Source organism: Erigeron canadensis, chromosome 4 (assembly GCF_010389155.1).
Source record: "Erigeron canadensis isolate Cc75 chromosome 4, C_canadensis_v1, whole genome shotgun sequence".
Classification (NCBI taxonomy): domain Eukaryota; kingdom Viridiplantae; phylum Streptophyta; class Magnoliopsida; order Asterales; family Asteraceae; genus Erigeron; species Erigeron canadensis.
In genome coordinates, this window is record NC_057764.1 from 3,212,672 (window position 1) to 3,352,193 (window position 139,522).

The window sequence follows — 139,522 nt, forward strand, 5'->3', positions numbered from 1 at the left end:
TTCAAAGGGTTTTATCTAAATGTATTATTTAAAATTGATATCATGCTTTTTATAAGATCCGAAGTATATCTGTCATACACAAACTAAAATAATAAATTGTTCCACCATGCTAAATAAGCATACTAAAATATTCAACACCATCTCAATATGTAGGTTTTCTCCTGATAGAATAATAGTGGCTAAAAAATTACACCTTTAATGAGCTAGTTTCAAAACAGATTCAAATAATCATAATCGATATATTAAACTCATAACAAAATTCAACTTTTTATCTAAAAACTTATAAAAAGATATAATTGTAAATCTTAAGTATACACCATTAATGAGCTATTTTCAAAACGATATCAAAATAATCAAAGTCAATATATTAAAGTAATTAGAACCCTACTCATAGCAAATTTAGACTTTAAATCTTAAAGGTTATAGAAAGATATAATCGTAAATCCTGAGAGTTAATATAGGTTACAAATACAAAATTTAAATTTAGATTAGTTAAGTCATATATCACAACTTAATCAATACGAAAGATAAAAAAGAAACATACGAAAATTAACTCTATATAAATATTGATTCCAATTTACCTTCTTTTTTTTTCAACTTTAGTTAAATAAAAAATTTACAGTTTCTTATATTTTAAAAGTGTAAACTATATAATTTGAAAAATATATATCAATTCATCAACAAAGACTATCTCGAACATTTTGATTTCTTTTGGATTGTTCCACTCTGAAACAGTCCATACATGCACAACACGGAGTCGTAAATGATGGTTAATATGTGTTGGCTTAAGATCTTCAAGACAAACTAATGTGGTCATATTTTTTGTTGTTGAAGAAAAAACCATAACGAACCTATGATGGACAACAAACTAAATTAAAAAAAAATAATAATAACAATAACATAAGAATTCAATGTTAACAAATAATAATAATGATTAATTATGTGCATAGTATATAAAAAGAAAAACCATTTTGTAGTTAATCGTAACTTCTTCTTTTTAATTTTTTGTCGTACGTGAGTTAATTATAGATTGCCAATAAAACTGAAAAGTGTAAATTAATTATATTTAAATTGGGTGAAATTGTAAATTGGTGATGAAAACCAAAAAGTGTAAATTAATTGTTTTTAAGTGTAAATTGGTGATAGAATACCAAAAAGTATAATTAATTATTTTTAATTTGGGTTAAAGTGTAAATTGGTGATGGAAAATCAAAAAGTGTAAGTTAATTATTTTTAAATTGGGTTAAAAAGTGTAAATTAATAGTTTTAGACTTGGTTAAAGTGTAAATTGGTGATGGAAAATCAAAAAGTATAAATTAATTTAGATTAATATTAAGAAATTAAAGGATTAATAAAGATGGAGGATCAGACTAAAAAAGGGGTATTAAGGGTGTAGTGTACCCCCAACCCCCTCTTTTAGTTATATTATACCAACCACCTCTTTTAGTTATATATATATATAGGGTAAGCTAACGTGAGAACAACAAATATGGAGAGAACCGTGAGAACCACTAGTTTCCCTCCCTCTTTTTTTGTGGTTTTTATTTTTTAATTTTAATTTTTCATTTTTTGAAACTTTTTTTTTATTTTTATTTTTGTAAAAAATCATATGGGTTACGTGTTAAGAAAACGTATGGAGATGGTACGGGCGTTGCCATCATCCTTTCTAAAGGGGTTGTCACCGGACGCTTATGGGAATGGTATGGATTAATTTGATATATGGTACGGGCATATCCTTTAACTCTAATGGCAAATCCCTTAGAGATGATTTTTTAATGGTTCTCACGGTTCACACCATATATATTGTTCTCACTTAATCCCCACACTATATATATATACTAGGTATTTTACCCCGCGCGATGCGCGGCTAGCTAAAAAGATTATTTTATACATTAGTAAATAGCTATTCTATAGGTTTATTATGTAAAAATTGATTATGTTATAGTTCATGGTTAATTCATGTATCACTCTGGTTACCTTTGTTTTTTCGGACATGTCGATAGCAGAGTCACTTAATCTACTATAGTGATTACACATCCTTTCTAAGAACATTTAATCTAAGATATTTTGATATCATCAACAACACCATTTGTGTAGCCATAAATCGCGTAAAAATGTATTCACCTTATAGATTAACACTACAACAAATCAAATGTAAATCGATAATGTAGCATGTTATCTATTCATCAAGCGTAATAATATGTACAAAGTAAAAAACCAAACATGACAAAAATTTAGTCATATAAAATACACATAAATTTAGTCATATGAAATACACATAAATACAATACGAATAAGTAAAAAAAACCCAATAAGATAAATAAGAGAAAATCATTATAGTTTTTGCTTTTTATTATATAATAGACTTTGTTCTGTGATTAGAATAACAACCAACTTTAGTTAAAGTTTCGGCAAAAAGAAAAAAAAAGGAAAAAAAAAGAGAAACAACAAAATTCTTGTGTATATAATTATGATTAATATATTATATTATATTTAATAAAATAAAATAGATTATTTTGAGAATAAATAAAGGTTATAAAATAAATATATTGTAAAAAATGTATGGAGATGCCACGTAGGATAAAATCCTATGTGACAATATTTAAAATTAGCTTTAAATTGAAAGAATGCTTTAGAAGGCTAGGATTCTTATTGTTTTAATATATATATATATATATATATTATATATATATATATATATATTATCTTTTTTGTAACTTGAAAGCAAATTACTGCCTCTATTTTATAAGACAAGAACATTTGGATATATTTATTCTTTTCATGTTGAGATATATACATACATGCCACACACTCACATCCCACCTAAGCAAAAACATTGGATATGACTAAATAACACATTACACATGGATTTACAAATTATCTCTCTTGGGTCAACGCACGGTTGACATAATTCAGGCGCAACAAATCCTTGATATAACTCATTTAGATATAAGTTACAACTTTATCAGCACATTCCATATATATTCAAGATAGAAATTCTCTAAAGTTGATTCATTTTTATAGCTAAAGTTGGGCCGACTTTAACCCCTGAAATAAAACAAGAGAAAGTACCCGCGCGTTGTGGCGGTGAGATAGTGAGGGTGATAGGTCATTAAGTGTGATATGTCATAGGAGGTGATAGGTCAAAAAGTATGATAACCAAATGCCTTAGCCATACGGGCTCCGCCCTCTGATTTAAAACTTCGTCAAAAGTACATCGAATGACATCTCTAATGTAAGAACATGAATTTTTAAGAACATCCATATAATTTTTATAATTTATCGATGTACGGTTTTTGAGATAGAAGATTTTGAATGAATTATGAAGAAGAGAAAAAAATGAGTGGTTGAGATTTGAGGAGAGAGATGAATATTAAGTCGAAAGTTGTGGGACATTGATATATGATACACCATGCATTATCATGTGTACATTGTTGAAATAGTTGAAACCTTATTTGGTTTATAATATAGTATAGAACTATAGATCAATAGTCAAGATTTTAATATCAAGTTTGAATCTTGACCTTTGATTTAAAAAAAAAGGTTGATGATTCTCTATCTTTACCTTTAAATTTGATTTTAACTTTAGAGGATATTCATCCTAAGTTCTCAAATAAAACTTGAAAATGAGGAACCCTAACTCAAATAATCAAAATAATGTAATTTAACTTCACTTGGAAGTCAATAATACAAACCGAACATCACTTTTCCCTTTCCAAAATTCACCGCTCAAGAATAAAATTTTTTTTCAATTTTTTCAATCCCTAGGTAGATGTTATGAGAACATTAAAACCACAATCCTCAATGAATTCCATGACTTGTAGTTGATTGAGTCATTGTATAATAGCCTAATAGGAATGAAGATTCTTTAAATTTAAGATCAACTTTATAAGTAAAGTTGAACCAATTCAAACATTTGAATTAAAATTAAAAGTCAAGATTCAAACTTAATCTTTAAAATCCTAACTTTTTAATTTAATCAAAATTTAAGATTTATAACTTTACTTTTGTTGATATCTAACTTTAAAACATATCAATCTCATGAGTTGTATTCATGTGAAAACATAAAATTTGGTGAAACCCAAGAGCTAAATCTCATCCCTTGGATCAAAACAGATCTACGACAAAAAAAACACAGAGGGGTATTTTTGTCATTTGACACATTATCTTACTTCTTTGCTATCTAGTTCCAAACACATACACACACACACATACACACATATCTCTCTTTCTCTCTCACTCCCCCTCTTGGAAAATCACCACTAACATCACCATCACCACCACCACCACCACTACCACCACATCGTGTTTAGGTCACCATCGTATTCTAATCGAAATGGCACAACCATCATTTTCGTCGTCGTCATCATCTTCATCAGTCATCATCAATGGATCTTGAGATGTTAATATCAATGAAAGATGTATTGAATACGAATATTACGACTTTGTGATATGTAAATTCGAATTTTCTCAGGTGATAATCAAATGTAATTTGATAATATGTGATTAGATCTATTTTAACATTTGAACTTGTTAAATTTTATTAGTTATTCAATTGGCTTTGTTGTTTGGTACTATATTGCATAGAAGGTGTTTGATGAATTGTCTAAACCAAAGTTTCTTATATATGATTTACTATCAAATCACATTTGATTGAGTATTGTATAAAGTGTTTGATGAAATGTCTATATCAATGTTTGATAATATGATTTAATCAACTTTATGATTCTGAATTAAATTTTTTGGTATATAGGTTTATGGATATAAACTCATTTTGTTTTGTGGAAATGTATGAGTAACATCAAATTCGATTTGTTATATGTTATTGTTTACTTTTATGTTCATAATCATATTTGATTATGTATAGAAATTATAGAGATTTCTGTTTTTGTAACTGTATGTGTAAAATCATATTTGATTTTGTATATAAATTCTATAGATTTGTGTTTTGTAACTTTGTTTTGTACAATCAAACTTGATTTTGTATTGAGGTTTTAGTTACTTGTGTTTTTATGCCTAAAATCATATTTGATTTTACTCTTACAGTGTGAAATTCCTATATATAACGAACTATTCAAAATCAAAAATGATTTTACGCATACATTGGGAAAAATCTATACAAAATCATATATGATTTTACGCATACATTGGGGAAAATCTATACAAAATCATATATGATTTTTTATAACACATTGAGACAAAACCAAATGAGCTCCATACAAAGAAAACCATTTAAAATCAAAAATGATTTTACCCATAGAGTGTCAAAACCCTATACAAAATCATATATGATTTTATTCATACATCTAGACAAAAAAAGTGAGTTCGGTATCATTAAACATATATGATTTTGTATATGCTTCCGTACAAATAAACTTATTCAAAATCAAAATTGATTTTAAGCATACACTATGAAAAATTTATTCAAAATCATATATGATTTTACGTATAAATTTGAGACAAGGCAAATGAGTTCTATACAAATAAACCTATTTAAATTCAATTTTGATTTTATGCATACAGTGTGAAAAACTTATACAAAATCACATATGATTTTACGCATACATTGTCAAGAAAATATACAAAATCATATATGATTTTGTGTAGCACATTGAGTCAAACCAAATGGCTTACTTAAAAAGAAATTTATTCAAAATCATTTTTGATTTTAGTCATAAAGTCTGAAAACCTATTCAAAATCAAAAATGATTTTACACATACATTGGGGAAAAGTTATACATGATTTTGTATAACACATTGAGACAAAACAAAATGAATTACATATCAAGAAACCCATTTAAAATCAAAAATGATTTTAAGCATACAGTGTGAAATACCCATACGAAATCATATTTGATTTTATTCATACATCTGGACAAAAGAAATGAGTTCGGTATCATTAAACCTATTCAAAATCAAATTTTGTGGAATTTCATTTGTGTATGTAGATATATGGAATTTCATTAAACCTATTCAAAATCAAATCCGAGGGGAAGTGTGATCATGAGGGCCTTCGGCCCCGTACTTTAGTTTAGGGTTAGCTAACAGCTAACCCTACGACCTCAAACCCTAAACTTAAGCTTAATTTCTAATCAAAAATAATTTCACATGTATAATGTTAAAAATCAATGGAAAATCATTTATGATTTTATGCATACATTTTAGAAAAGTTGCATTCTAAAACCCTAAAAGTTAAACCTTGGTGGCTAAAAGTTAATCCGAGGGGGAAGTGTGATTACGGGGGCCTGCGACCCGCACTTTAGTTTAGGGTTTGAAGTCGTAACCCTAAAACTTGAAACCCTAAACTAAAGCTTTATCACAGGGGCCTTCGGCCCCGCGCTTTAGTTTAGGGTTTAAAGTCGTAGGGTTAGCTTACCACTTCAAACCCTAAGCTAAAGCTTAATTTCTAATCAAAGATGATTTCACATGTATAATGTTAAAAATCAATGCAAAATCATTTTTGATTTTATGCATACATTTTAGAAAAGTTGCATTCTAAAACCCTTAAAGCTAAACCCTTTGGGGCTATTAGCTAATCCGAGGGGGAGTGTGATCACGGGGGCCTACGGCCCGCGCTTTAGTTTAGGGTTTGAAGTCGTAGGGTTAGCCTACTAACCCTACAACTTCAAACCCTAAACTAAAGCTTAATTTCTAATCAAAAATGATTTCACATGTATAATGTTAAAAATCAGTGCAAAATCTTTTTTGATTTTATGCATACATTTTAGAAAAGTTGCATTCTAAAACCCTAAAATCTAAACCCTTGGAGGCTAAAAGCGAACCTGAAGGGGAAGTGTGATCATGGGGGCCTTCGGCCCCGCGCTTTAGTTTAGGGTTTGAAGTCGTAAGGTTAGCCTAACAGCTAACCCTCGACCTTCAAACCCTAAACCCTAGAGCGGGATTTAGTAGGGGAGGGACGTGGAAAGTCAAATTTGATTGGGAGGGGGAGGGACGCATTCTAAAACCTTAAAAAGGACACCCATTTCGGAGCGGATGGAACTCATTTGTTTTGTCTCAATGTGTGCACAAATTCAAATTTTATTTTGTATAGGTTTTTGAAACCATATGCGTAAAATCAGTATTGATTTTGTGTAAGTTTCTTGGTATGAGCTAAATTTGTTTTGTTTAAATGTATGCATAAAATCAAATTTGATTTTGTATAGATTTTTATACCGTATGTGTAAGATCAATTTTGATTTTGAATAGGTTAGTGATATGGAACTCATTTGTTTTGTCTCAATGTGTGCAGATCAAATTTGATTTTGTATAGGTTTTTAAAACCGTATGCGTAAAATCAATTTTGATTTTGTGTAGGTTTCTTGCTATGGACTAAATTTGTTGTCTAATTTGATTTTGTATAAGTTTGACACCATATGCATAAAATCAAATTTGATTTTGAATAGGTTTCTTGATATAGAACTCAGTTGTTTTATCTAATTTCTTTATACATAATCAACTTTGATTTTATACATAAAGTTGTAAAAACTGAAATCACTAAAAATATCAACACAATCAAATTTGTTTTGTCTAAATCTATGCATAAAATCAAATTTTATTTTGTATAGCTTTTTACACTGTATGCCTAAAATCATTTTTGATTTTGAATAAGTTTCTTTGTATGGAACTCATTTGTTTTGTCTCAATGTGTGCACAAAATCAAATTTGATTTTGTATAAGTTTGACACCATAGGCATAAAATTAAATTTGATTTTGAATAGGTTTCTTGAAATGGAACTCAATTGTTTTGTCTAAATTCTCTATATATAATCAACTTTGATTCTATACATAAAGTTGTAAAAACTGAATTCACTAAAAACTTTGATATAGAACTCATTTGTTTTGTCTAAATGTATGCATAAAATCAAATTTGATTTTGTATAGCTTTTTACACTGTATGCCTAAAATCGTTTTTGATTTTGAATAAGTTTCTTTGTATGGAACTCATTTGTTTTGTCTCAATGTGTGCACAAAATCAAATTTGATTTTGTATAAGTTTGACACCATATGCAGAAAATCAAATTTGATTTTGAATAGGTTTTTTGATATGGAACTCATTTGTTTTGTCTAAATTCTCTATACGTAATCAACTTTTATTCTACTCATAAAATTGTAAAAACTGAAATCACTAAAAATATCATCACATAATCAAATTTGATTGTAGGCATATAGTCACAAACACACAGGTAACTATAAACTCAGTACAAAATCGAATTTTGATTGTACAAATAAAGTTACAAAATCAAAATCTCTAAAATTTCTATACATAATCAAATTTGATTCTAGACATAAAGTTGCAAAAATAGAAATCATTAAAATATCAAAACATAATCAAATTTTATTATAGACATATAGTCAAAAACACACAGGTAACTAAAAACTCAATACATAATCAAATTTGATTGCACAAACAAAGTTACAAAACACAAATTTAATAAATTCAAATTTTAGAATATATCTATGTACAATCAAGTATGATTGGTTGTACAATCAGTAAATACGTATATAATCAAATTTGATTTAGTACATACATTTTGGTTTAGACATTTTATCAAACACTTTGTGGGCAAAATCATTATAAAATTTTAAACAACAACAACCAAGATACAACTTCTTATCATATAAAAAACAAAAATAAGAGAAAAAAAACTACAAATCATGGATAAAAATGGTTTGTTTATCCATTTTTTATATAAAAAAAACATAAACTATATCACTATAATAATATTTAAAACATCATCTTTCACTTGTTGTTGTTGTTACTAGTCGTTTGAGATGAAGATCCAGATTGTAGTGGTGGTGGTGGCGGTCGGATATGGTAGTGGTGGTGGTGGTGGTCACCGTCTAAGGAGGAGAAAAGAGGGAGAGAGTGTGTGTGTGTTTCCATCAGGAGGAGGAAAGGGGAAAAGAAAGTTTTTTTTTGTTAAGCAAATTTACATATATGCCCCTCCGTGTTTTTTTTTTTAAAATTAAGGCATTAGTTTTAATCCTAGCCATTGATTGAGATGATGAAATGGCTAGGATTTGATCATTGGGTTTCATGAAAAATTAAGGATTCAAATAAACATTTTCCTCAATCTCATATATAGTAAGTGGGTAGGAAACTCATCACTACGGCGTTTGTAGTAAAGCTACGGAGTATTTACTACTTTACATTCTCTCTTACCTATTCTTTTATTTCTCTTTACAAATATTGGATATATAAGGGCCCATCAAGGCATTTTAGCATGTTATAGCATGAAACCGAATTACTGAAGTACAAAGTATCTCGAAACATTAGAAGGTCATTTATGTAATAATTGCACCAAAAGCTTCTAGCTTTATTAAAACGCTAGCTTGAGAAGCGTTTAGAAAAGTAGCTTTTTGTTAAGTTTAAAAGCTTGTAGCTCTTTATCAAACACAACATTTTAAAAGGTATGAACTTTTTCTTAAAAGCTGAAAGCTTGAAACTCTAAAAAACTCCTAAAACTTGCTGCCAAACATACCTTAAATCAATGAGAAGGAAGCTGCTTGTGGGCTACTGGGTTGTGGCAATGTTTGGACAACAAATCATAAAGATCTTTTCATAGCAATTTACATATAAAGGGAATACCAATAAGTATTTTTTAAACTTGATTTTTGTTTAATGTGAAGGTTTTATGTATTATATATATATATATATATATATGAGAAAATGTTAGATAATGTTAATATCATAACGTTACACTCACAAAACCTCAAATCACTTTTTACATATGTCAGAAAGCCCTCATGAATTTTATAGTTTGTGAGAACAATATCATCTAAGCTATCCCTTTTATATGTAAGCAAGAAACACATTGAATGTTTTTTCATATAACTAATTGAGCAAGAACTTCATAAAACATATATGATATTAAATATTTTTCGTTTATACATATTGTTAAAAGCTACAACTATTTTACCAAACATTAAATTACATCTACCACCTACAACTACCAGCCTGTAGTTATAGCTACCGGCCACTAGCTACCAGCTTACAACTAGTTTTGCCAAACATACTCATAGTCTAAAAAGACAAAAGCAACCGTCGGGATTCTGTCTTAGATACAGTGTTGTGAAACTCAGCCGATATGGCCGATATAGCCGAGTCGGATTGTGTATCGGCCGACTAAAGATACGAGTTTGATATACTTGTTCTGAAAATCGATCAGGGTTCCAGACTCGGGTCAACTTGGTCAAAACTGGGTTGTATCGGTCAAGACGACTGTATCGGATCGGGTCAACCAAAGTCATTTTTTTTTTATTTCTAAAGCTTTTATCAATTATGTTAGAGTTTGTAGACAAATATGTTTAAGTTGAAAAATTATGTTATGTTTAAGTTTGAAGTTTTGTATATATTTTTAATTTTTTCTTACGTATAACTTCAAAAACTATTATTTTATGGATAAAAAACTCACTATTCACCGATTAGATTCCGCTCCGATTTTTAAAAAATCCTGACCCTCCCTCCCTAATCCGATTCCGATTCCCAAGTTTCTCAATCTTGCTTAGATAATAGTCCAACCAATAAAGCATCTAACAAAATTACGTTGTCCTCCACTCGTACATCAGATACTACTTTTTCCATGTGAAAACTGAATGTGTACTTTAGCGTGTCGACCGCAGTTTCTGCGAAGCTGCAAGGATTGTGGTTTAATTTCCTCTTGTTCGTTCGAACTACTTTTCATTTCAACATTTCTTCTCCTTTGCTTTTCTTTCTAAATTAAAGCAACCAGTGGGGGGACACGTTGGTTTTTCTCATTATATAAACCCAATTAATATCAATTCTTTCTAATTTATTGTCTAATTAGCCATCCATTTCAACATGATTTCTTTACTTACTTAATTTATTCTACATGGCTATATATGCTGTTGAGATCTCCTAATCCATCATCATCATCATCACATTTGATGTCTAACTGTAGTTATAGTTATGATGTTTTTCTAAGTTTCCGAGGTGAAGACACTCGTAAGGCCTTCACTGACCATCTCTATACAGCCTTGAAGCAAGCTGGAATCCGCACATTTCGGGATGATGATGCCATGGAGAGAGGGAGATTGGTGAAGCCAGAACTGGAGAAAGCCATCCGGCAGTCTCAAGTTTTACTCATTGTTTTCTCAAAAGGCTATGCAACCTCCAAGTGGTGTCTTGATGAGGTTTTGATGATTATGGAACAATATGATGAAGAGAGGTCTTCCACTAGTACGCGTCGTCAAGTGGTCCCCGTGTTCTATAACATGGACCCTGCTGATGTTCGAAATCAAACGGGTTGCTTCGAAGAAGCGTTTAAGGTTTATGACGATGAGGTAACACGGGAAACAGATCTTCAAAAGAAGAAGGAATTGTCCGAAAAGGTGGAAGCCTGGAGGTCTTCTCTTAAAAGAGTTGGATCCGTCGCTGGATTGGTACTCGGGGAAAATGGGTATGCATTCACCTTATAATATTCTAGTATTAGACCTGTTTTGACTCATAAATATTTCTACTAATTGATTTTAAATACTATAAACATCCCTAGCTATAAGGCTATAATCATATTATCATCACAGGTTATTCTTTTTAAAAAGCACAAAATCAAAATCGATCGTATTGATCCAATAAATGTGTCAATATCAATTTTTTTAACAGTTTGTGACTAGAAATAAAACTATTCTGATTTTTCTCTACAGTAAACTTACCATGAATCCAGGACTATTTTTTCTTTCCTAATAGTTGTTTGGTTCCATTTTTTATGTCAACAATAACACAACATAGTACAAGTAATAATAATAACTTTTTAAACACCAACAATATAGTTATAAAAGATATATAATGCAAATCTCTTGCTCAATAAATCTCAAATGTTTAAAGCTAACAATGGATTTGAAAATGAATGGTGTTTCACACATTCAATATGCGCAAACAAATAGAAAAATCTATTGTTTCGAGAGTGATATCCTCCACTAACATATCGATGATAGCTAGGGTGTATATGGTATTACCCATTATGTGTGACCAATTTCTCCAGAAATTATAACATAGAAACAAACACGAAAATATTAGATCAAACTTTAGGAAAAGAAAGAGTAGAATTGTTAAAATATGTTCACACAAAACACACCATACACATAATTCAAACACAAGTCTATTAATCAATATGTAATCAAACACACGAAAGTATGAAAATTAAAATTAATCAAATTACTACAATACCTTGAATTAAACTATCGACATCAAATAAAACTTTCAATGAAAACCTTAGTTAATCCGAGTTAGTTAGTTATAAAAATAAGGGTAAGATACGGGCATTTGCCTTATCCATCATGGCTCCGCTATAACACCCATATACTGACGGGCTACGTCTGTAGCTTACGAGCTACGTCATCCGAAAATAAGTTACTTTTTAGATTTTTTAACTTTTTTTTTGAACGACTAGGTTAAAAGGAAAATAAATAAAAAATGAGTAAAATAAAAAAGAAAACAAGTAAAAAAAAAAAAAAATCAAGAACAGAATTTTTTTAATTTTTTTTCACTTTAAGGTACCTTCTCTTTTGATCTCTATTCTATCTATATATATATATATATATATATATATATATCAAAAGTTAAAATGGGAAAAAAAAAACTTTCGAGAACTAGTTTTTAATTAATATGTTAAAGGTACTATTGTCAATTACTCAAAGCAATTTAATTATTTATTAACTATAAATAAAATTCCCCCATGAATAGCTTTTCCTTCACTATTAATTGGATAGTTTCAATTTGGATTCTCCTTTTATAAACCCATATCCAGGAACTTGCTAACGAAAACACATGTTCAGCCTTTTTTGAAACTCACATGCTTTCTGGACACTAATTAACTAATCTATTACTTTAAGTTCATCAAAAAGATAATAGGAACAATATATGCAAAGCAAAAAGTTTGAATACACTTTTCTACACGACTTCAAGTCGATAAAAGGCACATGCACCGTCTATTGAAGATAAAATTTATCAAGTAACAACAAAATATACTCCTGTTAAATTATCACACATGTACATCCTTTTTGAAATTTGAAGCTAATTTCCTGACCTTAATTAAAGAATTGATTACTGTAATCAAGTTCATGAGATCAATACAACATCCAGACAAATACACAAATAACATATTGTCTTAAAAAAAATGTGACCTTCAAAGTAGGCACCGACAATTGCAAACACAGCTAACAACTAACATAAAATAAACTAACATAATTTATTTATTTTTTGGATGTATTCGGCACATAATATCCTGAATGATATTGTGTTATGTCATCATCAATTTTAATGCGTACTCTTTCGCAACTTAGCCAGCCTTGTCTTCTATATTTTACTTTTGATCTCCAATCCACATTCCTGCTTTGCACCATTATCTCCCATGTAGGTTTCCATACGCATCATCAGTCATCACAAAAATCCCGTCATTGATTTCATTTTAGTTGTCTGCCACTTCATTTCAAGTATTTTGGAAGCTGCAGTCACAATTCTTTTACATTTAGAGTTTCCTACGCTCTTCGATACTCCACAAACACCTTGTTCTACATTTTAAAATTCTCTCTTTATCTTTATATAGTGAGTCCTACAAAGCTTTCAATAGAACTTACAAATTGTAATTCATTACCTGTTTTCCTGGTAGTGTTCCCTAATTTTCTTCATTGTTCCTATCCTTTCATTATCAATAATATATCTATTTTTCCATACCTAAAATCATAAAGTATCCTATAGTAATGCCATCGTACTAAAATTGGGAAAAACACTTGTAGTTTAACACGTACACGTGGTCTAATCCGAACCACGTAGATAATATAAAAAGTGATAACACAATTGTACAACACTAAAACACATGTGACCATCTCCAAAACCACATATAAAACATATTAACACATCTTGACAACTTAACAAAACAAAAATCTTAAAGTGTGCGCGTATAGACTTATGCTAAACCAACAGAAAACACGTTTATAACACATTTATAATAAACACACATGATCAAATCGGAACCTTGCGGGTACAAAGTTTTAACACATTTGAACAACACAAACAAGACATGTGGCTAGCCCAAAAACCATATATGTAACACATTAACATAGGTGGGCAACTTAGCGGAACATGTGTCTTCTTGTACGTAAAATCGTGGATGAATAGAATTTCGTCTAAGAAAGTGTTGCATAAAATTACACTCAACAAATTAATTTTCATCAAATCGTCCACAAGATTACATGCCAAGGCAAAAAGATATCACTAGCAATCGTAAGTAAAACCATACATGATTTTTCTATGGTTAGCTAACCTCTTTCAAAATGTGATATTGTGTCACAAAGTAAAGACATTTATATCGACAAGATTAGACGTAAAAAAAAATTAAAAAATCAATAGCATTAGAAAGCCATCATGCATGAAAGCAACAATTTGCTATAACCAACTAAACAGCTATACAGATTCACAAAACTGAATCGCGTAATGTTGAAACACGTCGGACCGTTTAAATCACAATCTAAACAACTACAAACGTGCGGAATCCGATTGTAATTGTCTTTGAGGATTCTAAATAAACATGAACATATAAACACGAATTGAATGATGAATAAGAGATAAGAACAGATGCAAGACTCGTGTATATCATTAATCATATGAACATTACACCAAATTGAGTATACATCTGACTGGCACGGGGTATAGATCTCTACCCCGTGCGAGATGAATAATTTTTGTTGCAACTTAAACCATTAACCCTAAATTGTAACCTAAGTCTTGTATATATAGGCTGCTACATGGGCTGAGCTTCTATCACGTTCGTGGGCTTCAAGTTCCTTCGCACGAACTAGTTGCCTCATGCTGACGTCATCACGACCTTGATGATGTCTTCTCTTCATCATAATCAGCCCTTGGAATTGTATTGCAACGAACAATAATCTATGCACGAAATGTGCATCTACAGACTCCCCCTTTTCCGTTGCAATAAATTCTTGATAAACTCCGATAATCATTAGCTATCGAAAAACCTGAATCCACTGGCTCTCCCTCAACTGATGACGTCGAGTCTTCTTGTTGAAACTCGATCTTCTGACATCGCATCCTGATCTTCAAACTGCAAAGTCTCTGTCTCTCTATGACAACCAACTAACCCAACACATCTCATTGTAGCTCTCTCCCTCAACAGCTAACCACCTCCGAATTAAGCATCGCAACCTTCCACTTAGGATCGTCACCTGAGAAATTAATCTCGCCTTGCCTAACCGGCATATAATAGAGAAGTTGAATTTTCAACAATCAACATCAAATCAATCAGCTATCACAAAGATAAGAAACTCTACAACCTGAATCACAAAATGTAATACCATAGACCCTGTCTCAAATAGCAGCATCTAACTCCGTTATGTATCTCCACAACTCTACTAATTATCAGATCTCCCCTTTAGTTATATAAACCGCTAATCACATAAAGATCTTAATATCGCAATTTACTTATTAAGATGCCTGATTATCATCCTTACATCATGGAATATAGATAGGTTCAATCTTCAAGTACTCAAATAACAAATAACCAGCTTCATCATTTCAATACTTCAACAAAGTTTTAACTATGTCTCGTATCTTCATTGCTCCAATACTTCGACAACAGCTGCTATATAGAAGATCATTTATTGAATAGTGTTAATCAAAACTGAAAACACTATGATCTTCATTACTCGAGAGTTTTGAAAGTGTAAACACCGTCAATTGTTAATTCTAACAGATAACACTTTGATCACCACTTCGTCTCAAGTATATCAGAGTTTTGCGGAGAAAACCGAAGAACATTCTTGAAATTTTTATTCCCCCCTTTTCTCGGCAAATACTCTCAAAATCAGCCTATAATAGGTTACAGTATCTCTCATTCTTGAGGTTCTTCAAAATGCTTAGAGTTCACGATGTTTAAAGCTCTTCGCCAAACAGGGTATACCCGTTTTCCCTCCAAATTTTCTGGGAAAACACATTTACGTGAAACATTGGTATTCACGTAAATTTTTATTAAAAATGTTGTGGGAAAAGTTTGATAATTGCCGAAAATTTTCATCCAAAACGTGCCGAAAACGCACAAAAACGGACCGAAAATTTTTCGAACGCTACCAAACTTCAAATCTTCATGAATCATGCCATTTTAAGACCATGGGCAAAAATTATTATTATTATTATTATTATTATTATTATTATTATTATTATTATTATTATTTTTTTCTACTACCCTGTCTTGTGTGCTTCAAGGGATATGTATGCACACAACTTGGAACCTCTTTGTTCAATCTGTTTCTTGTTATAAGATTCAAACAAGGAAGTAGATATCTTCGTGATAATGCAAACACGAACCTGTTTCAGATCGACATATCATCTTCAGCATGACGTCAGCGTGAAGTAAAGAATACTAAGGCATGACGTAAGCACGAACTTGATTATAAAAATGTGATTATCTTCGTGGTGATGTCAGCACGAGGGAAGGTCCTCTTCGTGATGATGTAAACACGAACTTAATCAGAATTCATGATATTTTGTCCATGAACTCGTGGTGACGTCACTGTGAACTTAATCCACTTCGTGCTGATGTAAGCACGAAGTCAAACGAAGTAACATGCGAATAATAGCCACTAACGAAGTTGCACGAATTTCTTCATCTTCACGAATTTAACACGAATTTGGCAGAAATTCCTTAATACAGATCGTAATTGAAGACTAAAAACGTCTTCCCTGCTCTGATACCATGTTGAAACACGTCAGACCGTTTAAATCACGATCTAAACAACTACAAATATGCGGAATCCGATTGTAATTGTCTTTGAGGATTCTAAATAAACATGAACATATAAACACGAATTAAATGATGAATAAGAGATAAGAACAGATGCAAAACTCGTGTATATCATTAATCATATGAACATTACACCAAATTGAGTATACATCTGACTGGCACGGGGCATAGATCTTTACCCCTTGCGAGATTAATAGTTTATGTTGCAACTCAAACCATTAACCCTAAATTGTAACCTAAGTCTTGTATATATAGGCTGCTACATGGGTTGGGCTTCTATCACGTTCGTGGGCTTCGAGTTCCTTCGCACGAACTAGTTGCCTCGTGCTGACGTCATCACGACCTTGATGATGCCTTATCTTCATCATAATCAGCCCTTGGAATTGTATTGCAACGGACAACAATCTATGCACGAAACGTGCATCTACACGTACATAAAAAATGAAAACACATGTGACAAACCCGAACCACACATGTGAACATGACAAAAACACATACGTTTACATTATCATATCGCATATGTTTACATTTTCGAGAAGTACACATGATAAAGTTAGAACTTATACCATACGTTTGCACTGCAATAAAGGTCGCTTGATAAGGTAATTACTTCGTGCACTACGCATAACACATTTGTACCACATTTAAACCAAGTTAACCTTATCACACATGTTTAATTTTCCAGACACAACACAAAAAAACAAACGTTGCAAGCAAAATTTACTCACACATGTTTAACCATGTTAACCTTTTTGACGCCATAGTTGTACCAAACACATGTGACCAACTACATTTACATACAAATAATCAGGAAAAAAAAGGAAGAGGGCAAAATACTCACTCCCAACAAACATTTACTAAAGGAACATATGTTATCATCACTTTATAGGAACTAACACTCGGGCACATATGTTATAACTTTACTTTACGGGGCAAGCGACCCAATTTATTATGGAAAAAAAACACAAAAAAGGCCTGTGTCACTCCCAACAAACACTCAGGAACATATGTTATTACTTACACTAACAAGTGACCTAATTAACAAAAATATAACACCAAAATCTATTAACGAATCCGTAGATAGTATTGATGTACCTTCATCAAAATCACCGATTAAATCAAGATGCATTTCCTTCTTATTGGTTTATTTGCTAAACGATTTCATCATCCTTACCCTGTCACTCCTACTGACTGTTACTACCAACCAAAGAAACAAGAACCAAATATGAGTGAAACACATATAAACTACGAATAAAAAAGAAAAGAAAAGAAAACAAAAAGGGTTAAAAAGTTACATTTGTTAGTCTTTATCATATGGGATGTAAAACCTAATGTTTATACTATCAATTGATAATGGATTATTAGTAGAACACACATGCACCATGGATTTTTAGCTTCATTTGCCGATTTTGTGTTAATTTTTGGATTGTATTGAATCTTCATAGAAAAGAATTTAGAAAGTGAGACATTTGGGGAGTTTTTTCCCTTACCGTGAAACACAAATACAATCTTTTTTTTTTTAATTTTTAATTCCAACTCTACCCTTCCGCATGTTTATATATTCAACTGGTCACACATATTTACTCAATGGCATGTATCTTTTATATGTTCTTTGAGTTTTATCTAACCAAGTAATATAGATAGATTTACAAGGGTTTTATCTTTTATTAAACTAAAACACAGTTGCTCTAATAATTTATCGACCAATCACAACTCTCGATTCTTTAAAGTTGACTTTTGTTTCAATTTTTACTTTACTTACACTTTTTTATTTTCCATAACAAATTTACACTTTTTACCCAATAATTTTAATAATAATGAATAAATAATTATAGCTAATATATATCCGATAGAATAATAGCTAATATTTTTCCACCAAAATAATAAGTGATATATATCAAATAGAATAATAACTATGAGGATTATATATCCAATAATATGTTTTATCATATAAGTATAAAATTAATTAATTCAAAGTAAATAAAATTTAATGTAAATATATTAAGATTTTAAGAGTAAATATAGTAATATTTTTTATTGAAGTGTTTAGTAATTGTCATTCAAAAGCACAATCAATTTATATAAGTTTCATCAAGTATTATCTAACACAAATAAAAATATTTACATTCAAAATTAGAAAAGTTAAACTTAAAAAGTTCAAAATATGACACTTTAAATTGGACGAAAGGAGTAATATTTAATTAAATATTTAATATAACCACAATATGGACTCTAGATATCTATCCCAAACATAATAACAGATTACGATATATAACATCCTTATCCTAAACACAATAGGAATCACAAAACATGAGACAATCAAAAGCAAAGCACGACTTACCATAGAGAGTTATTTGAATACTAAATCCAAATCAATACGAACTCCCTTCAAGATTCATTTTATCTCTCAATAAAAAACGTACAAATTTTCTCCTTTATTATATAGTAGTTTTGCGTATTAGTATTTAAAGTTACAATTGTCACTCAAATCATGAGTCCTAATTGTTATCAAAAAATATGAAAACAATCTTAACTGTTATCTAATTATTATAGGACGGGTGATTGAAAATCAATATATTCGTGTTATGTCACTCAAATCGTGAATGTCAAGTAGAGAATCACAATTATGTTTATATTTTAATTCTTGATTATTCTTCATGATAGTATCACATTATGAGTACAATTGGTTTCAAAAATTATATAATATAGAAATTATTATAGCATGTGTCTTGTGGAATGACTACGACAAACAATTCCATCTATGTCTCAGCTAATAATGACAATAACGAATATGTGGTTATTGTATTACAACTTGTAAAGTATAACACTTGGAACCGTATATTTCAAAGTTATAAGGTTTTATGACTTAAATGTATGAAAATCTAATATTGATAATATCGTAAGTCTTGTGGACACGATGGATACGGGTCTAAAATCTAGTTTAGATTCTAAATAGAGTACTTTTGTTAGTGATTTAGTGACGCCACAATAAAATTTTAATTTTTAGTTTTTTACGCACTTATGTTTTTCTAAAGGACTAATCGCTAATCCCCGTAGTTGAACTGTTGTTGTTAAATGATCTTTTTTTTCTTTTTCAAACGCCCCGAGTTTTTAATTATTTGTTTGGTTTTAGTTGATACATGAAAACTAGATGTAGTATTACCGAAGAAGATGGAGTAATAAATATGGAAATGTTTTCATTAATTAGTGTTAATATTTAGTTGCAAGCAGAACATGATAAATAGCTCTCTCCACAAAAATGGACTGTTGGCCCTCACACATTTATTATACGGATTAAGATCGTTATAAATTTATTTGGTAAGTTGATACATCATTAACTAAATCATTAGTCAAGATTTAAAAACCAAGTTTGAAATTTAACCTTTGATTTTAATATAATAATTGAGGTTGTCTCAACTTAACTTGACTACGAGACAACTTAAAATAATATTCATCCCACATTATACACAAAATCTCAAGTTTTCAATATACAAATATATGAGGAACCCAAATTCGAAAACTTGAATAATCAAGATAGTTTTCATGTTTATGAGCTGTGTATCGTGTATGTGACGGCGATGGTGGTCGAGGTTGTTGTTGGTGATGGCCTATGGTGTTTATTGATAGTGGGTACAACAACCCCTTTTACAAAAAATATATACAAAAGGGTGGTGTTTATAGATAGTGGGTACACCAACCCCGTTTACAAATATATATACAAAAGGTTCCATTTGTTGGTCTACAAATTATAACATATTTAAAGAGAATTCGTCTTAACAGTATTTTTTGTCCTTATCTAAAGTTTTAAGTTAAATACAATATTTGTCAAATAAACATAAAGTGGGGCTTGGTGAAGTGGTTTGTGTTTTCGCATGTGGGGTGAGACTGTGAGAGGTCACGCCTTCCATTTTCTTTTTGTTTTTGCACTTTCCCCTCTCCTTTTTTGCTTTTTTTTTTCCTACCCCCTCCTTTTTTTTCCTTTTTTCTTATAGCCTCTCCTGTTTTATTTTTATGTTTTTTTTACCCCCTAACCTTATATAAATTTTTTACTCTTTTTTAACATTTGTTTTTTTATACTTCTTTTTACATTCTACATTTTGTTCTTTAATAACTTTTTAAAATGCTATACATTTTATTCAACTGCTTTATATTTTGTTTTTTTATTCTATTTATTTTTTCTCTTTTTTTGTTGCATTATATATTCGTTTTTGTTTTTTAAACATTAGGTTTTTATACTTTTTTCACATGTAACATTTGATTTATTTATAACTTTTTCATTTAGTTTTCATATTCCTTTTTTTTTCTCTCTTTTTTATTTTTTGGTTTTAGTATATTCTTTTTTTTTTCTTTTTAACATTTGGTTATCCCCGGCCGTTATTATATATGTATTTTTAAGTGTCCTTTTGATCTCTCTGATTAATATTATGATAAACCAATATAAACACTTATAAAGTTTAAGAGGGGACAATGATTTGTGAGTGTAGCTAACTAAGCCAAAATATCTATGTAATGTAACCATCTTTAAAGTCGTATATGCAATGCAACGAAAAATGTATTTGTGTCTATGTGATGTATGTAACCAGCTAATCTATAGGTTACCGGTCATCAAAAGGTTAAAACATGGTTTATTTCATATAAAATGACAAAAAAAAACTCAACTACTTGATTAACTATGGCTAAACTGTTTTTATTTCCTTTTGATTAGCCATGGTTAATCAAGTAGTTGAGTTTTTTTTGTCATTTTATATGAAATAAATCATGTTTTTCTCTACATCATATACATCATCAGATCCTGATTACTATATCTTTTTTCTTCTTCACCACCGCGGGCCACTTCTCGTGTTTTTGGGTATATATGTATAAAGAGCGTGTAGGGTTTTTTTTGTCATTTTATATGAAATAAACCATGTTTTAACCTTTTGATGACCGGTAACCTATAGATTAGTCGGTTACATACATCACATAGACACATATACGTTTTTTGTTGCATTGCATAGATGGCTTTAGAGATGGTTACATTACATAGACATTTTAGCTTAGTTAGCTACACTCACATATCATTATCCTTTTAAGAGTGTACAAACCAGTTTTCTTTTTATGGTAAATATTAATAATGGCGTAGAATTTTCTCTGTACTTACAAGTAGTATAAATATAAAGTTTTTAGTCACTCAAAAATGTGAACATTTTACATATTTTTAAACGTGTATAGTAGATTATCGTTTATATTTATGAATGTAGACATGTTTTATATGTTTAAAATTGCGGATAAAGAAACAAAACTATATGCATTTTTTTGAAAGGGCATAGAACATGCGTGTATAATAAAAGTTATATTTATGGTAAGAAAATTCAGTCACTAGTGTCTTATATATACAGTATCATTTTTATGTATGTATGTGATAATATATTAGTGATTGTTCTTGGGGTGTATTAAATTCTTTTAAAAAAAAGTAAGTGTTTTCATGTAAAGAGAGGATTCCCTCAAGTTATTTTCCGAACAAGTTGAGGAAATTTTGATCTTTGATTAAAAATCAAAGGCCAAGATTTAAAGATGATCTTTAAATCTTGGCCATTGATTTTCATCCAAGGTCTAAATGTTAGGATAACTTAGGGAATCCCTTCCCTTTCACGTAGCAAAATTATAATTAGGAAGGAAAGAAAAGGAGGAGAGGTTCAATTATTTTGTCAAAGGTTTTCTTCCAACTTTTGAGATGATTGGAAAGCAAACAAAATGTTGAGGAAATAGCTTATTATTAGACTACTAAAAAACTATCTTGACGTGTCTTTAAGCTTTAGCTTAATGGTTGAAATACCATCCCCATTAGCATGGGGTCTTGTTTTCAAGCTTTGGGGAACATAAGAATTAAGTCCCTTTATGAGGACTTGGGCCTGGATATATTCAGGTTCAAATTTGATGGGGCAAGGTTTACCCATATTAATCGTCATGCCTTCGGGTGGATTAGTAGGGGGTTTCTCCCTATCAGGTATTGAAATAGGCATTTCTACTTCAAGGGAGCTCTCTAGCGGGGACCCGGTTAAGGCAACGTATGCTAAACCTTCCATCGTCAAATCACGACACAAAGTTTCCAACGAAATTCACTTTTCAAAACAAAAAAAGATATCTTGATTCTCCATATATTTTGAAGCAAATTAAAATAAAAAAAAATTTCAACACATATAATTATATCTAAGAGTGTAAAGTTATTAAACTAAAGTTAAACTTATAAGATCTCATATCCACATAATATTCTATTCTATTTAATTATGTAGAGTAATATGTTGTTAGAATTAATTTAAGTTATAAAAATACTGATTGCATTGAATGGATAATCTAGGTATGAGGCCGAATTCATCAGCAACATCGTCAACGACATAAGACAGAAAGTGGACTACAATGCCCTTTACATTAGAGACAAACTGGTAGGAATGAAAGAAGATGTTGTCGAGATTGAATTATGGTTACAAGACCCGTCACCTAGTTCCACAATCCTTCTCATTCATGGGATGGGAGGCATAGGAAAAACGACCATAGCTAAATGCGTATATAACAAGAACTGTCGTGAGTATGATGGTTGTTGCTTTCTCAAAAGTATTAACGAGAATGGACTGCTTCGCTTGCAAAGTCAGCTTCTTTCAACAATTTGCAAGAGCCAAAAGGAAGAGACTATTTGGAATGAGGATGAGGGAACCACCAAGATTATGAAAGCGATACACAACAAAAAAGTACTTCTTGTACTTGATGATGTTGCAACACCGTCACAGCTAGACGCATTACTAGGGCCAGAAACGCTATATTCTGGAAGTAAAGTGATCATAACAACAAGGCATATGTCGTTATTAACTGCTTTCACGGTTCCTCCTAAGGTCAAAACAATTAAAACACTATCTACAAATGACTCTGTCGAGCTTTTTAGTCTATATGCCTTTCCTCAAAATCAACCCATTGAACCTTACTATAGTCAATCAGAACAAGTAAGGCAAGTAATTCATTACTGTAAGGGTCTTCCTTTGGCTCTTAAAGTGTTGGGTTCAAATCTACGTGGAAAAAATAATGCTCAATGGAAAGACGCCATGTCCAAGTTAGAAAAATATCCTCTTGATGTAATTCAAAGAGTTCTACAGTTGAGCTATGATTCTCTAGAAGATCAGCATGATAAAGATTTGTTCCTACATATTGCTTGTTTTTTTGTGGGGAAGGATGAAGATTTCATTGTCAGTGTATTAGGTGAATGCAAGCTATACCCTATTATTGGAATCAAGAATCTAATTGATAGAAGTCTACTATATATTGAATCTGGGAAAGTAGAAATGCATCAACTAATCAGGGATATGGGGAAAGAAGTTGTCCGCCAAGAATCACCAAAGGATCCTGGAAAACGAAGTAGATTATGGGAACATGAAGATTGTATTAACGTGTTGCAAGAGAATGTAGTACGTGTTGTATATTCTTTTAACTATATCATAACATATTTTACCATATATCCGTGATTTACCATTTTTCCCCCCTAATCAGGGTTCAAAATACGTAGAAGGATTCAGTCTTGATATGGAAAACATCGGGGATGATAAGTTACTATCAGCTATGAAGATGAGAAATCCAATGGAACATGGTTTTGAAAAATATATAGGCATAACAATGCCGAGGAATGAAACAAATTTCAACATTAGATCTTTTGAAAAGATGAAGAACTTGATGCTACTTCAACTAAACCATGTAACAATTGCTGGGAAATATAAGAAGTTGCCAAAAAAGTTACGACTATTGAGCTGGCATGGTTTTTCTCTTAAATCTATACCAGGCGACGTTCCTTTGGAGAAGTTGGTTGTTCTTGACATGAGTTACAGCAAATTAGAACGTGTTTGGGATGACTTTAAGGTATATCCTATGGCATCTCCTTTTAATACTTTGATTGTTGATTATTAAACTCTAGTTTGTTTTTAGGTAAGGTTATTAACATACATGTGGTTTTTCATGTCACAGTCTATTGATACTTTATATATCCTTAATCTTAGCTACTCGGTTAAGCTAATCAAAACTCCAGATTTTGGAGGACTCCCTGGTCTAAAGAGTTTGATCCTGAAAGGATGTACAAGTTTATCTGTGGTTGATAAATCGATTGCATATCTTGAAGGACTTGTGTTGCTTGATCTAACTAATTGTAGAAGCCTAAGAAATATTCCATGTTTACCTACATCCCTTGTATCACTTAAAATGTCTGGTTGCCCAAACCTTGGAGCTGTTGGACGTTTTGAATGCTCTGGTTCAACTTTATTACCATCTCTTCTGGTTGAGTTGAATATCTCCAACTGCCATCTGTCTGACAACTCTTTCCCGAATGATTGGAGTAATCTAGTCTCACTGCTGCTGTTGAATATTGATAGAAACAATGTAACTAACTTGCCAAAATGTATTCAAAGCCTACCTAGGCTTCAATGGTTGGGAGCTAGTCAATGTTCACATATCAAATCAGTTCTACGACCCCCCAAAACCCTCACATTCTTAGATATCAAATATAATAAGTCCTTGGTGAAAGTACAAGTCTCACATGGAGAACATACAGTGTGGAGTAGTGGATGCCAAAATTTAAGTTGCATAGAGGGTCGTTTCAAGTGGCAAACTATAGACAAAGTTGAGAGGAAAATAATACAAAACATGGGGTTAGGATCATCAAATGCATATGGAGGTATCGATTTTAAACAAAAGGTGTGCTCTGTTTTTTAATAGATTAATTAGTGTTATTGAATATGTATTACGTGCTAAGAATGAAATTAATCGAACTACATAATAGGGGGATAGTATCTGTGGACATATATGATGTTTTGTTTGACATGATGATGATGATGATGCAGGTGGTGTTTGAGTATGGGATATTCAGCACATGTGTCACACAGGAACAAATCCCTTCCTCCTGCTTCTTCATGTTTAAAGAAAGGGGTTCCCAAATATCATTTATAGTTCCTTCTCATCATCATCGGCATAGAATTATAAGTGGCTTCACCTTGTGTCTAGTATTTTCTTCAATACCAGACAACGGCAATAGTAGGTTGTTTATTGAATTATATAACAAGACCAAGGAATTGGAGTGGTTATATGTTACTGGAACACTTTCTAATAATGTAAAGGAAAGAAAGATAGGGGGGTGGATAAGTGTTTGGAGGTGTGACAATCTATTACATGCTGGAAATGAAATCTTTGTTCGCATTGTTAATAGATTTGATGAAGTTAGTAGGAAAGTAGAGGAATGCTGTGTGAACCTTATATATGAAGATGATGAAGATGTCGGGGACATGAAGGAGGGTAACGATAATGTCGTTATCAGTAGTGAATATAATGATGATGAAATAATAAGATGGAGTGATAAAGCGTATAAAGATATTTCTAATTACGTTCATCCTGACATGGAATATCGCTTCGGATTGATTAGGGACAGGGGTTATGATTTAGGACTGGATTATGATGAACGTTGGCAAATCTTTGGAGATAGAAGGAGTAAGGGGCCAATTAATGACGATGATATGGTTATCAATGATGATAATGATCCTGATGAGCGCTGGAAGTTCTAATCGAGTACATATAGGCCAACGAAATTTAATGACGTCCAGGCCTAATCAATAAAAGTCCCCACATGAGCGCCGGTCTCACTGCCCAAATATTATTATTTATGCATGTAATATATTTTGTGATCTGGGTTTTCTTTTATTTCAGACTTATTTGAATTTTTATTTTATTCAAAAATGACATTTTTGTTGGAAGTGATATCATGCAATTCATCTTCTCTCTTACAAGTATTGATGAAAAAATTGTACGGATGGGAAAAAATTCCAACTGTGTGGTGTTTGTAGGAACTTAACTTTATCTAAAAAACGAAGCCGAAATCCCTCTCCGATCCCAACTCTGATGGCCGTTTGATTATCTGGATTTAGATTTTTAGATAAAGTTATGTCAACTCTAATGGCCGTTTGATTTAGTTAGACGACATTTCCTTACATGGATTGATAGATACAAGTGTCGTAAGACTGTAAATGTTTGGATATAGTTGTACACGTTACTGCTAATCGGCTGAAGAAGTGGCCTTAACGTTACCTGCTATAACGTAAACTTTTATATGTGGCTTAGGCATACATAAACTTTTATAGTGTCAGAAGGACGTAAAGGGTTTAGATATTGATGTGGACATTACTGTTAACCAGTTGAAGAAGTGGACCTAAATTTCTAATGCAAGGGTAGATATTGGTTTTTTTCAATACCGGGAGGTTCTCGAAGGCATGATGAAGATGGGAGAGGTCAGTAGGTCGCTGCACGTTTGAAAGAAGTAGAGGTTGGTCTTGATGCTGCTGAAAATGCTAGACAGAATGCTGAAACAGAGTCTGCATTGACCAAAGAGAAGGTGGAGGCTTTGAAATTGGAGTTCAAGCGGTCTGAGTTACTGGTAAGTTAGTGTATCCTTCTATACATCCATTAATGGAATGAAACCAGAAATTTACATATGAATAACTTAATATAGTTTGCAAAGTTTGTTTTACATAAATTAAATTTTCTTGGGTCTTCTTGACCTTTTGTTATATGGTTTTCAATTATTTTGTTTATATGTTGGTTTAACAACAGTCTTATGTGTAATTTTCTTGATAAGAAGCCAGTATGACAAGTGGTTGTTAGTTCTTTGTATCTGATTGTGATTTTTGTTGCCCACTTTTATTTCTGTTAGATGGTATGTTTTGGCCACATTATATGCATTCCTGTTTTATGTGCCATTAGTATTGTTTAAAAACTTGCATGTTTGCAGCTTTCTTTAGTCACTGAGGAGAGAAATCATTTGAAAACTGTTGTTGGTCAACTGAAGCAGCAGAAGAATGTCGAAGCAGGGACAGCAATGACCGATGGAACAGTTCAGGTTGTGCATCAGAGAGGTCATGCTCTTCAGTTTTATCTAGTTGGTGTGTTGTGCTAATGCAGATTTGTTACTTCGTTTACAACGATAGGAAGTTGAGTCATCTATTTCAATGAAGGAAGATTATATAAAGAAACTGGAGAGCTCTATAGTCGAGCAAAAAGACGTTAATGCTCGTCAGCATAATGAAATAAAGTTGCTTAATGAGAGGCTTAATAATTAATCAAGAAGAATAAAGTCATTAGAGAGGGAGGATGATCGTCTCCGATCAGAGATAGCTATATTGGAGTCAAAGGTTTGATTCTCGAATATTGAATGTCTTCTATTTTATGGTTTTTTTTAAAAGTAGTTCTGTTTCTATTATTGATATATAGGAGTGCATATGAAGTGAGTTGCTACTGAATTTATTCTCAAGTAGAATTGTAAACATACATCTGATACAAAAGGTCATCTTTACTCTACTTGATTCCATTTTAGGCGGCCCATTAGTGTATTAGGATACATCTTATTGACCTAGTATATGGAACTAATTAATAATGCAATAATCTAATAAAGTGTACTTGATTTTTTGGATGTAAGTGTATTTTATGATCTTTATCATTTAGTTATCCCTCTTTCAGTTGACGATATATACTCTCATTTGCAGCTGGCTCATGGTGATTTTTCATCAGCAAATACAAAAGTACCGCGTATGGTGAACAGCTTGGCAGTTGACAGTGAGGCAAAACAGACAATAGAGGCTTTGCAGAATGAATTGCAGAAGACAAAAGAGAGATTACAAGCTGTTGAAGAGTTAAAAAAGCAGTCAGGTATTTTCTAGCTACAACAATAGTATCTTATGCACCAAAATCTAACCCTTATTGAAGTGTAAGCCAAATTTTCAATTATTTGAAAAGTTGAAATACATAGTTCCATGATTACATTAAGTGCTTTAATCATTGATTTGTTTAGTTTGAGTAAGCATATTTTTGACTACATACTTCTAAAATTAAGCCGAAAGTTTATCAACAGTTATATACCCTTTTTTGTGTGTCACCTGTGCTTTGTGCTCTTCCACTTCATCACCTCATCACTTGTCCCTTTTTGGATGTTTCTGTTTTGGGCTTGAGGTTATTTCAGTCTCAGTAGTTAATGCCCTTTTATTGGCGGTGGATTACAGTTATTTTTTTAGTTGATGTTATTCAGTCGATTGCTGTTGTGCTTTATAGGTGATGCAGGGACATTGGTAGCTAGACTCATATATTTCTGGAAAAATAGTTCAATTAAAAGAGCAAATTGCCACCCTCGAAAAACGTGAGGAAAGGTGAGTGACGTTGTTTGTTGATCTTGGAGCTGTTTGTGTTTGGACTTCCTAGTTAACAATGCTGCATGATTTAGGTATAGAGCAGTTTTTGCAGATAGAATCTCAGATTTTCGAAGGGCTTGCTGTGAATTGTTTGGCTACAAGGTACCTGTGGAGTTGCATAGGTTCATGTTTGGAGTAGTTTTTATTCTGCTAATGTTATGTTGACCTTAGAAGCGTATGGTTACGTGAAAAACATATAACTGTTTGAGAGCATTTACGATTAAATTTAATCTCCAAGCTTCATAGAAGAGGTGTAAAGATGGGCAGAGGCTGGGTTGACCTGCAAACATATATTATCTATTTTTAATTTTCGTATAATAAGATATGTGTTAATTATGATTACTAAAAATATGGCTATAATTTAATAACTTAATCTTGGAGTAAAATGATTCAGAGTTATGCATTAAAAAGATACTTTGGGATAATTGCATGTTGAATTTATTATATTGAGAAATGCAAGACAGAGCATGATACCGTGATAAAGAGTTGGTCAATGGTATATTGGATCGGTTTTGATTTGCATTTAACTTCTGATTGAAGTAGTTTTTAGTTAACTTATTTCTTACTGATGCAGATTGTCATGGATGATCACCAACGACCAGATGGGATTCCTGTTACACATTTTACCCTTCAGTCAATATATGCTCAAAGTGACGATGAAAAACTTCAGTTTGAGTACGAATCAGGGAACACAAAAATTCTGGTAAGATGCTATTCATATTTGAGGTCAAATAGTCTATAGACACGCAGCATGTTTCAAATAGTCAACATATTATAGGAGAATTTGTATTGAAGTATTCAGCCACAAGCCTTATAATGCAGATTTGTAAATTTTAATATTTCACGCAAATAAATACACACAACAGTGTGATATATCTAAACAGGTACAATTCTTTATATTCTGTCGTGTATTATAATAAGACATGTTAACCACTTAAGTTAGCTCAAGTGGCCATCTGCCTCTGTTAAAGGGGGGGCAATATGTAGGGGTGTGGTAATAAAACAATCCACCCGGGTTCGGGGTGTGCAAACCCTCAACCGACTCCACTATGGGAATTTTTCATCGGATAAATTACCTGATGCACAAAGGCTTGCAGGGGCTATGTGTAGGTACCAAGTACATGGGACTAAGGGGTTCCCATCAATCTATCCTTTATATAATAAGAAATGTATTAACCTTATGAGCTAAACATATTTTTCTTTCCCTAACAAAAGTTTTCTAAGGTAGGAGGGTAGGACTATATCCTAGTGAACTCCTTATCTACAGATATATACTTCTACAGTTCTACGCATCAATCTCCTTTGATAACGTTATTTGACCTACATGCTCGTTTTCTGTGAAATGGAAATGCTTCATTGCATCGAAATTATTGCTATTGCTAATGTGACCAGCAAACTACTTGTTAGAGGTGCCATTCCGACCTCCCGTCATGCATGAATAAGCCCCTTGGTTGCGCTTTATCTCAAATTAGGTCAATTCTAAAATTTAAGAGAACATGGGTTAAACGGATTGAAAGTCATTTAGACTTTAATTTTATTGCATACATCCTCCTAAGTCGCATTTACATAAAGTTTAGATCACAATGTGAATTTATTCATTATTTTTTCTATAATCTTTTTGCTGTTTTTTGCTGGTTACCTGGCTGTCAACCCCTTCTCTTGATGGCCAGTTGCTATCCGCACCCCGTGCTATTGTCACCTGGTCACATTACTTGCTATATTTTGCTTGGAGATATCTTATTGAATTAGAATTTAGTGGTGTGGTATGAGCACCATGTCTAAAAAGAATGCTTTTTGATTTTCCAGGTTGAGATTTTCATACAAAAGCTGAACTCTATTCCAGCTTTTACTGCCAATTTGACAGTCGAGTCTTTTAATAAGAGGACATTAACATGAGGTATGTAAAACAACTTTGTCTTGTTGCTTCACTATACTTGAATAACGGCCCAACCTCCCAGTTTCCTTCACCCATCTATAATTTTGTTACTGTTGAACAAAATTTTGCATAGAAGGCTAATTGTGTTGAAAACATATCTTATGTGCTGATTGCTAGTTATAAGTGGGTCAACGCAGTAGTTCACTAAGGTTAAGGAAGCTAGTTGAACCCGTTAGATACACTGTTGTGATATTATGCTTTAACGGTGCTATATATCCTCGTATTGCTGCCCTGTTTGGAAATATAAAAACACAAAAAAACATTTGCAAAAGTAGATCGCACAGCCATATCATAATGGACACCTCATAAAATGATTACAATCACGAACCGACAGTGAATATGTACCTTTTGGTCCTTATCTAATGAAGTGAGTTATCCAGAATTGATTAATACAACATTAGAGCAGCTGTGTAACTCTAAGTTGTCTACGTTCTTGCATGCTGATTGTAACGTTCTTGCATGCTGATTGTAAGAACCAAGCTGACTTCCACCTGCCAGCGTGCCCTTCTAGACTTGATTTTCATTTTCAACTTCAGACCAAGTGCTTATCTTTAATGTTGATGCAGCTTGAAAATGAGCATATTCTAAATACACAACATAATTAAGATGTTCAAGCTGACTTAGCTTGGATCAGCCCAAGTTGACTTAGCTCCAGAACTAAAGACTTAAGTATTTCTGAATGTTGTTTATCATATCCTCAAATCAAACCACTATCAGCTTGTCTCTAACAAGTCGTCAAGAATCAAGAGTTTCCCAAATTTCCACTTTAATTTGGATATATGACCCTAAAGAGATGTTAAGTTCAAGTCATGAGTGTTACAATTGTAGATACCTTACTTAATTTCTCAAAAAATGTCCATTCCTCCACACCAATGCGGGTTAAAAAGACACCACAACTGACAGCGAGTATGAGTTGTCTTTTTGATGAATCAAGTCCACCATAAAAAAAACCTTGACAACCTCTCACATTGGCACTTCATGATGAAAACATAACCTTAATAGTTTCATAAACATTCAAACACCTAAAAAAGTTCATTAGCCGATTGTCTAAAAGGTTTTATTTGATTTCAAACATCAGAAGTTTACTTATCGGGTATGATTGCTTTTTCATTGTGTTAATGCTTTTAGTGAGTAATGACAAAAACCATCTTTTTCTTTATCTTTAAGTGAATAAGAAAAAATATGTAACCTTACCTCATCCTCAGTGAATCCAATCACCTAATTAGTAGCATATATCTCCACGGACTCTGAACTCCACAATAATCCAGTCAGCTTTATGTGTTTTAATTTTATATAAACCTGTTGTCAATAAACTTTAACAAATCCAATTAGAACTATAATTTGCTGACATAATCTCAATTTAACAGTGTTTTTTAGTTGTATGCATCTATGTGTGCACACTGCAACAAATAAGTTGCTTCATCACACATTAAACTTTTTTTTCTTTTTGACATATCTATACATTTTGAAATGCATTGATGTGGTAGGAGTATTCATCACTAAGCTACAAAAATTTGCGTTACGTCTGTGGTGCGTAGTAGACGTGAAATTGTATTTCAGGAGAACTGATCTTCATTTTTTTTTTCCAACTCCAAGGGCATTAGGTTCCCAAACGAAATCGGAATTCCCAATACAAAAGAAATACTACCTAAAATCGTAAACTTCATATGGTAATTTTTGGAGGTTAGTAAAGATAAATTCTACAGAATTCACATGTTTTGGATCCAATTGTTAGAAATTAGTGGACTAAATGAATATTACGATTTACGTAGTAATTGTTCTTTGTTGGTATATTCCAATTTATTTGTGAACCTGATGTCACTAGGAGTTTTGGGACATCATTAATGACTTTTTGCAGTTGCACTCCATGACGTACGGCATAAGAGATTCCATGAATATATAATGGAAAAATCTTATATGTTGTTAACGGCACTGCTAATTGTACATCATCTTCTTTAATCATGATGAAACAAATACCCAGACCACTTGAATGGAGGTTAACAGTACCCTAAATATAAGAAGAATGACAAAAGAAAAAGAGAGAACGACACAAATCGTCCCTGTGGTTTACCCAAAACATCACCGTTCGTCCTTATGGTTCAATAACCTCACCGGCAGTCCTTTATAGAAGGATAAGGTTCACCTTTAGTCCTTTCAGATAACGATCGTTATACCTCCTCCGTTACCACCCCACGTGCGTTCCACGTGAGGGGTAATCCAGACTTTTCCCCCTCCACTTGTATCTACAGTCTCTTTCTCGTCTTATATATATATATACTCCACTCCACCCATATTAGAATCAAACAACCCTTTTTACATAACAAAATTAGTTTTGGCAATAATATTTCTTCCCTCCCGCCCTCCCACATTTATACGAACCCAGCAACAAATTCAAGAATGGTGTTTTGTGGGTGTGGAAAGCAAGCAATAATCATTACATCATGGACACCCAAAAACCCAGGAAGACGATTCTATGCTTGTCCTAACCAGGTTTAATTTCGGTTCATTTTCAATTAGGTTTTTACTATGAACAAAAATTGAATTGGGGGTTTTATCTAGCTGTGTCATCATCAGAGATTTCCTCAATCACAACTTTGGATTTTCTAGGCACAAAATAATCTGCTAAGTTTGTCATGCCATGTTCTATGTAAACAGATATCAGATTGGCATTCTCTACATAGTTAGACAAATTATTAACATCTTGGTCACTTGCTAGGGGTTGCAAACCATCATCTAATGAACTTCCTGGTTTTAAAAAATGATAGTACATAACTTGTCCTCTAGTGTAACCTAAATCCTCCATAATGGAGTCCATTTCATGAACCAAAAAGTTATCAATATTTATGCAGACAGCATAGTTAATCTTACCCTTCTCATATGAAAGACCTGGCCATTCGGTGAAGAAACCTCCATGGTGAATCATCAATGAGAACAACCTAGCATAAGAATCTACATGAAACATATAATGAAAAAAATAATTACTTTAATAGTTAAAAAGAAAAAAAAAACAATAAAAAATAAACCCTAAAAGAAATCAAACCCTAAAAACAAGAAAATGGAGAAAAACTTACGATATATTTGGTCGAGGTTCCATAAGTGGTCTTCTCCACGAGCGCGAATACTTTTGATGGTTTTTTTAGAGCATTGGAAATGGAAAAATGGAAAGGGTTTTTTGATGGTTTTTTTTTTGGAATATTAAAGAATGAAATAAGAGGGACGAACGGTGAGTTTTATATAGAGAAGAAAGAGACTGTAGACACAAGTGGAGGGGGAAAAGTCTGGATTACCCCTCACGTGGAACGCACGTGGGGTGGTAACGGAGGAGGTATAACGATCGTTATCTGAAAGGACTAAAGGTGAACCTTATTCTCCTATAAAGGACTGCCGGTGAGGTTATTGAACCATAAGGACGAACGGTGATGTTTTGGGTAAACCACATGGACAATTTGTTTCGTTCTCTAAAAAAAAAAAAAAAAAAAAAAAAAACTTTGGAGCCATAAAATATCTTGTGGTTTATGCTACAGACATCAACCATCAACAATGCATATATATATATATATATATAAACAAAAATACATTACGAATTACCATCTAATTCTTATAAAACTACGTATGAATATAAAAAACAAATATGAGGTACTTGCGTATGAATTTCTATCTGTGGCAAAAACTAATACTCATCTTCTTTGCAATAAGGTATTTTTTTGGGCTAAGGCGGAGCCAGAAAAGTTTTTATGAGGGGGCTCGTATCTGATAATGTAAAAAAATTGGTCCTAGCTCGGAAATAAAAAATGAACTCTTAAAATAATTTTGTTCCCATACCGAGTGTAATACTCATATTTAAAAAATACCAATTTTTTAATAAATAAAGACCAAATGCCGGACAAGGTCTTATTAAATGAAAACTTATTGAGTCATAATGCAAGAAAGCGGAAGATATATTTTTTTATGAAATAGTCAGCTTGTATATATATTTTTCCTACATATATACTACAAAACATTGTATAATAATTTGAAAGAATTTTATTTCAACAAACAATTACACTATTAATGTTTTACACATTTGGTGGCCCATTGGTAAGGTCCTTGATCTTGACGGGATTCACCTGGGTTCGAGTCTCACTTCCCACATTTGTGGGGCTGGATTAATAAGGATCTTTCGAGAGTCCTATGTTTCATCCCAGACATACATGTAATTTAGTAGTAAAAGTAGATTAGCCAGAATGTCGTTCCAAAAAAAAAAAACATACTCAAATAAAAAAAGCTTTTTCTTTAAACTTTTTTCATGCTTTCTATTAAAAAGTTATGTGTAAAACAACACAAGATTTTTATTATTCCAATGGAAATATGCATCTCAAAATTTATGTTTCGATAACCAATGACTTTCGAAAAATAGACTTATGACAACGAAGATAATATTTATACATATTTCCAATTTATCCTTTTTTATTGTTAAAAAAAATTAAAAATATATTATTTAAATTTTAAAAACTACATTGTGCCAAAATTAGAGTGAAGGCAACTGACCCCGCTACCTCCTTGTTTTTGGATAAAGGGGAATATACCTCATTAATTCATTAAAACAAACCTAGAAACACTTACAACCAAATAGCGTGTTTGAATATCTGTATGCTCGTAAATTTCAATATGTTCATCTATGTTTGTGTCGAAATCATGAACATCATAAGTTTCTTTTTAACGGCAAAATTTAATTAACAGGCCCGAATAACAAGATGCTAATACGGCCATCAAAGGGAATGATACAATAATACAAAAATATAATTTAAAACTAAAAACAACATCACGTTTTGGTGGTTGTCCTCTTGCATAGTCCGAATTCCTTTGAAACAAACCTAAAATCCTCTCCATAGCCATTTAAAAGTCATACCTGTTTATTGACGCCACTTTAAAAGTACTCACCCCTTCCTTCTTAATGCCTCGTTTAAAGATAAGTATCTTAATCAAAAGTAAAATGATTTTTTTTTGTGTATAGAAATGAAAAAGCCTTAAAGGATAGATTTGTCACGACAAACATGGCTTTTAATTTTATTTTTCTTTAAGAAAAACACTCTCATGCATAGGTTGAAGAATTTTTTTTACCATTTAGGTAGAAAATGAAAAGAGCATCTACACTTAGATATATGTATGCTCGTAAACTTCAATATGTTCATTTATCTTCATGTCAAAATCATCAACATCATAAGTTTCTTTTTAGCGACAAAATTTAATTAACAAGCACGAATAACAAGACACTAATACGGCCATCAAAGGGAATGATATAATTATACAAAAACATAATTTAGAACTAAAAACGACATCAAGTTTTGGTGGTTGTCCTATTACATAGTCCGAATTCCTTTGAAACAAACCTAAAATCCTCTCCACAGCCATTTAAAAGTCATACATGTTTGTTGACGCCACTTTAAAAGTACTCGCCCCTTCCTTCTTAATGTCTCGTTTAAAGATAAGTATCTTAATCAAAAGTAAATTGATTATTTTGTGTGTATAGAAATAAATAAATAAAAAAGGTCTTAAAAGATAGATGTGTCACGACAAACATGGCTTTTAATATTTTTTTTCTTTAAAAAAAAGACTTTGGAGAATTTTTTTTACTTTTTAGGTATAAAATGAAAAGAACATCTACATTTAGATAGAGTTAAGGTCTCTAATGTCATGCCTTTATAACATCATGAAACCATTTATATTTTGAAGTTTTGTAAAAGTTGGGTAACGGCAAACAAACCGTTATCTCACATTAAGGAAATTTATTGATAGTTAATAGATATTCATGGGAGATTTTCTGTTTAATTGTTAATTATCTAAAGTTTTCTTATAAAATTACCATATTAGCCTCTTACTTTTTAATTGAAAGTTAATTCTCGTAGTTCTTGACATTTTTTTTGTTCTCTTATATATATATATATATATATATATAGGGTAGAGATCCAGAGAGAAGGTTCTTAAATAGAGAATGTTCGTTTTTTATTTTTTTTAGCTTGTTTTTTAGATTTTTATTCATTTTTTCACCTTTTTCATTTTTTTTTAATTAACTCAATCCATAAAAAAATTTAAAAAAGAATAAAAAAAAAATTTCTAACCCGAGTTAGTAAGTTATACATGTAAGGGTACGGTGCGGGCTTCGCCCTTAAGGATATTAATAAGGGGTAGTTGGTAGGAGTAATAGGTCATAGAGGGTGATAGGTCATAGTGGGTGATCGGTGATGGGGTGATCTACCTAACGGACTTCGCCCTTAGCCATCATGGCTCCGCCATAGATCAACAAGTTTCGCCTATAGCTTACGGGCAACGCCCTTTTGGAAAAAAAATATATTTTTAAAAATTTTTTAGAATTTTTCCATGGGATTAGTGAATTAAAGAGAGAATGGAAAAAGTGAAAAAAAGAAAATAAAGTTCAAAAAAACAAGCTAAAAAAAAAATCAAAAACGAACCTTCTCTCCCTTCTTTCCTTAAGGTACCTTCTTATTTGATCTCTATCTTTTATATATATATATATATACCTAACTGATAAACAACTATAAAATCTAAAATTTTCATGAAAAAAAAACACAACGACAAATAATATATGAGGTTCCTTTATTTGTATATTTAAGAAACAATTACAACATTAAGCCTTGACATGATATTGATAGACGAACAAGTTAAACACTTTCGTTAAGGTTCTAGTATTACATTATGTTACTTTGATTTTCATCATATTATTTATATTTGAATTTACCGGTTTGTTTTTTTTATAATTTTGATTACATTCTTTATATTTGAATTCACCGGTTTCTTTTTTTTTTTAACAGTTTTTCTTGAGTTACATATATATAACTTTATCTTTAGGGGAAAAACCTAAATAGTCTGATTCTCGTATGTATCCAAATATAGATACCTCTCAAATATTTTACATATTTAGTCAAAATATTCTTACCACCTAATATTTTTAATAAGAATTTAAATCCTCCAGTTAATCATACCAAGTATTTAGGTGGGTTTCACAGCTTGAATTAATAATTAATGAAAAATATATAGATATGATATTATATTATGATGATATATATAGGTGAGTTGTTTTCATGTGAAAACATAAAATTTGGTGAAACCCAATGGCTAAATCTCAGCCCTTGAATCAAAACAAATCTACGGCTGGTATTAGAAAAAAACATGGAGGGGTATTGTTGAGTCCCAATGTTAAATGTAAATTTGGTGATGACAAATCTGATGTATAAACACTTAGAAATCTTTTGGTTCTTGTAATCTGATCTGGGTCAGACTAAGCTGACACAGCTTGCAATCTGTAACTGGCCCAGATCATGCTTCATACTTTGTAATTGTTCAATCTTATGGAAGCAAATGTCGTTCAAGCTGCATCAAATGTTAAAGCATTCAATCCAAGTCGAAGAGGAGGATTGAAGATAGAAGACCAAGTTGTTAGTGGAAGACAGCTTAGGATTAGCAGTCAGCTTGGGAACACTTAGATGGATTTGTGCCTTGACAAACAGGCAATCTGTGTCTGACAATAAAGTGAAGATAACAACCTAGATTTGTTGATAAGGACAAATGACGTGACTAGGAAGGTTCCTAGAATCTAGGTTGGTGACTGAAATACATATGTGTGTCCATACTCTTATTGGAGGATCAAAATATCGTGCTGCAGGTTTTAGGGACCACAAGTAAGATGAAGGCACGATCCTATATTCTTTTGATCGTCCAACAAATGAAGATTACGTGACTTAACTGGATACCAAGAGAAGAATGGTTTTCGCCTATAAAAGCCACATTCCTTGTATGCATATGTGTGGCATTCCTTTTAATCATTCTTCACACAAGTTCTCTCTACTATTACACACAACTTACTCTGTGAGAAGTCAGCTTGGGCTGCTTCTTTTGGGCTAGAACTTATTGATTGTAGTTTGTCATTTCAAGGGTTGTTTAGATATTTGTAGGTTATCTTGTTTTCGCAACAACTCTGTAATTCTTTGTATAGATTATATCTTGATAAAGGATTATATTTGAAAACCACAATCTATGTTCAAGAGTGATATTTATCGCTTTACTGTTTTATTGATTTGTATTACTTACTTTGCTTACATTATAATCTAAGTCTTTAAAACGTATTTTAAAAGTTAGTTAAGAATTAAGGAAAAGTTGTATTCACCCCCTCTACAACTGTTTTATGTCCATTATAGTCTTGTATATTGTGACACCGTGGGACATAATAGGTATTTTTATCATTTGACACATTATTCCACTTCTTTGTTATCTAGTTCCAAAAACACACACACACAGATCTCTCTTTCTCTCTCATTCCCCCTCTTGAAAAATCACCACTAACATCATCATCACCAACACCACCACCACCCCCATCGTGTTTAGGTCACCGTCGCGTTCCAATCGAAATGGCACAGCCATCATTTCCGTCGTCATCATCATCTTCATTAGTCATCATCAATGGATCTTGAGATGTTAATATAAATGAAGGATGTATTGAATACGGATATTACGACTTCTTGTTATGTAAATTCGAATTTTCTCAGGTGATAATCAAATGTAATTTGATAATATGTGATTAGATCTATTCTAACATATGAACTTGTTAAATTTTATTAGTTATTCAATTGACTTTCTTGTTTGGTACTATATTGCATACAAGGTGTTTGATGAAATGTCTAAACCAAAGTTTCTTATATATAATTTAGTATCAAATCACATTTGATAGAGTATTGCATAAGATGTTTGATGAAATGTCTAAATCAATGTTTGATAATATAATTTAATCAACTTTATGATTCTGAATTAAATTTTTTGGTGTATAGGTTTGTGGATATAAACTCCATTTGTTTTGTGAAAATGTATGAGTAACATCAAATTCGATTTGTTATATGTTATTGTTTACTTTTATGTTCATAATCATATTTGATTATGCATAGAGATTATAGAGAAATCTGTTTTTGTACCTGTATGTGTAAAATTATATTTGATTTTGTATATAAATTCTATAGATTTGTGTTTTGTAACTTTGTTTTGTACAATCAAATTTGATTTTCTATTGAGGTTTTAGTTACTTGTGTTCTTATGTCTAGAATCATATTTGATTTTCCTCTTATAGTGTGAAAATGCTATATATAATGAACTATTCAAAATAAAAAATGATTTTACGCATACATTATGAAAAACCTATTCAAAATCAACTATTCAAAATCAAAAATGATTTTACGCATACATTAGGGAAAACCTATACAAAATCATATAATATATGATTTTGTATAACACATTGAGACAAAACCAAATAAGATCCATACAAAGAAAACCATTTAAAATCAAAAATGATTTTACCAATAGAGTGTCAAAACTCTATACAAAATCATATATGATGTTATTCATACATCTAGGCAAAAAAAAGTGAGTTCGGTATCATTAAACATATTCAAAATCATATATAATTTTTTATATGCTTCCGTACAAATAAACTTATTCAAAATCAAAATTGATTTTAAGCAACACTATGAAAAATTTATTCAAAATCATATATGACTTTACGTATAAATATGAGACAAGGCAAATGAGTTCTATACAAATAAACTTATTTAAAATCAATTTTGATTTTATGCATACAGTGTGAAAAACTTATACAAAATCATATATGATTTTACGCATACATTGTCAAGAAAATATGCACATTGAGTCAAATCAAATGACGTCCATAAAAAGAAATTTATTCAAAATCATTTTTGATTTTACTCATAAAGTCTGAAAACCTATTCAAAGTCAACTATTAAAAATCAAAAATGATTTTACGCATACATTAGGGAAAAGCTATACAAAATCATATATAACACATTGAGACAAAACAAAATGAGTTACATACCAAGAAACCCATTTAAAATGAAAATTGATTTTAAGCATACAGTGTGAAATACCCATACGAAATCATATTTGATTTTATTCATACATCTAGACAAAAGAAATGAGTTGGTATCATTAAACCTATTCAAAATCAAATTTGATGGAATTTCATTTGTTTGTGTAGATATATGGAATTTCATTAAACCTATTCAAAATCAAATCCGATGGGGGAGTGTGATCACGAGGGTCTTCGGCCCCACGCTAGGCTAGCCCTGCGACTTCAAACCCTAAACTAAAGCTTAATTTCTAATCAAAAATGATTTTACATGTACAATGTTAAAAATTAATGCAAAATCATTTATGATTTTATGCATACATTTTTAGAAAAGTTGCATTCTAAAACCCTAAAAGCTAAACCCTTGGGGGCTAAAAGCTAATCCGATGGGGAAGTGTGATTACGGGGGCGGCTAACCCTACGACTTCAAACCCTAAACTAAAGCTTTATCACAGGGTCCTTCGGCCCCGCACTTTAGTTTATGGTTTGAAGTCACAGCTAACCCTACCACTTCAAACCCTAAACTAAAGCTTAATTTCTAATCAAAAATGATTTCACGTGTATAATGTTAAAAATCTATGGAAAATCATTTTTGATTTTATGCATACATTTTAGAAAAGTTGCATTCTAAAACCCTAAAATCTAAACCCTTGGGGCTAAAAGTTAATCCGATGGGGAAGTGTGATCACGGGGGCCTTTGGCCCCGTGCTTTAGTTTAGGGTTTGAAGTCGTAGGGTTAACCGGCTAACCCTACGCCTTCAAACCCTAAACTAAAGCTTAATTGCTAATCAAATTTGATTTCACATGTATAATGTTAAAAATCTATGCAAAATCATTTTTGATTTTATGCATACATTTTAAAAAAGTTGCATTCTAAAACCCTAAAATATAAACCCTTGGGGAATAAAAGTGAATCCGAGGGGGAAGTGTGTTCACGGCTAGCCTAACGGCTAACCCTCGACCTTTAAACCCTAAACCCTAGAGCGGGATTTAGTAGCGGTGGGACGTGGAAAATCAAATTTGATTCGGAGGAGGAGGGACGCATTCTAAAACCCTAAAAAGAACACCCATTTCGGAGCGGATGGAACTCATTTGTTTTGTCTCAATGTGCGCACAAAATCAATTGTATAGGTTTTTGAAACCGTATGCATAAAATCAATTTTGATCTTGTTTAGGTTTCTTTCTATGGAACTCATTTGTTTTGTCTAAATGTATGCATAAAATCAAATTTGATTTTGTATAGCTTTTTACACTATATGCCTAAAATCATTTTTGATTTTGAATAAGTTTTTTTGTATGAAACTCATTTGTTTTGTCTCAATGTGTGCACAAAACCAAATTTGATTTTGTATAAGTTTGACACCATAGGCATAAAATCAAATTTGATTTTGAATAGGTTTCTTTGATATGGAACTCATTTGTTTTGTCTAAATTCTTTATACATAAACAACTTTGATTCTATACATAAAGTTGTAAAAATTGAAATCACTAAAAATATCAACACATAATCAAATTTGATTGTAGGCATATAGTCACAAACACACAAGTAACTATAAACTCAATACAAAATCAAATTTGATTGTACAAACAAAGTTACAATATCAAAATCTCTAAAATCTCTATACATAATCAAATTTGATTCTAGACATAAAGTTGCGAAAATAGAAATCACTAAAATATCAACACATAATCATATTTGATTATAGACATATAGTTACAAACACACTAGTAACTAAAAACTCAATACATAATCAAATTTAATTGCACAAACAAAGTTACAATACACAAATTTAACAAATTCAAATTTTAGAATAGATCTATGTACAATCAGTAAATACGTATATACTCAAATTTGATTTAGTACATACATTTTGGTTTAGACATTTTATCTAAATCATCATCTTCCACTTGTTGTTGTTACTAGTGGTTTGAGATGAAGATTCAGATTGTAGTGGTCATGGTGGTGGTGGCGGCGGTTGGATATGGTGGTGGTGGTGGTGGTGGTGGTGGTGGTCATCATCCAAGGAGGAGAAGAAATGGAGAGAGTGTGTGTTTGTGTGTGTTTCCATCAGGAAGAGGAAGGGGAAAAAGAAAGATTTTTTTGTTATGCGAATTTACATATATGCCCCTCTGTGTTTTTTTTTTAATCAAGGCATAAATTTCAATCCTAGCCATTGATTGAGATGATCAAATGGCTAGGATTTGGTCCTTGAGTTTCATGAAAAATTAAGGATTCAAATGAACATTTACCATATATAGGTTGTGATCATTTGAAAACTATAATTTTCGTGAAAACTAGAAAACTGGTCAAAACACACTGTGGTATGAACTTAACACAATATGTTTGTGATCTAAATTTAACACAATGTGTTAAGTTCATATCACAGTGTGTTTAAACTATTTTATGATTTTCATGCGTTATCAAAAACACACTGTGATTTAAAACTTAACACAATGTGTTTTTACATTATACAATAAAAATACATTGTTTTTTTAGAAAACACAATAAAAACACATTGTGTTATATCCAGATCACAGTGTAGTTGGGTCAATTTTCTAATTTTTACAGAAATGTTAGTTTTTAAATGACCATTTTTCACATGATCATATAACACAATAAAAAATGGTGCTCAGTTCATTGTAACAAATCATGCTGTAAACATTTTTACCATAACGTGAATTATAGTATTATACCAATAGGGGAATAGAAAGAGTTAAACAATTTGGTATTCAATAAATCAATATTGTAAATTTTATTGTTTACAGTGTTACACGGGCACACGACCATAGAATATCATTGTTTCTTATGCTATATCGTCATATCACCATTGTAAATTGCTAATTACACATATGAGGTTGTTGGTTTAGCGTTTTCATCTTCTTCCACGTACGGATTCACTTGCAAGTAGCAAATGGAATATTAATTAAAGGTTGTCATTTTCCAGTCTTTCTATTGTTCTCAAAACTTTACCAATTCATGCCGTAAACATGTAATATAGCATAGGTATGATGATATATTTTTACAAACAATATATAACTTAAGTTACTACAAGTTGTAAACCTTATCATGTACACGTGTCCTAATTTAATTGGATAGTTTGATTTCTTAATAAAGATACTAGGTTGTAAAAATCTACTAACTAAATGTGTAAAAAATATAGTAGATGTCTACTTTTGAATATAGCCCCTGAAATTAGACCATTTAGATAATTTTCTTTATCTTTAATATGTAATAAACAATCTGTATATTTAATTTTCTTTATCTGTAAAATGAACCATAGGATAGCGTGTAATCTTTTGTAAAAAACAATTCATATTCCGTTACATTCAAATTTGGTATGTTAAGTACGTAATTAGGTAAGCCAAACATATTTAACCTAGATAGTGGTAAGGTTGTTTACATCTTAACTTCCCTCATACACCGTTGAGGTGTTAGGACTTACTTTTTTTTAATGTTTTCTCATATATATCTCGGAGAATGAAATAAACAAACTAAATAATAGAGGATGGTGTGTTTGGGCGTATATGACATTTTGTTTGACATGATGATGATGCAGGTGATATTTGAGTATGGGATATTCAGCACACAGAGGAACAAATCCCTTCTGGCTTCTTCATGTATTAAGAAAGGGGTCCACAAATATCATTTATAGTTCCTTATCATCGTCATCAGCAACATAGAATAATAAGTGGCTTCACTTTGTGTCTAATGTATTCTCCAGTACCCAACTGGTTTTTAGTTGAGTTATATAATATGACCAAGGATACATCACTGGAGAACTTTCTAATAATGTAAAACAAGGAGAGAAAGGGGGGTGGTCAAGTGTTTGGAGGTGTAACAATCTATTGCATGCTGGCCGGAGATGAAATCTTTGTACGCATACTAGCTTTATGATTTTTATCATAAAGATGTAGGGAAGTAGGGAAGTAGAGGAATGTTGTGTGAACCTTATATATGACGATGAAGTAGAACATGTCGAGGAAATGAAGGGAAGGACAATAAGGTTTTCAGTGAATATAATGATGATGACGAAATAATAAGATGGAGTGATAAAGTGGATAATGATATATCTGATTATGTTCATTCTGGCATGGAATATCGCTTCGGAAACCATATAAACAGGGTTTATGATAGAGGATTACTCTTGGTGAACACTGGAAGACCTCTGGATGGAAGATCTCTGAAGCAGGAAGGGGAGAGCGAAATGGACTCGCAACCTATGTCTATATATAGGCCAATGAAAATTAATTGACGTCTCAATGAAAATCCCCACAATGATCACCAGTCTCGGTGTCTAAATATTAGTTGTCTGAATGTATCTATTTTGCAATTTGGGTTTTCTTGCATTTCAAACTTATCGAAAATTGCATTTTATTCGAAAGTAACCACTTGTTGAAAGTCATATCACATAATTAATCTTCTCTCTTCTTGTTTTTCTATGGCAAAAGTATTGATCTTCTAAGTTACTTTTATACAAATGTTCAATATGATTTTGAAAAACAATTTTACTCAGCTTAAGTGCAAAACCTTAGGCGGATTAGTAGATGCAAATTCAATCAGATCAAGCACGCCGAGGGGAATAAGAGAGATCCGGAGACAAGACATGGCACTCTATGGGTCGGTCTATCTTGCTTTGGGAAAGGCGTGCCCCCTGCACTCATATATATACAACAGAAAGCAACTTATTTGATCCTCTCCAAGGGACTGATTCAGCTTTCTACCTCAAGACAACTGTTCTATCTATTTGAAAGATGAAACATAGACATCAGCCTCAATCTATATCTCAAAACATGAATCAGCTTCGCAAAAATACACTATATACAATGTGGTAAGATGCTTCAAAACATACAACGGACTAATCACCTCTCATAAGTCATAAATAATGTCTGCCTGAACATTGCATTAGTCGTGCTTGTTAGAATCCTTGCACTCTTCTCTCTTCTTTTATGATATAATGTACAATTGACCAAAAATCTTACATCTACCATACTAAAGCCGTAACCTGACTTCCAGGACAGTGATCATAGATTTGTTAATCCAATGGTTCACATTATCTTGTACTGGGGACTGGGTTTCTATTCCTTCGCTTCTTCCATAAGACCATAAACTTTGTTGTCATTATCAAATTCAATGAATGAATAAAAAAGTAAACATGGTAAATTGGTAATTGATTCATTAATTTATAAGATTCATCTTCAATACAAAACATATTATTTAATAAAATAGGTATATATGATACAAATAACAACTCAAAGAATGAACTTAGCTATTTGAAAGGTATTTTCTACCTACCTAAAGTTATCAGACCACACAAGTGGGGATTGATATACCCATGTCTACAAGTAGAGAGAGGCTGCAAACACAATATCCCTCTTGATCTTGGAAACGGCTTCTTCAAACTTGGCTTCAAGTTCAACTTCCCCAACTGATTTTGCGGCTAAGATTAACTGCTGGAGAATTTCTTCCATTCTCCTGATACCTCTGATCAAACTGCCTTCAAACACTGGTGTGATTTCCATGATCTCATAAAACTTGGACCCTTTTGCCCATGAATAAACGGCCTCCATAATATCCGGCCTGAATGAACTCACAAAACTTTCTACATCAATTTCCACCTGTCAGAAACAAATCAATGAATCTTAACTCACTTTATTTGAATTAACGACAATGAAAGGTGAATATAAACCGACAGACAAACAAATTGGAATTTCAACATAGATTTGTAGCTAGGGAGTTCGAATAGACGAACTTTCTATGGAGGGTAATGTCCTGGTATCGACTTTGGGTCAAGATTTATCTCGAAAGGGTCTAATTAAAATTAAATAGCTTGACAAGTGAACAGGTCAACTACTCGAATGCATTAATGGGGTTGAAAGTTGCTCAGATTCTAGTTTGATTTAATACCGCCAAAATTGTTGATGTTAATGATAATATGCATAGAAAAGAAAAAGATGAGTATTGCAATTGGATAACCAATTTAACTACAAGAAATATGCTAAATCATTAAAATAAAGGAGTATTGCATTACGTTAAACCAACCAGACAAAAAAATTAGCTTCGCCATTTTCGTGGTCCAAAGAAACCCTTAGATTATCATCAAAAAAAAAAATTTTGTAAATCCAAAATAATGCTTAAAAAAGGTGATTTTTGAGCCAGATCAATTTACACAGCCTCGTTTCTCGGTGTACTAAAAAATAATCCATTACCCAACCCGCATGGCACCTCTAAAAGTTGCTCATATGAAAGAATTTATATATTTCATGAATCAAAAGTTGGATAATAAAAGCAAAGATGAATAGCTTGTAACCTTGCACTCTAGCTGAACTGTAGCAATTCTTCGTGCAGTATCTTGCAATTGTGTGTAAAGCATGTCCAGCTCTTCCCTGGGCTTTTGAGCATCCTGAAGCTTCTCTTGCCACACAAAACAAGATAAAAGAGATACCATTTCTTCTATCTTAATGTCTTTGAATACACCATTAAACATAAGTTCTGTTAGCACCAATTCATCGGCACTGCTAATTTCACAGGCAACTTTCCCCTTCAATTCCACAACATCCTCTCTAGTCACAAATCTGCATCAGATAGCATATAATCTTAATTCTTGACAGAATATGCAAATGGGTTTTCTTGATTAGGCAATTTAACCGTTTACTTGTGAGCGGGTTTATTTGTGTTATATTTTATCTCCAACGGACCAAACAGGTAACATTCAACAAATAAACTTAAAATTTTGGTCCAATGAATTAGGATATTAAATGCTGAAAACCTCCTATATCAATCTACCCAAGAAAAAAAAATTAACATCCAACAAATGATATTATCTACCCCTCTGGGATCATGCTCAATAATCTATTTTTTTATAAAAAGGTGCAAATACCTGACAAAAAGTGTTGCAGGCCAACATGACCTGACCAATTCAACTACATCCATTGGGGGACACAGAATAGAGTCGATAGCAAAAAAAAAAAAGGCACCAACCATAGACTTCAGTTCCCATCAATTGAAATCCATAGTCGCTACAACAATGACACTGTTATCCCACCTACTTAACCCATGCATCCTTCCCCTTTTAACACATCTAACTAACATATTTCTAAGAAACGTATGATCAATTATGTGCAGGCACTTTAGGAAATGCAGGCCATGTGGCTCTCAGTTAAATTTTTTTTTTACCAATAACAAAATAGATATAAGCTTTAAGAATAAGTAGCTTTACCCTAGTCTCCTTAAAACTCTTTTCCTTGCTTTGAGTTCATCTTTAAAGGCCAGAGCAGAGGTAGACCGCATTGAACTCTTGATCGTTTTTATTTGGGCAGTAATTTCCTTCTTCTTGTGCAATACTTTAAGCTTCTGCTCAATAAGTGGAGACTTTGCAACTTCATGCTTCTCAAACAAGTTCTCTAGAGCCTCAATCTTGCGGACTGCCTTCCTGTAAGACCCACTTTGGACCTATCATATATAAGATGACATGAGAACATGTTGACAAATTGGAACTAAAAAGCTGCAAAAGCAAAGTAAAAAAAATGCAACCTTCATGTCTTCTTCTGGGTCTAAGAGGGGTATCCCTTGTTTAGAAAATCTTGAGAGAACTTCAGACACCTTTTTCAAAGTATTTTCTCGATTTTCCAATGGCAAAAGATCCTTCGCAATTATGAGACGGACACTACTCAAGCTATCTATCTGTTTGTATACAAAACGGGAATCAGAATTTGGTTCATGTAATGATCAATGAATAATTCAATGTTTATTACAGAGCAAATAAAAAGATATCCAGTAACATTAGCATGAAGAATAACTAACAATCACAAAAACTAGAAGGGTTATTTTTAAACAAAATTCAACTCAATATGGTATGTGTCGTGGTATTACGATTATGGCAAAATGAAGTTGCAATGATCAATTTTTTATGTTTTAGTTATGCAGATTCTGCTTATGGTACCCCCGCAACTTAATCACCTATACGTGTGTATTGCGAAAAGATTGAACAAAAGGCCCAAACTCGTAGAAAGTCCGCCTTCGATTTCTAACATCTTCATATACTTGGAAGGTGAGCTTCAAGGAAATTTTTAGAACTAAAACTAAAGGAGCGCTAGATGCGATTATCTGGGAATACTAAGACAAAGCTTACCTGCGAAACAGGAACAGAAACAACTACAGGTTCCCCGGGCTCCTTCAGCGGAACAATCTTGATTGTTTTCTTTGAAAGTTCGTCTCTAGATACTGCACATCTTGTAAGTATATCCACAGTGTAGGTTGCATCTTCTGGACTTTTATTTATATCATCTGAATTACATAGACACAAACATATATTAGCTATTTGCCACTTCAAAAATTAATCCAGGAATTAAAAAACTAAAATAAATATGTGCGAACCTTCTGAAAGACCCTTTACCCTTTGAAAGTTGACTATAACACCCCATGTTACATGATCCTCAATTGAAAAGGCTAGAGTGCTTTCATCATTACTTACACAACGAACGCATACAAGCCTGCCTGGCTGCAAAAATGGCAAGCAGTACTTGGGAGAAAAAATGATGTCCCGGACATCCTTCTTAAAGCTTCTATATTGCTGCAACAAAGAGTAGTAATTTTCTAAACTCTTCTCTTCTTCAATATGAATTGAATCCTTTTCCTCCTGAAGAGCCTTCATTTGTTTCTTCAAAACATAAATATACATACGCACTATTAGAGGTGGTAATTTCAATCTACTTATGAATAGGTGAATTCTGAATATATCTAAACTCTAACTGGTCAAACAAGTAAACACAAACAAATACGCCAAAAAAGATAGCCAACCTCAAGGTCAGGAATGGCTCGGTCTGCTTGGAATTGATAGAATGAGTTCCGAAGCAAATTTTCTGGATCTCCATCTTCAGATCGTAGTTGATTCAAAAGCATGTTATAGCTTAAATGGAAAGCACTGGAAAGGTCAACAATGAAAAGTCAGCTCAGGCTGAAAAGAATAGAAGTCAGCACCATGAACAATGCATCCGTTCAATTTAGCCACAAATCCACTAGTACGCATTTGACCATCATTTCATTAGTAAGAAATGCAAACCTGTTCAAACAATCAGCACTTCCTTTGACCATCATCTTAGCAGTGGATGGTTCCAACTTCTCATCAACCATAAGAATACACACACCACGATCGTCTATTCCTCGACGCCCCGCACGCCCACTCATCTGTATATACTCCCCACTTGATAACCATCTAAACTTATCACCGTCAAACTTGCGAACATTTGAAAAAACAACTGTTTTTGCAGGCATATTAAGACCTATGCTGAATGTCTCTGTGGCAAACAAGCACTGATACGACATGATTCAATATATACAGCTTATAAAATCTCAAAGTATATACTAATATAGGCAAATGCATTATAAAGTAAAATGGATAAAGGTATTCTGAAGTTCCCATCCACACCTTGATTAGACCTTCTTGGAATAATATTTCGATGACTTCCTTCAATATGGGCAGCAAACCAGAATGATGCACACCTATTCCCCGCTTCAAGAGGGGGAGCATATTTGACACCTGTCAAAGCCAAAAAATAGGAATCACAACCATTAACCCCACATACATGTAAAAAAACAAGTCCATGCAGTTGTTAACATTATCATGCCTGGGGTAGCTTCTTATCATCATCCGATAACATGTCCATGGCACTCCAAAAGATAGTCTCAGTGTTCACTTTCTCGTCATCCTCATTTAGATCCATCTTTGCCATCTACAGGATATTTTGAGATAAGAAATTGTAAGCTTGGCCAATATAGTAACTACATGTGCAAAGAGCCAAAGACCATATAGTTAAGTGTTCGAGTAGTCCAGTAGGTTATGTACCAAGTCAAAAGAATAACTTCGGTACAGGTCAGTTTTTGGTGACCCACAACAGATTTTTTTTAAAACTTTGACTTTCGTAAATGATTGGTGTGCTAAATATATATCTGCCAAACTCTTTAAAGAAAAAAAAGATTCAGGAGGTTGTATGCATTAACAATAATACATATTGATCAAATTTTAGAGCAGTTTGTGATGAAGCCATGCATAACCTGACAATCCATTGATAGCTGAACTTGGCAAAACTAGCTCCTCTATATTAACAGCATAAAAGCCTTGAAAACGATCAAAAACACTACCACAATAAAATCCAAATAAAAGGCATGTACCTGCATTGCAAGGAATTCACATTCCCTTTTACTGAAGCTAAAGATTATGACAGGGTCATATTGGCGTTGAATAATCATCTTGACCATCTTAAATATGTCACTATCTTCACCAGCTCTACCATTCACCAACCCCTTCTGCCATTTGCCACTATCTTTCTTCTCGTTGGCGGGAACAAGGGCGTTTAAAGCTTTTTGAAAACTATCCTCACGAAATTTTCCCTTTTCATCGACCACCAAGTATAAACCATCGCCACCAGTAGGAAAAAGGTAATGCTGAAGAGGCGTTGGCCGATAATCCGTATAAACAATATGACAAGGTTGCTGATGAACCTGCAACATAGGTTATCACGTTCACTTAGCAATGGGACGTACTAATTTTCCTAACATATCCTCCTACTAATCCTCCTAAAGCTACAACCTCATGACACACGTAATCCACTAATTTTATATCATGAAATGATTTTATCGTGTAGTGATCTTGTTGTTAGGATGATTATTAAAAGGTCATTTTAGGAGGTCATATCATGACTCATTAGCAATAGAAAATCTATCTTATATTCAACAATATTATGACGAAAATTATAAATGATGTCAATGCAAGCATGGAAAAAAGAAATCCAATAATTCTATCTCATCACATGATTTTACCATGTAGTGATCTTGTTCTTAGGATGATTATTAGAAGATTATTTTAGAAGGACATATCATGACTCATTAGCAATAGAAAAATCTATCTTATATTCAACAATAATATGATGAGAATAATAAATGATGTCAAGGCAAGCATGGAAAAACGAAAGGACATTGCTTGGCTGGCTCACCTTTGCAACCCAGTCAGCAAACTCCTTAGCATTTGGAACAGTAGCTGAAAGGAACACAAACCGAGCATTTTTCGGGGCCATAACAATACTCTCTTCCCAAACCACACCTCTTTCTCTATCACGCATATAATGTACCTCATCAAATATGATCCATGCCACCTCCCTTGTGAGCTCTGATCCTTTGTACTGCATACTACGCCAGATTTCTGTGGTCATTACCTAAAAGATCTTCAAAATTTAGAAAGAAAAGAAAAAGAGATGATTTGACTCAGTATGATATAGACAGCATTAAAGAATTACCAAGCAAGAAGCATTGGGATCAATAGTAACATCCCCGGTCATCAAACCAACATCTGAGAACTCTTCTTTAAACTCTCTATACTTTTGGTTACTCAGTGCCTTTATAGGAGAAGTGTATATCACTCTTTGCTTATTCTTCAGCGACATTGCAATAGCATACGATGCCACGACAGTTTTCCCAGCTGACGTATGGGCTGATACCTTAAACAATGAAAATAAACCAGAAGAATGTATTACAGTTCTGAAAAATGTAGACATAATAATACCTCATTGCACACCAATAAAACACATACGTCATATACTTCCAATATTGCTATCAAGCAAACCAAATTATTAATTCTTAATTCGGATATGTAGGATATCATAGCATTATGCTCAATCACATTAACTGTATGATTAAGAACAAAGAATCATATGAAGCTGCTCTTCCTACTTTAAGTCAAACTACAACAATTTTAAAGTTCCAGTTCACTACGAGTAAAATTTTCCTCCTTTTTATACTTTTTTCTAAGGTAACGATCATCTTAGATCGAGTAGTAGTTCCTTTAACTCTCTAGGTTCCCAATTACCAAGTCAGAAAGTTTTTAAGCAGTTACTGCATATCCAGTTACGCTTCAACTTCACAACTTATATAGATTCTACTATTCTATAAAAAGAAACCAAAAAAAAACACAGATACCATTCAAAAGTTACGTTCTCTAGAGACTTAAATCATATACATACACAAAACACATATATCTGTAAGTTCGGTAAACCAATGTATTATGTTGACATATAACCATAATTGTCTTTGACGGGCCATTCTGTAACTCTGGCGAGAAAATCCGTTAACCAGAAACACTCTTCCCCTTGACTGTTGTAAGTCGTCGGGTCCTGAAGCAGAATAGCATACACAAGCATGCACTCAGCACAAACTAAACCTTGACCTTACTAATAGGACATTAACTAAAATCACCAAACATACAAGTATACAACTTTCTAACAAACAGATACTACAACAATCAAATTAAACAAAAATGTATCGTATTAGCGTTTCATAACTACTGGCTTTTACTTCGAAATTATAAGTGTAATCCTTTGCTTAACACAAAAGTAAACAATCTCAGATATAGTACCCTTGCAGACCCATATCAAATTAATTAAAACAAATGCAAAATATTTAACTAGTCATTTTTTGTTAGAAAGTCAATATATTCAGTAATTACTAACGAAAAGAGTATATTACAAGATATACTACTTTAGTATAATATCAAAACCTGTCTCCCCTCTCTTACACCAAAAACCACACCGTTTGAAACTTCGAATTTGGAAAAACCAAGAAACTATCTAGAATTATCCACTAAGGGCCATGGTAACAACCCCGGTATTTCCGCGTTGAACTAAAAACCGCTACGGGCATGTTAATTTTCGATACTATAGTTACGGTATGTTACTATGTTCAGTGTAATTTATGTAAACAAAACAATAAAAGAAATTAAAAAAATAATAATAAAATTTAATTACCATAACAGATTCACCAGCATTTAAACAATGGATAGCTTCAGACTGAAAAGGGTCCAAAGTGAAAGGAAATTCCTTAGCTGGCTTCTTCTTCAATTCTTCTCCTCCTTCTTCTTCATTACTGGCTGCCACGTGGCGATTGACCACGTAATTCTGGGGATATGACACGTCATGAAGACAAGCAGTTACGCCGTCAGCAGCATCTGTGTGTTGATGTTTGTGTGGTGGAGGGGTAGCATTTGATGGGCCTTCTTCTGCTGATTTTCTTTTATTATTGTTTATTTCCATTTGAATTTTTGATTGATTTGGCGTTGAAAGAGAGGGTTATTATTAGGGTTTATGGTTAGGGGATTTGGGAAAGGAACAATAAACCCTAGTGGCAGCGGTATGGAGACAGGTTGTTAGTGGGTGGATGGTTGAATTTGGTTTAGGCTAACCGGGGGGGCAAGGTCGTGTTAAATTAAATTAAAAAGTTAATACATGTAAACAACTTTACATCAAACGATGATTTAAAGATCCGTGTTACGCGCTTCATGTTTTAAAAATATTGTTTGCATGTATTTTATAATCAGTTTTTAAATAGCTAATGAAAATTGTTTCACAAAACTATATTATTTAGCAGCTTATATATAAATAAATAAAAAAGCATAATAATAAATAGAAAAGAAGTAAAAAGTTTCAGGCCAAATAACTTGTTGTTCTACGAAGATTAAAAAGTCCCTAAAATTAAGATATTAAAGTGTTTTAATAATTATTCTAAATCCATTAGAGTAATATTCAAAACAATTCATTAGGCAAGATCTCTATTGTCTAATGCGTGTTTTGTTTAATCCCACATATGTATTTTGAAAAGTTCCAACAATATCACCTAAATATATATCAAAAGTATAAAATAAACTGACAAATCTCACCTATTTTAATCCAGCCTCAAACTTTTACCCATTTTGGCTGGGCTTTCATTAGAAAAATAAAATAAAAATGTTATCAATATCTTTGAGCCAAATAACAGTATATTCCACTAAAAAAAACGTATCCAACTATACACATTTTTCTATCACATATATGAGGGTGGCTAAAATTATGTCATTTTGTGTATCAACTTTAAAAGTTGCTATTGTGATCAAGCTATACAATTTTAGCAAGCAGGAAAAAAAATAAACAATAGAATGGAAATTTTAGTAAATTGTTGAGTTATAACACATACCAATTATTTAACTGTTTATAGTCTCCTAAGTTGCATTTATTCAAGAGATATTGTTTAAATAAAGTTAATTAGCATGCAGTTCTTCATAAGACATGGGTAACCTCCTAAATGGTTTTTACAATGCCATAGATATGTAAATCATATCTCAAACATGTGATTTACAATCTAATTATTCAAAATAAAAAATATAAACAAAAATAATAAAATCAAACACATAATAAGAAAATCAAACCACCCAACTAATGTAATTTGACTAAAAGTTAACGCAACTTAACATGTGACTGAGTTGTATCTTTTGAAGCATCTTTTCTAAAACCTCTTTTCGATACAATTCCGCTTTTAACAATGTTTATACTATTTCTAGTGCCTATAGATACAACCTCGGCAGAGACATTGAGAATACCATGATTATCTAACTTAAAGCAAACCTTCACCTTTTGAACATTTGTAGGGCCGGCGGAATGCCATAAAGATTAAACGTGCCAAGGAAGATGTTGTCATCCTTATTATGCGTATTCCCATCTATCAAACAATTCTCCACGTCCTTAACACACATTTCAAAAAAGCCGGCATTTAGCTCCTAAAACTTTGTGCGACTGAACTTTGTTCTTAAATCCACTCCATCATTGCTCTTGAATTCTCACTTAAACCCTTCTTGTTTTCCTTTTTCTTGTATTCTTGCACACAATGGTCAACCATCAACTTGCCAAAATCTTCTCCACCTAAATGGGTATTCCCACCCACGACTTCAACAGTATTATTATGCTTATATTTAGAAGAGACACGCCAAACGTACCTCCACCCATATCAAAGCTCAAAACTGTTTCTCTTTTGGGCAATATATGCATGCACTCTTATCAAGACCATATGCAATTGTGGCTGATGTTGGCTCATTGATTAACTGAATGACACTAAGGCCAGCCATCGTAGCAGAATCTTTGGTTACCTATCGTTGATTGTCATTGAAATATGCAGGGTCAGTTAGTGGCGGATCCAGAGATGTAGATGTGGGTATGCACTAGCGACAGATCTTAAAATTTTTATTGGAGGGGGCCTAGGATTTTTTTCCATCTAACGCTACAAAAATTTTTCTATCACTATATTTTGTGTATTATATTGATCGGATCGGATCAAACAATAATAACACCAATAGAGTGGTTCTAAAGCATGGAACTTATTTGTAGATATATAAAAGGCTAAAACTAAATCCACACATACTAATGAGACTAAGAGTCTGAAAGTCCAAAACTAATGCATGGGTATTCAATATATTATTATTAGGGATAAAGGCATTAGAGTTTAACCAACTATGACCAAAAGACTATGTAATGTACACATCTACTCGACTTGCTATCTAGTGTAACCAACTATGTTTTTTGGGTTATGCAATGTAAGCAACCGGCTACAAAAGGTTTCCATCCGGTTTCCATCATCATCATCATCCTTACTAGTCCAACACTCACCGGAAAAATTAAAATCGCGATAACTTTGTTTTTTTTTTCAAATTAAGACTTGAAACTACCACCAATTGACACAAATTAAGACTTCAAACTACCACCAATTGACACAAAAATTGATCCCGCACAAATCCTGACCAAAATTTTTCGAATCCAACGCTTGTTGGAAAAAATTGTGATTCGCCGAAAAATTAAAATCGCGATAACTTTGTTATTTCTTCAAATTAAGACCTGAAACTACCATCAATCGACTCAAATATTGATCCCGCACAAACCCTGAATAAGTTGAAACTACCATCAACGCTTTCAAAATCGCAACTTTAGCCCAAACCAAGATTTTGAATAAGTTGAAAGGCGCATGGCCTACAAAAATGGTAGAATACCTACTGTACAGGATGCAACAACAGTGTGTTGCACATATATGTATTATGTACATGCCTAGATTCTTCCAATATTGGATCAATGCCTCTATAGTAGGCAATTCTAGCTTAGTTATGAGTATCCTATAAACCCAAAAAGTAAAACACATACCTATGATATAAGTACATTTAAACGATATTCCATAAATAATGGATTAGTATTTAGTAATATATAAAAGACATATGCAGAGAGGCATGTTAACAGAAGTGGATAACATGTATAAATATGAATGTTTCTTAGTTAGTTTGTCTTTAAACATCCTATAGAAAAATACTCGTATTAATTTCGGTACTACAAATTGGTTTCCCCATACCGAACCGATTAGTACCGATACCGAAAATGACCCAAACTAACAACCGATACCAAAACCGAATCCCCATCGGTACCGATTTTTGGTACCGGTACCGGTGCGGTTTTGGTACTTCGATAATTTTGCTCATCCCTAGTCTTTTGTATGGATTCGGTTATGATCTTAGGGTGGGTAATGTTTTAAATGTTTATCTTCTACAAAGTTTAACGTCATTTAACAAAAGTTTTCGAAAATTCAGATATTTAAATGACGTGAGGGCATGATTTTTGTTGTTCCTTCGTAAGCTCAAATGGGCCATTAATAATAATTGGATTTGGTAATGCAAGTCTCCAACCTAACTTAGGGGTATTAAAGTATGTTGGACTTAAATTCATTGGATTTGGGGCTTATTTTGTCCATTATACTTGGTTAGTAGACTTTTATTTTAATACACACATTGCTCACATACAAAGAGGATCTTCACATGAGTAATATTAATTGCCTTACATAACATATCGCATTTCGGGCGCATTGGTTATTGATGAAAGGGAAACTCTACCGTTAAACGTGTTTGAGTTAAGCGTGTTTGGGTGACAACAGTGCCATATAGGTGACCATCTGCGAAGTTTATACTCGCGCAACAAAAAACAAGGTCGTTAGCCTGCGGCCAAAACGAATAATATTGTGTTGTAGTAAGATAGAGTGTGCTACAAGTGACATCAGATATCTCATTAGGATTGTTGGGGTGTGTGGCACACTTGTACAACTCAAGGATGACGTTGAGTTGTTTTAAATGGGCTTGAAAGCAAACATCACAGACATACAAGAGGGATCCCGAATATGGGTAATATCAGTAACCTTACATAACACAACATGTTTAGGCTGTTTAATATATATAACAATTACTGTTTTATATATGTGTACGTTATACACTAACATGCTTAGCTTGTATATGACAAAATTAAATCCACAATATTTTTTTTGTCATATTCAACTATGAAGTTTTAGATAATCGTAAATATATATTAACACACTAGATATGAGTTTTAGATAGTTGGGAATTATATATCTATATCTATTGTCCTTTATAAAACAAATTTGCTTTCTATTTTAAGAAATTCAGCACTTTTTTCAATATCTAAATATATTTAGAATAATTAGTTTTTGCACCTTATTATTTTTTGTATCTAATACTCGACTTATATTTGAAATGATAACCACGGTTCGATGTCTCATCACTGCATCTCATGAAAGTATCCTAAATAATCTCTATTACCGTTACGACATCTCACGCGTTATAAACCGTTGCCGCTGCAACGCGCGGGCACCCTTCTAGTTTGTATAGTGCATAGAAAAACTAGAACTAAGTGCCAATGTATCCGATTTGACACATTTTGTAAACTAGGTGCCCATTCAACACGTTTTAGGCTTTTTTCCATATCTTTTGTTCAAACTTTCTTATGGTTTTTTTCCAACTTAAACTTGTAGTTATAATTAGGAAAGAAAGGTGCAATTGACAATTCCACATTCAATTTGCTTTGCTTAGCCAACAGATTTCTCTTCCCTTTTCACCTTCACTACTCAACCTCTTGAAGCAAATATATATAAAAACAAACAAATATAAAAATAAAATAAAAATAAAAATATAAAAAAATATATAAATATAGCCTGCCGACGATCCTACGTCACCAAAATCCTCATCATCACCACCGTCTTCTCACTTAATAAGATCTACAAAAATCAGTATTGCCATTCACGTTTTCTACTCACTCACACCAACATTTTTTTTTAAAGATCTCTCAATAATTTTTTTTTTTATTTCACATCTTTCTCTCTGCAAATACAAATATATAGATATATAGAAATATAGATATAGATAGAGATGGGAGGAGTGCCATCAACGCCGCGGTGGGGCGGTGGAGGAGGCGGAGGGGAAGAAGAGACGGCGGAGTATTTAATAGGAACATTTGTAGGTGAAAAAAGTTTTCCAGTAAAATCTGAATACTGGAATAAATTAGTTGAACTTAGCCCCTTTGATCACCATTGGCCTTCTGATCGTGTTCAACAAGCTTGTCTCGCTTTCGGTTAGTTTCTTTCTTCTTTTCTTTAATGATGATTTTCTAGTATTATATTTATGTAATGTATATCTACTTCTTTGTTTAGTGGTTGATTGTTATTATAGGATTATATTAATATCTATCTATTAATCTATATATATATATACACACACACACGAGAGCAAGTACGCGGTAAAATGATGAGGGTGATAGGTCATATGAGGTTATATGTCATAGAGTGTCATAGTCAAATGCCTTAGCCGTATGGGCTCCGTCCTCGGATTTAAAAATTCGCCGAAAGTATATCGAATGACATCTCTAATGAAAGAGCATGGAATTTTAAGAACACCCATATAATTTTTATAATTTATTGATTTACGGTTTGTGAGATAAAAGATTTTGAATGAATTGGAGGATTAAATGATTTATGGAGGAGAGAGAAAGTTGCATGCATTGATGTATGGTATATCATGCATTATCATGTGTACATTGTTGAAATTGAATGTTGAAAGTTGAAAAGTGGATTTGCTTTATAATATAGTATAGAAGTATAGATATAGATATACAGATTCAGATACGCCGGCTATGCAATACCGCGTTTTACGATAGGTTTTGAGTGATGTTTGGATTCTTAATTTGTTAAGATTGGAGTTAGGTTAGGTTTATGCTCATAGATAGATATAGATATATACTTACATACATGTATAAGACTCTATTCTGAATTGTTGGTATTATTTTTCGATTAGGAACAGAAATAAGGACATTGCATCACAAATACCTGCATTATGTCTTTAATCGGACACAACCTTTTGGTTGATAAATCGCCTCTTTGCCACTATGAATAAGGCCATTTGCATGATGTATACTCGAATTGAGTCATTCATCCAACATTCGCGTGAAGTGATTTGAATCATCTCGGGAATGGTGCTTGAGTAGAAATCCTTGTTATATTCTCGTTTTATCCAACTGTTATTTTAATATCTCTCATGAAGAACAATTTCTTAAAGCTATTCGTAACACAGCTTAATAGGAACATTTGTAGGTGAAACTATTTAAGCTGCATCTTATTTCATACCTAGATGTATTTGTTGGTCATCGATTTGTTCCATTGTACAGCAAGAAACAATTCATCTACAAGACACCTTGCCAAGATCTTAATCCACTTAACATGGTGTTTGCAAGAGTTACTTTCTACTCCCAATGCTCCATCTGCAGCTTCAATGAAGGCTGTTAATGCATCGTACATATCATCTGTATTTCTAAAGTATTCAATTGAAAATTTGAAAAGCGAGAACCTTGAAGATTTGTATTTGTCTCTAGATGAAAATGAAACACTGCCAGACAACATCCAAAAAGGTAATTGGTATAACATTTTAATATACTGTTTTGATTTATATTATATTTTTTCTGTTTGCTTTCTGTGATTCCTGTTAATTTTATGATAATTAAGATGGCATATTATTTTCTCTTACCACAGGTGAGAGTGTTATAAATATGGTTGTGCATGCTGTGCTTAGCTATATTGTCAGTGTGGATATAAGGTACGCCTTAGGTTATTTTTATGACATTCATGTATTAGTATTAGGATTTATCATCTTTGTTGTCTAATATACTTTTCTTTATGGAAGTCCCAACACGTATCTCCTACATCTTGAACTGCTGAACTTCATGCTCATTGCTATGTCTACCCAGCTGCTTTCTGGGCCATCACCTGGACCAAATGATGTTCACCCGTTCATTGATGCAGCAATGAGTGAGGTAACCCTTTATCTGACTCTACAATAGTAGACATTTGTTGAATTAAACGAGTCATAATTCATTTATTGAAATCCAATACAAAATTGAATGAAACTTTAATTTTGAAGAGATATTGTTCTGTTTGCAGGAGAGTTCTTTGGTAGGTTTGGTTGTTCATAAACTACTTCTAAATTACATTTCACGTCCGAAGTCCAAAAGTAGTGCATCTTATACCTTACTTTCTGAAGAAAATCAGCTTGGAGTGCTGAAAAGAGTTGGTTCTGTTGCTGGTATATTTTCTTGTATATTTTTAAAAAGCTGTACGCCCTTACGTATGCAAGTGTTCAAATTATTGGATTTACTCATATTAATTACTTTAATTAGCTAAATTAAGTGACAACTGTTAGCCGAATCCAACCAAATTATAAAGAAATTAGGTCACTATTCCTCTATGTTTTTACATTGTGGGACTGACAGTTCATAATAAATAAATGCTATCCTTAAAAGGTGTATCTTACTGTCATATATTAAGTATGTACTCTAACAGTAGAGATCAATTCTTAACAGAATCCTAAAAATACTTTCTTCAAGTGGTATGAGTCCTACTACTAAGGATAAGGAGTGATAAATGGAATTCGTTAGACTAATTCTGCAAATTAGGCTTCGTGCTTTGCCAGGAATGATAGTGTATTCAAGAATGAAAGATAACTTGAATACCACTTCAGCATGTTATGGTAATAGTGGTAATGGGGACCTTAGTAAAAATCTTAAATGTTGTAAAGTGATTTTTTTTTATTGTGATAGTGATATTTCGATATGTGATATTACGGATGGGAACACTAGTATTTTACCCAGTCTGTTGAAACGATCCTCCCTCGTTGACCCCACAATATATCTGACATAGTGTCACGGGCATCAACGCTTCCCATCACATCAGCGGTTTATCATTTCTACAACATTGGTTCTGCCTTTGAGCACTGGTTGTATTATGTAGAGTTTTCACATTCTTTAAACATTGGACAAGCTTATAATCATTTTCATTTTCACAGCTACTGTTTGAATTGTCAAATTGCTTTCTATTGTTTAACAATGACTCTGGATTATGTATCTAATATAGTTTGCTTTATAATTGACTTGCAGCAAATATAGTGCTATATCCACTTAGTTACTTTATCAATTCAAGTGCTGAAGCTTCAAAAATTCAACTGGCTGATAGCAGTATCAATATATTACTTATACTTATTCATTATCGTAAGTGTATTCTTGTGGAATCTGTAAAAAACAGCAATGCCAGTGTCACTTCTGAGTTTCTTCTGAAAGACGAAACATATTTTGCTGAGAACCCGTATTGCAAAGCCTTGGAAAATGTTAGGGATGTTGAGTGTAAGATCCTTTTATTTTTGAGCCGTTACCCATTTTTTATTTTTATGTTCTACTGACCTAGTCTGCCATCCCCCTGGCAGTTGACCGTGTAGATATAGAGGGAAATGCACATAGTGGTCCACTTGTTAGATTGTCCTTTGCTGCTCTCTTTGACACACTTGGCATGTAAGAGCTCAATTTTCTATGATCTAGTATATATATTGTATTTTACATCTGTCATATACTCGTATAATGTATTCCGTTACTCCAGTATGCATTATATCTTGTAAATAAGAAGTGGCAAGATGCTGTCTAACATGTCAAAGTGAGTTCAGGTTGAAACAATGTAACTTAAAACAATGATTTAGTAGTGTGGGTTGCACTGTTCGGATTTGGGAGACCCGAAACCATTTTCTTTTCCTTAGAGAAAAATAAACTCTTTTTCAATTTGAGATAAAGACAAGTACACAACCAAATCGATCCATTTAGAAGCAAATGAGTGGAAATCAGCTCCACCAATGTAGACTATGTACACGTCTGTTAGTGGTCAATAACTAATGTAACATGTCTCCCTTATTGCTGACGAGGCCATAACTATCAAATAAAATAGATATGTAGGCTGAGCTTATTAAGTTCTAATAGTTCATGATGACGGGGGTTAAAGCAGAAGGTCATGTCCCTTGTTACAAACAAGGATGAAATGGTAAAAGTCCTACAGAACTTTTTTCCCCTTGCATTATGTGGATACTGTGCTAGTCTTATTTGAATAGGCATGGTGGGAACTAATTCATTAGCACTGGTTAAACATTGAGAATTTACCATATTTGGTTAACTTCTAGACTATATATACTTGATACCTGATACCTGATACCTGATACCTGATACCTGAGCTTATTAAGTTCTAATAGTTCATGATGATGGGGCTTAAGCAGTAGGTCATGTCCCTTGTTACAAACAAGGATGAAATGGTAAAAATCCAACAGAACTTTTTTCCCCTTGCATTATGTGGATACTATGCTAGTCTTATTTGAATAGGCATGGTGGGAACTAATTCATTAGCACTTGTTAGACATTGAGAGTTTACCATATTTGGTTAACTTCTAGACTATATATGCTTGATACCTGATGCGGATCTGTTTGACCTGTTTCCTTGATGTACCATTTGTAACATTTACGGCCAATACATCTCACTCATTTTGCCACATCTGATATAAATTTCTAACCCTCTGCAGGTGCCTGGCTGATGAAACAGCTGTTCTGCTTCTGTATGCGTTGGTTCTCGGGAATTCAGATTTTCTGGAATATGTTTTAGTGCGCACTGATATAGATACATTGGTATGAAGCAACTCAGTATATACAGTAGCTCCTTTATTTGTTTATTTTCTTTAAAGCATTTCTCTTCAATCTTGCAAACGAAGTATATAATATGTATAGTTTTCTATTTCATTTTCATGCCATAGTATCTTATCTAATATCCTTTTCATGCTGAAATGGCCAGTTGATGCCGTTACTGGAGACACTATACGATGCTTCAAGAAGAACATCAAATCAAATCTATATGGTGCTGATAATTCTGCTTATACTTAGTCAAGACGCTTCTTTTAATGCTAGCATACACAAACTGGTAACTTAATCTGCACCAACCATATAATATAAGTTTATTTCTACTTTAGTCGTTTAATCCTGTTACTTGAAATAATTGTTCTGATGTACCAACAATTTGTTAGATTTTGCCTTCTGTTCCATGGTATCAAGAACGCCTTCTTCATCAAACATCTCTTGGTTCTCTCATGGTCATCATTCTTATTAGGACAGTGAAGTATAACATGTCTAAGATGCGTGTAAGAATATATGATCTAAGTTTTACTGTGAAGTATTATTCTGTACATAGATTATAGTAAATCAGGAATCTGAAACATTTACTTTTTCACATGTTGCTCTGGAACAGGATGTTTATCTTCACACTAATTGCCTTGCAGCTTTGGCTAACATGGCACCTCATGTACATAGACTTAGTTCATATGCAGCACAACGGCTGGTTAGCCTTTTTGATATGTTGGCACGCAAGTACGCGTTTTCCCAATTTGTGTATTTTTGTAAGTGCCTTAGCCTTAATTTCTACTGCATTCTCATCATTGTTCTTTGATGGAAATAATATCCAGATATGCGAAACTAGCAGAGCTAAAGAATGACAAAATGCATTCGAGTGATGGAGAGCTCAAGGATGATGATAAAGTTCCTGAAGATACGGTAGTGAATCAGACCTTATTACCACTTGCTGACCTAAAGTAGGCTAGTTTTATAATGAAATCTAATAAGTTATAATATATGCTTCAGTCCGCAGAATTGCATATATTTACCGACTTCTTGAGGATCGTATTGGAAATTCTCAATGGAATCCTGACTTACGCACTGCCAAGGAACCCAGAGGTAATTCTTCAGAGGTGGTGAAAACATGTGTGGTTTGAATTGTGTTATGTTTTGTTACCGATTAAAATCCGGTTAAGGAAGGGTTGGGTTGTTCCTTAAACACTTTTTATGTCCATCTCTCAAGTTTACATTTTAATAAATAATAATTGAGTTGATTACATTGACAGAGAGTCAGAAACAACATCATTAAAATAATAGTCTAAATCTTTGAATAAAAATGATTTATAAGGTTTTATCCTTTAAAAATGGACTTTGGGCAGCACTGAAACCGTTTGCCCAATTCCTCTTATAGCTAACGTGTTGATAGTCCCATTAGTTCTTTTTAAGTTAAAATACAACCAAAGCACTCATCAATAAATTGGTTGATTGTGCCCGCTTTATTGGTGTTCAAAATTGCTTAGTTTTTTTTTGGACATCTAATGCCATTTTTACATTGTGAATGTTGCAGGTGATTTACGCAATTATGCACAGGCAGGAGGTTTTTCAACCATTTAGGAACCATCCACGCTTCAATGAGTTGCTAGAGAATATTTTTTCTGTATGTATCAGAAATCAATATGCTTAGTCCTTGATATATTTGAAGTAATGTATCATGCTGTTTTGTGACTTGTGAGCATGATGATGGAGTTGGTTGATTGCTGTAGGTTTTGGACTTCTTCAATAGCCGTATGGATGCACAAAAACTGGATGGTGAATGGTCAGTTGAGAAAGTGCTTCAAGTTATTAACATTAATTGCAGATTTTGGCGAGGAGATGGTATGAAGGTAATCTCATTTATTTCTCACTTTTCCCAGATAATCAAAGTGAACAACATTCTGTAAATGAGTAGATGTTATGATAAGATGGCAAACAACATCCTAAATCATTAGTTATCAAAAAGTGTGTTGATTTTTTGAACAGCATTAAGTATTTTAAAAAAGGGTAAATGGGTGGGAACCCTCTGGTCGCATGTATCGTTTTGATACTTAGAGCGCATACCGCATAGAACTAGCCTTCATTTGTGGGCCCATATGGTCACATGATGGCGGTACCACGGGGATTTCATCCCATTGGTATTATACATGTATTTTAACACTAATTATCTATATATTTTCCAAGTCTTTGGACATAAAGTGTTTGGAACCTGACGCAACACGACCAATGTTGACGCAAACAAAAGATTACTTGTTAACTGACCACGCAATTTCCACCTATACTTTTTTGGATCCAATTTTGAGATTTTGAATGAATACAACTTCTCACCATTATATGGCTTGGATGTAGTAACTAACATGTACTTAATTCACAACAATGGAAAAATCGTGTAATATATTATAATGGTTGGACATGTTATTTCCTTAGGAATTTTTTCCTGCACAGCTTTAGCTTTTCCTAGTTCAAGAAAATATTGATGTCTAATGAAGTTAGTCATAATTGTAATGATAACTCTGTTACTCATTACCTCTTTTTCGATTTAGATGTTCACCCAACTGCGGTTCACATACGAGCAAGAAAGCCATCCTGAAGAGTTTTTCATTCCATATGTGTGGCAGTTAGTAATCTCTCGCAGGTATATGCTCTCTCTCTTTTTATCTTTCATTCCCCATGGAAAATTAAAAAAATTCACAAAACAATAGATTCAAAATTTCACATGGTGATAGTTTGCAAAAAGACGACGGTGCCCGTATCTTCTTAACTTGCTTTAAAGCTTAAACACTCGTTCTTTAGAAAAAGGCGCTTGTGTATTTGCACTTGCGTCATACTTTTTCGTGAATGTGTTGTCCTATGATTCCTAAATAAGTAAATATAGGTACACTCATTCTTTAGAAAAAGGCGATTGTGTATTTGCACTTGCGTCATACTTTTTCGTGAATGTGTTGTCCTATAATTCCTAAATATTGTTGCAAATGTCACTTATATGGATTATGTGAAATCAAAACGTGTAGCCTTAACGGAAACCTGTTGAAATTCGGCCAAAGTGTATTATGTATGCATAGAACACCATAAAACATAACAGATGTACTAATTTTATAATATTAATATTTATTGATAAAGCTAGTCAGATCAGCGTGGACCTACCTGACCTGAATATGTCACATATCTTGCCCTGAACCAGTTTGACCTTTTACCAACCCACCCGTTTTGTCACTCTTGTCTCTTTAACCAGTATATATATGCAAGTATTTCTTGTCAGTTAAAGTCCTTGGTTTAGCATCTCAAATTGATACGTCCATTTATTTTTTGACATCCACAATCTCTTTTTGTTATGCAGTGGTTTCGGTTTCGATCCCAGTAGCATAAACCTGTTCCCAGTCGAGCTTCCTGTCGAGGTTCATATTTATTTAAAAATTTTTAAATAATTTTATCCTTCATATTTTTTGAAATGATGTAGGCTTTATTGGCTACTTGTCTGAATGCAGATTAGCTATGGTGTTGGGGAGACCGATACAGACCAAAAGATACAGTTAAACACGACGGAGGCTGTGGAATCATCTGTCTAACGGGCACAATCATTTTATGTACATACATATAAGAAAAGAATAACACTTATAAATAAGTAAACGTATATCTCATATTTTCTAACACAAGTTTTGATATGGTAGGTGTAACTCTTTTAGCGATCAATTGATGTAGTGACATTAAAAAGCTGTTTGCTTATAGTTTTTGTTGGTTAGAAAATATGTTGGTTTGTATTGTCGATGTATATTTGGAAAAGGTTCTTATTGTCGATCTTTGGTCAAGACTGGCTTCTAATGAACCTGAAGTTCACCTTTTATTGTAAAAGAAACAAATTAACTTTTAATGATGACAATAAAGTTGGATAATGACTATCAGAATGTCATTAACCACGATTGTTCAAATATGTTTTCATTGATCCAACATAATAACAAGTAGTCATTCTCAGAAGAATTGATAGCAACCGGTAACTCAAATTGGTTTTCTTTTGACTTATTGCATCAAACGCCTTCTTAAAAATTTAACATTTTAGAAACATCTTAGATTCTAAACTTATTGCATCATATGTATATGTATTATTCGAACATGGTTTTAATTAAACTGGTCAAAATAAACTATGACTGAAATTAACACAATGTTTTTTTTATAAACACATTTTGTTAAGTTTTAAATTAAACTGGTCAAAACAAACTGTGATTGAAATTAACACAATGTTTTTTTTATAAACACATTTTGTTAAGTTTTAAATCAAAGTGTTTTGGTCAGTTTTTTTGGTTTCACGCGTTATAAAAACACAATATGATTTTGAAACTTAACACAACGTATTTTGGACAATTTTAGTTTTCACGGAAATTTAAATTATTAAATAAATATGTCTCTATTCGAACATACTTTTGTATTCAAATTGGTGAAAAAACAATTTTCTGCCATGTATGTTAACAAGCTTCCGCGGGTTCTTTTGTTATGTCTACTAACTGTCCCAGTTAGAACAATCGGGTCTTGTTTAAAACTTAAAACAATTACACTATCCTAGTTTTAGTAATTGAGTGGGGACCCCAGCTTGTAAAAACCTTGTAATTGCATATTTGCATACGATTTACTCTTACTTTAGAAGTTGGCACTTCCAGCCCCCCAACTTTATCCATCATAAATCTTTTCTGTGTTTCAGTTCGTGACATAGCATAATACATATAAATCATTATTATCATTTTATTCTTGTCATTTTTATTTTATTTTTTTGCAGCTGCTCTGTGTCAATTCCGTTACACTGCATACAGAACTCGTTTTGCAGGTAGTTAGTTTTTATCTGTTCTTTCTTGTTTCATATTATGTGTGTCTGTTTTCATGAACACCAACTGTTCGATGAAATGCCTGACTCAAAGTTGATTTACAGTACTTTCTGTAAAAACCCTTTAATAAAACACGAAAGATAAGCCGGTATGGCATTTTATAACTATACATAACATTACTGCGATATCGTCATTCCAAAGTTGAAAACGGTAGAAAGAAATACATGTGAATGCTTATTTGTTAGTACTATTTCGTAATCCATGAATATGATAGAATTGTATTTGGTTTTTTATTCTGTCATGTTTTTTCCGATTATAGGGTACATGAATATCAGATGGCCTCGTGTATTGACGCCAACATACCTATCTCAGCTCATTCGAAACCAAAAGAGCCCGTTGAAGGCGCTCAAAATTTTTAATGAAGCAAGGAACAAATATCCGGACTATCGTCACAATGGTCCTGTGTACGCCACCATGATCAAGGTTCTAAGCACGTCAAATCGAATGGCTGATATGAAACAAGTGATTGATCAGATGAAACATGACTCCTGTGAGTGCCAAGATTCTATCTTTTCACTTTCAATTAAGGCGTATGCAAAAGCTGGAATGTTAAATGAAGCCATGTCCCTCTTTAAAAATCTTGATCAGTTTAACTGTGTGAATTGGACAGAATCTTTTAATACTATATTGCGGATAATGGTGGAAGAATCTGAACTTGAATCCGCTCATGAACTTTTTTTGGCGAATTTTAGTAGATGGGAGTTGAAATCTCGTACACATTCATTAAGTTGGCTGATTGATGTTCTTTGTCAGAAGAAACGTTCTGACCTTGCACTAGAAGTATTCCAAGAAATGAATCATCAGTACTGTTATCCGACCCGTGATACTTATCAAATACTAATGAAGGGTTTATGTGAAGATGGAAGAATTAATGAAGCAATTCATTTGTTATATTCAATGTTTTGGCGAATATCAAGAAAAGGCAGTGGTGAAGATGTATTGGTATATAAAATCCTATTAGATACTTTATGTTCATATGGACATGTTGAGGAGGCATCAGATATTCTAAATAAGGTCTTGAGAAAAGGTTTAAAGGCCCCCAAGAAGAAACGTATGCAGCTTGATTTTAACATGTGTCGAAATGGTAGAGACATAGAAAAAGCTAAGAGTTTAATTGGTGATGCCCTTATTAAAGGTGTTATTCCTAGTTATGAAAGTTATAATGCAATGGCAATTCAAATTTATGCAGAGGGTGACTTAAGTGGTGCAGAAAGAATAGTTCAAGAAATGCATGATCAAGGGTTTAAACCGGGAGTTCTAATATATGAAGCTAAATTGACAGCTTTATGTAAAAAAGGTATGACTGATGAGGCCGAGAAGGTGATTTCAGAAGATATGGTGGAGGCAAACCGTGTTCCAACTGTTCATCTGTATAATATCCTAATTAACGGTCTTTGTAATGACGGGAAATCCAAACAGGCTCTCGGGTATCTAAAGAAGATGTCTAAGCAGTTGGGATGCGTTCCTAATCCGGAGACATATTCCATATTGGTAGACGGTCTTTGTCATGATGAGAGTTATATTGATGCGAGCCAACTTTTAGAGAAAATGTTGGTGAACTCATATTGGCCAGAAACGGATACTTTTAGTACAGTTATTCGAGGTCTTTGCGTGATGGGCAGACCATATGAAGCAATTATATGGTTAGAAGAGATGCTTGGCCAAGAAAAGACACCTGACCTTTCAGCATGGACTTCTCTGGTTGAATCTGTTATCTATGATACGAGTTCTATCGAGGTTTTCTCTGAATTATTGGAGTAAAACTGTATGTATTTAAAATCTGTGTTTGTATATCTAATATTCTGAACAATACATGTTCAATGTAAGGTGTAATAAACTCATTGTGACTAGTTGTATTCTTAACTTGTATGAGCATACTATCTTCTTACCTCTTATTCCCTGCCACTTATGCTTTCTCTATTTGGCTTCTTTTATCAGATTTGCTTTATAAGCCTTAAGTCGAAGCCAAACACACAAATGCGACTTACACTTTGAACTTTATTAACCATCCATATGATCTTACTGTATTTTCCCGCGTATGTTTTGGTAAAACTCGCTCTTGGTCGCATGTGAAAGAGATAAAACTATATTTAAGTAACCATATGATCTATATATTATCGCTCAGGTTTAAAACAATAGAGTAACTCAACTGAGTTAGACCAGAATGTAGGCTGCACATGGAACTTTATACAAAACAATGAAGAAAAACATCCTACAAATGAGTTAATTCCAAGCTCAAACCTTTGTTTCAGTAGAATGTGATTTGGATCAGAAACTGATTGACTATAGCTGGGTTTGGAGAAAACCAGAACCATGTTCTGCTTTAGACAAACACACACTTGGGCAGAGATGTTAGAGCAGGGTTTACTGTCCAGAGATCATCGGGTATGATTGTCAATGGGTCTGGTTTAGATTGGATCATTAAATGATCTTATTAAATCCATCATCCAACTATATAGACATAAATCTACAAACGGAACATACAATACAAATGCCTAGTAACTTATATAAACATGTACTGAAGAAATAAAATAAACCCAGATTAGGGAAAATTGAGCAGCAGGCAAACAGATGATATTAATGACAAAACCAAGAGCATTGTATGCTTGTGCAAGATAGGAATGAAATTTATACACAACATGGGTTACTAATTGATCTGCATGTGTCAATACAATTACAGGATGGAAGAATTTTAATCAACGCACAGTTGTGTATTCAGCCAAGCATAGTCAAGCCTCTTATATGCATTCTAAGAAGGTATATATTTGTACAATGCAGCCACAATCATCATTTACGTGCCATATCAAAAGTATTTGCCGAGAGTTAGTACTAACTGCTAATGGAAAACGAGAATATACGAGAACACAATCAAACTAAATCTTTCTCATGTGGGAGCTAACGGAATGCCATCGGACAAGTTCCACAACTTCTTCATCCATTGTAACGCTCTCATCATCTTGTATTTCAAAAACTCCATTGCTGATGAAAACGGATGCGTATTGTCAAACAAAAAGCTTCTTTTGTACTCAAGGATCCAAGTATTTTCATCCAAACGCCACACATATGTAATCCACTTTCCTTGTTCCCATGAAGTATTTGCTTGTCTAATCAAACAACTCAACACGCCATTAGACCACTGCCATAAACAAATGAGTGAACTTAATATTGTATGCTTCAAACGAATGAAAAACGAAATATATCAAGATTATCTTATTACCTCAGTAACTCTTCCTGACAAGACAGTGAATGATCTTGAATCAAATTCAGTTTTAACCAAACCAGTAGTCTGATAAGGCCATCCCCAAACACTCACTTCTTCAGACCCAGATTGATACAATTGACAACTAGATCTTAATATCAAACCATCCTAAAAATAAAAACAAATCTTATGATAGAAAAATACAAATCTTTAAAACTAAAAATAACACATATACACATGACATGAAAAAATAATATACATATTATGGCTAACAATTGTCAAGATGAACTGTCAACCCTATGAGTTACAGGACGTATTCGGGTTGACCATTTGGATAATTGGCTTGAACCCGCGACCCAAAACGTAATTTAAAAGTATTATTTTAAGTAAAAAAATTAATATAATTAATCCAAGCTCAAGTCTTAAAACCATTTGACTCAATACCCATTAACTCATTTGTCCTAATACCACCCAGTTTAACCTAAAGCAGTCCGTTACCAAACTATTTGACCCGTTTGTTTAACGGGTTATACGGGTCAGTTATTCACTTATTCCAACCCAAATATGGGTCTTTTTGGGTTGGATCATTCTGACTCGCCAAACCCGACTTGAATTCCCATATTACATGCAAACACAAACACAAACACATATACATATACATAATATATACAAGTATATAATAACATACCTGAATTATATGACAAGTGGGATTAGTAACCAAACCATGATCATCATCACCAACAACTTCTTTCAATGCATTCCTTAAAACCCCAAATTTATCTTTCAAATCAGCAAACCCTAATCTTGATTTCTCACTTAAATTTGTTACCTTTTCATCAGAAACCTTAATTTCCATCATATTAAACAAAGACCCAGGTCTTAGAATCAAAACCAACATCATAATCAAAGCACATTTCACCAGCATTTTCAAGAAAGATAAAAGCTCTGTTTTTTTCAGTTTCTTGATCCTTAAACGATGATGGTGATTCTTGGAATTTGTTGAATCGGGAGTGGAGACATTTGATGAAGTAAAGAATTTGGGGGTTTCAGGGGGAGAATTTGAATTTGAAGATAAGGATTTGATTTTGATGAGAGAGGGTTTTTGGGCGGTGAAAGTGGGGAGAAGATCCAGGGTTGAAATGATACTGGAAATGCAGGTTTTGCATACGCAGTTTTTGTTTCTCCGGCAGCCATTGGCGGTGGGGATGGTTGTGGTGGCGGCGTGTTCTTTCATGGTGGTGGTAGTGATTTTTACGGTGTGTTTTGGGTTTTGGGTCTTAGAATTTACTATTGCAGGTGTCAGTTTGTTAGATACGGAGTAACGGAGTATAATATTTTTCAGGTGGACTAATTGTATTTTGTGACACTTTATTTTTGAGTTAAATTTATAAATGAGAAAGTAGATAAAACTTTGGTTATTGTTATTTTTTTTCAAAGGAAAACAAAAGAAATTGGATGGTCATAACTCGAATTTTTTGTACGGACACGACAATTTTCAAGTCCTGCTGTGTAACTAGAACGTTTGCTTTTGAATTTGTAAACATACGAAAACCGGTCTTAAGCTTTTTGGATCAAATCCGATGATTCCAACACCGATCTTGGCTGGAAGAAGGCAAAGCCGGTGTCTCAGCATGTACATAGCATCGCAAAAAACAAAAGCCGGTGTCTAAGTAAGATTGGAAGTGATAGGTCGTATTTTATGCCCATTTCCCATAGCTTAAAGTGGTTGTTTAGTGAGGTTTACGAGTAGTTTTCGTATACAGTTGGTTCGTTTATGGTATTTGTCAGTGTTTCAGGTGGGAAAACAGGTACCTAAGCGATAACTTGAAGAAAACAAAGTTTCTGGAGCACATAATTGGAGATTAGAAGAAGGTCAAAGCTGGTCAAAATGGTCAACGCAAGTCAACAAAACACTGCGACGTAATATGGGCATGCGTCGCAGTATTTCAAGCCGAGGATGAAACTGCTTCGCAGCATAGGAAAACTGCGACGCAGTTTGTGTATATACGACAGAAGGCCAGTCAATGGAAGTCAAAGTCAAGAATAGTCAAAGAAGACACTGCGACGCAGTGTCATGCCGAATCTGCTGAATTTAGTCAGCATATAAATAGCTGAAATAAACATTCCAAAAACCTATCTTTCACTTTCTAGACGATTTTAAGAGCTTTCTCTAGGGTTTATCTTATTTTTCATCATTGTGGAGGATCAAAGACTCGTTCGGAATCATTTCGTTATTCGTTTTTCAATCCTTTGTATTCGGTAACAATGAATTCTTTCGTTTTGATTTGTTATTTCATATCTAATATGAGTGGCTAATCGCCTTTTCATCCATCTTGATGGAGTGAGACATTATGTAGGGATTGCACAATATTTATTAATTCAAGTGATTTTATTTAACGTTTCGTCGTGATCTTAATCGATTAATTCTTTGTCATTCAACTACTGGTTGCAGATAATTTGTGTTCATTGCTTAGTGACGACTAGGATTTGGGTATAAGTTATTTTGATTGCTTAGTTAGAAGCAATTGGTTCTATGACGGGTACGGTAGAGGGTAATCAATATTTGATAAGAATTAACGGGTTGACGGTTGGGTACAATCGATAGACGAAATTGTTATCTAAAATGACCAAAACCATTGTTTAACTAGGGAAGTTATTAAAATTCGTCTCGGGGTACCGGTCTTAATAATGAAACTAGTTTATACAAGAGAACAAAATAGGTTGTTAACTTGACAGGTACGGGGTTGGTAATAAATTTGAGTCTCGGTCATTAAATCACTAAATTGAATTTGAACTTCATCAAAAGTGCAATCCTAACATTCTGTTGAGCGAAATCAAGATGGGTGACTTTTAAATTATTGTTTTCATCAACAAACTTCTCTTTCGATTAATCCTCCGGGATTACTAACAAATTTTGCTAACTACTTGCAACGTGGCAACTCGGCCACAAAAACCCCCATTTTTACTTGAATCATTTAATGTTTACAATTGTTTATTTAAGTCCTTGCGAACGATCTCGGCTTACCAGTTTTAACTATACTGCATGCGATCAGGTACACTGCCTGTGAGTGTGTAGTAGTCAGTATTTTCGGTAAATCGTGTTTATAAATTTAAAGCTAGATTTCGCACATCAGGAAGATACCGGCTTCGTATGGAAAAGTGACACGTAACATAAAACCGGTGTCTTAGACACCAACTTTGGCCCTCAAAACACAAGACCGGTGTCTAAGACACTGGTTTTCGTATATTTACAAATTCAAAAGGATTTGTTCGTAGTTACACCATACGCCTTGAAAACTGTTGTGTCCGTACAAAAAATTCGTCATAACTCATATACAATGACAACAATAGGATCCAATCCCTAAGCGAAGTATAAAGGATGTGAGTTGTAGACACTCTTACAGCAGAGGACCTCCGACCAGATTAAGTAATAGGAAAGTGTAAAGGGTTTAATTTCCATACCTGTCGACCGAAAAAAATGACATAGAAGATCTACCTGTATGCTAGTATCCCCCGACTACATTTAGAGTAAGGACGAGTAGCTACATGCGCCTAAAATACTGTATCACAAGTTTCACAATACATATACGATAACTACTGTATAACATATAAACAATATAAAAGTGTAAACATAATAAACATAGCCTCTACAAGAAACCAATTCATCTAACTATGAAAAGATCCATGCATGCATACATATGGATAGAAATTAACTAAGAATTTGTGGGCTCGATGAGCCCACGGATGCTAAACGACCTAATGAGACCAAATAACTAAAAACGTCTAGCTAGACTAATCCTAGCCCTTTTGCATAACTCTCAAAAACACTATCCTAATCCTAATTTTCAAAGTATTCTCTCAATGGTCATAACTCATATGTCACTACAAATTGCTCGTCCTCCTTTTCGCCAAATTTTAACATGATTATAAAACAAATGAGCATTCAACTTCACGGGTTAACTTCTTTACATCTCAAATTCTCAATCGTCTATGTTTTTTTAGATTTTTCTAATGTTATTGTTTAGGCTTTTTGCTTACATTTATGTATACTTTGTTCATCTACATAATTATTTGTCAAAATGTAACAGCTATGTTAGGAGTTTTATTTGCTAATTTGTTACATATATTTGTAAAACATTACTACATCCCAAGTCTATCTATGCATATAGTAAAGCATGGTTTTTGATTAGGTCAAAAAATCCGATTTAGTAAGCAATGGGCCTATCCACATCGATTTATACACACTTTGGTCTATGTCATTTATGTGTTTTTGTATATATATTTTGGATCTATATCTGCACAAAGGTACATGATTCTGAATTTAGTCCGAATATGTTTGGGCGGGCCTTTTGAAATATAGATATATGCAGACAAAATGCTACAACAAAAGAGATGTATAATATTCTTTTCTTTGATATATTTTTTTTATAAGCTCAATCACTTTCTCTCTCATACGCTCCTACTTGTTCATTATCAGTTAATTTTTAGATTTTTTTATTTATTTTCTAGATGTAGATTTGAAGATAAATAGAATAATTTAAAGAATATGGTAATCTTAGAATAAGAACTTGGGGAGGACGTGATACAAGTTGTTAGATGGAACACAAGATGAAGAACATCATGATAAAACAAGAGACGTGGCAGGGGAGAATAAATAAGAAGTATTATCTTTTCTGCACCCCCTTGAATTTAAAAGTAGAATGGTCCTTCTGAAGTTCTGATCATTTATATTTTTTCAAGAAAAATGTCCATCTCACAAAACTGATAACTTGTTTTACACTAACATGTCCAAATCAATACAAGACTTTAATACAAACATCTATGTATTCCTTACTGTTTTTAATACATGATGTACAATCACTTTTTTTTTGAACATTTATCACATCTTACTCGTATATTGCTAAGTATTCAAACACAGAAAAAACATATTGCTACATGGATCATACTAGATGTCCATCAACCAAGAATCTTGTCAACAAAAACTTATAAACAACAATTTATTGTCGGATCACCTCGCCGGATCTCCCCATCGAATCACCACCGCGGATCTTCCTGTCTCCGTCGCACCACCACTCCACCACTACAGGATCTCGCCACCACTTCGAACTCAATTTCATGGCCTGATCTGGTACCATCGAATCTTGTGAATGTTGATGATGACTATATGTGTTATTATATGGGTGGGGTGATAGATTCTTGAAGAAACTGAATAAATGATCAAAGATCTAAAAGAGAGAAGTGAAAGATTCTTGAAGAAACTGATGACTATAGTGTTTTGAAAAGTGTTTGTTTGGAAAGAGTGTGGAGTGTTGAATATGTCCATAATAGTAAAATAGAGAAAATTAATACTCGTACAGTGGTCCCAAAGAGGTGCTCCAATACCTATATATTTTTTTGAGGGACGGGTGTAAGTAATAGGCTCCCTTCATTGCAAATGAAATGTGGATAACTATGCATTGGGATTGAACAGTGAAGTTAGTATCTCATGATTAGTGTTTTTACTGCATTTCTTTTCACATGATTGGAACTCAGAAGTCAGAAGTGGATAGAACAATGAGGTTGTCTAGTTGTTTACTATTTTATTCTCATCGTCTATTATGAGTGTCACGTTTTGAATGTTTAAAGTCTTTGTTTTTTAACTTTGAATTTAAATATAAATCTTTGTGTTATATAATACTTGATGAAAATTATATCTAATAAAAATAAATCTAATACTCAATCAATTAATATAATTTTCATCAAATTTATATAACAAATACAAAAATATTTAATGTCAAAGTTGAAAAATAAAAACTTTAAAAACTCAAACAAAACACTTTAAATGGGACCGAGTGGTATTTTACTATTTGAATTTGATATATGTTTGATGAAACTATATGTTGTTGTGATCTATTGTGTTCTTATATATGCTATTAACATTTATTCATGTTTAACAAGATCAAAAGTTCATGATAAAGATATTGGTGGGCTGAAACATTTTACCATTTGGTACTTTAAATCTGATCAATTACTATCAATTTAATGATTTATATCAACTTTATAATTGTTATGTTACTTATACATTTGTTTTAGTTTTGATCAGGTGGAACACTCGACAGGGCATGTACTTGAAAATACACTGATAATAAGTTTGTAAGTAATACATAAGGCTGGATGGAGCGCTCTGGGGAGGAGATCGATACCCCTCTGGTACTGGATTGAACACCGCGCCGACCCCCTGGTACTGGGAGGGTGGGGAGCGAATTGGTGACCGTGGTGCCGGTTGTGGTGCCTATTGATTCGACTAGTTAGGAAAAAAAAAATCAAAGGACCCACATGCAACGGCTACTCCTCTTCTTCTCTATTCTTCCTTCTTCTCTTTTCTTCTTTCTTTCATTCATTCTGTAGCAACAACAACAAAAGTGTACACACACATATATATTATCATATATACACATATTTATCAAATAACAATCATAAACTCTTTATTTTTCGAAAACGACCCAACACCCCCAATATGCAATCTGACTCGAGTTCATCTGACGAGACGAAACGATATATTAATCTCTTTACAATGGCACATTATGTGATTGATCAAGAGGACTGCGATACTGCCTCCTCTTCACTAAAGTATACAAACAGAGACAATCGTATTGAGTCCGCGATCACTAGTTTATTTATGTATTGTGTTGTCATTTCGTTTAAAATTGTAGTTTGGTGTTTTATTTTCTTGTTTTATTTTAATATTGTATTAGTTTTAATTTATTAAATAAAAATATTAGTTATTATTTGATTAAAAATATATAGAAAGTAAATTAAATAGAAAAGGGTGGAGAAGGGTGGTGTAACACCCCATCCCAAATATGGAATGAGAGATTACAGCAAATGCTAAAAGAACAATAAAATATTAAAAGGTCTGGAATTACGATAGTTAAATAAGTTTCCAATGAGCTAAAAGTTCAAATCCTCCAACACGAATTATTTTCAAAGATAACAAAAGTCTAGTCGATGATAATAATGAAATAAAAGCAGGATGTCTAAGAGTCTCCAAAGCCTTGTGTCACTCTCACTCGTCCCATATCACCCCTGATTACCTGCCACATGGAAAAGAAAAATGCGGCTGAGCCAATGGCTCAGTGCGCGGATGTTGATAACAATAATAATGATATAATGAAATTAGAAGGAAGATTTATTAAATCATTTTAATTCCAAAAGTCTCCATCAAGTACCACCCTTACCACCAGAATAAAAATGTTTTAAGGCCGAGTAAAGAAAGATTTTGGGTTGTTTTATACCGAGTATCCCTACATATCAAATATCCAAGAGCGCACTCCCGGTGCCCAATAATAATATCACAAATCAAAGTTAATACACCAGATGTGCACATCTGTGTGTATCCAACCCGGAAGGTATGTATGGCACTACATCACACATTCGTACAATAATCATATCATATCACAATATAGCCTAGGATGCATCCATACGCCTCCACAGATAATCATAAAGCTCTCCTACGAGCATAATCACATATCACATATCAAATAACAAAGGTGGACCGTGGACTAATCACACCGCCACGGGTAGTGTCATACCATTGGTCGCCACAATGACATGCCTGTGGTACCTCCACAGGTAGTTTACTCGGTATACCTAACTCATGTCTAGTCTAAAGGGTTTCACAATTTTACATGTTCACAAAAATCCAACCTTACTCCATAAGTATTCTCAAAATCCATATGTCCAAGTTTCTCAAAGCACATTTCAAAAAGATCTTTATCAAATCAAGGTTTCGCAATTTATCAATTTCAAAATAACATTTTAGCTCAAGTAGAAGAGAATCAAATAATGAAGTCGGGAAGTATTTGAAGAATAGCAAATATATATCCAAAAATCATTTAAGAGTGACGCTGAAAGAATAAGTACGGGCATCTGGACTAATATATATAAAGCTGGCGACGTCCAAAAGATTCACCACGATTCTCAACGCGGTCTACATCAAACAGTCAATTTAGAACCTTGCTGTAATCTGTCCTACTTATCATTTCCTACTGCCCGAATCCCCCTTTTTTTTTTTTACTATAGCCTAACAATGATTCTCGTATACAATATAATAATTCCATTTTAAATCACTGAGCCAAGTGAGCGAGGTTGAGTCCAGTGACTGTTTATAATGAGACTTTACAAACCGATCTATATTAGTGGCATATGAAAATCAGTAGGTGTTTGCGAAAGCTGATGTTTAAAGAAAATGATATGTAGGACTCTAACTGTTGCTTTTAAAAAAAAACTATCCATCCGACTATCATTATTACTAAATTAGTAAAAGTGTGTAGCGAAGTAAAAAAATTAGTATATTACTAAAGTATATACGTATGACCCAAAATCATTGGAAGCAAAGCTTATTGTTAGTTAAAAGTAAACATAACAAGCTAGTTAAAAGTTAGGATCACCATCAGTAACCACTAAAACAAAATGTAAGGATTATTTATAATGAATCTTAAAAATAGTCCAAGATGCCAAGTGAATTTACTTGTAAAACCTGGTTGTGTATCTCATACGTTGCTAAGGAATTTGAAATCATGAGTCATGTATCTTTTATTGTACCACATTAGCTGTAACCGTTTATAACCTGCTGATTAAAGAACCATCTTTAGACACTAATAACATTCCTGCAGTCCCCTTCTTTACCCACATCGTACCATACCAGTTTAACGACCCGTTCTTGACAAACTTGACTCTGGCTCAGATTGGCTCAACGATTACATAATTTAGTAAGTCTAATATCACTAACATTTTACTGATATCGTTTATCGACAGTAAACTAGTTGATACAATCGTCATTCAGATTAGTTTGGAATATATACCTCTTAACGTAGAAGATTTGGACAGAATTTATAACACCTTGCTAGACCTCTTTTTCTTTTGATGATCGTCCCTTCTCCTATGACTCTTACTAGACCAGAATTTATTTATTTTTTATTCTTTAGTTTTGGAGGAGTTGTTATAATACTTAGTTAGGCCCGATACTTATGTAATCTACCCCATAATTCGGAACTCGCAAGTCATGCTATTTGACATGGTCATGGACTCTTGGATTTTATCTCTAAAAGATTTTAAGTCACATTAGACGTGAATATAAATACACTTAACTATTTGGTGATATCTATCTAATACTAATATGTCAGCCATTAGTATTTATTTATTTAACATTATTACTTGTATTATTATTACTGTATTACTTGTATTATTATTATTTTTCACGGATATTACAGGTGGTGAGACATTCCTAGCATTAGGCAGCGGACGGGAAGGTGAAGCAAAACGGGGGAGGGGAGGCGAAACGCTCCCCCCACCCTAATGGTTGATGAGACTATCGTAATATACGGAGTATAACCCTTTAGCTCATTTGAATATCATACAACTTCGATACTTGGTTTCTTGCTTAGTTTGTAATCAATCCCATAGTTTACATTTCCCTATAAATAATCGAAATGTTGAAATTTTAAATATAGGGAAATGTAAAATATATATGTAAAAATGGGAGGAAATGTAAAATAAAATGTTGGCAGTTAGTTTGATTGGTAAATGTAAAATAAAATGTTGAAATTTCTCAATCTCTAATTTCAACACACATTTTATTTTACACTTCCCTATATGGATTGATTGGTAAAAATGTAAAATGTGGGATTGATTACAAACATTCAACAGATATGTAAAAATTCAAAAATAAAGTAATTCTTCCAAAAATTTACATTTCCCTGTAAATAATCGAAATTTTACATTTCCCTATAAATATCAAATTTAACTCGAAATTTATCAACGCATTCGGTTGACGCTTCATGTTGCCAGGTCAACAAACAAGTACTAGTATTTATATTTGGTGCTTACTCAGATTTTATCTACTACCCGTTATAAGTTCAAATTTCAAACAACATTAATCATCACATGTTTCTTCAAAACCAAATCTCAGAAACCAAATGACAACCATCATACAATCACCCAAATCCTCAGTAAAATCATCATCGTCTTCCCCAACCATGAAACACGAAAACGACAGTCATTGTCGTCGAGACGCCAACTGCAGCTGCAAAATCTGTCTAGACAGCATAAACGCCACACTCGATTTAATGCCAATAAGTGCTCAAAGAAGCACCCTCACTACTAATACTAAACTCTCATCATCAAAATCAAAACCATTATCATCTCCACCTCAAACCCCTCTTTTTTTCGATAACCCTTCAACCATTTCGACCCCTATGTCTCTTACTTCTCGTCTCATGCTTTCCCCCATTGTTAACTCGACCCAAAGAAATGGGTTGAAGTTACATATCAAGAAAAACAAGGAACAACTTGGAAGTGGGTTAATGTTTATGAAATGTGTCTTTGTTTCGTGTTTGGTTTTGGTTTTGGTTTCAAGATTCGGGTTTTTGTTTTTGAGCAATAAGATGTTGGAAACTAAGTTGTCTCCAGAAATAGTTAGGAATTTAAGTGACAAGTCTTTAGAATTGGGGGTTTATGATGTGAAAGAAAGATTAGTGTTTTTGAGTAATGAGCTGCAAAATCTTGTCCCGGAAGCTGCCTTTGTGAATCCCATTTGGGAAATAGTTCAGGTACACTATTGTATGTTGTATACCTATGTATATATATATATATAAAGTAGAAATGATAAGTGTACGAAGGATTTTAGAAGTGACGTGTGTTTGATGCGCAATGGATGCACCAACATATGGAAAGTGTATCAGATTTGTTTATTAGTATCAGGGTAGTTTAGGAGCAGTAGTAGAATAGTTTGTTCAAAAAAAAAAAAAAAACATCTAAATGTCATTGTGCTATTAACAAGATTTAATTATATGTATCAGGATGGTTTGATACTGAGATCTCGCTGCATACTTTACAAATCAAGAAATGAACAAGTCAGTATTTGGGGATGGCCTTTGCGGACTGCTGGATTGGTCAAAACTGAATTTCATTCAAGGTCATTCACTATTTTGTCAGGAAGAGTTAGCGAGGTAAAATTAGATCCTTTTTTTTTCCACACTTTTTTGTTCATTTTTGCTAAGATTTGGATTTACGGTGTTTGTGAAATGAGCTAACTTGAGATACCGATTTATTTATGTCAGTGGTCAAATGGGGAGTTGAATTGTGTGATTAGAACAGCAAATGCTTCATGGGAACAGGGCAAGTGGAGTGATTTAGCATGGCAGTTAGATGAAAATACTTGGATTCTCGAGTACAAAAGAAGCTTTGTCTTTGAGAACACACGACCATTTTGGTCAGCAATGGAATTCTTGAAATTCAAGATGATGATAGCATTTCAACAGATGGAGTTGTGGAATGTTTCTAATGGCAACGGTAATCACATGGCTCCCACATGAGAAGCCTTTTCACTTCTTTTTCTTTGTGATCTTATTTAGTGGAACGTTTCTAATGGTAACGGTAATCACATAGCTCCCACATAGAACTAACTGTATGGCATTGCTAAAACCAACTAATCTTCTTGGTTGTATGAAATGTTATGCTCATTTGCTTTGTTTTTCTATCATTCTTTGTAATAGGGATAATAGACCTAAAATGTCATCCCAAAGACGTGCCTAATCTAGCAAAAACTTGCAGCAATTTCATAGTCAGAAGCAGAATTTATAAAAGCTATGGATTGTACTAATGTATTTGTTTTATGATAAGCACAACTAAGAACATCATATTATTATTTTACATGCAGAGTTATAAGCTGAATAAGTAATCAAACAACTAAAACACCAAAAAGGAAAGGAAAAAAAGAAAGAAAAAAAAAAACTACACAGAGAGACTAAAGGAACATAATCCACCCATTTTCATAATGAAGACAAGCAAGGTGCTTGAATTGCATTATTGCTTAGGGTTGGGAGTAAGACATGGAAATGAAGGGATAGATTGTAAAATCAACTTTCGGCTGCTTCTTTGTCCCATGCCGCCTGAGTGTGGCGGCGAAACCCTCTTGCTGTTTGGTGAGCAAGATTTCACGCCACTAATTGGTGAACCGTTGTTGTCTTCTAGAATCGAGGGCATCTCATCTTCACCAACAGTTTGAAGTTGCTTATCAAGCTTATTTCCACCGCCAATCTTGAAAGGATTCAACTTTCCAAATCTTTGGGAGGATGAGGATGACCCAATTGCAAGAAAAGCCCGTGGTGGTTTGCCCTTCGAGGAAGTCGTCAAAGGAACAGACTGCCTGGTGTAACAAAAGTATATATATGACTTAAAAATAATTCGTTGGTCAAATGATAGTTATGTATATAATTCACCAATGAGCTCTTGATCTAGGAGGTCCCAGGATCGAACCAAGGCATTGGAGTTTCATCGCTAGTTTGGGTTGCCACTTTGCAGTTGTTAAATTGCCTTGATGAACTTTGCCGTTCAACAAAAAGTTATTTAACATAAGGTAAACGTTTTTTTAACCTAACTCAACGCATTCAAAGTCTACTCATTATATACATGACCCACTTTCTCCCATCTGCAAACCCACCCAGCCCACTCATTTTGACATCTCTAATTGAAAACCAATAGGTTACTCCAATAAGATAGGTTTTTGGGACATGGTTCAATACTTTGGCATGCCTTGTTTTAAACCACACATGTGCTGATAATCCATAAAAACGTAAACTACATAACATGTCAAGTAGTATACCTGCCAAAACGTGAAGGTGTTGCAGGAGTTGCAGAAATTAGATCTGCCTCATTATGCAATACCATCTGTAAGTTTCCATCAGTTCCGTTCCCTTCACACTCATCCACTGCATTGACATCTGGATCCATTTCGAAACCTATAAAACCAGAGCCTATATTAAACCTATCATAAACAATTTCAAAAGAGTAAAACATCTATAAAAATGCATAAACTTCATCAATACCACACATGATTATATGATAATTACTCCCACTATTTACACAAAATGAACACTTACCATCCTTGCGACCAAATGTATTCTTACACCCTTCACATCTACAGTTAATGGAGCATCCAACACCACCCTTTACAAAGAAAACCATATAAACATTATTAGAGAATTGCACAACACGGCAATTTCGACCCATTCATTTATGACTGGATCAGTTTGGGTTATTTTATACCTCTACCAGGTCTCAGTAGTAGGATCAATATAATTGGCTATATAAGAAACAACTCATTAGTCAAAACGAGTAAATGGTCGCCATAAGTTACCTTTGATGCTTAACTTCTCAAAACCATATTATTCAAGGACCACATGAGATACAAATTTTGTATTCATATTGGATACACCATATATTTTATAATCACTTCAAAAGTACTTAGACAATATCGTTTCGGGTCAATCCAACTCGACCCAGCCCAACTGACTCAGTCAATTTGCCACCTCTACGTAGCACTAGCACCACCGAAGGTAAAGCAAAGAGAGAAAAAAACCTGAAAGCATTCACAGTACTTCTTCAAACAACCAGATTTTTTGCAATTGCATCCTCTTTTATGCCTAGCTGAAGCTGGAGTATTACTAGATTCATCCTGTGTGAAGAAAAAGAATAATTATATAAATGATTTGGCTATCAGAAAACTTTCAAATTCAAAACTTTTAAGTGTGAACAAACCTCTTGCATGGAATCAGTCGTTTTAATCACTTTAGGAGCAAATGCAAGAGGGTTGCGGGATTCAATCTGCTTGCGAGTTGCAAGCACTGTATCTTCATGTATCGGTTTGTTAAAACAATCATGGCATGAGCATGGTTCCACACAGTAGACACCAGCGGCGAAGCATTCACAGTAACTGAAATAACATCCACGAGTCAATATCAGATGTACATTGCAAGACATACTATATTGTCATTTCGGTATATATATTTTCTATTACGTCCCATGAAAACTGCAACTATCATGGGGAATCTAAAATATTCAGAGTTAAAACATTGAAAAATTAAACAAAATTATCAATAATAGTCCTAAAAATACAAGTACTTTGTCTAAAAACAATGCAAACAGCAAATACGTCTATAAAGTAGCATAACTTAGTCATAACTTACAGCTTCAAGCACTTTGATTTCTTACAGTTACAGCGCTTGCAAGCTTCGGCTTCTCCAGCTTCTCTACGCCTGTAATTTAACCAAAACGTCAAACAGAGTATATGGCAATTAACCAATGTGATAGCTTGTTATATAAGATTGAAACTTAGTATCAAATAATCAGCTCTAGTAAAAGGTGGTGCCACTTCAGCAACGTGATCAATTCTAAGTTAAAAGGCAGGTTTGTTGTAGCTGCTATTAAAGTGGTTAACCTGAACATATTATTAAGTTGTTACTTCAAGAATAAATGGTTTCTAATAGGGTTAAGTATCTGGAAGTGTAAGTAACTTGTACATTTTTTCTATTGTGTGAATGTAACTTTCATTTGGTTCATTGTATGCAACTAACCCGCTAAATTTGAACGATTAATGTAAAACTTTAAGGTTGACCAATCAAAAACTTCTACGTGGCAGCTCATATGGTGTGCCACGTATACACTTTCACATTAATCGTTCAATTTGACGGGTTGATTACATACAATGAACCAAATGAAAGTTACATTCACATAATAGAAAAAATGTAAAAGTTACTTACATTCCCAGATACTAAACCCTTTCTAATATGATCATAAAACATTAAAACCATTTCATTTAAGGGGCTTTCGAGCTGATTCCTTTAAAACAAATCTGAAAGACATTACCCCATTACCTCGTATCAACCCTTTTTACATGGTACTCGGAAAAAAAGGTTCAACACTATAAAGTTTCAATTAACTTGCCTTTTCTTTCTCGGGCTAGTTTGACTTTGACTTAAATCTTCACTGATTCCAAATCCGAGTGTTTGGGAAGCATCTTCTGCAACTGAGACTCCATTTTGACAAAGCCCAGTATCATTCTCCATAGAGGATGCATCAGACATTCTTGTAATATTATCTTGGCCAGAAACCATGGAACCATAAACACCAGGAGAAGGTGCTATTGTAAGTTGTCTACCCGAACCCAAGCTCTCATGCTTAACAGTTTTGTGATCAACTAAATTCGAAGCAATAGCATTTAAATGTAAACCAATTCCAGGTAAAATACATCGAGAGGAATCATTTCCAGTCCTTAATGGAAGTAAATGGTTATCGTTGGGAAGAATAGTTTCGTTGTTTTCTGATAAATTTAGTGAACCACCACTTGAGACATCTTCAAAGTGCTTCCTTCGAGATCCTGTCATCTCAAACACTAGACACCGTCTTCTCATGCCACGATATAAATTTGATCCGCCCTATAAATATACAAACAAAAAGTCAAAATTCACATATTGATATGAACTTTTAACACTACATGAATATATATTTGTTTGACTGTTTTTTAGTTCTAGCAGATACCGTTCATAAAATCATGGAGTGATTTCACTTATCCCTCCTTCCCCAAGACAGTCCTCTATTTGTAAAATTGACATTCTAAAAAACTTCACCAAGTCGAACTTGACACTAATTACTAGCATACCTTAACTAACAAATGTATAACATGTCATTTTTCGCAGATCCCCAATTTGTAAATTTTTTTTTAGAACAGCGAAAGGCCGGACCACGGGTATTGGACTGAATACCGTGGTTCAACTCGCTCGCCAAGAATATTAGCTAGAAGCAACGCTCGAGATGGGATTCGAACATGTGACCCGTGCTACAACATCCGGGGTGTCCAACCACTGCGCTAGCGAGTGAAGGACTCCCCAATTTGTATTTATATAAATTTTGGAATAATAGACCAAAAAACCATTATTTAAAGGTCAACTAGTACCATACCAAGAACACCTGTTTTGGCACAAACTCGTCTAGACTCATTAACCAACCCGCCCATTTTGCCGCCTACATACATAGTGCATGTACTAGATAATTGTTTCCCTTCTTTGAGTGCTCACCTCATTATCCGTACCCTCAGCTGGCTCTCCAGCATCATTATTGTTTACAGAAGTACTAGCATCCGTTACATGGTTTTCATGCACCTCAAGACCTTCACTCTTTTCTAAAGAATTATCAACATTAGCTTCGGGTTTCACATTCTCAACCAACATATTAAAACTAGTATGATCTAATGTGCTTTGACCAGGACCCTTATAGGGCACTGTATCACTAGGTGACTCGAAATTGAGCAACTCCGAAGCATCTATCAAACTGTCCCAATCACATTCACATCCTGCTTCATCTTTACCATGATGGAGTGCATCTATCCCTTCAACTTCTGTTTCAATTCTCAACGGGCCATGTGTAAAACCATTATTGATATATTGAATGGTTGACACTGATGAGCCCACCATTTTTAGCGTACTCATGGAGTTGGGACTGGCAGCATCAAAACTCAGTTTTCTTGATTCGAAATTTGAGCAGCCATTTAGTGATACAACGGAAGTTTCCCTAATAGAATTAATGGAAACAAAATTTGTATGCTGCTTTGATGAGTTTTGAGCAGTGTTTATATCCACTTCACTGGTTTCAGCTTTATTTGTATCCTCGGAAGTGAGCTCTGGTTTTGACTGGTCAGAAAACTGATGCCTGAAAAAGTCAAAATTTTAACATTAAAAACAATGTTCAACACTAGAGAGTTAAACGAAATAGATCTACTGTATCATCAATCTTCTACAAACATAAGAGGTCTCTGGTTGTCCCGAAACACAAGTCGTCCAATTTTACAGATATATACGTAACTAATGAGTACACATTACAAAACTTTGTTACAACAACATTCAATTCCCTTTTTTGTGGCTGAAATCAACATAGAAGGTTGCATTGTTGCAACACACCTTGAACGACTTTCGACCAATTTAAGGCAGTTCCTTTGAAAATTAGCACATTTTACCCATTACAAATAGAACAAAACCAAAATCAACCATTCTGAAGTAAATCGATCGAATTTTCCAAAGCAAACAAACATAAATATGATTAGTCTCATTACCTTCTAAGGAACTTAGAATCTTTGAGTGAACTGACATGAGGCGAAGTGAAAACAGTTGGAAGGGATGCAAAGCTCAGAGAGCCAAATGTCTGAGTAAAGTGCATCGATTTAACCGGCTTTATTGGCGAAAGGCTGTTGATATAATTGAACACCGGAGAGTCCTGCAAAGAAACAACAAAATGATTCAATAACATTACAAATATCAAACCTATACATTATTATTACAACAACTAATTATGATTCATTATAGTCAAAAAAATACTTCAGATTTGAACATTGAATCGACATTTAAGACTAAACTTTAATTAAAAATTAAAATTTCTATCTTCCAAAACACCAAAAAGCAATCAATTATTGAATTATTAACCCAGAAAAAGAAGAAGAAAACAAAATCCCAAATCATGCACAAATTTAGTACAAACATTATCTGAAGCTGCATACATCTACAGATCTTGGGAACAAAACATTAGACAAAAACATCATTAACAATAATTCAGAAAAAAAAAACCCTAATCCTAAAAAACAAGTAGATCCCTCACTAGTGACACTCAAATAGTCAATTTACAATAAAAACCCCAAAAAAACAAGCACCCATAAAATAAAATTAACAAACAACGACAGCAACAAAAACCCAACTTCATTAAACTAATTTAGCCCAAAATCCTTAATTTCCCCAAAAAAGATCATCAAAAATCAAAACTTGATCCCAGCCCTATTCTCAAAATCAAAAACCCAGAAAAACCCATCAAAAATTTCAATTAAACACTAAAAAAACATCAAATTAGCAAGATTAAACCCTAATTTACAAAAATGATTAAAAAAAATTAAAAATGAATGAAAAACTTAACCTCAAATCTAGAAAGTGGATTAGCTATCTGGGTTCTTTCAGGAGTATCCATTACAATAGAACCCTTTTCTTTTTCTTCATCCATTTTTCTTCTTCCAATTATTTTCACTCTTTTTTTTTTTTCTAACTAATTTATTTTTTTATTTTTTTGTGTGGCTAAAAAGATATAATAGAATGTAGAAACAGTAGTAAAGAATAGAAAAGATAGATTAGATTTAAGAAGGGGCGGGAAGGGCGGGAACAAAAGAAAAAATTATTTTATTTTATTTATTTTTGTTTTTTGTTGTATATAAAAAAAGATAAAAGAAACCCCACAAAAATATAATACGCACTCTCTCACACACACAGACCACGCCAACAAGATAAAGAAAAGATATTTTATAAAACAAATGTGCGGTAAAAAGTTAAAGGTAACGTACTCTAATCATGATGGTTTCTACTTAAGCTTGTGTGTCAGTTTTTTATATATTTTTTATAATAATAATTTTAGTTACATATTGGTAGTAAATGTTTTGATTATCACTATTAATCAACATAATCAGAACTTACTTATAAAACACGAGCATGGTATCTGCACAATGCGACGACGGCATGGTAGCGGTGACAGATGGAGATGGTGAATTGGTGATGGTGATGGCAGCGTTAGATGATGTAGGTAATTAATTCAGATGTGTTTGATTTAAAAAGTGTAGTAGAGATATTTTATGGTGTAATTTAATGTTATGAGTTTGTACTGATTTGATTCATTAAGGGTAGTTTGGTCAATTTACAGTTCCCATGTATTTTAAACTTTCAACACAAGTGTATAATTTATATATAATAATATAGATAATTTAGGCATAATAAGGATTATTAGAATAAGATTAGAAAGACAACCATTGAAAACATAGTTGGTTTAGTTGAAAAACTCATTCTTTTTGAAAAAAAAAAGTCATCAATCCTTATTTACCGTAAAATGGGAGAGTTTTTTCTTGTCTATTTCTAACGAAGTAAAACTGTAAATATCTCAAATCATTCATATATCGTAGAAAATAAGATTTATTACTATAAAAGTTGTTCTTGTACCTTTAACTGCTGAAGTTTACATCTTTTATATTTGGTAAAAAACAGGATTGATTAACTATTATTTTTTACCCATGTTACAACTCCTTATGCCTTTTTGTTTACGTGATTAATTTTTTAATGTTAACTTGTATTTTTGTTTAGATAATCTACTTGGTTTCTTGTGTCTGTCCTCTAATGCATTGACTCTAAGACATAATATTCTAATTAGTACTTACTAAATTAATCTTTACCTTGGTACAACTTTCATTGTCTATAAGTTTTATTTTTTTACTTGGTTTTTTGGTACTTGCTTTTATTTGTCGGGGGTATTTTTTATTTGAGGTAATGATTTCAATTTTGGGTGAAGTAAGTTTCATGTGACCATAATTTTGAAATTATTATTATTAGATTAGTTATAATTATTTGCATAAAAAAACATATAAGCGTCATTTTTTTTTTTGAACAGTATAAGCGTCATTTGTTGAACATGAAACTTGTGACTTTATATTACAATTCATTACATGTAAGATTTATTTAGTATTTTATTTTTTATTTTTTTTCCTTTTTAAAATAACATTTTTTACCTTGGAAATAAGATATTTAATTTTGAACTTTTCAAAAAAAAAAGATATTTAATTTTGAGAAATCTCATTTGTTCAAAAAAAAGAGATGACATTACCAATCCAAATCAGCATGATTGATGATCCTGCCTGTGTTGTTAATATGATTGGTGTGAGAAAACAATAATTTAAATTTTCCTTGAAACATTTGTTTTTTTCAAAAGATGATAAACATAACAAACATATACATAATACGTACCTTTTTCCATTTCATGTGCAAGTCATTTACGATGAGCATTGTGTTACCATGTTATAAATACGTACAATACACATACTCAGGTTCATGAATATTATATCGAATCATAATGGCGGTCTTGTGGGGTGTTTAGGCTTTAGACATGAAATCTATGTTATATTTCTTACCACGATGAGGAAATTTCACCGTATCTTGCATCCATGGTAATATCTATACATGTAACTAAGACGTGACTATAACTATTATGTATGAAGGTTTGATGGAACATACAAAAATGATATGATGAACCATTTAACTTGATAACAAAAGTGTACATTTAAAGTCTTCTATTCGTCCCATAAAAGTGTAATATCTACTTTATAGAGAATCTCTCATATTAATATTATTTATTTGACCTTTATTATTATTATTTATTTATGGATACAAGTAAAATGGCTTTAATGTTTAATTAACAATTACGAGATTTGATTATTTTGGTGCTACTAAATGGTTCTTTATTCACCTATTTGTATTTCTTTTTAATTTGTTATGTGGATATTTTGCATTTGTTGGATTCTATATATATGTCGATGGCAACAACAAAACTACGAAAAATACTATCAAGATTTTGACATTTTCTTCTTGTTAATTGAATTAACAAATAATCAAAATTATGTGATTGATTGTTAATTTGTTATAGACAAATAGTTAGAGTTAGTGACCCACATGACGGATATATATAAATATAAATACATATAAATCATGCACTGTTTTTATACATGAGTCAGAACTCACAAGTTTGTTATGAAGTACTAAAAATTTGGGATTGACCGAGAATATGTTTGTAACAAAGTACTGCGTCAATATTGGGTCAAGTTAGCATTTAAAAGTTTAAAGTAAAATCAATGAGAAAAAACTTATTAAAAAAATATTATTTGTAAAATATAGTTATAATAATCTTTATAGGTTTATGATTTGTTTGTAGTAAATTAACTTTTTGGCCAAATAACAATATTATAATTATGATTACATAAGTCACATTACATGTTTCGGAAAAAAAATAATCACTACAACCAATTAGTCAATTTTATATACTTTATTCTATACAATATAAATGTGTACAAAATGTCTACATCAATAAGTACGTATAAATTTATGCACACTTTTAAAATCACCCGTGAAAAAATATTTTTATAGTGCGTGGGAATCACCCGCGAAAAAAATGATCTTTACATTTAAAAGCACGTACAAATCTGATATTGTACACACTTATTAGTGTGTAAAAGTTTTCATCGCATTTTTAAATGTGAAACTTGTAAATTTTTTTGCACTTTTTAGTGTAGACTATTTGTACACATTTTTAAGTGCGAACAACTTAGCAAGTTTTTTTGCAATTATAAAAAATAGTGCGTACAAACGACAAATTTTTTTTGGTAGTGAATTGAACTTTTTATAACTTAAGATTGACGTAAAATATCACTATTTATGTTTATAATAATATAACCAATCATCGATAAATGGTTGATACATGAGGAGCATTAAACTTAAATGTCCTATTTAGATCTTGGTGCTTTGAGTTCAAATATTAGGTTCAAATAGTGGTGTTTTAAGTTCAAATCTTGGTGTTTTGAGTTTAAACAATAATAGTATGTATCAAAATTACAAGACTTTACATCTTAAGAATGGGTTATTTGAGTTGAATGTATAGATAAAAGAGTTGTAGACCCTACAAAAAATTAAGCGAAGTAAAAAGGAAAATTAAAACAATTTTTTTACCAACAGAAAATTAACAAAAAGATAGATTACTTAAAAAATATTTAATTTCTTTCGTTTACATAATAGAGTTGTAGTATCCACTTTATTCACTATCTTAATTTGTTGCTAATATTTTGTATTTGACCTTCATCGTTGTTTATTATTATAAAATTTGATACAATACATGTAAGATTTCCTTGTTGTGTTATCTTTTGTATTTCTCTTAATTTTGTCATATAGATCGACTACTTGTATATGTTCATACTCTACCTACATGCATGTGTACGCCAATGTGGTCAGTAAAAAATAAACAAATTTCTTTTTTGACTTTTCTTCTTGGACCCAAAAACTAAAGCATTCACTTTTGTATTTGTATTCTCAAGCTCTCAACCTACTACAAGAACCACTTCAACATATCTAAAGCCTTAGGATTATAGTATATATAAAGCAAATTTCTTCTTTAAGTATCACATGTACGTAATAACTCTACAAAAGAAGTAAAGAACTTGGAATACTATCTAAACTCGTTCATCACAAAAACATCTTTTATTTTTGAGCAATTTACGTCGAAAAGCTGCCAATTGACGTCTAGCCGATTTGCTAGAGGAGAAAGGAAAATTGTACTTTGAGCAGAAGAAAAAAAGTTGCTACATGAAGAAATAAAGCAAGAACACCCATATGCCTAATTGTTTTTTGCAATGTCTATAGATGAAAATCAAGACATAGTAGGTACATACATATGAAGTCAACATTTGGTGAGGAAAAAAGAGATGTTTCCAATATTTAAAGTATACCAACTTATGATATTTATGAAAATGTTGACATGAATCATAAATCAATATATAAATGTAACAACCACATTAAATACTCAACCTAACGACGGATATGATGTAATGGTCACATTTTAAAGCTTGATAAAATTAACCTTTTATCAAATTAACCGACTGTGGATCAGAGTATAACCTAAGCCCATCTAATCGAAATCGACTCTATCCAATTCCGTGGATCATTTCAACCATTTACAAACACGTTCTTGAGATAGGAGGCGCATGAAACAATATCGAGATAAACATTTGATAAGATATTCGATCAATTGTATACTGTTATTAAAATGATTAAGTACCGTGGAATATAACTAACTATAACAAAATGTTTATAGTATAAACAAACTAAGGTTTTGAACATTGTATGTTAACAACTTGATAAATTGTTAATATACGTAGCAACCCATTTGAGCCGTCACGTGTAGGTTTTTGATTGGTCGGCTCGTGATTTGAACATATATTTTTACTATGTTCTTAACACACAATATCCAATCTGATAGTTAGTTCTCATTATAGACATTTAATCATAGTTACATTTCGCCGCATTTAACCTCTATTAAAAAAAAGGAAGTATAAGATAAAGAATTATTCTATTAAAAGTACATTAGACCATCTCAAATGCCAATTGTTCGATTTGGCCCCAACTCACCGAGATCTTGGATTGTTTGCGTTGGAGCATCCAACATGTTTGGCGAATTTACTGAGCTTGATTATGGCTAGAATGTGAGGATCGAACTTTACAACAATAAGGATTGTAGTCTAGTTCATGTTTAACTCAAATACTAGACAAATATGATTAGTTAACAGTTTTCTTATTTGTGTTCGCTAGTTATGTGTTTAGATAATTAGTGAAATCTTAAATGTAGTCTAACATGTCTTGGCTAGTCTATATAAACCGAGTTAGGGTTAAGGATTATATACACCGAATATTGGAGATTTGAGTTAGTTTCTTCAATAAAACTTTTAGCGTGCTTTGGCTATATACTTTTGTGTTCGATGATCATTGATTCGTGTCTTTAGCGCAAATTAACTTGTTTGGTGAGCAGGGCAAGCTTGGGAGGCATGTTTATCTATTTTATATTCTCAAAAACTCTAAAAATGAACTACCATTTTAACCACAAAAATCCTAAAACTTTATATACAGAGTACATTTTAGTATTTTACAATTCCATTCAACAACAAAATTTCATACTAATGGATTCCAAGCTGAAGATCTAGAAATGCTTAATTAAATGTTTTCTGATGTTGAATTTGTGGGAATTTGGCAACAAGTTTTAACACTGGAAGGTCTAGGAGGCTTATCGAGAGTGATCCTGAAGGGCGTTTGCCATGCTAATGAAATGTGTTTGTTTCTTTTATTTAATATTGTTTGTACAACCAATCCGGTCTCCTAGAACGTTTGAATGGGGTTTGAATGTGACTGTAATCTGGCGATTCCCTTGCGGTAAGGTTAGACCTTTTGTACGCCAAATATTTGTGTGTGTTGTATGATGATTTAATCGATTACTTCTTCCCCTATTTATAGGGGTTTCGTGACTTATTCCCAAAGTAGGGTTTTAAAAGTAAGATATATCGTTTCCGAGAATATGGGATATGATATTATCTCCTCCATTAAATGCGAGGTTTGGTGATAAGCACATATCTTTTCTTTATTTATCAAAGGTTGAGTTATACTGGGCGTACCCTGCATGTCAGCGGCTGGGTGGGTACGTCATCAAGCCCCCCAGTCTAATGGGTGATTCTGCGAAGGTCATCATATTAGATTCCTAGCCTTACTCTACCCCTGTGTCCTTTCTGTCAACATGTGCAGAGCATAGGGGCTTTTATGAAAATTGTTGTAGCAGGTTTGTGATATTAATTTCGTTGAGATAGTAGGAGCGTATCCCTATATTTCGAAATTAATCGACGGCTACCCCCTTTTTACTTCATATAAATATCTCTCTCTTGGTCAAACATACACAAACTTCTATTATTATGATAAGAGATCCACCGCTAGTGATAGAATCGTCTTTGCGCCAAAAATAAGGTACAATCTCTGCTTTTTTTTTCTCCTTTGTTTAATAAACCCTGGTTTGATGGCGAAACGAGGCATCAGTAATACCCGGTCTGTTGTTGACGCGGATACACTTAGGGTTTTTTTCGATCAATATTTTCCTAATCGTCGTACGTCGTTTCTTCTTCCAACCCGAAATCAAAGTGCTCTTACCCCTCCTGATGGGTTTGTGAGTATATATATATACATATATATATATCAAAACTTTCACCATGGGTAATCTTAGGTATCCATTCCCCAAGTTTTGTATTGATGTCTTGAAACACTATAAGTGTCATATCTCGTTGATGCATCCATTAGGCTATGCTAGAATAGTAGCTTTTAAAGTTGTTTGTCGTGCGTATGGTGTGGAACCTTCTGTGGTTTTATTTAGGATCGAAGATATTGAATATTTGTGCCGCCGGCGATTGGATAACCATAGCCAGTAGGCCAAAAGTGGAATGTATCATTAAAGGTGGTGTCGATCTTCGGGATTGGAAGGATGAGTATGTGTTTATGAATGTTAGTTTGTTCCCTTAACACTGTGAGTGTCTATATGAGAGATATAGGTTAAGAGTGCATAATAAGGGGTTTTTTGGTGATGAGATACCAAGAGAAGATTGTGGGAGTATTTATAATATCTTGGAGGAGGAGGGGTTTGCTGTTCATTAGTATCTAGATGGGATTTTGTTTAAGGCTGGTCTTATTCCTGCTCTTGCTGAGGGACAGGAAGAGTTTGATGGTATGCTCCCTTTGAATTGATTCTGCTATTACCTTATTAGCCCTTTTTCCATCATTGTTTATTTTGTTTGCAAATATGTCATATTTGCAATACGTGAAGAAAGGTACTAAGGAGGTTTCTGAGATGCCCAATCCGAATGTTTTTGCTGGTGGTAGTGTTGGTGAGCATATTGGCAAAAGTGGTGAAGTTAGTCGTCCCACTCCACAAGTTAATGCTATTGATGTGGACTCTCTCCCTGATGTTGGGAAAAAGAGAGCTAACATGCCCCCAGGTGGTTCAATTGTTGCACGTATGAAAAGGGCCAAAGTGGTTGCTGCCAATGCTGCCAATGAGGATGTGGAGGAAGGTAATAAAAAATCTAAGACTACCAATGGGAAGACTCGCAAGTCAGTGTCTGCAAAAGATTCTCCAAAGAAACGTGAGTTGTAAATTTCTTGGTTTCCTTGTTTCTTCTTCTTTTTTCCTAATTGCTTATTATTGATGTAGTATAAGAGTATTATGAGTCAGAGTGGTTGTTCAGGTATCAAGTTCCCAAGCATACTGTGTATGAGATAAGATCTATGGAGCCTTCCAAGTTTCTGTCTTAGTTTGATGAGGATTATGATGCCCATAGCTCTATGGTTACTGAAATGCATTTTCGTTATAATGTTTCCAATAAGGCTATGGATGAGAGTAAGCAAAGGTAACTATTGTTGACTGACACTGTTGCAGATCTAGAGAAGAAACTGCCTGACTATGGTGATCAAGATGGGCCTGCATCTGTGAAGGAGAAGCTTAGGGAGACAGAGAGTTTGTTGAAGTCTCAAGAATCTACCCTGTATACTAGGAATGAGGAGATCTCCAAGTTGAAAACAGAGCTTCAAGCAAGGTCTATTGAAATTGCAAAAATGGTATCGCAATCTCAATCTAACAAATTGATGATTGAAGATCTTTCCAAGTAGTTGCAGTTGATGAAGGTTGATCGTGGTAGGTTGATTTCTCAATATGTTCCTTTTGTTTGCAAGTCTTTGTTGGCTAGTTCAGTTGTTCTGCAGTCAGTTGGTAATGGTGTGTTTGCGAATCGTTTGGAGGAGAGAGCTAGAGTGTTGGAGGAGTTTAGCCAAGAAAGTCATGTTGACCTTTCTACTTGTCTTGATTATGATGCCAATGCTTCTGTGAAGGTTGAAGCTGTTGTAAAACAATGGGAAGAGGCCAATTTCCTTGTGATTGCTAAGTTCAGCTCTCATCCCAATACGTCTGTAGATTAACTGCTTTCTCTTTCGTTCTGAACACTTTAATATTTAGGCCGTCGTGCCATGTAAGACAATATTATCCTACTTATCCTACTTCGAGTTGGGCTGGGTTTTATTTTGGGCATGTGGGCCATAGTGACATGTTTTGAACAGTTGAAGTATATATTTTTGATGTATGTTTATATATGTTTCTGTGTGCATGATATGCTTGTCTTTTTTAGGCTTGGATAGATAATCGTAGGTGTGAGGTTGCGACCCTTCTTCACCATACATCATAAATTTTATTCAATCATAAATTTATTTGACAAGAAAAGTTTCAAATAAATAAGATGAGTGGACTTATTCTGTTGCGGAGGTGCCTTTTTCGTCTTCTTCAGTCATTGGAGACGTTCCCTTTTTGATTGTCATTGTGGTGAAATGTTCACAAGTTCCTCTTCTTCTTTTCCCAGATTCCTTTTTTTGGTTGACATAACTACGCCTGTTCTTCCATGGATATTGGGTGACTCGCACCTTCCCAGGATACTTGCTATTCCATCCTCCGTTTGGAATTTAACCATGTTATGTCTGATGGAGGGTATCATTCCAAATCTTCTTATTGCTGGTCTTCCCAAGATAGCGTTATATGGCGATGATCCCTTTATTATCATGAATGTCGATTCTTCTGTTCGCCTTTCGTGGTCCGGCAACAATTGTTACCTCAAGTACTATCTTTCCCGTAGGCTGACTTTTATCCCCGGAGAAGCTTATTAATGGTGTCCTTGCGGGTGAGGATATGGTACGTATGAGTGGGTTGGTGCTTGGGAATGCATGCTCGTAGAGTATATTGCAATCACTTTCGTCATCAATGTTGATTTTGTCTACCCATATGTTTTGCAGAATTACTTTGATCATTATTGGCTCCTCGGAGACATGCGTCTCAAGTATTGGGGGGAATGAGATGGCTTCCACGCTTTGAATGAAGGTGTTGGTATCCTTTCTTTTCTATACCTGTTTATCCCTTCGTATTGTATAGATTGTTGCTTGGGAGTATCCTTTTTGTCTTCTCCAGACTCTTCTATTTTTGGTTTCATTTGTTGTCGTATTCCCTTCACCAAATGTGCTAGCTTTCCTGTTTTTATAGCTTCATCAATTTCTTTCCTTAACCGGATACATGAATTCCTGTCATGTCCTATGTCATTATGAAATTCACAGTACTTGTCTTTGTCCCTTCTTCCTCTTTTGCTTAGCCTGAGTGGGGTTGGGAATGTTTTTCCCACTGATTCTGTCAGCATTATCTCTTGGGCTCTTTGTCAAATCTGGGAGTGGGACTGGGTTGTAATCTTTTTTCCTTTCTTCCCTGTTGTATGGGTTGTATCTTGCTTGTTGGTCCCTGTTTGGTTGCCATTTTCCCTTTTTATACCTCGAATCTTCTTTGTCTACATTACTGGCTGCGATTTCCTTTGTATCTAGGAATTTGTGAGCTCGTTTCGTAAGTTCGTCAAATGTGTCAGCTAGATCTGTGTTCAAACATTCAACCAACTCTCGACTTCGACAGCTGTGTATGAGCCCTGATATCCTTTGTGATTCTGGTAACCCAGTAACGATTCCACAATATACCTTTCTCTGAAATCCCCTGAGGCCTCATTTTCTCTTTGTTTTATGTTATGGGCTGACACATGCGTTTTTTTATGCTTCTTTTTTTTGGAAAAAGTGAGATTGGAATTTTATTTTGAGCTCGTTAAAGCTATTTATTGATTATTCTACGAGGCTACCTAGCCATTCTTTTGCTTCATTCATTAATCCCATTTTGAATGCTTTGCATGCCACTGGCTCGATCCAGTTCTGCATTTTTGCTGCTCATTCGAATGCTTGCAGGAAATCATCTAGGTCGTCCTTGCCGTTGTAGGTCCCTAGGTGGGCTGGGTATTTCATGTTTGCTGGCAATGAGTGATTTCTAATCCATTCTGCGAATGGTGACTTTTGTGGTGTTCTACTTATGGTCTAGGTATATTTGGTTGATATCCACGCGGGGTTTGATACATGTTTTGGGTCCAAGTGTTCGCCCCATAGGCGTTTGAGTTGGGTCCCCCTCCCTGATAGTATCGTTCATACCCTTGGTTGTAACTTCCTGAGTTATTCAAATAGTTTTAGTTATATCCCTGACATGTACTTGCTGCATGAAATCCTGCGTTCTGATGATGTGGTCCAGGAGCGAATGGCGTTTGCCCTCACATTTGAAAGCCATTATGGTATTGTCCATGGGTGAAGCTTCATTGGGTTTGCTACCCCGCCTAACTAGCCTGGGGTCCATTCGTTTGATAACCCTGGAAGGGATCTTTTTTCTGCAACGGAAAAAAAAACGGAGCAGATTTGACTCGGCAAAAGAAGCTTCCTTTGCCGGAAAGATATTCTAGTAAATAGAAAACTCGCCATTCATTCATGAACTGTCTTGCCCGTGCCATCAAGGGTTTGGCTCGATAGGCTATTGAATAGGATGGAGGAAGGCTTGTCCCTAGCTTCTGAAACAAGAGAACGGACCGACTCTAACTAATCCACTCCTACTAACAGAAAGTGTAAGGGCAGACCTCGTCCTACTTTCACGATTGTTATTTTGCATATACGCACCTTGGGTGTAATTTTGGTTTCCTGGGGTGGTTGGCCCTTGTGGTGTTGGATGGAAACCCTTGACCCGTCTGTCCTTGGAAGTTTCCCTGATATCCTTGACTGCTATTTTGGAAACCTTGGGTGAATGTTCCTTGGTCATAGTACCCTGGGGTGTGTGTTCCTTGGGTGTTTCCTTGTGACCCTAGGCCGGGTGACCTTTGGGGAACGGTTTGTTGCGTGTATTAGACGTATCTGGGTATGTTGGATTGTTGCCTTGGAGAAATATTATAGCTAGGCGGTGGATGGGTATACCCGACGTTGTTCCTTGGCCCTAGGTTTTGCACCCCTTGGGGTATATTCTGAGCACTCTGGGTATCTTGCCCTAGATTTCTTTATTCATGGGTAGTAGCCTACGATCTTGCCGCGTTGTTTGGTTGACTATTGTTGTTTGCTCCAGAGTCGCCTCCGGTTGTGTTATTCTGTACCCTTGAACGAGGGTCATTTGGTTGTTTTCGTCTCCCATTTGGAGGGTGTCTCCGTCATACTCATCGTATGCCTCATCGAAGTTGATCGCTCTTCCCGTTAATACCTCAGCCTCTTGGAGGCGTCGCAAGGTGTTTAGGATACTTTCATGGTTTTGTTGTACGTATGCTTCATCAAACAAAGGCGGAGCTGATGTAGAGGCAAGGGTTGCCCCTGCTAAAGAAGGTGTTATTGGTGTTCCCCCTGGTTTCGGTTCAGATCTATGCTTTGATCTCCTCCGAAACCGGGTGGCCTATTTCCATCTTCCATGTTCTAGGTTCTGGATTTGGGAAAGCAAAAAAAAAATAATTAAGGGTTTTCGGGTGGGTTTTTGCTATATGGGAAGCGTCCCAAGGATGGCACCAATTGTTTGTAAAGCCAATCCGGTCTCCTTGAACGTGTGAATGGGGTTTGAATGTGATTGTAATCTAGCGATTCTCTTGCGGTAAGGTTAGACCATTTGTACGCCAAATATTTGTGTGTGTTGTATGATGATTTAATCGATCACTCCTTCCCCTATTTATAGGGGTTTCGTGACTTATTCCCCAAGTCAGATTTCGAAAGTGAGATATATTGTTTCCGAGAATATGGGATATGGTATTATTTCCTCCATTAAATGCGGGGTTTGGTGATAAACACATATCTTTTCCTTATTTATCGAATGTTAAGTTATTCTGGGCGTACCCTGCGTGTCAACGACTGGGTAGGTACGTCATCAAATATAATTTATTTTCAACTTAATATAAAATTTAATGTTCACATAGCATCAAAAAGTAGAGCCTTTAGTTTGCTATTTTGGAGGTAAATATGATTCAATGTGTTGTTGACGTGCCATTAGAAAAAATGTAAATTCGATCTGTATAATTTGTGATGGCCCTTAATTCAAAGAACATAGTAAATAACTTGTTGCATAGTCCGTGCATAGTGGTCCTGTACTACTGGTTTGAGAGCTTAATAAGTGGAGGCAGTTTAGGTTGTGGTTTTCTGGCCCCATTTCTGCATATTGGCATATTGCATATATGTCATAATTTTGCTAGCTAGTATGGATTTTGGTTCTATATATATGGATTTTGGTCTCATGTAGATAGATTTTGGTTTCAATTTAACTACAGTACAATAGCACTAGAAGTACATTTAATGTTTCAATGTAACTAGTCACCAGTCTCATATTAGGTGTTATAGTTTAACTTTTTAAGTCTTTTTCTCTCAACTTTGATCGTAAATATCTTTGTTCGTATTATATAACACTTGATATAACATATATGAATTGATTGAGTTTTAAATGTACTTTTCATTGATATAACTCTCATCAACCAATATATAACACAAATAAACTTATTTACGGTCAAAGTCGTAAAAAAAGACTAGACCCGTCAAAATAGGACAATTAAAATGAGACGGATGGAGTATAACTTTGTACATTTATATATATTATTCTTTATTAGCATGGTAACCGCGCTATGCGGCGGTGGTCGTGGTGGCAACATTGTGATGGTTGGGCGACTGTTGGTGGTGGAGCAGCGTTGAGTTGTGTATATATAATTGATGTAAAGGATTAATGGACATATTTTAAATGATAAGAGATTGATATTGTAATTTAACCACTAATGTTAAAGGGTAGTGTATCTGAAAGTATTTTAAGGGTTATTAAGTGAAAATAATACATATTTTCAACATTACCAAAAGTAAAGAAGACTATTTTTTATAATATAGTAAGTATATAAGTATAGAAGAAAAAGCAGTATGTTTGTGTTTTAGAGACATGTAAATTAAACACATCTTTGTATTTCAATGTGGCATATGCTAGGCCAGTGATGGATCTATACAGTATAGGACGAGGATCTTTTACGGTTGTACTAACTTTATAGGTGCAATTGGTGGGATTTTAATCCTTGAATTAAAATCAATAGTCAAGATTCAAATTTGAGTTTTGAATCTTGACCTTTGATTTTAATCTAAAAGTCAAGAGTTGTCCAACTTCACATTTGAAGTTGGTACAACTTTAAAGAATCCATATCCCACTATATATGGGGCATCAAAATTTTAATTTACAATTTTTAATTCATGTGAAGTTGTAAAACATTTATACAAGTACTTTTTTTTTTTTATGTTTTGCTAAACGAAACCCCAAAAGGCTTTATTTAAAATACATTAAATAATTATACATTTATCATAAAATTTAAGAGTCAGCATAAATAATTATACATTTACCATAAAAGCTTCGTTTAAATCAATGATTGTTTAAATAATTGATTAATAAATAGTCATGGGAGGCTAATATATAGTGTTAATAATGTCCAAACAAAAAGTCGTGGACACACTGTTTAAATTTTCATACTCTTAAGTGCTAATAAATAGTGTTGATATAATCATAAGTTAATGGGAGCCTATTTTTGTTAATATCGATGGAGGGTATTTTAAAAGAATTTCCAAGATAAGTCGCTCAAGAAATTAAAGACCATGTCAAACCAACCATTCCTAATGCAGTTTTGCCACATCTTTTCCCGCCAGAGCCCCAAATAAACAAACAAACAAACAAGTGGTAGTTTTCCAAAGTAAAAAGAGATTAATTTGCCTCTCTTTCACTTTACGATATATCAACATTTTAAAAAAAAATTATTTTATTTTTATATTTAATGCCGTCTTTTACGAAATATAAGAGATGTGAAATGTAAATGACCTTATCCATATATCATAAGGTAAACAACATGTAATTAGAAAAGAACCTTCAACTATATTATATGACGGTGATGAATGAATAACTAAGCTCTGTCTTAAAAGACATAAGGTTTTTTGCTTAATTAAACCCAACTTCTTTTTTGATATCACCAATACTTTTGTGGAAGATTTACATTTCCTTTCAAATTTGGAAGCATATCATAATCCTGGCTAGCTAGTAACGCACTTTGAACAACCATTCACCAAAACACGTACACTGACGAATTATGATATGATATTAGACAATAGACATCCTTCCTTAATCCTTTGAATAATTCGAATTCCCAAGCCATTTCCAAAGTCACCTTCATTGAGAGAGGGGATTCCTCAGCATATGGTAATCATTTCAGAAGTAAGCTATTTTTACAAAATATGTGAACATAGGGATTTATTAAACTAATATATCGGGCATTTCCAAATCCAGAGTTTGGTGTATATATAGAGCCTCGGATTTCTCAAACCCGGGTTCTGACTTCTAATGTTTTCCCGATGAACGTACTACCATCAAACACAACATTATATCTTTGGTTTTTAATATTTTTATTTCTAACAACTAGTCTTAATACTCGTACGATGTATGGTAGCTATATAGATTATATCATAAAAAAATTCGAATATGTCACATATGAAATAAATTGCGGTTAAAGTAAACCGATTATCGAAACAAAGTTATAATAAACAATAATAATAGATATAATATATGTTTAGTTAGAGTTTTGGATTTATATTGAATTTTTACAATCACATCAAAATCAGATCTTGTAAGCATAGTGGATGACGACAAATAGTCTTGTGATTTAGAACCGTAAACTCAAATTTGTTAGGTCTTCATGTTAATAACATATTATCATGAGTAATATAAACAATAGGAGTTGAAGAATTGCGAAAGAAAAATAAACATTTTTATTAATGAGAAAACGATCAATCAAATAAGGTTATAATGTGTTTTGTATATATAAGCCAGGAGTTAGAGTTTAATTCTAAGTGTAATAAGAAAATTGAATCTATACACAACTAAAAAAACTAATTTAATTAAATAAATTAATTAAATTTACACATATCAAGCCAAGAGTTAGAGTTTAATTCTGAGTGTAATAAGGAAACTAAATCAATATACAACTAAAAACGCTAATTTAGTTAAATAAATTAATTAAAACGACACGTGTCGGTCGAAGATTGCGCCACGTGTCATTTTAAGAACATACGAATCATGTTTTGGTTTATTGGTATATACATATTTGATGTTATAGATCAATTTTTTATTTAACCCATGAATAATTTAATTCTTCTAAAATAAAGTTAATAACCCTTAATTGACCATTCTAGCCCTTCTGATTAGACAAAAAAAATTTTTTGCAAAATTAGTAGGGTTTCTCAAGCTCTGAGTTTGATAGATATGTGAAACTTATTTTCCCAGCGAACTATTACCAAAGATAGAAAAAATAGTTGGTGTTTTTTTTTTTTAAAGAATAACGAGCATTTGGTTTGTATATTAATTTTTTATTTAACTTTTAAACTAAATTATCTCTTTTAAAATAAATTCAAGGACCTTGATTAACCATCATATCTGCTTTTTTATCAGTTTAGGTTTGTTAGAGCTTGAACTCTTCCTAACTTATTTCCTCGTGAATTTTAAAATTTTAAAATTAAAACCAGCGGATTCCTATACATAACGGTGAAAGTGGCGGTGTGATGGCATTGATACATGGCAACTAGTAGCGACGGCGACAGGTAGCGCGACGATGTAATGGTGGTGGTAGAGTTATTAATATAATATAAATGATATTAAAAGGGTTAGTGTAGTTATTTTAGGAGTTGAGATCAATGTAGCAATTTATTTCTGTAAGAAAATATCTATACTAAATTAAAGCCCATGTTGAATGTTAAGAAAAATGAGACAAGCAAATTGATCAAACTACACTCAATGACTTAAATCACCACTAAACCTTAATATTAAATTACATCTTATATTATAAAATATATCTACTACTTCCTTTAAATCAAAGACCTTTCTATCAATTAATTACACCATTTGACGTTGCCATCACAATCATCATCTGTCGTTACCATCACACCATCACCATTGTGGGTATCGTGCTAGTAGTCGTCATACTTGTTAAGACCATTAAGAAATTATAAGATAAAAAAAAACTTAAGAACTCAAATAAAAGTTCTTAAAGCTCCAAATTCAAGGCTTATCCCTCTCGAGAGAAGGTGTAAATTTGGTTAATATTAAACTCTAAAAAAAAAATATATGTATGAAGATCAAATTTTGACAAAACAAATTTAATACAATGAGAGAAAGTACCTGTGCGGGTGCAGCAGTAAGATGGTGGAGGTGATAGGTAATAAGAGGTGATAAGTCATAGAGTGTGATAACCAAATGCTTTAGCCGTATGGCCTCGGCCCTCGAATTTAAAAATTTGTCGAAAGTATATCGAATGACATCTTTAATGAAAGAGCATGAAATTTTAAGAACACCTATACAACTTTTATAATTTATCGATATACGACTTTTGAGATAAAAGATTTTGAATGAGTTAGAGGAATAAAATGTTTATGGAAGAGAGAGAAGAAAATGAGTGGTTGAGATTTAAGGGTATTATAAGTAGACATATTTAAATTAGTGAATAAAGAAAATGGGTATATTAGGTATTTCTAATCCTTAATTGAGATTTTAGAAAAAGACACACCTCCTTTATAATGTATTATAGATATTTATAATATAACTAAAAGAGTATGTTGGGGGTACACTTAGCACCACTAATCCCCCCTTCTTTAGCCTAAACTTCCTCCTTATTAATCCTCTATTTTTTAGTATTATTTAATAAAAAATGGCCGACCTTTAAGAAAAAAATCTTTATTATTATTATTATTATTATTATTATTATTATTATTATTATTATTATTATTATTATTATATATACCACTTAGAAAAAACCTTCACATATTCTTAACCTTAAGAAAAACCTACGGAAAAAAAAGAGCTATGATTGACTACCAAAAAGGTTTTTTATTTATATAATTCATTATTATTATTATTTTACATTGAATTCTTATATAATTTTTTAATTTAGTTTGTTGGCCATTATAGGTTCATTATGGTTTCTTCTTCAAAAACAAAAAATAAGACCACATTAGTTCATCACGGAGATCTTAAGCCAACACATGTTAACCATCATCTACGACTCCGTGTTGTGCATGTATGGACTGTTTCGGAGTGGAACAACCCGAAGAAAATCAAAAAGTTCAAGATGGTCTTTGTTGATGAGTTGGTATGTATTTTTCAAATTATATACTTTACACTTTTTGTTTCTCTATTTATTTAACTAAAGTTGGGGAAAAAAGGTAAATTGAAATCAATATTTGTATAGAGTTAATTTTCATATATTTATTCTTTAACTTTCGTATTGATTAAGTTGTGATATTGGTCATACACTTTTTTTTCCCTCTTTTTATTTAACTAAAGTTGAAAAAAAAGTAAACTGAAATCAATATTTATATGGAGTTAATTTTCAAATGTGTCTTCTTTAGCTTTCGTATTCATACACCATTTGTTTCACAATTATTATAAGATTTATATATCTTAAGATTACTCGTCCATTAGACGGGCTTGGGCACTAGTAGATATAGATAATAAAAAGGGATATTTACATATATAGTCTAATTAAAAGGCATGGGTCTTGGTTTGGACAACATTTTAAAGAATGACCAATTTGGTCTAAAAACCCGTGGAGCATAATTACATATCATAAGAATTCTGCTCATCCAATAAGCAACTGACAAGTGGCCACTTATTGTCTCTTTTTTCTTTCTTCTTCCTATAATTTCTCCTGTTTTTCATTGTTCCTAACTTTCTTCTTTTCTTTCCTATAATCCTAACCAAAATTTTCTTAAAAAAGGACAGGTTGATCTCCTGTGTTTGGTTTCAATCTCAATTCACATAGAATATCTCCATTCTATTTCCTATTTCACGCTATGTAAACGAAATATTATACAGCAAACAATGAAAAACGTGATAACCTGGAATAGAGGGAAAAAACATTAGAATCTAAACCCTTAATACTGAAATAGTCTTGTATGATGTGTGGTAATTGATGACACATTTTGTTTTGAACCCACGAGTTAGAATATATTCACGAGGTAATATTCCTGAAAAAATCTTTACCCAACTCTATATTGTCAAGTTTTATAAGTGATTTCAATGTAATTGATTCAAATCCCCAAATATTAGGATGAAATCGATCAATCTTTTATAGGGTCTTGTTAAGGGAGATAAAATAAACAATCAGAAAAAATGGAGAAAAGAAAAGAGGATAGGAAGAAGATCAAGAGAAGAGATATATATATGGTCCATATGTTAATTTTCTATTAGAGTACTAGAACTTGTGTGTTTTTTATGTAACAACCGCCTTATAAATATTCTAATTAAGTTTCTTAAATCGTACTTTCGCCACCTGAACAGCCAGACAGTTCAATTTGATTAAGTTCTTGACGTACTTTAGACATAAAGTATGTGCTTATTTGAAGGTCAATTTGATCTTAAATCTTGATTTATGTGACGGATTATGAATTAATTCGATAAAATATGAAGGTTCGGTTCATAAATGTTCATGTTCATAATTATTTTAGTGCAAAATGTTCACAAATAGTCCCTTGGAAATACCTAGTGCATTCATTTGGAAAAGGTATAAATAGAATGTTGTAGTGTGAGAAAATTCACTATTCATTCATCACCTCCAAACACCTCTCTCTCTCTCTAAAAACACATAGTCAGGAACATCCCCACCACCATTTTCACACACTAAAATCACCATTTTGATTTTGGGTTGGTTAAGTGAAAACATTTGTACTTTTGGGTTCCTTGTGACGATCAAAACACGTTTCTAGCATCAAATCGCAGGTAATAACAACATCTTTTTGAGAATTTGATCAAATTAAAAGTGTACTTTTTATGTTCTTGTTCTTGATGATTTGGTCCGATTTTTGTTTGAAAATCATGTTTATAATCAATGGGTTTGGGTCTAAATGTGTTTAACATCATTTTGGTGAACAAATTTGGGTCATAACATGATTAAATTACAAAACCCATTTTTCAAATATGAACATAACTTGTTCTTGAAACCACCAAGTGTACTTGTGACATTTTGATCTTGGAAACTGTTAAAGTGATAAGGAAATTGTGTTATTACGTTCGTATATACTAAGTACTACATTCTAACTCGTCCCGAATTCGATTTAGACCATCAAAGATTAAACTCTTGGCTGTTTTGGGCTCGTGAGGTGTTCTTGAGCTGCTACTGCTGCTGCTCGTTGTTGTTGTAGTTGAAGTGTGGTTCGGTCTTGGTTCACATAGGGGTAACTGATCAATGATCAGTTTGCTCAAATGAATCTTGATTCGAATTAGTCGTGATTGTGGTATTTTCGTGAAAGCCAAAACGATCAGAACATTGAAAATGTAAAACGATCTAAAATTGAGGAAGAACATAAAACGACCTAAAACCGAATTTTGTCCAAAACGATCTAAATTGGCCACTTGGGGGGAAACGATCTAAATCAAAAGAAGAGCCAGAACGACCTAAATATTGAACTGCTAGAACGATCTATTTGATCTCAGCTATGAAACAATCTCCTTGGATTGAACACTCGAACGACTTCCTTGATTGAAGACTTGAAATAATCAACTCGACTTAAGTAGGGAAACGAACTAATTTTACTCGAATAATAGAACGATCTCTTTATCTACATTGTGCTAAAACGATCTGTTTTGATCCCAAGCCTGAGACGATCTAAATAAAGGTGATGTCAGAACGATCTAATTGAACTGATAGAGCAATCCAAATTGAACATAGCAAGGACGATCCAAACTCAATTACTAAGGAACGAATCGATGATCGAATCAATGTAACAGTTACATACTAAACTTCAAATATTTCTAGAACAGTTCTATCTTGAAATAAGTCTAGGATGTTTCTGACCTTGAAGCAACTGAAATGATCAAGTACACGCTATATGAAACAATCTCTTTAAGGATGGAGTCAAGACGATCTAAGTTCTGTCTAACCTCAAGTCAACCTACATCAGAACTAGTTCATAAAGAGACTTGAGATGACGTCCATTGTACAAAACCCTAATTGAGTACAACTATTGATTCTCTTTCTAGCTAAATTATTAGGGCATGAGTTCTGATTATAATATCATCATTGACCAAGAATATTAGTTTTATGTACAAGTCCGATGACCAACCAGACAAAGCTTAAGATTAAAGTTCACTAATAAAGTCGTTTATGTTGTGTGTTCAAAGACGTACAAATCAAGTTCAGTTTGGGTACTAAGAGTCCATTTTGTGTCAAAACGTTCTAAGCTCATCAAGGACCAAATCATCGGATCATCAAGAACATTTTTGCGATTAATTGATCATCAAGGCTAATATATGTATGTATTATGTGACCAACAACGTGTACTTAGGCTTCTGCCAAGGTGTGCTTGGATTTTAATAAATATAATCTATCTATCTCTGTGCTCGATAATTGTGCGTGTACCAGATCACTGTGAGTTCACTTATCCCCTTTTCGTACATTTTGTTCAAAGTTCTTATTCGGGGACTGAAAAACATGAAAACTATTTTGTACTTATATATATATATACGTTCATGAACTGATCTATGTACTATTATATGATCGTATGAAAATACTTATGAAATGATTTTGAATTATCTTCTAAAGTGTATTTAGATCTTGAATGGGCAGGATCTAGAATACATTCATATTGATATACATGTCGTTAGTATGTACTTACTGTTCAATGTATGAGTTCTATTCTTACTACTATCAATTCATGTCCCACAGTTCAGGGAATGAACCGTAGGTAATTATGGACAGCGCTGTTAGGGTAGGCCCACCCTCGTTCTCTACAGTTCTGGAGGATGCATATTATCTGTACTTGTTCTCTACAGCGCTGTTAGGTAATTATTAAATGTGTTTTATGAACTATTATGTTGTATGTTTCTCTTTAATAAGTTTGTAATGTTTTTAAGTTATGCATAAATTTCTGTTGTTATTAAATTACCAAGTAGGCATCTTTTATTAATTAAAATACTTAAAGACATTACATAATTCAAAATACTAAAAACACACTTAATTAAAATACTGAAAAATTCAAAACAATTATTAAGCAAATATGTAAGCTCCCTGAAACACTGTTCGTAACTGAAACGCCTCTCATACTTCTCATGATACTCTTGATGCGTCGTTGCATAAAGCAACTCATCATAGACGGTCCTCCCCTGTGCATTCAACCTCATATAGATTGCCTCAAACTACTTATATGCCTGCCAAATTCTTTTGAAGTGACTTGCTACTTAATGTCTACTCCATGGACCTTAAGTCGTGTTCCTGTTGAACATTTCAGTAATGTTGTTTCATAAATAAAGTATAAAAAGAAAAAAATAATAAAAAAGGCATATAGCCGTTAGTTGTTTGGTTGAGATGTTTGAATGAAATGTTTTATTTACTTGTATTGTATTTTTAAAATTAATGAAAGTTTAGGGTTTATTTGGTAAAAAAAATTTTTGGCAAGTTTTGACACTACGTCATAGCTTTTGGCAAGAATTGACAATCTTTGGCATCAAATTGACAAAGACACTTGTCAACTTCTTATTAAAAACTTGCCAAAAACATGTCAATGTTTGGCTCTGCACCTTTACTCCTAAAATCTCTAGTTTCTCCTTTAAATTTTAAGGACACATTTAGTTAAAAAAAATGTCATTTGTTTTTTATTTTTGTTTTCCAAGAAAAGTAAATTACTATTAATACGATCAAATTATAGTTTTCCAAACGTGTTTTTCAAGAAAAGAAAAACACACTGTTTTCTAATTTTTTATAGAAAACTAGAAACATTTATTTATATTATTTTTTACTTTTCAAATTAAATTTTCTAAAGTTTAAAAAATCAAATTATATTAAATCTTTCTGTGTTCCTGCCCCCGTCACCCCTTGCCCCAGCCCTTGTCACCCTTACCACCGATCTCTCACTTAGCCAAATATATTAGCAAATGTTTTTTAATATAGAAAATGAAAATAAAATGTTGTGGTTTTGAACGTTTTTTTAAAATTTATATTAAAAATTCATTTCATTTTAAAAAGAATTAAAAATAAAACTTGAAAAAATATTTAAAAAAAAAAAGATTTATTAGTTACTTTTGTCTTTGTATGATCATTCATTACCAAACGCAAATGCATGCTTGCATGGTCCTCGTGATGTTCCCTAGTTCAGTGAAATTAATAATACTGAATGCATATGCTTTTATTATAATATATATATGTTGTAAAAAGAATACGAGTAGTATTTTAGATTAATGTCGTGCTCACAAATAAGGACAACCTGTTTTGCAGAAAAAAATCTAATAATATTTGGTATTTCGGTGGTAGCAATACCAAATTGTTTACTATCAAAACCAAAAATTGTTAAATTTTAGAATCGAAAGCAAATACCATCGATATATAGTATTTCAATAATTTCACTCATCCCTAATATATATTATTTAAAAGTTACATTCAAAGTGATGAGATACCCAAAGTAAGTCAATTATATTAATCGACCACCAATTATCATTTAATTTAATGATGTACAAATCCTACGTTACACACATAACTTCATAGGTGTCGGTTGTTGAGATTTCACCGTTTAAATGCGCAGGGCTATTTTCGGCAAATACATGACTGTACAACATCAACTTCTCTTATCATTGATCAATTTATATAAGAACATCTTTCAATTTTAGTGTTGTACCCTTATAAACTTTAAAGCAACACCTACCCCATCAAATTGAAAAACTTAGGTCGTGTTTAATTCACAAAATATTTAAAAGTCTTTGTTAGGGGGCTTTTTAGGATAGAGAACGGTAATATGATAAATGATAATGCTTGTTTAGAAAAAACCCAGTTAATAAACACCAAAATTAAGGAATGGATAATCTTTACTACATTATCTAGTTAAATTTTATTATCTTATCTTATATATTACTATATTACTTGACGAACCACTATAAAAGTTATCGGATATCGTTCAATAAAATTAGATATGTTGCATTGTGCGGGTTAAATGCTAGTGGTGATATAAGAGTTCATTTCATGAAGGGACAAAAGGATGTTTGAGTGTAGAATACAGATGAGCTCATGTCCCAGATAGCAAAACCATATCGCTACAAGCCTACGAATACGAGTACCTATTGCCTATTGGTCAGTATTGGATTTGGGCCTAGTTCTGGAAAGGATCAGTATTGGACTTGGGCCTAGTTCTATACCGATTGGTAGTGGACCAGTTTTGCTCACTAATTGTGGTTAATTCGGTCTTGCAATACCATGACATGTTAATCATAAAGAACAAAATCCAAACATCAAAATCATTATCAAAAAATAAAATAAAATCATGGAATCAACTTATTTAAGTTTAATTTTGTATATTTTTAATGGGGATAACTTAGATGATGTTAACATCATCTTTGTTATATGATGTTGCTCTCTATGATGCACCGAAACTCCAAACAGGTAGGCGTACACGTTTCCGAAACTCCATGGAAACATTTCCGCATACGAAACACGTATAAAACGTCTCCTTTAATTTTCTATAGATACCGAAACGTTTCTTTAAAGTTTCCATACTGTTTCTAACTAATATCAAGGTTTTAATGGGCTTTTTCTATTCCCCAAACCCAAACATACTATATTATATACAATTTGATTAACATTAAATTTTTTCTATTTCAAAACCAATTATTAAACACTAAAAATTCAATGAGTGATCAGTAATCAGACATATATTATACAATTATACATATACAATTACACATAATCTCTCAAGTCTCAAGTCTTTCTCTATAAAAAATCGATATAAATTATATTTGTATATTTTTGTATTGCCGTACCCGTATCATGAATTTTTTAGTTTTGCCGTTCCCCGTTTCCGTATCGTTCGCGTACCCCTTTGTCGTACCCGTTTCGGTGCTACATACACTACAAGAAAAAAGGTCATTAGTCACCAAAACAATTTGGTCACTAACAGTATAAAAAGTGGTTACTAAAGTTAGTTAGTGACGAGAATTCAAGTCGTCACTTTTCGTCACTAAAGGTCCGTGACTAATTTAATTAGAAACCAAATAATAAAAGTGGGCACTAATTAGTAACCAAACCAAAGTCGTCACTAAATTAGTGACAGCCAATTGCGCCACTAAAAACTGGTCACTAATGAATGAAAGTCGTCACTATTAGGCTCAACTAACGGAGCTCCGTTATCTCAATTAGTCACCAGAAAGTTCGTCACTAATTTAGTGACAACATAAGTGGCTACTAATCTCAAATCTAATAATGCAGTTTCTGATATGCTCACTAGAAATGTAATTTGCAATTCATATAAATTCAAAACGACGACTTAGTTTGAACAATAAAATTTGTATAATATATATCATTGAAATAACAGAAATAACAATATCAACATTATAACAATACCAAAGAGAAAATACCATCTCCGTATCATACCGAATCAATACTAAAGCATTTACCCCTCAATCACTACAAATCAAAACTAAATTATAATATAGTCGAAACTTCATCCAGGCTGACTTCTGACATGGAATTTTACCCCTCAACCAATCACTGCAAAAGCAAAATGAACTTTTGTCATTCATCAAAATAGCAGAAATAACAAATCATATAAATTTAACTTTGAACTTTTCTCAAATAATCAACATAGATCTAAAATCAAAATAGATCCATCCTACCGAAATTTTATTGATTCATTAAGTGCACAATGCAACAGACATATTCAGTTGGGACAACATGTACACTAGTGCTCGAGTCCTATCTAAGGTACCTAACTAACTAACTAACTAAGCATTATATTGTATTAATATCATCTATTGTTCTATTTTCGCAGGCGGTCTAATGTTTAAACTACCTGGGCTAACAAATATTATCATGATGAGAAGCATAAAAGTAGTAGAATATCATCGTAAAAGAAGAAGAAAGAAAGAAAGAAATGACCAGAATGTAAACTTACACTATTTTGAGATTGCAGTTTAGATAGACGTGATAACTCTGCCATTATTACACCTTGGTTCTCTTCATACTTCGTTTGCTTTTGTTTCACAACATGAAGTTCTTCCTCTAAGGCTTTTGATTTTTCCTTTTCTGACTCCAATTCCATTCGTAGGTTTTCTGAGTCTAAAACCTTTTTGACTGAAACAGAACGTCCCTTTGTATGTCCCGGGATATAATGTAGTACTTTCATACAAATTTCAGCGGGTGAGCAAGTGGAAGATTCTTTCTCATGTAACAATTCATTCTGCATAGACCAAACATAAACAAAGAATTTACTAAATAACTTCAAAACAAAGGACCAAACAGAAACCTGAATAGACGAAACACAAACTAAACCCAGTTTTGTAGACCAATCAGAGGACCGAGCGAACAAAAACTTTAAAACAAACCTAACTGCAAAGTGCAAACTTGCACAAAGTCATTAGAATTATATACTTTTTATTTCACATAAGGGGCTGATCTCACAATAATGATATATTATATTGTCACATATGAAAATGAAATCAGTTTTTTTTCAAATCTGTTATAGACATAAAATGTTGGTATTACTGGAACATACCAATATATCGTCAGCCTTCTCATTCACCATTTTCTTCTTCTTTGCTGAAAAGTGGCCAATCTTGTACTTATCTATTGCTGATATTTCTTTTCCTTCTCTTCTTCGCTGTTTCATAAAAATAAAACACACTAGATTAATAATATCAAATAACCAACATTGAATATCCTATCTTGACAAGAACTACTCACCATATCAACGATCCTTGCAATGGAAACCGTCCCAACAACAGGTGGAACTTCATTCTTTAAGCTGTTTGTCCTATTTTTAGCACTAACTTTCTGTAAAAATTAAATAACAGAAATCAACTTTAACCTACACATGTTTCATATCAATACTTGTAAGATAAAATTGGTTTTAATGTTGTGATATGAACCTGAAATTCTGCGCTAGCAAACTTTTTGCAGAGTAATTCCCAATCAGCACCTTCAATACCTGCAGGGGGGGTGCCTGGTTGCATCCTCTTGTGTAGAGAATTTTTTGTAATAACAATGCAACCTATACTGTTTGCTTCTATGTTGGTTTGCTAGCTGTGAGTGTATTGCATGTACCATCAACGGACAATTGGGATCGTAAGTTGAATTTTCCTAGAACCACAATGAAATTGGTGTCAATTATAGAAAGATGACTTAAAGGGAAGCTGAAAAAACCTTACTGTGCATTTGTTGATGATGTCTATCTTCAACATATCATCTTGATTTCTCCAAGTGGTTCCATCAAATTTTGCAAACTTACGCATAACACACCCACCCTTAGTGATGAATCTTTGGCTGTCATCACCAACTATACGCTTGTCATATTCATCAACTTCAAAAATGAACTTTCCCTTGTTCAATCGCCTTTTTTTAGTTTCACCCAAGGTTCTAGATTGAGTTCGGGTATCGAATGTACCTACATATACTCATGTGGATTCAATAAGAAAATTAAATAATACTATAAAATTAAACTCAAAGGAAAGTAGACAAAGCTTGGCTGTGATGACACTCTAAAAAGTTAAATCTAATACCCGATGACAAATTGACTTCAAACATCATATAGGCGAGTTCTATCACAAACTGAAACTTAAAATAACAACTTAATTAGCATACCATGAGAAGGTGAATAATCAATGTTCTCGTCCTGTTGAGAATCACTTGTGTCACTATCAACTTGTGGGGAATCGACTTCATGACCATCTTCCTCCATTTGTGGGGAGTTGACTTCACTCTCAGTTTGTGGTACCCATCTTGCATGATTTGTGTTGAATGAGTGAGCTTGCAATGTATCATGAAACTGCCGGTTTTTATCTTGCAACCTAATAGATGCTTGCCCCTTATGACCTCCGAGTTGATGTGGAATATCATTTGTGTTGAATGACTTGTTGATTGACATATATGGTTGTGGAACACCGTGTATGCTAACTGAATTCTGAGGTTGTGGACCATGTTTGCTGACTGGCTTCTTATAATGTGGACCACCATGCCTATCATTTGAATCCTGCGGGTGTAATTTATGGCCACTTGACGTTTGAGGTGGTAGACCATCATGATGGCGACTTGACTGGTGACGTTGTGGTACATCACTGCTTGACTGATGAGGTTTCCTCACATCATAATTGCTACTAAAATTTTGAACATCAGGCATTTTAAATGGCTTTCTAAGTGGCTTTCTAAGTGCTCTGTTACCTGGTCCAACCATCTATATAACAATAAAACAAACAGATACAGTTGAGACTGTTAAGATGTCATGAAATAAGACTTTTATAGTGTACATGTAATACACCTGCTCAATATGTTTAAAAATAGTTTCACCCAATCCCTTCCTATATCTAGAGTAGTCCTAAGTTCCTAACCAATTAACTGCATATATCTATTTTTAACCAAAACATGGATATTAAGTAACAAACTAGAAACTGTTTAGAGTAGTCCTAAGTTCCTATATCTATTTTTAACCAAAAAATCAATCACTTGTACTTTTAAGTTGAACCAACTTATACTCTTTAAAAATTGGTAACTTTAACTTATCATTTTCACCACTATTATACTATCATAACCTATACGAGAGAGAGAGAGAGAGAGAGAGAGAGAGAGAGACTGACCCTATATGAGCTTGAATCCAGAGGTTTTGAAACCACGGTGAAAACACGGATGTTGTGAGCTTCAATACTGATTCTGTTGAGAACACAAACTGTTGAGCTTCAATTTTGAATAAAATGCTTATATATAGATAAAACACAACTCAAGAAACCAGATTTTGAACACACACACACACACTAGGTAGATTATATATATATATATATATAAAGATTCAGACATGGAATAACATTCTTGTATATATAGCACAATCAAAATTAACCAACTCATAAGCTTAACATGCATAACTAGGTAGATTATAAAAAAGTAAATCTAAACCAAAAGCAAAAGCTAAAATCCTATGTCATAGTTAACCTATTCCGAATCTGTAAAATCATTTTCCCATGAGTCCTCATTTTGAGATGGTTCTGAATTGGTTGAGTCATTGCCATCATCATCTTCGTCATCATCAATGAAACTGTCATCCATGCCATGAAGTTTTCGATTTGGTTGTCTACCTAAGGCATCACTTATAATCGAGGCATCCACCAACTCCAATGGGATACTACCTCTTGAAAGAGATGGTTGATCCATACTCAAATCAACAGTTAGATTCAAACGTGGCTCTGGTTCTTGATAAATAACTTCAGGGGGGACAGGAACATCATAGAGCGTGCGAGGGGTACAGTTTTGCACAACATGCCAACTTTTTCCTAGCTTTAAATCAGGTGCATAAAAAACTTGTTTGGCTTGAGATGCAAGTATGTATGGTTGATTTTTGAACCATTTTCGAGACATATTTACACTAGTCAAGCCAGATTCTTTGTCAATTTGGAGTCCATTCACATCAGCAACCCTAAACCAACCACACTTGAAGACTAACACTCTTTTATTTTCTCCCAGGTATGCTAGCTCTAATACTTCTTGTAATATCCCATAAAAGTTAATAATGTTTTCTCCGTAATCACCCACCACTAGAACCCCACTATTTTGAGTTTTCCTGTCCTTTTCACGATTTTGAGTATGAAACCGATATCCATTTACCATACATCCACTATAAAAATTAACAGAATCTATAGGTCCACGCGATAATATACGGATTTCTGATGCAAATGATTGAGGACAAGAATTAACCTACATAGAAAAATATCAAGTATTAATTAAGAAAGTTTAAAATTACGTTCCATTACAAAAACAACAGATGTAAAACTTGATTCTTACACGTTTTCGAAGCCATGAACCAAAATATTTGATATGACGTTCATTTACATTGTCATAACTTTCTTTCTCAAGTTCTACTTGTGTGCACTATACAAAATCAATATATAATATTCAGTATCATTAAAATAGAAACAAACTAATAAAATGCCACATATATATGTACTTACTTTGATAGTTCTTCAAGTTCAGGGCAATTGTTTAAGATGTATGTATGAATCTTCTCGAGTTCAGTTTTCATCATAGCACACCCTTTGAGGTTACCGAAAGGACGCCCTTTACATTTAAAGACAGAAACTTCACCACCAATGTCCATCATTTCATTGTTTCGCTCAACCTTATTAAACACCATGTCTACATCATTCAAATACATAGAACAGAAAGCTAGACATTCATTATCTAGATATCTCTCAGAAATGCATCCTTCTGGGCGAGCTTTGTTCTGAACATATCCCTTTAAAGTACTCATTTTCCTAAAGAAATAATTAGTTAGTATCGTAACAATTAGCAAGAATTCAATAAATCTAAAAATATAAAGTACCTTTCAAACGGGAACATCCATCTATATTGAGGTGGACCTGCAATCCTTGCTTCATGTGGCAGATGAATCAAAAGATGAATCATAATGTCAAAGAATGACGGTGGAAATATCCGCTCCAATTTACACAAGATGACAACAATTCTTTCCTTTTGTTTCTCAAGAACATCTAGGTACATATTTCGTGCGCATATTATCTGGATAAACTCACATAGCTCATACAAAACAAGTCGAACTTCCTTTGTCAAGCAACCCCTAATTGATAACGGCAAAACTCGTTGGATGAAGACATAAAGGTCATGACTCTTCATGCGAGACAACTGAAACTCTCCCCCTTTGACACATCTAGATATATTTGAAGCAAATCCATCTGGAAACTTCAGTAGCTTTATGAAACTTAGAATTCTTTTTTTCTCATCAGTTGTCAAGTGATAGCAAGCCATAGGCATCTTGTATGAATTGCCATCTGGTTGTAGATGTAGGCTTCTTTTCAACCCCTTGTCCATCAAATCCTCTCGAGATTTCCATGTGTCCTTGGTCTTGCCCTTGATGTTAAATAATGTGGCTGTTATGCTTTCTGTTACATTCTTAACAACATGCATGATGTCAAGGTTGTATCTTAACTTTAATTCAGCCCAATACGGGAGCTCGAAGAACACACTTTTTTTCTTCCATTCTTGTTTGTCTTTAGAAGACTTTCGCTTTCTTGGGTTTGCTGGCTCACTAAATGTGCACTCAATATCATACAAAATTTCATGGCCAGTCTTTGTTATTCCTAACTTATTATATATGTGTTACGACCACTCGATTTTTGGTTTTCAACTTTTGATTTAGTGACCACTTTTTGGTTTCTAACTATTTTTTTAGTGACCAACATTTTTTTTGACACTAATTTTATTTAATGACCAAAATTAGTGACGACATTTTATAATGGTGACAAAATAGTTTTTTTAGTAACCAAATAAAAATTCGTCACTAAAAAAGTGGTTACTAATGGGTTTTTTTCTTGTAGTGATAGGTTGCTCTCACAAAATATAAAATTCATGGGACTCTATGACATGTATAAAATTGATGTTAGCGAGTATATGAGAGCAACATCATCCAACAATGATGATGTTAACATCATAAATCATTTTCCCATTTTTAATTTTGGATTATAATTTTGGTATTTCTGAGTAGATATATTACTAACCGCTAAACTTCTGGGAAGTTTTCAAAGTTTGTAAGTTTTATTTCAACCGTAAGTTTTATGTTTTCAAAGCAGTTCATGTTTAGACTTTTAGCGTGCAAGTAAAATAAGTTTTTGTTTGATTCAAAACCTTTTTAACTAGTAATCCAAGCCAAACTACATTACTAACTTTCTCAAACGTACTAAATATATACCATAGATATATAGGCATGTTGCACTTCTCTAATTATATGTTACAGATGGAGTCATGGACAACATTTGGATTTTGGAAGTGCGTTACAATGACTTTGAAATATCATCTTTATCAAATAAAAGTTATTTCATTATTGATATTTGATGATATTTTCAAGGGATTAAGACCCAGAATGTAAACAACTTTACACGAATTGTTATATTGTGTATTGAAATTCAATATCTTGTATTTACTTTCAAATCTTGTGTATTATATATATTCGACCAATCAAAAACTTACAAGTGACAACTTATATGATTATCACGTATACCCGGATACATACGATGCACAGGATTTAAACATGCGTTACGCACAATACACGAAATTGACGAAATTGAATTTGGATACACTACAACAATTCGTGTAAAGTTACTCATCCATATTTTCAATTAACAATTTTAAGCTAAGCAAGGACGAGTTAGAATGAGTTTGTAACATCATCTTTATCTTTGGAATGAAAGTTAGCCTTTCCAAAAGAACATCATATTTATCATATTAGAAAGAGAAGATTTTTTGAATGAATGAAGAAAAATGGAAAACCACAAAATAAAGGGGAAGCTGATGACCACAAACAAATTGAGGTAGCAGAATCTTACAAAAGACAAATACTTCCAAATACCTTGGAAACCTCTAGAAACCCCAATATATAACCCTAATATATGATATATATACATACATCTATGTATATATAAATTTTGATTTACATAATTGTTAATACTTGGTTTAATTTCAATGGGGATTATTGAGGTGAGTGGTAAAGTCTTTTGCTTTGCCAAATAAATGTATATATATATATAGAAAAGTGAGTATGGTTATAACATCTTGTTGGGTTGGTTGGTTGCAGGCATGGTTCATGGATGATAGCCATGAGAATCCACAGCTTCCTCATCATCTCAATCCACATGAACCTGTTTCCCCTGATTACTTAGCTGGTCTGTACTCTATATATATATATATATATATATATATGAATCTGTACTTGATGGGTATGATTAAATTCGTTTTGCAATTTGTATGTGTGTGTAGAATTGGGTGTTTTGCACTGGAAGTTGAATCCAGAAAAGTATGAGAATGATGAAGAATTGGACAAGATCAGGGCTGACAGAGGCTACAATTACATGGTAATCATCATCATCCTGAATTCCTCATATGTATAAGTGCCATATATGTATTCTTATAGATTTACTGCTATCATTCTTTGACATATGTATCTTGCGTTTTCTCTTTCGTTATATCCATGTTTGGTCTTGACTCTTGTCGATCTTTGTCCCTTTGTTGGCATACATTTCGACATACTAATTAGCAGTCCGTATAATTTTAAGCAGTCCAGTATAAAATAAAGAGGTTTAACAAAAACTATATACTTATAAGATGAAATTAAGCACATAAACAGAAATTGATGGTACTTTATGGGATTCTGAGATATATTGAAGGTAATACCTAGAAGTTAAAGTTAGGGTTGTGAAAAACGACGGAACTGTCAATGGAGATTGTTCATGTTTTTCCCTTTGAGGTAAATGAACACTAACATAAATATGAACGAGTTTCCATGTTTTTGTTCATTTAAATCCGTTTGTTTGTGTTGGTTCATATTTGTTAAGATAATAAACAAACACGGAGGAACATTTTAAGTTCACCCTAGATGGCCGGGGTTTTCAAATATCTTGGTAGTAGATAACACCGGGATTAGTAGTAGTTAGGCCAGATGTTAACAAAGCTTTCTGAATGCACTCGCCGATCTTCAGTCGAGAGTTTCTTCAGTGTTTTCTCTCTAAATGGTGAACATACCTTGCAACTTCTCCCATGGTTCCTTGGTGAGGATAACTGATGTGTGAAATCGAGTAATAAAATTTATAAAACACGAACTACTAGAAATTATAAAACACGAACTACTAGAAAACTGACTACAACACACTAACAGGCAATGAACCCATGAACCCGTTTGTATGCAGTATAGTAAACCGGTAAATCCGAGATCGTTCACAAGGACTTTGAAAGTAATTGCTAAAATGAAATGATTCAAATAAAAAGGGGTTTTGTGGCCGAATTGCCACGTTGCAAATAGTTAGTAAAAGAGTTAGTAATCCCTCAGGATTAATCGAAAAGAGGAGTTGTTGTATTAAAAAATAATTTAAAGGTCACTCATCTTGATTTCGCTCAACAACATGTTCGGATTGCATATGAAACGAAGTTCAAACCCAATTTAGTTGATTAAATAACCGAGACTCAAATTAAGCACCAACCCCGTACCCGTCAAGTTAGTGAAAGACTTTGACTCTCTTGTATAAACTAGTTCCATTACAAAGACCGGTACCCAAAGACATCTTTTATAGCTTTGCTAATTCAAAAATGGTTTTGGTTATTAAGTTAACAGTTATACCTATCGAATGTACCCAACCGTCAAAACATTTATTCCTATTTTCTTTGAGTGATTATCTACCGTACCCGTCATAGATCCAATCATTTGTACCCAAACCATTGAAATAAAATATATGAAATCAATAACTACCATTAAAGACTCATATAAATCACCAGTCAATTCAAGATAAATTATAAGGAATAAATACACTGAGATTTCGATATAACGTTAAATGTAATCAACTTTGAATTATAAAATATATGCAATCCTTACATATTGTTTTACTCCATCAAGATGGATGAAAAGGCGATTAGCCACTCATATTAAAATACGAATAACAAATCAAAATAACAAATCAAATTAAGAAAATTCATCGTTACCGAATACAAAGGAATGAAAATGAGTAACGGAAATAATCCAATCGTAATGAAGTTTTTCGAAGAAAAGTAATCTGACGAAAATCTGCTTCAAAGGCTTCAAAAATCGGCTGGAGAGTAAAGTTAGGGTTTTATGAATGTTTTTGCAAGCTATTTATATTTTCCAAAAATAATATCAAAATCGGAGCTACACTTCGTCGCAGTTCCAGACTACCTTTGACTTTCTTTGACTTTGACAATCGTTGACTTTATCTGGCTTGAGTCCGGTGCCACTGCGTCGCAGTCTCACACGACTGCGAAGCAGTTTAATCCTCGAAATATGAAACTGTGACGCATGCTCATGCTGCGCCGCAGTGTGCGTTGACTTTCGTTGACCAGTTTTGAATTGCTTTGACCAACTTCCAATCTTCAGTTTCATGCCTCGTAAAACGTCCGTAAGCACTCATTTTACTCAAGAAACATCGTTTTCTCCGGATTAACGCTTAAGTACCTATTAACACCCTGAAACACTAACAAATACCATAAACTCACCAAATATATACGAAAACGACTATTAAACCATATAAAAACAATTAACTAAACCGTGGGAAATGGGTATAAAATACGACATATCAATCCCCTAACATCTGTTAGGAACAGTAGGTTGCACAGGGGAAGCAAAAACAGAATATAAAGAAGAACACGAGAATATAATGTGGTATCTCACACAATGTGTGTGAACTAATCCACGGCTGCAACTAGGGATTTTATTAAGCTCTTAATGACACAGAATTACAATACAATAGACTAGTATATATAGAAGACGGGTTTACAAACTTGGTCGCCAAGAAACCTAATTAGAACCAGCCTTCTAATTAAGGCTTAATTAGAAGCCAGCCGACCCGAATTAAAAACCAGGCCCAAACAAGGACTTCACGCCCAACAATCTCCCACTTGAAGACCTTGCGAAAAACTTTAGCCCGCTTTTCAAGCAAACAATATCCTGGTCTAAACAGTGATCCAAAAACACATGGAACAGAATAACAGGTCCAGCTCAACGAACAAACCAAACTTCAAACCATAGTACACCTAGTTGCAGCGGACTCCCACTTATTAAACAGAAGGCCCCGTTGGAGCGTTAGATGGCCCCAACACGGTCTTAGCATACCTCAGCTTCACATCTTCAATCTTCAATCCCATTTGACTCCCATAAAGTAGGTTGAGGACTTCCCAGAAGAACACTCTCCAATGACAGTAACTTCTCGGATCCCTAGTCTTTCGAACCCAACGTAGATTCCCTGACTGGGTCGAGCTACTCCCACTGTCACGAAATTCCCGTACACGTTCAGACTTCCGAATACGCTCAAGCAGATTACGTGGAGTCCCGGAGTTCTTTACCGTCGACCGAACTCATTTAACTACTGAATCAGCGAGCCCAACTTTGGTGTTCGTCTTAACAGGGTGGTCACTTCCCTAGACGGAACAGGCACAAGATACAACGAACTTTTCTTGAATCCCCTAGCAATAACTCTATGTTTCTCGAACACAGTCCACTTTCCTCCACCAAACTTCACATCAAAACCCTGAACATCCAATTGCCAAACAGAGATTAAACTTGTTTTGAGCTCTGGAACGACCCTCACGTTAAGCAAAGTCCAGGTAGTACTGAAAGAAGTATCCAAGACAACATTACCTATGCTAGGCACATCAAGAACCTTACCGTTTCCAAGCCTAACCTTGCCAAAATTGACTTTTTTTAACATCTTACATGCAATCAGCACTGTGGGTCGCATGAACTGATGCACCAGAATCCATGACCCAAGGTTCCACACTACTAAGTACCAATGCATCACCATCAGAATCAGAAGCACTCTTAATAGCAGAATTCAAACCTTCATCGGAGTTCTTCTTATTAGGACACGAACTCCTAAAATGCAATGTCTCGTTGCAGTCCCAACAACGCACACTCGGCCGAGTTCTAGCAGCAACAACAACAGAACAGCAGCTTAATAAGCAGCAAACAGCAGGAACAGAACCAGAACAGATCAAAACCGGACAGTAGCAGCAGCAGACGAATTAAAATAATTCGAACAGCAGCAGCCACAACCGAATTTCAATCAAATTGATCTCAGAAACAGATATGATCCGTAGCAAAACAAGATCAGCGAACAAAGGGGCAGAGAACAGTCCCTTAATTGCGAATTCAGCAGCCACGAACAGAATCAAAGCAGCCTAAGCTCTGATACCACTTGTTAGGAACAGTAGGTTGCACAGCGGAAGCAAAAACAGAAAATAAAGAACACGAGAATATAACGTGGTATCTCACACAATGTGTGTGAACTAATCCACGGCAAAAACAGAAAATAAAGAACACAGAATTACAATACAATAGACAGGTATATATAGGAGACAACTAGGGTTTACAAACTTGGTCCCCAAGAAACCTAATTAGAACCAGCCTTCTAATTAAGGCTTAATTACAAGCCAGCCGGCCCGAATTAAAAACCAGGCCCAAACAACGACTTCACGCCCAACAACTTCTCCCTCTAGTTCTTAGTTGTTGGCCACTTAATACAAGTTCTCCGCTTGATAGGGATTATCTCATGCAATTCTCCCTGAACTTGGTAAACATCATCTTATAACTTCTTCCTAACTCCTTTAGAGATCAACAATCACTTTTTTATAATCGAGTGTAAAGTTAAGCTAATTACAGCTCACTTCTTCTCTTGTTATTCGTGAACTTCATTCTAAAATGTGGAAATGTGACAAGTAATTAACATCACTAAGAAATGTGTATAAGAAGTTTGTTCGGGTTATACTTTAAAGGTTCAGATGGGTAGAGTAAAAAAATAAAGCAAAAAAGGTAACATGTCAAGCAGCTTGAAAGTGGTCCAAGTGTTATCATAATAATTTTTGTAATCATAATTGACACGTTATGTAGAAAAAATCAGACATAAGAAATGGTTATGGTCTAGACAACCTGACCCAATTTGTACTAGTAAAATATAACCTTTTTGATCTGAATGTGTTATGAACCATTCCCAAAATCTGTTTTGCTACCTTTACTAGAAAGAGTTTTAGAAAATTTGGGTACTAATTTCATCTTTTGACATAGGATCTGCTGGATTTATGCCCCGAGAAAGTGGAAAATTATGAGCAAAAGCTGAAGAACTTCTACACAGAGCACATTCATGCAGATGAAGAAATACGGTATTGCTTGGAAGGGAGTGGGTATTTTGATATCCGGGATAAACAGGATCGCTGGATTCGCATTTGGATCAAGGCTGGTGATCTCATAATCTTGCCTGCAGGAATATACCACCGGTTCACCCTTGACACCTCCAACTATATCAAGGTGAAGACAATGAAATTCTGCTTAAGATTGGTTTGCCCAAGGACCTAACTGACTTCCATAGTTAAACAGTACCTTGGCTATATGTTAGAACTAGTGGACTATAATTGTTAATTGGTTTTTTATGCAGCTGATGAGGTTATTTGTTGGAGAGCCAGTATGGACTGCATTCAATAGACCACAAGAGGAGCATCCAGCCAGGAGAAACTACATGATTAACTTTGGTCAAAAGATGGGGATGCCTCTTGAAGCTCATTAAAGTCTACCTATGAATAACATATGTATGTAATACGATATAAGACTACTGATATATAGCTGCAATTGTCATATACATGTATTTTGAGGCCAAATACTGATACTCTTCTGTATTTGAATCTTCAATATGATATAATACTATGCTATTTGTAGCTTTAGTAGACTTAAAGGTCCTTTTGTTGGCCTTTTATAATTATGGAGAGAATCAACTCAATCGGCTCACAACAGGTATACTTTCATACTTTCTTCATGTCCGTGACAGGTTTTAAAGCGTTAAAATGCAAGTCATTATGAATATACGCATGCGTGTACATCATCTTTTTGTCGCTTATGCAGTATTTATATATATTTTTTCGAATAACTAACCTCATATTGGAATTAACTTACCAAGATTCGGCTTTCTTTGATACTACTGTGGAGCAATTCAATTGATTGTGCTGATTGGATCTCATCTGTTAATGTTGCACTATCCAGTTGTTGCATGTGTCTAATGTATGGAGTTCTTTGATACTTCCCTTGAACGCCTAAACCTTACACGACCAGAGCAAGTGCTCAAAGTCCGGGTTTTTTTCTTAGCCTCAGCAATTGGGATAAACTGACACTTGAATGGTAAAATAAAACATGAATCGACAGGGAATACAATTTACGTAATTAAATAGGTTAAGACAACTATTCTTAACCATATGTTAATCAATGACAGAATGCCAATAAAAGCCAAACCACGGCTTAAACAGCGTTGGATCATGTCCATGCTTCATACATGGTGTTTGCCTGGCCTAATTAAATGACCTTGAACTTGACATTTATTTTGTTGGCTATTTAAAGCTGAATATCTTAATAATAGAAAAAAGAAAAGAAAGAAAACTTACAAAATAATAGGCTGAAGCCTTATAAATGGAGTCATCTTTGATTCTCCACAATGATTGTTATCTTATAATACACACCAAAGATAATAATAAAAAGGAATTGTTATAATGACAACAGAACGCAATTGAAATTTATGACGGGAGTACTAAGGGAAAGCGAAAGAACTTAGAAAAGAAAAACATGCAAGTAAAAGCTTGCCCGTCAATTAACAGCAACATAACCGGTCTAAATTGGACAGTGGTCTGTTATGACTTATGGTGGCCGATCATGAGTCATGACTAATGAGTAAGGCTCACTTTATTCTTCAAAAATGGATCCAAAAAAAAAAGTTGGTTAATATACTACTTGAACTCCTGAAAAATATATATAAAAAAACAAGCTACACATTAGTACATAACATAACCTATGTTTCCTGTCACCTACAGGCCGCAACATGCGCTCATCCACACTCACAAACCGATAAATGAAAACAAATTTTGATACAAAAATAAATAAGATTCATGTAAGACTTCACCTGGGCTCTAATACCCCGGAAAGAGATGACAACAAACGTACATGTAAATACACTAACAACCACTAATACTCGTACATTTTTATATAACCTAATTTCCTAGCCGATACAATAAGACTCTATACTTGTACATTAGTTGAGTTTGAAAAGTCATCCAGCACTTGGTAAAGTTTCTCTGCCGTTGGACGATCATTTGGATCCCCCTTGGTACACTGCCGATAAATATCAATTAGAAATCTCAAGATTCTCGCTTTTCTGTATTCTGCTGTCTCAAATTGAGTCGTTTCTGTATCTTCCAGAGGCTCCAAGGCCTCTAGTTCATCAGTCAACGCTGGTCGTTTGCCAATCTGTGTAAATCAAATAACATATTTATCATCAATTATTATCATTATCGTTGGAGTATTTCGAAACTGGTGTGTGTGAGATTGTGTGTGTGTACAAATGCATTCCATAAGCAAGAACTATAAAAAGTAGTAAATTCGAGAAGTATGGAGGGTCGAACATACCAGAAGGAGGTCATTAATTTCAGATTCTGGCAACCCCGCATAAGGCACTTGCAAAGTCAATATCTCCAAAAGTAGGCATCCAAAAGACCATATATCAACTTCCTACAGTATAAAGAAACATGTCAAATGAGTATAAATTCAATTAATAAGCGCAATTATTGTTAACTGAACACCGTACTCTCAAGTAAACATTCATTTACATGCACACATCAGAAAAAAAACGAGAAAATATTTCCAGTATATTAGAGTTATTGGCAACTTATTTCTAGTGACAACACAACAATCTTTATCTGCATCATAAAAGCATACAACTATTTCGTAACTATAGAACCTTTGTAATACGAAAGAAAATGTCATACCAGTCCATATAGATGCTGATTATGAATTGTCCGATAGACTTCAGGGGCCATCCAACGAGGTGTTCCAACACAGACATTAGGTGGGGGTATTCCTACATGACCAATACAACACGTATGATAGGGAGAGCGTACAGGTATCGCTCTATCGAAATCGCAAAGCTTAACAATAGGTTTTCCATGAGAATTTTCAGCCAGGTCAATCAATATATTTGCACTCTTCAAGTCACGATGTATTACATCTTTTGAATGGACCTCTGACAATGCCCAAGATATATCTCTCACAATTTGCAAAGCCAGTTCCAAAGGGACATGCTTCTCACCAGATCTTGCAAGTTTCTCTAAATAATGCTGTTATTAAGACATGGATTAGCATAATGTAAGATCAGCAATCATGAAGCCCTAGTGTTAGATAAAAATGCACTAGAAAATTAACAGTAACAAAATGAAAATCACCTTTAATGAACCCCCTTTTACATGTTCCATAAAAATGACAGACTGTAAAATACGATCCTCTTGTGTTCCATTTTGTGATGGCAACCACTTTGTAGATATCCGGTGTCCTAAAATTCTTACGATACAAGGATGCTTCAAGACGTTTAAAAGTCTCACCTCCCCTAAGCAGTTAAATTCAAAATTTCTAATTTCATCTGGAGAGCTCCCACCGACTTTCAACAAGCGCACCTGCCACATATTATTCACTTAGCACTTTGTAGTAAGAATAGTTAAACATATAAATATATAATCAAGTTTGTACATACAAATATGACTCAGAAGTGCCCATGATCTTCCATCAGATACTTATACTCTAATAAACAAGCAGGGTCAAATGGGTTGTATTGTCAAGAAAGGTTCATCAGTTAATCACAACTAATAAATTTTTTTAAATATTTAGTAGTTAAGGAGGCTTTATGCAGTTAAAAACAAATATATTGACATAAGTTTCGATCCATTTAATTTTTTGATTTTACCCATTTGATTGGTTGTAAGTTTAAGAAACAAACCACACAACCTAATAAATTACCAGGCAAGAAAAACTGGATATCTATGATAATAAACATAAACTAAAAGAAGCAAGAATACAGTAGCATTAGTTATTAAGAGTTAAGACCTTAGCAGCAGTCCCAACTGATCCAAGGTTGCACTTGACAAGAGTTGTAGAAGCTCCTTCCCCAATTTTCTCGCATGCAGAAAGAGAAGGAAAAGAAGAGTCCATATCAAGACTTGCATCACAACTGATCCGGCTGAGAGGAATATACCTAAAACAAACCAATCAACCAACCAATGAATAAGCAGCCCAACAGATGCAGAATTACAAACAAATCATGTATAACAAAAATAATTAATCGAAAGAAAATTTTGTTAAATATTAAACAGAAACACATCAAATATCAGCTACAAAGCAAATGACAAACATACATACTTAAAATTATACAAATGCTTACCTTTTGAATCATTCCTTTATTAGATTTTCCATTTACACTTATAAATTTTACATTGCATAATCATATGTAATAAATTTATTGTTTTTTAAAATTCAAAAAATGGACAGGAAAGTGTAGGCTTGCCAGGGCAGCTCGACCTTGTTCCGACCACAATAGAAATATGGCAATTTTTACTGGAACTCATTTTGACTCATTACTCAACTTCCATATTGGTCACCTCCCATAAAGCATCTTATTCTGCTATATATACATAAACACAAGTAGATATATTTTAATATAGGAGATATACCTGCAGAGATATTCAGGGTCCATCTCTGGCTTAATATCACAAGGACGGCATGCGTCCACTACCATCCGAACTTCTGAATCACCTCTCTTAACAACAACCACATTCCAGGCATGAGGTGCGAAATCCAAATACCCTCTCACAAGTTCACATGGTACTCTAGGCTTCACGCGGTCACAAAGATACTAAATTTTATGCAGAAGAGAAGAAACAAAATATTTGTAAGTACAGAGTCAAAGCATCAAGAGATCAAAATACATGCAAACTAATCAAAATATAAGTCTAGTAGATTAAATTACCTTCATGAGCAATGCCCTATGCCTACAGACACCATATTGTAGACTCCCAATAGGAACAATGATTGAATTTCTCCTTGCTTTTACCAGCTGAAGAGATTTCTCACAGTTGCCTAGAAGGTCATCCTCTGAGGAGCTGATACTATGGTTTGCAGATTTCACAATATTATTGTTGTTCCCAGTGCGACAAGAGCATACAAAAGGCTTGTTGTAGTTCGATCCAGATGAAGACTTCCGTGCACTATCAACCGCTGCACTTTTGTCACTCCCTCCAAAGTGATCTGATACAAATAGAGCAAGCCAAGAAGCAATCTGATACTTATCCAGAGAAATATCTCCCCCGTCTTTGTTGGAATTATCGCTTTGATTTAAACGAGATAAATATGCTTGAGCACAGAGGGTTATAGAATCCAATCCTTCATCCGTCCCCCTGAACAAAATTTACATTAGAAAAGATTCAAGCATCAATTTAGAAGTAAAAAGTGTATTTGAATATGATACATAGCAAGACTTTAGAAGCTACCTGTCCATAACAATTACTTCACGTGAGCCAAGATGCAAGTTTTTCTCATAGCTACTGATAGACAAGAAAGGACGGTCTCGTCCACCATCATAAAATCCATCTGGCAGATGGTCTTCAATGCTACAGAACGACATTGTACTATATTTCTTTGACATCTCTGAATGTATGTCAGTTTGTGTTGCTTTAATTTTCTTTTTGTCTGAACCATGGTTGTCAGGATCCCTTTCAGAATGCCTTTTTGGATGTGAATTACTGTTACAGCAAAAACTATCAACCAACAAGTGCTCATCTTGTACCCGACTAGCATCTGAAAGAGCACCAGCTTCATTCTCAGTACAGACATCTTTTACCTCTTTACCCTCGATAGACTCAAGCGCATCCACCTGCTTTGAGCTGTCTGCAGGTGCAGCAAGATCTTTATTACCTAGATCATCATCACGATTGTTTGCTGAGACTTCTAGTAAGGATTCAGGTAAGATGGGAGCATTGCAGCATTCACAATTCCCGGTTGAGTTTTGAATCGAAACAAAGAGAGAATCAGCCTGTTTCCTTTTCGTTTTCAAAATGCAGTTTAAACATTTCCTCAAGAGGTTTAAATGTTCTTGGCGAGCTCTCTGCTGCAAACGATGAAGTCTTCTCCATTTTCTAGCTAAGATACAACTGTCTGACGAGGATCCAGTTAAATGATTCGATGGGGATGCAGGGGAGCCTAGTCAACAACAGATTAGAGTGAGTTCCACAGAATACACATGATATTCTATTTTAAAGGAATGATCAATAAATAGTAAAGAATAGTGGCTACCATTAATAGAATGATCAAGAAGGTCCGTGACAGTACTTTCTAAAACATCCATCTCTACAGATGAGCTAGAGAATTCACCATTAGCCATGTCTTCATCATTTCCTTCTATATAACATTTTATCCGCACAGGTAGTTGTGAAGAGCTTGGAAGCTTATTGTACTACAACAAAGGACATTTAGCAGCATCAGTCATGCAAGAATCATATACAAGCATAGTTGTTAAGGGCGCAAGGCGCACTCAATGCGCAAAGGTACTAAATGTGGCCTAGGCGAGATGCGCCAAAAAAGCGCGGGACTGCGGAAAAAAAAGCGCACTTTAAGTAAAACAAAGAAAATGCCATTATTCAACCAATATTCACAAATATTGTTAACTATTTAGTATTAATGACATGTTTATTAAAGTTAATGGGCTAAATTGTATATTAAAAAAAGTATAGGTTCTTGTTTCATACTTTCATTGGCATATTGGGTTGAAAGCCCATTTGTTGGCATTTACCCTAACCGTTTATACACCAAAAGAAAAGAAGGCGTCTGGAAAAACAAAAAAGTACTACTTTCTTTCTATTACTCTAGGGTTTTTGTGCGCCTCCATATCCATCTTTCAAATCAACAAGTAAGTACCCCTCCTATACTTCATCATCATTTCTCTACATCTTCTCCTCCATGATGTATGGATTTCTTCATCTCCGGCCACAAGATCTTTTTTTCATACCCATTTTGAGACAAATCCGGTCAGGTTTGACCGTTGACCACCATTTAAGTTAAATCTGATTCCCAAAAAACTCGCTTAAACTTATGGGCCTTGGGCTTAGGGATCAGATGCGATTAGCTGAAAATCTACTGGGCCTAGGGCCTAGGCGCACAATGCAATGGCTTTTAACAACTATGTATACAAGCAATGAATACAGTAAACAAAATTGTAGGAAAAACAGGGCTATCATCCAGAAGAAAATTTGTGCTGATGTATTATAACCCAAAGAATTATATGTATAGAAAAAGAATAAAACAGCACATGAATGGTCCATTGGATTACAAAGTATACCCAGATAAGCCATTTCCCAACATACTAAGCACAGAAAGATACATTTCTTCAAAGTTTAACTTTAAACAGCTTTGAATACAAAGGTGGGTTTGCCATAAGATACGCTAATATTAAATCGCAATCTAAAAAACTAGTGAAAGTTAAAAACTAAGTTCCTAGAGACTATACGAGTTGTCATGATTAGCACCAAGACTGAAGCATACCCTGCATACTACATTAAACTACACTAGTATGTAGAACTTAGCTATAGCATCAAAGAATATATTACCTCCGTCAAGATCACATAAAGAATTACAAAATGTACACAACTACAAAATTGTCCATATGGCTCAGTTGCAATATAGCCTATACAGATAAATATAAAGCATTTCTCATAAAAGAAAAATTTAAACAGCTGTGTGCTGACTTATTCAGAAGTTATAAACAAACAATAGTTTCAAGATAAAATCGACTCAGCAAGAGATTCAATTTAGTTTTATGTACCTGAAGATTTAATATTTGAAGGTTAGGCATCGCGTCAAGTTCAAGAGACCCCAAGGATGTCAGCCTGTTGTTTGAAAGGTCCAATGTTTCCAATCTTTGGAGAGTGGACAAGGCTGAAGGTACTTGGACCAACTTGTTATTAGCGACTTTCAATGTTATCAAGGCACTTAAAGTAGCAATTTCTGTAGGTAAATTTTTCAGTTTATTATGTGAGATATCTAGGTATTCCAAACAAGTAAGACAGCCAATTTCCGGAGGCAAATATCTGCAAATATTACAAACACAGATTTCATCAGTTCTCCAAGTAAAAAGATGGTCATCAGCATAAACAGGAGTGAACTGAGAACTCTTCAAATGCTGAAAGTGTCCTAAGCATCTTGAAATATTATACAAAGATATGTTGAAAAATCATTCGAAAGTTGAAACAGAATCAGTAACACATCAGTTATGATGAAGTACTGCTGCCCGGAATCTCAAGCCATTTTTCAGTTTCACCTATCTCAGTTTGCAAGTTATAACAAAATCAAAACAGGTGACCCAAAGATCCCCTAATCTAAAATTAGACAATCATCCACTTTATCATGGAACCCATTAAACGGATTTTAGTTGAAATAAAAAAGCTACATGTAGAACTCATAATTCATATACACTCTAAACCAATCAATCATTATTGTTGTATAGGGCACAAGAAAAACCAAAGCAGAATAAGGGTCACCATACAACATTAGAATTTCCTAAGTGAAGGATGCACAAGATAATAAAATATTTCAAAATACATGAACTAGTACATATATCAAACTATCCAAGTCAAAAATTTGTGTAACACGGATGAAGTGTAACTAATTACGTCATTCTAATTTAAGTTCCCTAAGAATCCATTAAATTTAGCAGCCTCACTCTATATAATCATCATTTCAATTTTTGCCTCTGTTAACTGCGTCTTTGAAATAAAAAGGTCAGTCCAAGATAATTTACATCTTTATTCAAAAAAGCAACCTTATATGATTATTACAATTCCATATCAAACTAAGAAACTGTTCTGTGGGTCATTGCCCACCATAACCTCATCATGCAATCATATAGGCATGCCTGATTAATGGACAGTTGCTTCAATCTACTTTGACATTGATAAATATGGCAGTCCACTACACAAGCTACTTAAATAAATGCATACGGCAATACCCTCACCACATTGCCATTCGACTTAATCTCTGCTTAAACATCACAAGAAAAAGCTCTTCTGTCACCCTAATAATGTATAGGACAAAATTCACAACCAACTTTTGGAAAAAGTCGCTAATTAATAAAATTTGCAGTAATTGACGTTAGACATCACACCTCCGGTGTTTTCATGCGCTACTTGAAAGAGCAAACATTAGATAAACTGATACAGTGAAAGGTTTCAATAAAAGCAATATCAAGTCAAAAGCAACTAAGAAACCACACGCACAGAACGTAAAGTTTTTAGAACAACACATTTCCAAAACACGTCCATAATCCTAGTCCTTTGCTCTAAAGGCTTATGCCATTTTAATATAAACACATACATAAACCTAGTACCTTGATCAAATTCATTAACACTTCAAACTAAACTACCTTTTCACATAATCCTACAACACAAAACAAAACATGCAACAAAAACTTCCAAAAGCAAAAAAGAACTATATAATCACCTGATAGAAAAGTGACAAACAGATAGCCTAGTCAACCGTTCGAGCCCCATAATATCCGCCAACAACGGAAATGCAGAAGGCCGAGGAGGCGCCTTACTAAGCTCCAACTCCTTTAAAGCTTTCAACTTTTGTAAAGGCAAATTAGTCATACTAGGCAAAGATATCTTAACTTGCAATCTTTCTAACCCGACCAAATTCCCGAATTCGGGCGGAAATAAATTCATTTCATTCCCAAAATACTTCAAAGTTTTTAACTTACTTAAACCACCAACTGATCTGGGTATCAAATTAAACACATTCTTATACACATATAACCCCTCAACTTCATCACCATTTCCACTACTAACCCTACTTCCATCCAAAACCTCCAGATCCAATATTTTCCTAGAAGTATCTATATCTATAGGTGTATCTATATCCACATCTGGTTCATCACCATATTCCTCTTCTTCTTCCTCTGCTTCGATATTTTCGGCTATTTCGATACCTTCGGATAAGGCAGAGGAACACTCATCTTGCAAATCCTCATCTGGGATGTTTTCTAATGTTAAACTGGATGTGGAAACATCACTAGTATCATCCGATGGAACAACAACTGATGATGTTTTTTTGTCGGAATTTAGCCTCTGCATCTTGGGATTTTATTAGGGTTTTTCAAGAAAATCGTAAAACATATAGAATGAATGAATAATATAAATAATTATAGATTGGGGTATTTGTGTAAAGTGTAAATTTGTAAGCTTTATATGTGTGTGAAATTTGGTTTGGAAGAAAAGAGGGGTTATTCGGCTGAAGAAAGAACCCTAATTTTGAAGGAGATGATAGTATTTGTATCGTGTAATGGGTATTTTAGTAATTTCGGATAAAGTGCTTAATTAGATTTTATCGTTGTGTGTGTTATTTGGATAAACCCTAAAAACGGAACTTCACGCGAAATTGGCGGATGAAGGGACTTTACAAAAAAAGTTATCCAAGAGTTCAATAATTCTAACAAGTTCTAGTTTTTTAAATAACTCAACAAGCAATTAAGTTCCATCCAATAATTTAACAAGCAAGGTTAACTTTAAATCCATTTATCTTTTTCAAAAATTAGTGTTTCAATTTTATGTTAAATTGTTAACCTCGAACTTTAGTATTAAAATAAATCGAAATTCAAGATGGTTAAATCTTGTCAAAAATATATAGGCCGGTGATAGTTTCAATTTGGTTGAAAAAAGAATACGCAGGTAATGAAGGGGTAAAAGAAAAGCAGAAGTAATGAAAGGTTAAAAATTTTTGAAGATATGTGAAAGACAAAGAATATACACATGTGTACATTAATAATGTAATAATTAAGCAAAAAAATTAATTCGTAGCTCAAGAGAGGCCACCAACTATTAGTCTTTGTTGTTATATAATTACAAAGATATTTCCCTTTTGTAATTTTCTAATACATAAAAACTAATAATGACAATTACGTTTTGATCAACCTAACGCGTTATGGAACGGTATGTGTTTTGGTCAAAAATTACCCAAGATAATCACCTTTGAAGACTTAGATTAATTATGTAACCAAACTTTCGTTCGTGAGATTGTGTGCTTAAAGATCTTGAAAGTTCAGTATACTGAGGTGTCAAAATAATTGCGAAAATGTAGCGTATTTGCTAGATATTGAATAATCACGTAAAATAATGCTTAAAAGAATGTTTTTATCAAGATATGACTGTAAAAGTAAAGATCTACTTGTAAAATCTAATAAATGAAACATATAAAGTGCCAAGATCTTAAATAAAAAACGTTAAAACATGATAATACTTAAGAATTCATTGAGAAAGAGTATAAAATCATAAAATATGACTGATTAAAGTATTTGAACATAGATAAAAAGATTAATTTGTAAAAGTTGATCTACACTAAGCAAAACGTAAAGATATTAGCGATAATCATAAGAAAAACGTTATATAAAATATATATAAAGTAAAATGCATAAAAGGAATATGAACACAGTGATTTGTTGACGAGAAAAAGCCTTTAATCCTTCCGGATTGCCAGCATAAAAACCCCGGAAGGAAGCAATCGTCCCTCCGTGTTACTTTTATTATTATAAATCGAAGACAATTACAATTCGAAAGTGCAAGTGATTGATCTAAGTGTTACAATGATGAAAAGTGTTAAGTGAAATGTTTTTTCAGAAGAAAATAGAGAGAAAGAAGTGGTTTTTCAGAGAAAAGTCGAAGTGCCTAAGCCTGCAATCACTTGCCCCTTATATAGAGAAAATAACCAACTAACTATCCTAAAAATCTGGGATCTTGGAGCTAGAAATCTGGGATCTTGAGCAGATTTTTCTGTTTGACTTGATGCTTGGTAAATGGACGTTGTGGAGCCATTTCTACACGTTTTCAACCATAAGTTCCGACTAAGTCTTCTGTTTTAATTGTTCCTGTACAGCTAAGTCAAAATAAATTAATCGGTCAGATATCTTAGAGCTCCAAGATCTTGAACCACCGAGATCTTGGAACTCGAAGATCTTGGAGGTGAAAATCTCAGGCATAACAATATGTTCACTAGTTTATACCTCTATCCAAAACGTGATAAAGGTATAGACATAAAAGCGTGATAGTTTTTAAAACGATAGGTGGAAGCAAGTTTATTGTCGATTAGGGGTAGGCTGACCCTCATTACCTCGGTTCTAGGATCCCTGGTCATCTATTATTTCTTCATATTTCGTGCACCAGCCACTATTTTGTCTTAACTTGAAGGTATGAGAGCAAACTTTCTATGGGGAGGTAATGGTGAATTGAAGAAAATAGCTTGGGTCAAATGACCAATGATTGTGGCGGCAAAATCAGTTGAAGGATTAAGTATAAGTAGTCTAAAAGCATTTTTGCCCTTCTATACAAATGGAGATAGTGAATTCTTACTAACTCCTCTTTGGGTGAGGGTTATTTTATCCATCCAAGGTTTTGATAGTGCTCTCTCCTTTCAAGCAAAAAAAAAAAAAAGGAATTATGGTCCAGAATATGTTTGGTTTTGGAATATCTATGCCTATTTCAGTTATAACTCGTTAGGTTGGGGATGGGTGAAGTACTAGATTGGATTGATACTTGGCTTGGAGGAGCATCATTAGCTAGCAGGAACCCCCATTTATTTGCTCTTGAAACGCAGTTGAATTGTTTGCTATGTGATCGACTCATTGACAACTCATGGACTTGGAACTGGGGAAGGGGCATAAGGGGTGACCGTGAGGAATCCCTACTAGAAGAGTTGATAGATAATAAACGGGCAACTACTTCGATGGAAACACTTGTTTTTTGGTAAGAGATATTAGACAATACTGAATCTTTCGATCTTACAAAGTGGAGATTACAAAACCTATTGGAATTCCTAGTGCCTAAGAAAGGAGGTCATTTGAGGTGGTCATGACAAAGTTGATTTTGGCTGCTTTTATTTACTTTTATATGGTAAGAATGCAACACCAGGCTGTTCAAAAAAGAAAAAAGATCAAACACTCAACTAGGGGATGTCATCTCCAACACAGTGAGGTTGAAACTTCTATCATTTTGTTTCAAAGGGACGAGATGTGTGGAGCAATTTTTGATAATGCGGGACTTTCTCATTAATAAAATGATGTAATGCTTTTGGTTTTAGCCATAGGACGTTATCCCTAGTTTGGGTGCTAAGAAATGAGTATGTTACTTTCTTGAATTGGTCGGTGCATGTGCTTTGTAATAGTCGACTTGACACGATTATTTTGATATGTATATATATATATACTGTATATATTAATAGGGGTAACCTTTTACTTAAAAGAAACTCTAAAATCATTATTAAAATTATATTTAATCTCATTATAGACTATTATGTCCATTTTTTCCTTGTTAAGATCTCATATTTATCGAGAACAACAATCTAGCATGATAAAATGCATAAGAGTTTACAATCTTAATTGATTT

At 33.5% G+C, this 139,522-nt stretch overlaps 11 protein-coding genes and 1 long non-coding RNA gene across 15 annotated transcripts; 6 read left to right on the plus strand and 6 right to left on the minus strand.

Moving 5' to 3' along the window:
• Nucleotides 1–10,577: 10,577 nt before the first annotated feature.
• LOC122598158 (disease resistance protein RUN1-like) lies at nucleotides 10,578–26,566 on the plus strand. The gene is made up of 5 exons (XM_043770759.1): nucleotides 10,578–11,420; nucleotides 23,113–24,208; nucleotides 24,291–24,653; nucleotides 24,759–25,481; nucleotides 25,628–26,566. Exons 1-5 carry the CDS (start codon nucleotides 10,864–10,866, stop codon nucleotides 26,339–26,341), a joined length of 3,453 nt encoding a protein of 1,150 aa, XP_043626694.1. The 5' UTR covers nucleotides 10,578–10,863; the 3' UTR covers nucleotides 26,342–26,566.
• A 2,387-nt stretch (nucleotides 26,567–28,953) lies between these two features.
• On the plus strand, nucleotides 28,954–31,042 carry LOC122598159. The gene is made up of 4 exons (XR_006323546.1): nucleotides 28,954–28,969; nucleotides 29,055–29,113; nucleotides 29,586–29,714; nucleotides 30,818–31,042. It is a non-coding gene; the product is annotated as an uncharacterized LOC122598159 (long non-coding RNA).
• Nucleotides 31,043–46,005: 14,963 nt separating this feature from the next.
• On the minus strand, nucleotides 46,006–54,079 carry LOC122596645 (DExH-box ATP-dependent RNA helicase DExH9). Its single transcript, XM_043769257.1, has 14 exons — nucleotides 53,644–54,079; nucleotides 52,141–52,341; nucleotides 51,841–52,059; nucleotides 51,020–51,349; nucleotides 50,476–50,580; nucleotides 50,277–50,387; nucleotides 49,911–50,161; nucleotides 49,649–49,772; nucleotides 49,226–49,508; nucleotides 48,981–49,135; nucleotides 48,383–48,532; nucleotides 48,069–48,301; nucleotides 47,160–47,424; nucleotides 46,006–46,467 (listed from the first exon to the last, which is right to left on the minus strand). Exons 1-14 carry the CDS (start codon nucleotides 53,926–53,928, stop codon nucleotides 46,189–46,191), a joined length of 2,991 nt encoding a protein of 996 aa, XP_043625192.1. The 5' UTR covers nucleotides 53,929–54,079; the 3' UTR covers nucleotides 46,006–46,188.
• A 4,508-nt stretch (nucleotides 54,080–58,587) lies between these two features.
• On the plus strand, nucleotides 58,588–67,316 carry LOC122597887 (dymeclin). Its single transcript, XM_043770470.1, has 18 exons — nucleotides 58,588–59,094; nucleotides 60,184–60,423; nucleotides 60,545–60,608; nucleotides 60,696–60,825; nucleotides 60,953–61,094; nucleotides 61,945–62,187; nucleotides 62,268–62,352; nucleotides 63,399–63,501; nucleotides 63,665–63,790; nucleotides 63,894–64,007; nucleotides 64,115–64,233; nucleotides 64,329–64,416; nucleotides 64,504–64,596; nucleotides 65,045–65,134; nucleotides 65,241–65,360; nucleotides 66,054–66,145; nucleotides 66,848–66,905; nucleotides 66,996–67,316. The coding sequence occupies exons 1-18, from the start codon at nucleotides 58,893–58,895 to the stop codon at nucleotides 67,074–67,076; spliced, it is 2,190 nt and encodes a 729-aa protein (XP_043626405.1). The 5' UTR covers nucleotides 58,588–58,892; the 3' UTR covers nucleotides 67,077–67,316.
• A 754-nt stretch (nucleotides 67,317–68,070) lies between these two features.
• Nucleotides 68,071–70,276, plus strand: LOC122596496 (pentatricopeptide repeat-containing protein At1g05600). Its single transcript, XM_043769081.1, has 2 exons — nucleotides 68,071–68,323; nucleotides 68,641–70,276. The coding sequence occupies exon 2, from the start codon at nucleotides 68,646–68,648 to the stop codon at nucleotides 70,140–70,142; it is 1,497 nt and encodes a 498-aa protein (XP_043625016.1). The 5' UTR covers nucleotides 68,071–68,323; nucleotides 68,641–68,645; the 3' UTR covers nucleotides 70,143–70,276.
• Nucleotides 70,277–70,984: 708 nt separating this feature from the next.
• On the minus strand, nucleotides 70,985–72,880 carry LOC122596500. Its single transcript, XM_043769088.1, has 3 exons — nucleotides 72,269–72,880; nucleotides 71,599–71,748; nucleotides 70,985–71,517 (listed from the first exon to the last, which is right to left on the minus strand). Exons 1-3 carry the CDS (start codon nucleotides 72,812–72,814, stop codon nucleotides 71,266–71,268), a joined length of 948 nt encoding a protein of 315 aa, XP_043625023.1. The 5' UTR covers nucleotides 72,815–72,880; the 3' UTR covers nucleotides 70,985–71,265.
• An 8,600-nt stretch (nucleotides 72,881–81,480) lies between these two features.
• Nucleotides 81,481–83,096, plus strand: LOC122596499. The gene is made up of 3 exons (XM_043769087.1): nucleotides 81,481–82,169; nucleotides 82,419–82,568; nucleotides 82,680–83,096. Exons 1-3 carry the CDS (start codon nucleotides 81,537–81,539, stop codon nucleotides 82,932–82,934), a joined length of 1,038 nt encoding a protein of 345 aa, XP_043625022.1. The 5' UTR covers nucleotides 81,481–81,536; the 3' UTR covers nucleotides 82,935–83,096.
• Nucleotides 83,097–83,195: 99 nt separating this feature from the next.
• Nucleotides 83,196–89,521, minus strand: LOC122596495 (protein tesmin/TSO1-like CXC 2). Its single transcript, XM_043769080.1, has 10 exons — nucleotides 89,353–89,521; nucleotides 88,505–88,665; nucleotides 87,474–88,104; nucleotides 86,344–86,834; nucleotides 85,587–85,655; nucleotides 85,159–85,333; nucleotides 84,980–85,075; nucleotides 84,501–84,567; nucleotides 84,224–84,359; nucleotides 83,196–83,767 (listed from the first exon to the last, which is right to left on the minus strand). The coding sequence occupies exons 1-10, from the start codon at nucleotides 89,434–89,436 to the stop codon at nucleotides 83,425–83,427; spliced, it is 2,253 nt and encodes a 750-aa protein (XP_043625015.1). The 5' UTR covers nucleotides 89,437–89,521; the 3' UTR covers nucleotides 83,196–83,424.
• Nucleotides 89,522–114,044: 24,523 nt separating this feature from the next.
• LOC122596502 lies at nucleotides 114,045–115,849 on the minus strand. Its single transcript, XM_043769091.1, has 5 exons — nucleotides 115,627–115,849; nucleotides 115,442–115,531; nucleotides 115,254–115,358; nucleotides 114,654–114,938; nucleotides 114,045–114,250 (listed from the first exon to the last, which is right to left on the minus strand). Exons 1-5 carry the CDS (start codon nucleotides 115,708–115,710, stop codon nucleotides 114,248–114,250), a joined length of 567 nt encoding a protein of 188 aa, XP_043625026.1. The 5' UTR covers nucleotides 115,711–115,849; the 3' UTR covers nucleotides 114,045–114,247.
• Nucleotides 115,711–119,824, minus strand: LOC122596497. 4 transcript variants are annotated; one of them, XM_043769083.1, is made up of 8 exons: nucleotides 119,061–119,824; nucleotides 118,690–118,992; nucleotides 118,523–118,609; nucleotides 117,677–118,435; nucleotides 117,328–117,400; nucleotides 116,339–116,927; nucleotides 115,901–116,141; nucleotides 115,711–115,780 (listed from the first exon to the last, which is right to left on the minus strand). In XM_043769083.1, exons 4-8 carry the CDS (start codon nucleotides 117,793–117,795, stop codon nucleotides 115,777–115,779), a joined length of 1,026 nt encoding a protein of 341 aa, XP_043625018.1. In that variant the 5' UTR covers nucleotides 117,796–118,435; nucleotides 118,523–118,609; nucleotides 118,690–118,992; nucleotides 119,061–119,824; the 3' UTR covers nucleotides 115,711–115,776. The 4 variants fall into 4 exon arrangements, with proteins under 4 accessions (XP_043625018.1, XP_043625021.1, XP_043625020.1 ...); XM_043769086.1 differs by having other exon boundaries at nucleotides 115,745–115,837; nucleotides 116,001–116,141; XM_043769085.1 differs by having other exon boundaries at nucleotides 115,753–115,837; nucleotides 115,911–116,141.
• A 1,267-nt stretch (nucleotides 119,825–121,091) lies between these two features.
• Nucleotides 121,092–126,958, plus strand: LOC122596501 (1,2-dihydroxy-3-keto-5-methylthiopentene dioxygenase 1). The gene is made up of 5 exons (XM_043769090.1): nucleotides 121,092–121,225; nucleotides 121,323–121,410; nucleotides 121,505–121,599; nucleotides 126,309–126,548; nucleotides 126,676–126,958. Exons 1-5 carry the CDS (start codon nucleotides 121,211–121,213, stop codon nucleotides 126,802–126,804), a joined length of 567 nt encoding a protein of 188 aa, XP_043625025.1. The 5' UTR covers nucleotides 121,092–121,210; the 3' UTR covers nucleotides 126,805–126,958.
• Nucleotides 126,959–128,006: 1,048 nt separating this feature from the next.
• On the minus strand, nucleotides 128,007–136,373 carry LOC122596493. The gene is made up of 11 exons (XM_043769078.1): nucleotides 135,591–136,373; nucleotides 133,918–134,182; nucleotides 132,393–132,552; nucleotides 131,591–132,299; nucleotides 131,071–131,497; nucleotides 130,775–130,956; nucleotides 130,152–130,299; nucleotides 129,497–129,724; nucleotides 129,044–129,391; nucleotides 128,685–128,786; nucleotides 128,007–128,525 (listed from the first exon to the last, which is right to left on the minus strand). Exons 1-11 carry the CDS (start codon nucleotides 136,220–136,222, stop codon nucleotides 128,298–128,300), a joined length of 3,429 nt encoding a protein of 1,142 aa, XP_043625013.1. The 5' UTR covers nucleotides 136,223–136,373; the 3' UTR covers nucleotides 128,007–128,297.
• Nucleotides 136,374–139,522: the final 3,149 nt, after the last annotated feature.

Coding starts and splice junctions, on each gene's coding strand:
- LOC122596499 (XM_043769087.1), top strand. CDS start 81,537: ATGACAACCATCATACAATCACCCAAATCCTCAGTAAAATCATCATCG. Junction 82,170..82,418: donor CCATTTGGGAAATAGTTCAG/GTACACTATTGT, acceptor TATATGTATCAG/GATGGTTTGATACTGAGATC. Junction 82,569..82,679: donor TGTCAGGAAGAGTTAGCGAG/GTAAAATTAGAT, acceptor TATTTATGTCAG/TGGTCAAATGGGGAGTTGAA.
- LOC122596502 (XM_043769091.1), bottom strand. CDS start 115,710: ATGCAACCAGGCACCCCCCCTGCAGGTATTGAAGGTGCTGATTGGGAA. Junction 115,359..115,441: donor TTGCAAGGATCGTTGATATG/GTGAGTAGTTCT, acceptor TTTATGAAACAG/CGAAGAAGAGAAGGAAAAGA. Junction 114,939..115,253: donor AGAAGGCTGACGATATATTG/GTATGTTCCAGT, acceptor TGGTCTATGCAG/AATGAATTGTTACATGAGAA.
- LOC122596500 (XM_043769088.1), bottom strand. CDS start 72,814: ATGAAAGAACACGCCGCCACCACAACCATCCCCACCGCCAATGGCTGC. Junction 71,749..72,268: donor CCACTTGTCATATAATTCAG/GTATGTTATTAT, acceptor TTTTATTTTTAG/GATGGTTTGATATTAAGATC. Junction 71,518..71,598: donor TGTCAGGAAGAGTTACTGAG/GTAATAAGATAA, acceptor TGTTTATGGCAG/TGGTCTAATGGCGTGTTGAG.
- LOC122598158 (XM_043770759.1), top strand. CDS start 10,864: ATGCTGTTGAGATCTCCTAATCCATCATCATCATCATCACATTTGATG. Junction 11,421..23,112: donor TTGGTACTCGGGGAAAATGG/GTATGCATTCAC, acceptor TGGATAATCTAG/GTATGAGGCCGAATTCATCA. Junction 24,654..24,758: donor GTGTTTGGGATGACTTTAAG/GTATATCCTATG, acceptor TTCATGTCACAG/TCTATTGATACTTTATATAT.
- LOC122597887 (XM_043770470.1), top strand. CDS start 58,893: ATGGGAGGAGTGCCATCAACGCCGCGGTGGGGCGGTGGAGGAGGCGGA. Junction 60,609..60,695: donor ATTGTCAGTGTGGATATAAG/GTACGCCTTAGG, acceptor TCTTTATGGAAG/TCCCAACACGTATCTCCTAC. Junction 64,008..64,114: donor ATAACATGTCTAAGATGCGT/GTAAGAATATAT, acceptor GCTCTGGAACAG/GATGTTTATCTTCACACTAA.
- LOC122596493 (XM_043769078.1), bottom strand. CDS start 136,222: ATGCAGAGGCTAAATTCCGACAAAAAAACATCATCAGTTGTTGTTCCA. Junction 129,725..130,151: donor CAGTTGGGACTGCTGCTAAG/GTCTTAACTCTT, acceptor AATATGTGGCAG/GTGCGCTTGTTGAAAGTCGG. Junction 128,787..129,043: donor ATCAGCATCTATATGGACTG/GTATGACATTTT, acceptor TTTATACTGTAG/GAAGTTGATATATGGTCTTT.
- LOC122596645 (XM_043769257.1), bottom strand. CDS start 53,928: ATGGAAATAAACAATAATAAAAGAAAATCAGCAGAAGAAGGCCCATCA. Junction 49,773..49,910: donor AGTGCTGATTGTTTGAACAG/GTTTGCATTTCT, acceptor TGACCTTTCCAG/TGCTTTCCATTTAAGCTATA. Junction 48,533..48,980: donor TTTCTGTTCCTGTTTCGCAG/GTAAGCTTTGTC, acceptor GTATACAAACAG/ATAGATAGCTTGAGTAGTGT.
- LOC122596496 (XM_043769081.1), top strand. CDS start 68,646: ATGAATATCAGATGGCCTCGTGTATTGACGCCAACATACCTATCTCAG.
- LOC122596497 (XM_043769082.1), bottom strand. CDS start 117,795: ATGGCATGGATGACAGTTTCATTGATGATGACGAAGATGATGATGGCA. Junction 117,401..117,676: donor ATTTTACAGATTCGGAATAG/GTTAACTATGAC, acceptor TGTTCTCAACAG/AATCAGTATTGAAGCTCACA. Junction 116,928..117,327: donor TGGATTCAAGCTCATATAGG/GTCAGTCTCTCT, acceptor ATTGTTATATAG/ATGGTTGGACCAGGTAACAG.
- LOC122596501 (XM_043769090.1), top strand. Junction 121,600..126,308: donor ACAGAGGCTACAATTACATG/GTAATCATCATC, acceptor CTTTTGACATAG/GATCTGCTGGATTTATGCCC. Junction 126,549..126,675: donor ACACCTCCAACTATATCAAG/GTGAAGACAATG, acceptor TTTTTTATGCAG/CTGATGAGGTTATTTGTTGG.
- LOC122596495 (XM_043769080.1), bottom strand. CDS start 89,436: ATGGATGAAGAAAAAGAAAAGGGTTCTATTGTAATGGATACTCCTGAA. Junction 85,334..85,586: donor AAATCAAAGTGCTTGAAGCT/GTAAGTTATGAC, acceptor ATGTTATTTCAG/TTACTGTGAATGCTTCGCCG. Junction 83,768..84,223: donor ACACCTTCACGTTTTGGCAG/GTATACTACTTG, acceptor TTGTTACACCAG/GCAGTCTGTTCCTTTGACGA.